This window comes from Phasianus colchicus, chromosome 1, assembly GCF_987193195.1.
Source record: "Phasianus colchicus chromosome 1, bPhaCol1.hap1.1, whole genome shotgun sequence".
NCBI lineage: Eukaryota > Metazoa > Chordata > Aves > Galliformes > Phasianidae > Phasianus > Phasianus colchicus.
The window spans coordinates 8,358,930-8,483,426 of NC_143436.1; the positions used below are offsets into that span (position 1 = coordinate 8,358,930).

General features: G+C 43.1%; 1 protein-coding gene and 1 long non-coding RNA gene across 6 annotated transcripts; one reads left to right on the forward strand and one right to left on the reverse strand.

Annotated features, from left to right (window-relative positions):
- Nucleotides 1-12,142: 12,142 nt before the first annotated feature.
- FAM107B (family with sequence similarity 107 member B) lies at nucleotides 12,143-75,455 on the reverse strand. Of its 3 annotated transcripts, none has more exons than XM_090135045.1 (4): nucleotides 75,391-75,455; nucleotides 21,395-21,578; nucleotides 16,617-16,770; nucleotides 12,143-15,467 (listed from the first exon to the last, which is right to left on the reverse strand). In XM_090135045.1, the coding sequence occupies exons 2-4, from the start codon at nucleotides 21,520-21,522 to the stop codon at nucleotides 15,351-15,353; spliced, it is 399 nt and encodes a 132-aa protein (XP_089991171.1). In that variant the 5' UTR covers nucleotides 21,523-21,578; nucleotides 75,391-75,455; the 3' UTR covers nucleotides 12,143-15,350. The 3 variants fall into 3 exon arrangements, with proteins under 3 accessions (XP_089991171.1, XP_031445112.2, XP_031445190.1); XM_031589252.2 differs by lacking the exon at nucleotides 75,391-75,455 and adding an exon at nucleotides 58,679-58,898; XM_031589330.2 differs by lacking the exon at nucleotides 75,391-75,455 and adding an exon at nucleotides 72,572-72,738 and having other exon boundaries at nucleotides 12,148-15,467.
- On the forward strand, nucleotides 72,735-85,292 carry LOC149919381 (uncharacterized). Of its 3 annotated transcripts, XR_016464016.1 has the most exons (5): nucleotides 72,735-73,108; nucleotides 73,946-74,111; nucleotides 78,531-78,645; nucleotides 80,261-81,128; nucleotides 84,933-85,292. It is a non-coding gene; the product is annotated as an uncharacterized LOC149919381 (long non-coding RNA). The 3 variants fall into 3 exon arrangements; XR_016464013.1 differs by lacking the exon at nucleotides 72,735-73,108 and having other exon boundaries at nucleotides 73,263-74,111; XR_016464014.1 differs by lacking the exons at nucleotides 72,735-73,108; nucleotides 80,261-81,128; nucleotides 84,933-85,292 and adding an exon at nucleotides 79,843-80,230 and having other exon boundaries at nucleotides 73,263-74,111.
- The last annotated feature ends 39,205 nt before the right edge of the window (nucleotides 85,293-124,497 follow it).

Consider the following 124,497-nt stretch of genomic DNA (forward strand, 5'->3'; position numbering starts at 1 on the left):
GGGGGAAAAATGGCATATTTGTTAACAGCTCTGCCTGCACAGGGAATGTTTCTCACAGCCACGATCTGTAGAAGGCATTTGCTGGAGTTAAGGGCTTCTTGCTCATCACAACACAGTGACTGTCCCAGAGGAATATTCTTAGGTTCATACTTACTCCTTTCAATCTGCTTTATAATCCTGAGAGTTATTTGAGCACAGGTACACCCTGAGTCACTTTTGAAATACCAAAGGAATTGCACAGCAGAGATTACTTCCTCCCTCTAGCACGCAAATCATCCTCAAAAGACTTTGCCTTGAAAATAATTCCACGCATTTTTTTTTTTCCCCAAGGGTATGTGCTCTTTTATTTGTCAGGGATCAAAATGCTTATGTGAAGATGGATAAGGAGCTATTTAAAGCTAGAGAGTGCTTTGAGGCGGCGGCAGCTTTGTTTGCTGGTGATGGTTCTGGAGCACAAATCTTGTGGGGAGTAGCTGGGGAAACTGGTGCTGTTCATCCAGAGAGGAGGGGGCTCAGGGGAGGCCTTATTGCTCTCTATAACTGCCTGAAAGGAGGCTGTGATGAGTGGGGGGCTGGCTTCTTCTCCCAGGCAACTGCGATAGGGCAAGAGGGATTGGCCTCAAGTTGCACCAGAGGAGGTTCCGATTGGAAATAGGAAAAATTTCTTCTCTGAAAGAATGGTGAAGTACTGGAACAGGCTGCCCACAGAGGTGGAGGACTCACTGTCCCTGGAGGTGTTCAAGAAACGTGCAGATGTGACACTGAGGGACGCGGTTAGTGAACATGGTGGGGTGGGTTGACCATTGGATCATAGAATCATAGAACCACAGGATCATAGGATCATTATGGTTGGAAAAGACCTCTAAGATCATCCAGTGATCACCTAGTAACCAGCTGATTATATAAATTCTTGTTGTGGACAAGTTTTTCCTCTGCAGACTCCTCAGGTTTGTCCCTGTAGCCTCTCGCAGTAAGCTGCATCCCACCCAGACTCTGGTGCAGAAGTTTTGAGATGTCTGCTACTTTTTTATTAAGTTCCTTGACCATAATCATGTTTTCAAATTATCCATTCAGCAGTGATGAGCAGGTGCCAGTCTTCTGAAACTGAGCACTGCATATAAAAAATCCCCTTAAAGTATCCAAATTCCTCATACAATCAATGGAAATAGAAAGGTGTTTTTGAAGATTTCCAAGGGGCAAGCCCAAATGAGAGGCTTTACTTGATTAGATCCTTCAGAAGACAAAGGCACTCACCCATGGTGCTTTCTCCATGGTTAGGTGTCCTTCCAGATGGTGACATTAAATACATCCTCATAGAATCAAAGAATCATGGAATGGCCTGGGTTGAAAAGAACCACAATGATACTCGTGTTTCAATGATTTCAGTAGAAATTGAAGGTCTGGTCCTAGGTCACAAATGAACTGCACACAGCAAGAGTGAGATTTACATAACTAGGAAAGAGCACTGGTGTGCAAATGCACAACACATTTCAAATGTGTAATTGTGTCTGAATGCAAGCAGCCTGTCTACTCTTCGTGTTGGGTCCTCTGTCCAGTGCCAAATGCACAGGCAGGGAACGAGCTGTTCCATTGACTAACACCACAGGGAGTCCTTCCACCAAATTTCATGTTTCTTCTCAAAAATAAAACTGTAACAGCTCAGGAAGAGTTTCTAGTTTCTGGAAGACCCCTGCTAACTAAAGCTGACTGATAAATTGGGCATTGTTTTTCCTGGTGTTAGCCATTGTGAGCCAAAACCACTAGAAGTGGCAGGATCTTGTAGGTGAGCTCAGGGTTTTCTAATGCAACAAAAGACTTGTGTGTTCAGCTCTTTTCCTTCCTCAAAGGAGCAAACTCTTATTCTTTTTCAGTTTCCTCTCCAGAGAGAGCTTTATTTAAAATTCTGTTTTTACATCTTTTTTTTTTCCTTAGTGCCTCTGGGCCTTGAGAAATCTGGAAGTTTATGAATTCAGGCTTAGAGGAGGATGTTTAGAAAAACTTTGGCGTGCTACAGCCTTTCGTAAAACCCAGATGCAGGCTGGTGCCTTTGATTATCGATACACACCATTCTCTGTCAAGAATCTTTATTTGCATGCTATTGGGTGAAAAATTCCCCATCTAGCAGTTGCCTTACGAGGCAGAAAATGCTAATGTCTGCTGCAATTCACTTCTGGCAGAAAAAGAGGCTCTGTGCAGAGATCTCAGTGTTGGCAATCCCTCCTTTTTTAGGAGGAGTACGTACCTATATCACATCTGTATATAATCACTGCAGGTTGGTTTCAGCAGAGAATAAAGTGTTTAAATTTATGGCTTCTCTGACTGTGATTGCATCCTGCATCTCATTTGACTATTTATCACGCTCCATACTCTCAGCCCTCCCTACAGTTGAGGATCTATCAGAGGATAAACCCTTTGTCAAGTTATAAATGTATCATTAAACATTAAATAGATACATATTTCTAAGTTACTGACATAAGTAGTTTTTATCTATAGCATATCTTACATCTCTAGAACACCTTGCAAAGAGATTTCAACTGCCATGTCCTGCTCAGACTGTAGCTCCAGGAATTACACAATACTGTCAGGAAGAACCAGATCTTCAGCTGGTTAAATTGACAATATCAGTGTAACACCACAGTTGCAGCTCTGCTGATTCATAGCACGATGGCCTGGCAGCATCTTCTCCTTAATGCCATACAAGCTGCTTTGTGAGCTCCTCACCATCTCCCAGGGACTGAACCTAAGCTCAGTGTTACCCACATGGCTAAGGCAGTGCAGTCATCAAATGTAGAAGGATGTTTGATTCTTGCTGGGCATGGAAGCTGCAAGGCCACAGACATGTTGACCTGGCTGCAGAAGATGCAGTATCACTTTGACTCCAGTTCTTGTTCATGCTCTCCTGTGTGATGCCACGAACAGCTGCAGGTATTTTTGGGTTACCTTCCCCTTTGCAGACTGCTTCCTCCTGCTGTTGCTCTTCTGGCCGTGCTCCAGGCCTCATTCCTTCACGTGCTTTGTACAAAACCATTTACAGAACCTTGGAGATACTCAAAATTCAGATGGACAAAGTCACTCTTTTAAGCTTATAGAATCATAGCATTATTAAGGTTGGAAAGACCACTAAGATCATCAAGTGCAAACATCTGTGACTGAAAATTGACCCTACTCTAAGCAAGGGTTGGATCAGAGACACCTGAAGGTTCCTTCCAACCTCATTTATTGCACAGACCTATGATCAGTGCCCAAGTGGGCAGTCAGAAAGCCACAGGGGGAACAAGCAGCTGTGAGCAGCAACAGAAATGCAGCCAAGGGAGAAGCTGAACAGACAAAAGGAACTGGTTAAGATTACGTGTGGAAATGAGTTGAGGAGAGGCCCACAGGAAGGACCATGGGACAGGGCACTGGGGTTACTGAGTCCAGGTCTTGCTCTGGCCCCACCGAAATTAGGGAAGGCAATGATACTGCATGTGTCATGTTACGGTTTGACTCTTCAGAGAGGAACCACAGCATAAGAACAAGTGTATTAGTTTGATCTTCATGAGCTAGGCATACAAATAATTCATGCCACTTGAACTCTCCTCTTGCTTTCCAATTTTACATATTTTTTCTCAGAAAGATGCTAAAATTTAGAAATATTTCCAGGCAACTTTCCAAAGATCAGAAAGTAGAGCCTATCAAATACCACTTTTCCTTTTCTAGACTTCTTAATCAATTTTAATCACAAGAGGATACATCTTCAAAGTGGCACTTAGAGGCAGACAATTCATGTGTTAAAAAGTACTGGGATTTCTGTCCCTGAATCACCATGACTGATGTTAAATAATGACCTGAAGGCAGCTCAATTTTCTGTCCAGGCAAAACATGAGACAGAGGAAATAGCTGTGGGTGTAGGAACAAGCCTGAAGCTCTCTTGCTTAAGAAACTCTCTTTCATGGCACATGTCTCAAGAAGATCCCAGGACTGGCTGGGAGCTGTGACCTGTGTCCTATATCCTCCTCCTCCTGTGTGCCAGCTTGTTTTTGTCATCACAGAATTATGGAATATCCCAAGTTGGAAGGGATCCACAAGGATCACTGAGCCCAATTCCCGGCTCCAGACAGGACCACCCAAAATTCAAACCACATTTCTGAGAGCACTGTCCAGATGTCACCCATCCCCACTGCACCCCACGCAATACCCCCAGATGAAGGCCCAAATGCAGACACTTTTAGACACGGGGTGTCCTACTGAACCCAGTGGGATGTTGAGAGTCTACAGAAGAGTGAGGAGCTGCCGTGGTTAGGTTGGAACAGGAAGGAGGAGCCAAGACCACACAGTGAGCTGAACAGAGTGCCAGGAATACAGCCCAGCAGCTTTTTGGCTCCTTCTTCCTCATTCAGACCTCAGGATCAGGCTCCCTCTCTCCATTCATTTCATGTAAAAAGAGTGAGGAAAAACAGGGGTCAGTGGCAGGAGACTGCTTCCAATGAGTTGTGCATTGTTTGGAGGTGGTCCATGCTTCTTTGCGTTCACAGCAAAGTGATGCAGATGAGAAGATATCTGGGGGGAGGTAGGTAACTCCATTTGAACATAGCTAATGGTTGACAGTAACAAAATAGAGCTGCTCAAAGAACAGGGCTGAAAGCCGAGATCTAAAAATAATAAAATACATCATTCACAACATTATTTTGTACAGCAATATCCGAACAAAACACCGGACTTCAGGGCATGTGGCATCTGTGGGACTTGCAGGAACACAATTCTGTATGAGGCTTAAGGCCACGCTTCCTCACACTCCTGAACACTCTTTCCAAAAGAGAATTTTTTCATTACTTGAAAAGGAGCACTGAATTTTTGACAGAAGAAGTTGAAGTGGACATTTGAGATACAAAGTCACTCACTGGTATATTTTTTAACACAAAGGAGAAAGAACTACAACTATAACAAGATTCAAACACCGCTTTGCTCTTTGTTTTTCTTTATGAATCATAGAATGATAGAATCACTCAGGTTGGAAAAGACCTTAAAGATCATCGAGTCCAACCACAACCTGACCATACAACCCTAACTAACAACCCTCTGCTAAATCATGTCCCTGAGCACCGCATCCAAATGGTTTTTAAACACATCCAGGGTTATGAGTTGTCTGCAGGCAGTTTTCCCCTGGCACACACACAAACCCTGCCCTTCCCACGCCGTGTTTGTTCTGCAATGGACTCAAACCACGTTTAAACACTCTGGAGATGCCAGAGCTGCGTGCGCTCGGAGCACAGCCACAAACATCTCCAGCCCTGCTCCTCGCACTGATGTCAGCTCTGCCTGCCCCAAATAGGGATATCTGTGACTCAGTGATCTTTCCATGAGCTAACTGCTGCCTCACAGGAGATGGAATACAATGACTGAAAGTCATGGCTGGAAGAGGAATTGTGTGTCTTCTCGCCTTGTTCTTGCTGCACTCAGGATAACCAGGACGTTTGCAAGACAGCAAGTGATTTTTGAAGCTTCCTTGGCTCAGTCCTTGCCTTTATGAAGACAGCTGCTGCGGAGGACTTGTTATTCAAAATGTTTTCAGTGAATAGCATCACCTAACTATGCAGGCCTTTTCTTAGATGCTTTCCTCTTATTTGGAAGCTTAGACATCCCAAATATCATCAGTTTTAAACTAATCTAAGTATAGGGGTGCCACCATTGGTATGTCCAGGTGGGTGGCAACCAGATCTAGTGGGAGACAACCATGCCTGGGCTGGAGCTGGATGATTTTTAAATCTCTTCCCACCCAAATCATACTTAAGGGAGCCAGTTGCTGTCTGGCAAGAGAACCCATAGCATGACCAGTTTCATTAAAGACATCCTCACTTCTTCATAGGATGAAAATGGGGCACCAACCCCTGTGGTCCCATAGAACATATGCTTCCTCACAATGTCGGAGGGGCAGCAGCATCTCAAATCTGTCTCGAGCCTTTTCCCAATTATCAGAACCAGGCTGTGTGAAAAGCCCATCTGTGTGCTCAGCCAAAAGCATTTTGTACCTAAAAGCTGTTTTATAAAAAAATAAGCTCAGTAGCTTTGGAATAAGGGCGCTTTTGAATGCAGCAATCTGTGCTGAACTGAAAGAAGCGTGTTTTTAAATCCAAAGCTACGTATATAAAGAAGAAAAGTTACATTGAGGTCAACACCACAAAAGCACCAAAAATATCAGTAGCTGATATTCAGTTCCAGCTGCAAGCAAGGCTGCAAAAACAGTACATTGCTACAAGCATCAGACATCATCCTATGTTTTCATGTTTGCTTATTAATTTTTTTGGTTTTGAAGTGATTTCAGTTAGTCAGTGAGTATGAGACACAAATGGGCCTCCAGTCGAGGGACTGGAGAACTTGGAGACATTCAGGGCTCTGAGCATCTGATCTAGATGTAGGTATCACTGTTCATTGCGGGGGAGTTGGACCAGATGACCTCTGAAGTCCCCTCCAACTCAGACAATTCAATGTCTCCATGACTCTATGAACTTCAAAAGGCTCCAGAAGCCACTCTGGGGAATGAAGGCTCAGCACATTGCTCCTGGCAGCTCCTGGCACATTGCTCCTGGCTCCAACACTCAGGCAGGGAGAGCTGCACCCCAAGACCCTGCAGCTCCAGAGCAGAAAGTGTGCTACAGGGTTTGTCTTGTGCAACCCCTGGGTTTCCCTGAGCCCTGTCTTTGCTTTAGAGGTTGCTTGGGGGTTTTTAGTTCATTTATTTTTCTAGACTTCTGTGCTAGACATGACCTTGTTGAATGCCAGCTTTCAGGCAGGTTGGGATGGAGCTCAGGACACATCTATTTTACTGTATTTTAAGCAATTCTCCTATTTTCAGGAATTCATTTTGGATTTCATGGGCTTTCTTCAAGCATCAGCAGATCTATTCCCTGCACAGGAAGACCCCAAATGTCACCTGCAGGTCTTAACCCCAACACAGGAGCAGGGCTGACCGTGGCCTACATGCACACTCTTACAAATGCCTGTGAATGGGCACAGGCCTGTGTGTGTAGGAGGTGGAAGGGGCACACGGCTGTACAGAGGGCCAGCAGCCCCCAAATGGAGCATTCCCCCCTGCAGACAGATGGTGAAGGCTGGAGGAGGAAGTGAGCGTGTTCACACGTCAGGAGGTGGTTTGATGCAGGCAGGGAAGCGTGGCAGGGTCTGGGCTGATTTGGCCAGGCTGCTGCTCGTTGTTATGGCAACAGGAGGATGCTGCTGGCAGTGAGAGGATGGAGAGCGTGGATGGGGAAGGGGAAAACTTTAGGAAGAAAAGGAAGGATTCAGAAGAGGGAAAAAGAGGGAGAAAAGGTTTGTAGATCAAGATGGAAACTGAAGAGGGATGAGTAGGAGCCTGGGATCTTAATGGTGTCCCACTGAGCTCCTTTGTGAATCAAAGCAATCATAGATTCATAGAATAGTTTGAATTAGAAGGGACCCTAAAAGGTCATCTAGCCCAATTGCTCTGCAATGAAAAAGGGATACCTACAGCTGGATCAGGTGCTCAGAGCTCTGTCCAGCCTGACCCTGAATGTTTCCAATGCTCTGGTGAGATCTGTACCCTGCCCAACCCAAGAGGAAAGGGCTGCCGGGCCATGAAGGACATAGCAGTGCTCTCCAACAGGACCAGCATCACTGCTGCTGATGGCTGGAGGTGTCTCCATGGGCTGATATCAGGACCTGGGGTGAGGATGAGCCCTGGAGATGTGTCCCAGCACACCTGGAGGCTTTCATGCCTTCTGACAACGCTTTGGGTCTCTGCAAGGATCCACCACTGCAACAACAGCAAATTGGCAAAGCATCCCTATGGCCCACAGTGAGCACATGCACGGGGACTGCAACCCCATAAAGCATTTGGAAACCCATCTCCTGAATCACTGAAATCTTCAAACACATTCAAGGCTTTTTTTGCACAATGTCTCAGCACAGAGGGACTATCATGTAATTTGCATCACAAAATCACTAATTAATCCCAGGTTTTGGTACAAAAAGCCCCCAGAGCTCGGCAGGGCTGCGTTTTAGTGGGAAAGCTTTCGAGGAAAAAGAAGGGAAACCCTCCGGACCGCCCAACACCGCTCCGCTCCCGGCGCCCAGGAGATGGCAGCAGCGGGTGCAGCCCGGAGCCTCACGCAGCCCCGGCGCAGCGCTGCTCAGCTCTGCTGCTTCTCGCTTCTGTCTGCGATTTATCCCTCAACGTTCCCCGTTTCCGTTCCCCTTGCTCCCACAAAGCGAGGGTTCGGGCTGAGTTCCCCTCGCTCTGAGCAGCGCTGCGGTTCTCGACCTCACGAACTCGTTTTAGGATCCATTCTGAAGGACTCCTAATTAATGAAACACCTTTCGTTACAAACCAGGCCTGGGAAACAATCCAGGGGCAGGGAGGCCTGAACAGGCAGAAAGAGCCGGGGGTGAAAGGAGGCAATGGGAAGGGGATTAAAGCACAATGAGGCTTCAAGGAGGAAAAAAGGGGGAAAAAAAAAAGGCACGGTACGTTAGGTTTGAACACAAGAATATTTTATGCCTTGCACGAGGCTCAGCTTTTGAGATAGACTTGCTGTTCAACCTTGGCACAAGTCTTATAGGGAGTGACTGAGGGAGCTGGGACTGCTCATCTGGAGAAGAAGAGGCTCAAGGGAGGCCTTACTGCTCTCTGTAACTGCCTGAAAGAGGTTGTGGTGAGGTGGGGTTGGCCTCTGCTCCCAGGTAACAGCGACAGGATGAGAGGGAATGGCCTCAAGTTGTGCCAGGGGAGGTTCGGGTTGGTTATGAGGAAGTATTTCTTCTCAGAAAAAGCAGTGAGGCATTGGCACGGGCTGCACAGGGAGGTGGTGGAGTCAGCATCCCTGGAGGTGTTCAAGGAAAGGGCAGATGTGGCACTGAGGGCTGTGGTTGGTGGGCATGGTGGGGGTGGGCTGATGGTTGGACTGGATGATCTTAGTGGTCTTTTCCTACCTTAACGACTCTATGATTTCCTAATTAATACATTGAGTGTTTAGAGTGCAATTCAGAAGGAGCTCTCTGGGACCAAGAAAACGACCAAAAAAGAACAAAAAAAAAAAACAAAAAACCCACCAAGATCTGCATTTTGAAGAGAAATTACTCTCTGGCATTCAGTGAGTTAATTCCCCATAGAAGAAATTAATTATTTCTGTAATTAACCATCAGTCTTGAAGCATGAGTACCACTGCGATAAATAAGTGTCCACTTTTTGGAGCCTATGCCAGCACCGTACAGGAGACAATTCACCTGTTAAAGGCAGATATCCTGCTGGCTGTAACAGGAAAAGCCCCCACGTCACCTGATAAAGCCCCTTAGGCAAGGAGATGGCATGGGATGCACCAGGCTGCCCCAAATCCAGAGCAGGTGGAGTTCCACTGGTGCACAGGGACTGCTCTGCAGGCAGTGTCCTCTGCCCCTTCATACCGAGTGGCACACCATCCCAGTGAACCCTCATAAGGGGTTGAAGCTCGCTGGCTGCTTTTTAATTTTCAAGCACAATGAAGTAGGCTTGGCATTTCAATTGCATTACAAAAGATTGCTTTCAGAACAGCTGAAGAGGGGGAAAGAAGTACATTTCTTCTTCCCATCTAATCAGACTGAAGTTTCCTGGTGCCAGCCTCAATCTGTGTTAAATTACTCGTGCCATTCGCCAGAGAGATCAGGCTTAGGTACATAATAGAAGCTAATTCTGAAAACAATTACTCGAATTATTAAGTGCTACAGCTGTAGAGGGGGATTGTGGTTCCTGGATCCCCTCTCAGGTGTTCGATCTCCCTTGCCACAAGTATGGAGATGCCACCTCCCCTCACTCCCCATGTTGCTTGTCCCCAGCCCTTTTCAGAAGCCACAGTACCTCATCATTACAAGAGAACAAAATTCTATGAGAATGAGTGGATGTTTAGAGGTGGCATTCAAATGTGGCTTCAGAGTCCTTGCAGTGAAGATGATGTTCCCTCCAGGTCAGGCGTTGCAGGCGCCTTTAGAGTCAAAGTGGAGCTGAACTGCACTTCAGAGGGCTGGTTTCTTTGCACTGATACAAGTGAAATCCAGGCAATTAGCTCAAATGTATCCATCTGAAGTACAGCAACACTGAGACTCTGGATAACCAGTCAGTGGAATAGAAATCCCTGTCCTGCCTCAGAGGGGCAATGGAGGCAGCAAGCAATGGTGTGATGGCCTGGCTCCAACCTTTATCACAGAATCACAGAATCACAGAATTGCCAGGGTTGGAAGGGACCTCAAGGATCATGAATCTCCAACCCCCCTGCCACATGCAGGGCCACCAACCATCCCACCTAATGCTAGACCAGACTGCCCAGGGCCCCATCCTATCTGGCCTTGAACACCTCCAGGGATGGGGCATCCACAACCTCTCTGGGCAGCTGTTCCAGCACCTCACCACTCTCTCTGTAAAGAATTTCCCCCTAACATCCAACCTAAATCTCCCTTCCCTCAGCTTAAAACCATTTCCCCTTGTCCTGCTGTCACTCACCCTTTCAAAGAGTTGATTCCCCTCCTGTTTGTAGGCTCCCTTTAGGTACTGAAAGGCTGCAATGAGGTCACCCCACAGCCTTCTTTTCTCCAGGCTGAACAAGCCCAGCTCCCTCAGCCTGTCCTCATAGGGGAGGTGCTCCAGTCCCCTGATCATCTTCGTGGCCCTTTATGTCTAAAGCAATGCCAGAGGATGGACCATGGATATCAGTGCTCTTTTACCATGGCTTCTACCATGGAAAACCATCATCAGTGTTGGAGAGGGCACGGCCAATCTTCATTCTGTCAGATCACAGCATAACGCAAGTTTAAAGTGGTGTGGTGGGGTGAAAAAATATCTAGTGTTTCCACTCCTTCAGATCTCGTTAACTGCTGGTGCTTTTCCCATTGCTTAGTGTTGAGAATGCAACTCACCTCCCCTTCATCACCCTAAAGACATCAGTTGTGATACTACAGGAACGGCACTACTGAAGCTGGTTCATCTCCAGCCACTTTGCTCACTTCTTCAGCACCTCTGGTCACCGTGTTTGCCATCAGCCATTGTAAGGTATGAATGACATCTATGGCTCCTGCATCAGCAACCAAGAAGATTTAAGAGTGCTACTCTCCATACAGCTATGGCACAGCATAGCCAAGCTGCACATGGCCACAGGAGCACAAGCAGAGCCCCGCTGTGAAGATCCCTGTAGAGCAGACCTGTGCTTGCAAAGCCACACGACAAAATGTATTAGCTCAGTGCAATCCAAAAAGGCATGCAAAAGGAAGATCAGCTTTTCCGCTGGACTTGCTGCAAAAGAAATATCAAATGTCCTCCACTTTGTTTTCATTCTGGAGCTGGAGTGAAATATCAAAGGATAATTCAAAACACATTTGGATATGCTTGAGGTAGGAGAGCACGAGGCAATATCTCCACCAGACCATAGAAACCTATTCTGTATTAACTCTATTCTTTCTTACCTCCCCCACATTTGACAGCTCCTGGAGCAGGCCCAGCACCATTGCATCAGCATTACTGCCAGGATCCATTCCACATGCTGAGCAGTTTATGAAGGAAAAAGCATTTCCTGACATCTGTTCTGAATTCACCACTCTGGTCCTCCTCCCCCACTTCATTTCATCGCACTCTGCTCTGTCTCCCCATCCACCAACACCTGTCCCCTGCTAGTTGGGGCTCTCCAGGATGAGTTGAGGTTCTTGGGGATGAACTGATCACTCACACCTGTTCCAACCATGTCTCCAATGCCCTGCTAGCTTTTTCTCCTTCTGTTAATGTAAGATTTTTCTTTCCAAGGCATAGAACAATCTGACTCTAAGCCAGCAAATCATTTACGCACACACTTTCTTTCACCTATCCAGCTTTCTCACACTAGAACCACAGGGTTGAGTGGTAGCTAAATGAAAAGCCCCTTTACAGGACTGAACCCAGGAGCAGACTCGTTACTGCTTCCTCACTGCCTTTTTCAATGGAGCACTGACAATGCTTGTGGTTCCAAGGCTGAATTCTGCTTTGATAAACTTAGAAAAAGGAGTGACTGCTAAAACTGTTTGGTTTCCATCAGGAGTTTCCCCTCATTGCTTCACTTTGCACTGGCTAAAAAGCCCTTTTTAAAGATATAAGGAGATAACAGGACTAAGAGGCCCAACTTACCTTTCTCCTGCAAATTACTTTGTCAGTTGTTTTGCATATACAAACACAGATGCAGTTTTAAGGACCTAGAAGTCACCACAATCACAATTTTATATCACCTGGATATTTCAGTGCAGACCCCGCAGTTTTGATTCCAACAGGATGTGACAGACACCACTGCATACTCCAAGCATGTAGAAGATTTTATTAAGCATGACTTTGGTTCTAAGTATTCCTCATTTCTGTAATACCTTTAGTTAAAAACAATTATACAAGAGCAAATACAAAAAATATTAAATTATGAAAACAAATCCTTTAAGGCTCCCTTTTTTATATTTATATATATTTATATATGTACACTCAAACAAGTGCAGATATTAACAGAAGGTTAAAGCCACAAAAATTCTAAAAAATTTACTACTATACTATCAAAAGCAAGAATTTTTAAAAAGTACTGCCTTATCAGAGGCAGAAGTGGTCAAAGTAAGTAAGCCATTTTCAAATCACTGAAGTATTTGCAGGATTGCTTCAGATCCCCTGTAGCTGAAGGACAGATCAGGAATAGCTCACCTCTGTTGGCAAGCAGTGTCTTACTTGGGTAGCCACCCAGCACACTCATGCTCTGATAGCTGACTACCCATGTAAGAGCTACCCATCCCAGCCCAATCCTGACATTAAAGACAGGCTTTTGCTTGTCAAATCAATAGGAGAGTGATTTGGATTCCTAGACTAAAAGGTCAGCAGGATTCAAAGATGCTCTAATGAACACACTGATGTTCTGCTCGTACGCAGAATGAACTCCAAGTGAAAACAAAAAAATCTACTTCACACTGTATGTACAAGGGGGTTTTCTGGCCACCTGTGTTTCATAACAAGAAACTACCCTGAATCACAAGCTGATATGGAGAGGAAGCAACATACTTTATGCTTTGGAGGGCCCAATCCAATGCTTACTGAAGTCAAGGAGAAACTGTTGTCCCTACCGACTCCAGTGCCATTTGGATTGCACCCAACTCCATTCATTTTGCTGTGCCTGCACAGTAGGATTGCCACATTCACTGAAGACAAAGGGCTGCAAAGAAATAGCTTGCTGAAGCCAAAGGAGGGTTTCCTCACCGATTCCCAGACATTTCCATACTGAACAGAAGGTTAATTGTAGAGTGGAATCCAAAAGACAAAGTTTGGTAGGCTGGGAATGGTTAGGGTAAAATGTGTGGCATGGAACTCTGGTATGTAACACTGTCCCAACAATCAACAATATGGAACAAATCCAAACAGTGCAAGTGCCAGAACTGTAGGTCCTCTTCTTATAGAGGAAGGAAGAAAGAGTGAGGAAAAATCTGCAGCACTGAGTGTTCCTCTTATGAGAAAATACAAAGAGTTATATTTGGCCTTTGTCCTTTGTAACTCCATAATCAGAATGGTCTGGCAGACCATCTTCACATTTAATCATCTAGATATGAGTCACACTGCAAATCTAAATCAATGGCAATACACTTATCACAATTCAATTTACTCCTGATATGATTATGTCCTCATAATAAATGCCTGGATCTTGAGAAATTGAAGTCTGTCTCTAGGAAACACTGCTAATTGTGAGCATTTTGTCCCAAGTGCTATGCTGAAATTGTGTTTAAAACATCTGATACTTACAGGAAAGGCAAAAGAAACTAAAAAACCAAACCAACAAACCCTCCCCCACAATACAAACATGCCACTGTTGATATTAGTAAAAAGTGTTCTCAAACAGTTACGTCCTTTATAAATACAAAGTCAAAATCATTTCATTTAGCATCCTAAGGCAAAGACTATGATTAGATCCTCAGCTGATATGGATGAGCACAGCCTTAGTGAAAGCTAGGAATATGCTAAGCAAGGAAGATGAGGATTTCTCCCCGCTTTCTGAAGACAAAATATCTGCACCTACTCACACCAGGTAAGAATCCAACTCTATAATCCTACATGAGTAATCTGTTCCCCCCCCTCCTCATCCCAGGCTTTCCTGGATAACTAGTAGTCATAAGCATGAAGGATCAGATTCTGCCATCCCTATAAAACTGAACAGTATTTTATTTAATGGCAAGTCATGGAATAACTTGCAGAAAGGCAGAAGGTGACAGAATTGGACCTGAAGAGTCAGTGGTAACACATTTCCCCTCTATTGGGGAAGGATGGGATAAAATGAATGTCATTTTACATCTCACTTCAGGGAAGAATTCTCCATTTTGGTAGATCCCAACCATCAGTTTGGTCTGGTTTGAACACCGCTCTGTTGCAGGAGCTACAGAAAATTCCTGCAACAGCTGAGCAGGAACTGATGGCAGAAAAGACTCCTGATTTCAGTTCCAGCAAATGAGTCATGTGCTAACACTGCACTCAGACCAGCATGTTCTTGGAGGAGAAAGGCCACAGCAGTAAAGTAGGTAGGATTTCAAAATACAAAGATTAGAAGACAGGTCATTTTGCATTGAGAGGTAACAGACGTAAATACACAGGTAGCACGGTACAGACCTTCACATAACATTTTAAGTTTAAAGAAAGAGATAAATCAGCTTCTTGATTCTCTGGTGAAAGGATCACCAGATTTCTGCTCTTTCATAGCCCAGATTCTACATGCTAAACAGGGAGAATTGGGCTTTAAGGCTGCTCACCTGTTCACTGCTGGTGAATTTTAAGCATTCCCATTCTGCCTGCAAGTGCCTATCCCTGTGGGGATGGGCATCGATGATCAACACACCTCCTATCATCCCAGATTTGATAAAAATTCCAACTGAACACAAATAAATTGTGAGATATACACAGGCTTTAGGTCTAGATGAGAAAACGTATCTGCACAGTAAAGTTTCATAAGATATCACAGGAGGAGTTTGTTTTGATTTAAAGCAAAATATCATCTGTGTACCTCTGCCAAGCTAGTATCACAAGAGAGAAAAAGCAGTGCAACACTGAAGAAGCTTCCCTGCTATCCCTGGTTAAAATCTCTGAGTAAGCACTTCCATAAGCACTGGTCCATGACACTGAACTGACTCCTGATGCCACGCATCAATCCCAGAACTGCATTTGGCAAGTCGATCTGTTACAGTCTATAATCCACTCGGTCCTAGGAAATAAAAATCTCATCTTCAGTAAGTGTCAGGAGAATGCTGTTCTTCTTCCTCTCGATGGGGCAAATCTGAGACAACTTGCAAAAGTCTCTCTGCAGCCACAGCAGGAAAGCTGGAAGTCTTAGTGGGCGCTGCCTCTATGAATCTGGTGCTTCTGTAGCTTCCTGGACCGTCCTCCTCAAATTACCCTTGACTTTGACAAATTCAGGTGCATTTTCCTGCTCTTCTTGTATCTTCTGTTGCTCCAGTTCCAGCTTAAAAGACATTAAATATAAACATATAAAAGAGATAATTAAAAGAAAAGACAAAAATGTAACGGCTTCAATAACTGGCCATGCAAAGCAATTTAAACTGCTTCTTTTCTTTGTCTCATAAAAAAGATAAAGCTGAATTTCTTTGGGACTATCTGATCTAACAAACTATCAGTCTTTTCAAACCTTTGGCTCTAGCTCATGCCCTGTTACAGTAAATCACACCAGATTCCTCCATGTGTCATACTGTCAATTAATGACATCCCTGTGATGCTTACAAAGTCACAACATTACTTGCAGTGGGCAGGCTTTTCCTCTTCTAAGAAAATTTTCTATTCTACGTGTGTCCTTGGGTAGCTGAATTCCAAATCAGGCATCTTCCCACAGCCTAAGCCATTTGAAAGCTGACCTTATCTCTCTGAGGGCTTAAGGCAAAAGTGACAGGATAATATATTTAAAATTACAATGGTTTTCTCCCTCCAAAAATATTTCTATGCCTGATTAAGAAACTATAATAGAAAAAAGGGGCCAAACATAATAATTGATGTGACTACACCTCATTTTCAAGAGAGTTATTCAATTTAATTGATTTCTGTTGAGAAATTTAATTGATTTCTGTTTTAGAGCATTCATTTTTTTAGAAGTAAATACACAAGGTATTTAGTTGAAGAAATTTTGCCTCTTAGGTACACAGAGTGCCTTAAATGGGCCAAAGACATTTGGCTGTCCCTCTGCTTAGCAGTTAAGTTTCCCAGCAAAAGACTGCAATCTCATATAATTCTCTGTATTTAGGGTATGAGAATGTTTTCCTTCGTTTGAAAAATCCAATGGGTTCATTCATTAAAAGGTCCCTCTGTAGCCCTAGAAAGTCACCTCATTTAGTACACAGCCCAGAAGAAAGAGAAAACGGAGGTTTTTATTCACTGAATATCTAGTTTTAGTGCACTACACTCTAACATCTATTCCTGGTGGATCATCTCTTCATACAATCGAGGCAATGGTAGAGTGTGAACTGACTCATTGTAAAAAACTTATTTGCATTTTGTCAGAGGAACTGTGCAAAAATCATCTGCTGTTTCTTTCTTAGAAAGAGAGCACCAGGTGACTAGCTCAGAGATTGATGTGTGAAGTCAGTGTTATCTCCCATCTTACCTGCTCCAGTTTCTGCTGCCGTTTCAGTAGCTCTATTTCCAGGTCTGACTTCTTCTTTTGTGCCTCCTCTTCTTTTTGCTGTTTAATAACTTGATCTCTTTTTCTTTTCTCCATCACCTTTTGTAACTCCGGTTTGTTCTGAGGTGCAAGACCCCTTCAAATTAAATGGGAGAACAGGGGAGAAGGAAACAAGGAAGAAAGATCATTTTTTAATAAGCTGACATTCACAGTGACCTTTAGGCAGGTTTTCTCAAGTCAACTGGCTGCCCATTTGGGTACTTTGAAAAACAAATATTTAATTAAAAGCAAAAAATAGGCAGAAGATGTATTGGTTTCTAACAATAAGTTGGAAATAAAGCCATATTATCACTGAGAATGCTAATGTTTCTCCTGAATAATTCACTGTTATGGCTTTCATCTTGAGCCTTCCCTCTCTTTTCTCCATTCCAGAAGAATCAATTTTAAAAACATCACAAATCAGAGCTGAAAACTAATTTTGGAAAACAAACAAACAAAGCTGGCTGATAATTCAGAGGGACTGCATTCAGACAGTCCTGCACTGGGTTCCATTTTCCAGAGAAGTCTGCATGGACAGCACAAAAACATATCGTCCCTCTGGATTTTGTCACATTGCTTCTGGAAATCATTAATTCAGTCCTTCTTTGACATTATGACAGCTTCAGCCATGCCTGGCTGCTGCACTGCTTCCATTGAGAACAGCGAGAGCTCCCAGGCTATGCTGAAAATCACACAGAAACGGGCTAAAACAACAAACACCCCACATAAAAAAAGGTTGCAGTCACCTTGGAGATCAGACAAAAGGGAAAAGATGCTCTGATGAGATTTTAGTACAAAATATTTTCCAAGCCCACTACTCTATTGCTTACACTTTGCAGTTGGACTCGATGATCCTTTTGAATCCCTTCCAACTCGAGATATTCTAGGATTCTATTTGGAATATCCTCATCATTCCATTATTAGTTGGAGCAGAAAGATCCAAGATATGCCTTTGTTATTGTGGTTTTCACTGGGATGACTGTTGTATGAGCACATCCAGCATCGAGTTTAACATCAGCCATTTTTAACTTCAATTTCAAGAAATTCAGTAATCTGAAGAAGCTTTCAAAAAAGCATATTTTTACCACTTCTCAGTGTATTATCTGTGGTTGCCTAATTCTTCCATGTGTATCTGACAGCATGTCTAAAAATATATTAAAAAGCCATTTTACAGTGGCATCTATAAGCGACTCCATATATTATGCAACATTCTATCAGTGTGCAAAATCAAATATTTAGCAACACCACAAGCTGCTCCATATTTCTCATAATGCATCTCATGGCCTAAATGCAACAAGCTGCAAGACTGTATTAATATTTTATGTTTCATGCTATTTTAATTACATTTCAGCAGTTAAAAATTAAGTCAGGCAGAGAAAAGCTGAAGTAATGTTTTATTATAATGACTACTGCTACTACTATTAATGACTTCTACTCCATCTGGGTCAGTGAGAGCTGAATCAATGGGAACTTCTATACTGATGAGCAGTGAGGATAGCCATGAATCAGATGCAAGCTGCTAAGTAACATTACACACTGCTGATTTAGGTGTCCAATTTATCCTAACTACAGCACAACTAACACCTGCAGAAGACCTCTCCATCTAATCAAAAGGGATCAGTAGTCAGGCTGTGAAGTAACACCTGTAACATCAATCCTATTCTCAGTCCTGCATTTAGAGAGGGAAAGCAACAAACAGGCTGCTACTGGATTAAGTAAGTGTCTTGCATCACCTCTTCTTTGGTCTAGCATTAGGTGGGAAGGTTGGTGGCCCTGCATGTGGCAGGGGGGTTGGAGATTCATGATCCTTGAGGTCCCTTCCAACCCTGGCAATTCTGTGATTCTGTGATTCATGATTTTTCTAGTTAAATAAAAGTCTTAAAAACTTTAGCACAGAGCAAACAAACTGTGCTTAACCACTTCTATCAGAGCACTGAAATTCCTCCACATGCATGACAATTAGCAGTAACAATGCATACCCCTTATTTATCTATCTCAGAGGAGGAGGAAGTTCTTCACACAGAGGGTGGTGAAGCACTGGAACAGGTTGCCCAAGGAGGCTGTGGATGCCCCATCCCTGGAGGCATTCAAGGCCAGGCTGGATGAGGCTCTGGGCAGCCTGGTCTGGTGGTTGGTGACCCTGCACATAGCAGGGGGTTGAAACTAAATGATCATTGTGGTCCTTTTCAACCCAGGCCATTCTGTGATTCTGTGTGTGTGACAACACAAACCTAACACCTACATCAAGGAAAAGCCTCGTACCAGAGGTAGTACCACAGAATAAAGCACAGAGTCCTAAACATCTTTTCAAAGAAGATTTTCTGCTGCTGAAACCCTCAAAGTATTTCATTTCTGCACCAATAAATAAGGCTCTAAAATTAACAGCTGCAACTAATCAAAATCACAATAAAAGAAGAAGGGGTATTGAGGGCAGCACAACTGTTTTGTGTAATAGGATATTCTTCAGAAAGAAAAGAACTTCATACTGGTTTCAAGTGCTTTATGCTTTTATAAACTTAAAAAGGAAAAAAAAATAGACTTAATTTAGTGCAGTCTCCACATCCTTTAGAATAAAATCGTAAGTTGAGAAACTTCAAGTATCTTCCTTTCAATGCCTTTAAACTCTGTGGTGCTGGGAACTGACTTTGATGTTTAATCCCATTAACAAAAAAATAGGACAAACACCTATTTAGGCCAGTTTCTTCCAATTCAGTTGGCATTCTGTAAAACATTTCTACTTCTTCATCACTAAAGAAATGCTGTATTGTGTAAGCAGTTCATTTAGAATTAAGTATCTAAGCCTAGCATTTGTGAGGATTTTGCTGTTACACATAGAAAAGGCCCTTTTCTCCCCTCAAAATACCACTCTGCCAGAAAGGGAAAAAAAGAGAAACTTTCAGAATGCAACTCTTCTGCCAAATACACAAATCCAGCTGAACTGAAGTAGTTCTTCCTCTACTTTACTAAGGTCCTGGGTCTCAAAAAGCCTGAATGGGTGTAAACAGCAATTTTTATTTTCAAATGCACTCTGAAATAGTTCTTTCACTTCTGCTTTGGGGATCCCCACACCCTCGCCTATGCAATATGCCTTTTGAGTGGTTCTTTGTTTTGTAGACAGTCTGCAGAGAAGACACTCAGGGTGCATCTGTTACTGCAGCCTTAAGTTAAAAACTGCACAGGCAGCTGACAAATGAGGGCAAACGACAAAGGAGCAAGTCAAGTCCAAACCACTTCCTGATATAGTGGCATCCACACTGCAATCTCTCGTAGCATTCGAGTTATCAGAAGAGATGTGAAAATGATGATTAAAGGATCTACTATCACTCCAGCTGCAAGTGGCCAAGGAACATTAGGATTAAAATTATGTATCTTATTAAAGGATGAAATAAGATTCCTGAATTGCAAGTTCTAATTAATCTGTGAAGAAGCAGGAAGACAACACGTCTTCACTTACTCCTGCTAGGACAGCCATGCAAGATTACATTCTTGACATCAAAGTAACACTGGATATCTTCATCAAATCATGAATCTATATAGATGTTACTTTCCACTTGTTTAAATGATGGAGTCCCACAAACTTGGAGGCTTTTTCTCCTCCGAGAAGTTAGGCAGCTTTTTTTTTAGTGTTTTGTCTTTTTTTTTAAAAGAGTTGTTTGTTGTTGAAGAGATTTAACAACAGATCCTCATCTACCCCTGAGCCAAGCCCCTGTGTCTCAGCACAGTTGATGAAATCAAGTTCCAATTCTTTACATCTTCAAAAGCAATATATAAAGCAACAGCTGTGCAATGCCATCCCAGGAAGGAGGAAGCAGAATTTGCAAAATACACACAAAAAAACTTGTGCAGCAGCAGAGCAGGCTATCACTGCAAAGTAAGAAAGATCAAGTAACCACAGAACAACTTTTGAAATAAAATATACAATTTCTTTAACTTAGAAGTGCTGGGAATGGTGCAAATTCACAGATTTGATGATATTGTTGGTGACTATCAAATATCTGACAAAATCCATTTAAGTTGAGAGCTGAAGACAAAATACAACGCTGAAGTAACAAATCTGAAATGTGATGTGGGAGAACTGAACCTCTTCCTCATGAAAACAGCCTTTAGTGAGTATTCACAAACACCACATGGCAAGTCTGATTTACATAAGCTTTTACAGAGTTTTGCTGAATGATCAACAACTGATCTTATGTTTGACATCCTCAGTGTAGTTTCTGACTAGCACTGAAACAGACATGGAAGACCTTCAGTTAGATTAAGACACAGATGAAATAATGGAGCAGCCTGTAGCTTTCTTACACAACTATTATGTCAGCATTGTTTTAGATTCTGTTGGTTATACATAGGTTTTTAAGTATCCTACCTGCAGCTGGTGTAGGTAGCACCACTGATTACACAACACATAAACAGTAAGCAACGTGGCAAAGCCTTTGTAATGAAAATAATGATTCAATACCAAAATGGATATCAAAGCTGTCTGAAAATAAAGTTAATGATTAAATTTGGAAAAGAAGATAAAATTCTCACAGAAAGGAGGATTGGACTAATTGAACTCAAATTCAAACAAATAAACAACGTGGTTAAGAACTGCAGTCTTTTCATCTGCAAGGTTTTCATCAATGAAATATGTCCAGTGGGTGTGGGGTGAAACATCATTTTGATGAAACTCAAGCTGTGTGTTTGGGGTCGGGGAGTGGCACACGTGATTGTCAGAGTTTTACCTTTTCTGATTCATAAGTAGCTCTCTATGGAGATCTTGATGATTCCGGGATGACTTCACAGGATTAATTAATTTCTGAGGTCTAATTAACTCAGGATTGTCATCATCTATGTAGTCTGGTTCAGCCATAATCTTTCTTGGAATGGGAAATGGATCTTTGGGTTCGGTGTCCTTACTCAGAGTATCTGGAAAACAAGGGGGGGGGGGTTAGGGAAGACTATGGTAAATTAACACTGAATGGCCTTTTGAAAATGTATTAAAACAAGCAGAGGCACACTTTACCACATTAATAACATTTAAGCTTTTTTGGATAGATTTTGTCTTAGTAAATTAATGTGCTCAGTGCAAACATCAGTACCTTTTTATTTAATAGATGGCAATTTCAAAACCCTTCAACCCTTCACTGGGATACACAGATTCCTCTCATTCTACTAGCTGGACAAATATTCCAAGTCAAACATGTGAAAAGCCCTAATGATCTTAAATAAGTCATAGAATCATAGAATAATTAAGGTTAGAAAAGACTACTAAGAACACACAGCCCAACAGCTGACCCATCCCTACCATGGCCACTAAAACCATGTCCCTCTGGCTTTCCTTGAACACCTTCAGGGACAGTGACTCCCCCACCTCCCTGGGCAGCCTGTGCCAATGCCTCACCACACTTCTGAGAAGAAATCCCTCCCCTTCCACTAAAAGCCTTGGCCACAAAAAGTTCAGCATCAAAACACATTCAGAGCAGTTCTGTCTCCACTCGCTGTCACAGAAAGCAGCACACAGAATCCAGCATGCTGCAGTTTGGTGAAACAAACATTGGTCTCTTGATTGGACAAGAAAAAACAACCTCACAGCATGTGGGTTTTACGGAGATGAATCAATGGGACAGGAAAGAAAAAGACAGAGACCTCCATCAGCCTGACTGACAGAACAGCCGAATGCAGCATGCTGTAGAGTACGGAGCTCTGAGATGAGTCAGAGAACCACTGGGGTTTGCCACATATCTTCCATTAGAAGCTGAATCTGTGTTTTAATTCAGATCCCACTGTTACCAGCGCTTACCTCTTGGCACAGTGAAAAGGTTTCCACTGTAAGACGTGGATACCTTCATACAGAACATCACCAGCACGCAGCAGGGCTGCAAGTGGGCTCATAGATGAGTAAGGGAAACCACAGTGCTCGTTTGTCACTGGATGCAGGGAAGACATGCTGGATTTGAATGTGTCTAACATACCCCGGAAGGCCCTTTCAGTGTCTTCACTTGAAAGCACAATGGGGGTTGTGTGCTGTTATTGGTGCTACATCTCACACATCCCATGAGAAGCAGCTTACCAGAGTGAGCTGCTCTCAGGGTGGCCCTGGCATTAGTTTTTCATGGTGAGGACATCTGTAGCATTTCTGAACTCTGTGGGAGTGTTAGTTCTCACTGGGATCTCTGAAACTAGTAAAGAAAAAGTAGCTGTCAGCAGTGCCAGTGGTTCAAAACAATGTAAGCATATTGCAGCAGATGGCACAAACCCATTTGTGATGTTGACTATACAATAAAAATACTTCAGTCAGCCCTTCAGAGTCCTTCGTGCTTCACTCAAGCAACCACCTATCCCCACAAACATCAAATACACAGAACCCTTGGAAAATTCAGATGAGAAGAAATTCAGTTCTAGTCCAACCTCCTGCTGAAGGTAATATCAGCTATGGGTCAAACCAGGCTGCTCAAAGCTTTATCCAGCAAGGTCCTAAGTCTCCTAAGGCTGCACAGCTTCTATAGGCAACCTGTTCCCAGGCTCACTGATCTTCACAGTGAACTTTTCCCTTATGGCAGCTGTGTTCCAGCTTCTGCCTGCTGCTTCTTATCCTCCTGCCATGCACTGCTGGGAAGATCATGGTGCTGTATAATTGCATGTCCTATAAAAAGGCCAAAAACTAAGGAACTACCCCCAAACAGAGCCTATTTCTCGATGCACATCACTTAGAAGCGTGGAAGTTTACCTTCTTTATCAATGACTGAATAAACTAGTTTTTTTGGTTTTTTTTTTTATTCTAAATAGGAATGCAGCAATTCATACTTCCTTGGTGTTCAGGTCTATCACAACTAAAACAACTCTGGTATCTACAGGTTTATTTTGGATGAAGGATGGATATAAAGTTCTGTTCTTCTATACTCTCAGCTCTGTTGCTCTGGTAGGGCTGTCAGTCTTTTGGAAGGCATTTATCATCCACAGCTCTCCATAAAAGTACCGTATAATCACAAAAGTATAGTTTTCTATATACAGTATAACTGTGTAATCAGCCAGAAAATGACCTGCTGCTTCTTTAAGTCAAGTTTTCCATCTGCTTAGGCAAAGATGAAAAATGCAGAATCACCCACAACTGTTCGTCATGAACAACATATTGGTTTTCTAACATGAGCCCCTGAAAAACAATTGGATTCAATTGTTTCTCAGAAAGTTTGATGTAATATTTTGCAACTTGTATATTTCCTTCTGGCAAAAACTTTAGTGGAGTCTATTCTGGAGTCTATTCTTTCTCCTGTCCCATTTCTATTTTTAAAAACATGTATTCAGCTCCAAGGTCAGAAACAGTGGTTTCCTAATGTAACATGAACTCTACCAGAAGCAAGCATGAATGAATGAAATTCCTTTGGGAGCTGGAGACTCTTTCCACATGTGATTAAGCTGCAAGTGATTTCAGCTAGGATTTCCAAGCAGAGCTAGCACTGTAGGGCACCCAGCTTCTGCTTACTGAATCCCCTTCTACCCTTTGCAAATCTGGACTGGCCTGGCTGAAGGCCACCATCCCAGTCCTGAAATACACAACCAACACAATTAACACAGTGTGATTTCTACCCACGCCCTTTCAAAGCAAACATTTAGGAAAACACAGGTAGATTTCACAAAAGAAGGAGATGAGGCACCAAGAGTTCAGCACACAATAGACAGGAACTGTGCTGGAAATGTAACCACTGAGTCATCCACACATCAAGCATAATCCATTTCTGCATTTCACTGTTATCTTACAACAAAACTGAGATAAAGAGATTTGGATTCACTGGATGTTCTGGCTGAGCTTGTTTTCAGTGTAGTAATTGCATGCTAGAGGAATGCAAGTAACATTTAAGGGGAACATCTCCAGGAGACATGTCCATTTCTGATGTTCTTCATTTTTTATTCCATCTACTGAGTTTTGTCCAGTAAAACTCCCTGAAAGACACGTGCTGAGATTGCTATGGACAGTCACTGGCATTTTTAGCAGATTCAATGTAGATCTTAACAACACCAGATGAAGGATTCTCCATATGCCAGAGTGTTTGCAGCAACAGAGCTCGTAAGGCTTCAGAGAAGGAAGTTCATGCAAAAAAAAAAAGCTTATGTTTATATGGCATTCAGGGAATTGCATTTATTTTCTCTCTGGTATTTGTCATACCAGAAATCACCCTACACAGATGGAACCTGAACATAAAAATTCCTGTGAGACACCAGACATTTATATGATTGTACATATATGAGGCATTTTCACCCTTCAGATGGCTCCCACAATTATTTGCAGCTGTGGAAGCAGAGGTAGACTTGAGACCCCTTAAAAAGCAGACAAATAAATGCCTAAGAATACAGATGAACATCAAAATAAGACTAGTCTAGGATCCAAAAATTACTTTAAAGCTAAATTCATATCATTTCCTCTTTGTCTTACTAAATGATTGAATTAATAGCTACCCCAGAAGCATTAGCCCAAACACTGGATACCTCCTGAAATCAGATTTTATTCTGGAAAAAGCCTGAACATCTGTTCTGAGCTGTACTGCAAACCATCAAACACTGTTTTTTAAGACTTACATTTTTAGATCTTTATGCTACTTCATAGACTCGCGGTTTGTTACAAGTAACCCAAAGGCATTCTTTAGGAAGAAATATGGTTTTACTCTCCTCCTTCCCATTTTGAGAAGAATTGAAATAAAGAAGTGTTCACTGTGCCAGCTCAAACTGTGCTGCCTTGCACAGTCCAGCTTGGATGGAAAGCTAAAGAGCTGCTTCTATACACACTGAACCTTCCAATCACCTCACACTGTACATCAAAGCCCTTCACCATTATCATTTTCATCTAAATGCACTCTGTGCAGCAAGAGGCACTTGACTGCAAAGATATACTTGATTAATCCATGATTACAGATATCATTAATAACTTCCCACAGTTCACCCTTTCATTCAAAGTTAGAGTTGCTGAAAATAGAATGCAAAATACTCTTCCCAGGCAGGATGTTGATGCCAGCCCATGTCCAAGCAGTTTGGCTTCTATCCATGCAGGCTTCTGCAGCTCAAAGGGATGGTGAGGTTTGGATCACAGTAGACTAAATGAAGTAGCAAGCCTGAAATTTTGCTGTCAGTACAATGCCAGAATAGTTTAACTAACAGCACCCTTCTCACAGGCAGATTTTATAAGCTCTCTGAATATATGTAACCTTTCTACTTTGCAATAAGTTGAGATTACCTCGCTGGAATACACCAGTAAGAAAGACCTCCTAAGCTACTATTAAATGCAAATAGAAATGGTTAATTTATTAAAAGTCTTTTTAACCCTCCTCCTTTCATTCAACACAGTCTGATGGCACATCTTATAGCAACACTCTTAAAAAATGTGTGAGCCTGACAGATGACACTGCAATTAGGCCCACATAAACACAATCACAATAACTCAGAACACCTTCCTTATTACAGTGGCAGTGAACAGGGTCCATTGGTCTCCAGCCTCAAACCCAGGGAGCAAGGTACTGGTACCAGCTGCTAATGGCTTCATTAGCCACACAGCTGCCAAAAGACTGAAGGACCATGGAGACCCCTCACAGTAACTGTGGTGCTGCTCCTGCTCACTTGACCAGAGCAGCCCAAAGCAATTTCAGCGATGCCATGAGTTTGGAGAAAAGCAGGGCTCACCAGCTACTGAAACTATTCCTACTGTCTTATTAAAATGAACTAAAGCACTCCAAACCTTAAGGATATCCAGTTAACATTCATTTTCTTCCCTTAGTACTGCTGACAACGCAATGCCAACACAGCACAGATAAAACATGCACTAGATGAGAAACCAGAAGAAAAAGGTTCATTTCAAAGATGTTTGTATTGGCACTGACACCTGAAGGGGAAGGGAATGCAAGATCTGGGGCAGTGTTCATACTACCACAGTTCTCTCAAATGCAAAGTGTTGCTTATGGCTCTCATACAATTCAAACACTACCAGGCAATCTCTGTTCCTGTGCTCTGAAGTTCAGTCAAGCCTTGGGTGCTAAGAGAAGTGCCGACATCCCCAGTGAGGCTAATGGCTAAAGGGTGATGCTGTTAAGAGCACAATGACTGGTCCCTCTTAGCTCCCAGTCTATCTGGAAAAGAGAAAGAGAGACAAGAGTCTTTAAGAGTGTTTTTACCTTATACTGAAATCATGAGAACAAACGAGCATGAACTTATTGTAATCCAAAATAATTTTCCCTACACTACAACCTCTGTCAGCATATCTGAAATGAGCTTGATGTACCAGCAGCCCTACACAGCTGAATTTCTTCACTTGCTTGGCTAAAATGCTGAAAATGTACCAATGAAGCTGTGCAATTAGAGGTAGAAAAGGAGAGAAAGTGCCTCTTAAGAATTTGCAAACAGAGGTAACTGTAAGAGCACAGGGAAGGAAGGAAACCAAGACTTGTGTTCACCACTGCAGATGGAGACCAGGTCCTCTTTTTGCCAGGCAGGCAAAACTCAGGTATAGATTTTCACTGTAAAACTGCTTGGCATCTATGTTTTATTAGAGCAGAGGAGGGACAGAAAGACACAGGATAAAAACTAGCAGGCTGTGAACAGCACACATTTCCCAAAATGTTAGTCCCTGGCCAACCCACTGGCACGCTAAGCTTCCAATCTGAAATTCACAGAAAATAAAGCAAACGAGGCACCTTGTATCATTTCTGTTCCCAGAAAGCACTGCATGTATTCATTTCACAGAACATTGGCATGCCATGCACACCTCCTCCCTTCCATCTAATCTAATGTCATTCACTTGGCAGGAATAAATCACAACTAGTAAAGACGTGCAACTGAAAATGTGTACGTGGCTTTCACCTCTGTGCTACACGGTAATTCTTACACACCACAGTAAACGTGATGTTCAGGAGAAGTAGGTCACTGTGCATTTCATACAAAAACAGAGCGTTCATTCAAAACCAGAAGTTCCAAGAGTCAGAGGACAGTTTCTTCAGGACTTGACTATTGCAAATGTGAAGAACTATCAAACAGTGTCACCCAGTGGTAAAGGACTTCCCACAGACAGGAACAGAAGCTTTTGGCACAGAGAGCAGTCAAAGCAGGGCAAGGGAAAAGACCGACCAAAATCAGTGTTTTTGTACAAAGCTGCTAAACTTCTGAGTAAACAAATAAAAAAAATTCCACGGCCTTTTAGCAGAAGGTCCTGCTTTTAAGACAGTCTGTGAAGCCATCAGCATTACAAGTCAGTCATTTCTCAGTCATTGGAGGCTTTAAGATTAAAGAGGGGTATTTCCACTGGGGGAAAAACATCCAGAGCAGCCAGCAGCATCTTATTAATATGGAGAGTGGAAACATTTTAAACATCTGACATCAGCTGCCAAAAAGAGACGGCTGAGTTTTGAATGCTCTTAAAATCTAGTTCACACAGTTTAGCAAGATTCTTCCATACAAGAGAGGAACACATGGTGATGGTTGTTTCTGTATTTTTTGTGTATTTTTTTCACCAAGAACTGATGAGAGAGGTGAGAGAGCAACACGTGTCTCCATGCAAGGTCCAGGAATGCAAGAAGTGAAGCACTGGAAGGGCTGTCCAGAGAGGTGGTGGATGCCCCATCCCTGGAGACATTCAAGGTGTGGCTGGATGGGGCTCTGAGCACTGATCTAGCTGTGGGTGTCCCTGTTCACTGTAGAGAAGTTCATCTAGATGACTTTTAAAGGTCTTTTCCATCTCAAACAATTTGATTCTATGATTCTAAGTTAAATCATGCTCTCCAAATGGAAATCTTCTTCTGGATGCTATAACAACGATGATGACCAAGAGAGATTTGTGCACTTGATTCATTTGAGCATAAGTCTATGCCAGTTAAAAGCCAAAAAAGGTAAACCAACCTTTGATAAGTATATATAACAAAATTTTGGAGTAAGAGAGGAGTTAGGTTACTTGGCACTCCTATAAATATGACTGGCATAGGGAGCACAGCTTTGCTATGTATAACAAATAGAACACTAAAAAGGAAATCAGCATGTTTGCTGATGACACCAAGCTGTGGGGTGTGGTTGACACACCAGAAGGACAGGGACCTAGACAGGCTTTAGCAGTGGGCCCTGCTGAACCTCATAAGGTTCAACAAATCCAAGTGCAAGGTCTTGCACCTGGGTTGTGGCAACCTCCACTGCCAATACAAACTCAGAGATGAAAGGATTGAGAGCAACCCCAACGAAAAAGACCTGGGGATACTGGTGGATGACAAGCTGGACGTGAGCCAGCAATATGCCCTCGCAGTCTAGAAAGCCAAGTGTATGCTGGGCTGCATCAAAAGAAGTGTGGCCAGCAGGGCAAGGGAGGTGATCCTGCCCCTCTGCTCTGTGCTGGTGAGGCCTCACCTGGAGTTCTGCATCCAGATGGGGAGTCCTCAGTACAGGGGAGATGTGGACGTGTTGGAGTGCATCCAGAGGAGGCCACGAAAATGATCCAAGGAATGGAACACCTCTCCTATAAGGACAGGCTGAGAGAGCTGGGGCTGTTCAGGCTAGAGAAGAAAAGGCTGCAAGGTGACTTGAGAGCAGCCTTTCAGGATCTAAAGGGGAACTACAAGAAAGGGGAGAGACTCTGTAGCAGGGTCTCTGGTGACAGAACAAGGGGAAATGGCTTCAAGCTCAGGGAGATTAGGTTAGATATAAGGAAAAAATATTTTATAGTGAGGGTGGTGAGGCACTGGAACAGGTTGCCCGGAGATGAGATTGATGCCCTGTCCCTGGAGACTTTGAGGTGAAGCTGGATCAGGCCCTGTGGTGTCCCTGTTCACTGCAGGGGAGTTGAACTAGGTGGCCTTCAGATGTTCCTTCCAACTCTAAGAATTCTATGATTCTACAAAATGCAAAAGAAATAACATTAAGAACTGGAGAAAACACTGTATATTGGTGTGATCGAAAGAGCTCAGTCCACTTGGCTTAAAAAATGTGCAGTGTAAGACCAGCTTGTTTATCCTACAAGCAGCAAGTCTGAAGATGGTTGGAGACAGGGACTAGACAACACGTTTCTAAAAATAAGGCACACACTTTTAAAGTGAGGAAAATGCAATAGTAAAGCGACTGAAAGACTTGTAATGTGAAGTCAAAGGCAGTTCAATCACATGGAGAGATCAAATTACAGGATAATTATCCCTTCTAATTTTACAAATCTATAAGTCTATGAATGCAATTAATAAGCATTTGAAATGAAATCTGAAAATTAGAATCTTTGCATTAATCAGATTTACATTAAGTAGGAACAGCAACAAAAATGAGACCAAGTGAGCTGAGTAGCTTACGTGCTGCTTAAGTTACACCAGTGCTGTAAATCTTCAACTCATGCCTTTTGGAGCGTAAGGGTTTAGTGAACCTCCAGATCTTGCTTTGTGCCTCATGCTGATCTTTGGGAAACCCCAGCACTCTGTTTGGAGTTATGGCACAGCACGATCTGCTGAGCTGTCATGCCTCCCCTTGTTAATAATGGGTGTACATTGTTTCTGAATGACAACTTAAAAGAAATTCTGCACAAAAGATTACTATTTTCAAGACATTTAAAAACACTGGCATAATGAAAATCACGCAGTGCTTTCAGTGCAAGTGCAACTTGCCCGTTTCCTAAGTATATTCATAGGTAGTTACATAAAAACTAAATGCTTCCTCAGACCAGGCAGATGTGAATCGACTACCTGCCAACTCAACCTCTCAAGTTCTCTTCATTTTCCAGGAAGAAAATCCTTTCCTGGCTTGAAAAAAAAAAAAATAAAAAATCTTTGCTAGTAAAATTGTTTTTTCCAAGTTCTCTCTTTGCTGGCAAGGAGCTTCAAAGAAGCATCCAGCTTATAGGAACTGGAGTTGGACTTGATGATCCTTAAGGGTCCCTTCCAACACACGACATACTATGATTCTAAGAATTTCGATTTCTTAACACAAAGAATATCTTTTCTTAGAAACTGAGAAAAGGAAACTAAAAGGAGTAGTTTTCATACACATATCAGTACTCCAAGCTAATACATTCCCAGCTTACTCACAGGAAAGAAATAAAGCCTTCACCTCTGCAAGTTGGTTTTGGCTCTGGCAACTACATCCACATTCCAGTCTGTGCTGTGTCCACAAAGAGACACCCTTCCTTGCCCAGACCTGTTTTATCTGCTCTCACACTCTGAGATGTATTTTAGGTATGTGGCTCCTCACTGCAACTCAGTCCAAAAGGGCACCACTACAAAGGCAAGGAAGAAAGACCTGAAAGAAAAGCCAGAATAAAACTGATGACCTGATCCTCCGAAAGGGAGGCAGAGCAAGAAATTAAAGAATAGGCTGTTCCACACCCTCCTCATGACCTTAACCAAAAATACCATAATTTTCTAATGGATTTACAAGGAAACTGTGGGTGTAAGAATGCATGTCAGTCAGAACAAGCCTTCAGAAAATGTATGACATAGGAGCCATGGCACACATCAGATAGCTTTAAGACAGCCAAGCTCGATACATGTGAAGTTACAAAACTGCAAAGGTGATTAACCTTTAATGGAAGGAGTCAGAGCCCCAAAAACACGAAATTATAGAAATAATTATTAAATTATATTGACACTGGGTCACATCTGTCAAAGCTGTTGACTTTTACATGCTCTTTAAGAGCAGCTACAGTCAGCAGCTCTTACTGCAACTCCATAAATCAGGAAGCTCTGAAACCAGGACAGAGCTGCACATCAGTTGGTACACAGCAAGTGAAAGGACAGCACAGCCTGCCTTGTTTGCAGAGGAATGGTGCTGTTTTCTGAGGAAACAAGCCTCCATCCGAACACCACATCAATGTACTCCTCACAGAGCTGAGCTGCCTGTGGCCTTTTAGCCTTGCTTGAATGAAGAACCCACAATGTCAACATCTAAACCAAAAGCAGTCACACCAGCTTAGCAAGCACGTAGGTGAGATTTTAGCCTATACTCTGGCAGAACAAATTAAGTAGTATGGTGACACTGGGCTGTTTCTAGGAGGTTTTCTAGAACATCACCTTCTTTGGTTTTCTTCAAAAGGCTTGATGAAATTCAGGGAGGGAGAAACAAATCACCGCTCCATAATCCATGGATTCCATAAAGGAGCTGCTCAACAAATTCCCAACAGCTAACAAAGAAAAATAAGAAACCAGAGGGATGACCCTCACACAAAGGGATTGTTTGTTGAGCTTGAGTTGGTGACAGGAAAGGAATTTCCTACAATTGTTACCTTTCTGCTTGACAGACCACCTGGAGGGAAATCCCAGCCTGTTCTCCATTAGCAGCACTGATGAAGGGGCCCAGCCGTGCCACCAGCATCGGTAGGAGCCCCTCAGCTCTGCTCCTTGCTTCCTTCCTTCGGGGTTTCAGCAGGATGGATCACTTGCTCTATGTGCTGCAGAAGTGGGCTTGGACTTGAACATAAACTGAGAGAACTCAAACTGTCAGCTCAGCTTGCAAAAATGCAAACGAAAAAAAAAAAGTCAGCAGTCCTATGAGGTACTGCAGGGATCTCCAGCAAACTACTAAAACAAACTACCCACATCCCAGAGTCACATGCTAATTCACAGAGGTTCTGTCTCCTCATGTTTGCAAGAGAAAATAAAGATAAACCTCAAAGAAAAGGAAGCCAAAGAACAAAGGGCCGCACAAGACTCAGACAAAGCCAAAAATGGACTGAAAGTCTCTGGCATAGATGTCTGCTGCCTAAACACACTGTGGCTGGAGAACAAAACCAGTGTTAGGTCACAATTTGGCTCTTGCTGGTGAAGGTCCAAGGAAGCAGCGCACACAGCTTCTGGAGAAAGAATACCATTTGTCATTCACAGACAGTCAGATAGTGGTGAATATCTATTGATAAACTCTCCTCATTGCCAGTAGCCAGCTGTACCTGTTGGTGACTGAAGGCAGCCCTGGTTTGGCCCTCTGCTGAACAGAGGACATGGGCTCTCATTGTACACTGGGCCCAGAACCAAAGAGGGAAGCTTGCAGGCCAGCAAGCTTAATGTGCAATAAACCATGCTAGGAATCCTTAAGACGTCACCATACTGCATCCCCAGCAGGATATCACCTTACTGTCTCAGATATTTGTAGAATGAAGGAAGAAACGTCAAGAGGTTTTTCTGTGGTCCTCTTCCTGCTCTCCTTCAATAGTTAACTGAGCTATTTAAAAAAAAAAAAAAAACAAATACAGAAAAACTGCAATTAAAATTCCAGCAAGTATACATGATCGTGGTTTTTAAACACATGCCTCTGTTTTGGAATCATAAGAGACTAAACAAATAGTCACTGGTGAGTACTGAGAGCAATTCAGTGAGCTCAGTGTGCTCGGTCACGGTGTGAGCACTGCCAGTGCTAGTGTTCTCCATGGCTATGCAACCTCCAAACATGTAATGTCTTGTTAGAAGGGGGAAAAAAATCCTTGTGATTGAAGGTTCAAGAGGAACTGATGTTTGAGTAGGTCTCTCATGCATTCTTGATTTCTAGAGTTGTGCTTCACCTGCAAGAACGGTGGCTTGCAAATACATCCGCATTTCTATCAATAAAGGGAGGTGGAAATCCCTTCACTGCAAATTCTTGACCTGTACTACACTCCCACACATTCTAAGCCATGTTGCTCAAGCTCCTACATCTAACAGAGCTGGTCCATTCTCTTGCAACATAATCACTTCCTCAACCTCCTTGCTCAACAAATATTGCTAAAGCAGAAATTCAACATTTCCTTTTTACTATGTTTCACTGAGGAAGTATGTTTCAAAACTGCAAAAGAATCACTAAAGAAGGAGAATTCATCAGAAAATAAAGTGGGACCTGTTCGTTATAACAGGCTGGGTCACAACAGAAGCTCACTCATTCAGAAGAGAGCTGCCCCATAATTACAGTGAGGAACTGAGTTATGACAGAAGAGAGACTCTATTCTCAGCCCTACCAAATACTGGATTTGTGATGCTGAGCAGGACACTTGGGCCTAAATTAATCTGGAACAGGCTGTGGTTGTCAGCACAAGACAATATGTTGGATACCAAATGCAGAGAGCACAAAACATGCTTTTTTGGGTGAGCAGATCAGTAAGAGACATCATAAATTATGACAATGCTATGCTTTGTTCTATTATAGGCAGCACTCGTACAAAAATTTGGAGACATTTCATGTAAAGCAGACTTTTATGATGGAAAAAAAGCTTGTTTTAAAGTCAAAAGGCATAATTCAAATAGGTAACTGGCTGCCTGAAGCTTAGAAAATGAAACTGATGATGTTTAAAATAAGCTGGTAAGTTATGAGTTAGCACATACACAGAAGAAAGCTTAGAAAGAGATTGAAATTAATAACACACCGGCTGGGAATTTTCTCTTGGTGTTACAAAAGAAGTGCATGGGATTTTTAATTCTTATGCCTTAAGGACCAACATTGCCATTTTCACTCAGTGTCTATTTCTATGAATCTCTTCCTTCCCAAGTTATTAGCAGCCACAAGATTTTTTTTGCTTGTTGTTATTTGTCTATTGATTTCTCATTCAAACAACAAACCCAGACAAAATGCATGTTTTCCTAATTTGTACTGGGAAGTAAGTCCTCAGAAGCATCTCCAGGATGAAGGGCCAGAATAAGAGCTGGGAGCCTCAGGGCTTTCCTACCCGCTGGAGAATACAGCACTTTCTTCTCAAGTGTGTCAGTAATAAGATGGAGACTCATTTATCAAAATCTGTCCTCTCTAAAGCAGCACGCACTCCTCAATAATCTCAGTGCTCAGCAGGGCACAAATTTTGCCTCTTGAGACACTTCATCAATGCAAGTTTAACATCTACGTTACCATCTGAATTACAGTAACCGTTTGTGGCAGTCAAGGCTTATTTCATCACAACAACATTAATAGTCATCTTTCAACACCGATATCAAAAAATCAGCCTTATTTTTTTTTTATTCTGTATCTTTTACATATACAATATTATAAGCACAGAATTCCTCCCCAGTCTGCTTAGCCAACAGCCTGTTTCCAGAGGGAATGGTGTTCCACCTGCTTTCATACTGATCCAAAATAAAATAATCCCAAAAGCAGTGTAGAAACACAACAAAGGATCCATTAATGGTTCTTCAGTGCATTCGGGTATGAAAGCAAACAGGCCATCAAAACTCATCCAGCAGCCCTCCCCTGCACAGATCATGGAATCACACGATCATTAAGGTTGGGAAAGACTTAGATCATCTAGGCCAACTGCTGACCCATCTCCACCATGCCCACTAACCACGTCCCTCAGTGCCACATCTGCCCTTTTCTTGAACACCTCCAGAGACAGTGACTCCACCACCTCCCTGGCAGCCTGTGCCAATGCCTCACCACCCTTCCTAAGAAGAAATTTTTCCTAATATCCAACCTCAGTGCTGTGTTTTGAATTCTTCTTGTCCCACCTGTACATTTCCAGGGCTGCCAGGGGCAAGAGCACAGGTACAGATGGTAACAAACTACAACTAGCAAATGTCTGGGCATGGTGGCTATGGTCTGAACAGTGTGTAGCTCAACCACATTTGCTTAACGGATCTTTACCAGCAGATGACAGCTTGCTCCAGCCAGTCCCAGATCTCAGACACCTTACTGCAGCATTTGGTTCATGATGTACTCATGTTTTCAAACAGGACCTGCAAGAAGCAAGATCCCCCAAACAAACAGGCACTGTCAGCTGCAATTGTGCAACTTTTTCCAATGCAATATACTAATGAAAATCAGAAGATGCATCTATTTGTGTAGGTGCCAAGCAAAGTTATTCCAGATTGGAAACAGATGTGCCACATAAACATAGTTACTATAGGAAATCATGTACGGCCACAGCATTGCAACCAAAGCAATGCAATCTGTAGGAAAAGGTTGGAATTTCATTAACAGCTAACGTCAGTCTAAAAAGCATAGGTGGAAAAATACAATCTCCCTATTTAGTAACATCATCAGGAAAAAAAAGTCCCAGCTTCCTCACTGTTCATAATGTAATCAGCGATGAGGAAGGGGTCACAGAAAGCTGACTGAAATGACAACATTTCAATCATTATTATTTGAGTTGCATTAGAGCTCATGTTATAAATGTAGTTTACAAAGTGAAAAGAACTTTCCTGTCCACAGACACAGCTGATAAAGTCACTAATTACCTACTGAAAGGGCTGCAGCATTTTCCCCAGTTTATATCCCAAACCTTCCAGAAAGTCAATGGACTTTGGAGCCTAAATCAGAGAACTTTTGAAAGTTTTACTTTCAACAGCTTTCACTCCCTTTCAATCCTGCATTCCTCCAAAGAAATATGACCCTTGGACAGGCATCTCTCACGCAAAGCTAATATCCCAATATCCCACTCATGTTTTAGTTAATGATTCAGTTGAACTTCTTCAGCTTCAAAAGGTAAGTGGGCACCTCCATCACCAAGGCTCACCTTGTCAGCACTACAAGGCTGGTGCTACAAAGCAAGCAGTGCAAGATGGGATCTCCTGTATTGTTAAGCAGCAGAACTGCCACCTCCCTCGCAGCACACTATTATGGCACCGTTCTGTATGCAGCTCAGCTCACAACTGCACCATTTCAACTCAATACCCTCTTTCAAGAGTCATTTCCTTCTCACAAACACACCTAATTAAACAGACACCTTACGACCTGGTGAAAAAACAATAAATCTTTGCGGCTCTACAGTGGTCCACATTTTGAGACAGGAAGTGCATGTCTGCAAATTGATTTCGATTCACATCCTACTGTGCTCTGTGTTTTCCTATGGCTTCTATTCAGCATAAACATTTACTACTGTTGAAAAAGCAGTACTTCCAGGAAAGCAGTGCTTACAGTCACATTCACACAGTGATAAAAACGACAGTGTGAATGTTAAAAGTTGGAAGTAAATGGATGAACTCTGAGAGTCAGCAGCAGGGGTTTACTTGAGTGCACGCCAGCAGATGTGCCTGTCCAGCAGCAAAAGTGCTGGTCTTACTGCTGGGGAGATCAGCACATTTGCTGCTCGTTCCCAACACTGCCCTAAACAAAAAGTTTGTAGAGGCTACAACACGGGAGATTCTTCAGGGAGATTTATGCAAAATTTCAGAGTTCTTTAAGCTCAGGTTATTTCCATTGATGGAGAACGGTGACATCCGTTTTAGAGAAAAAAATCCCTTCCCCCCAAAATCCCAAAGGACAATTACATCAATAAATGAGAGACAGGAGGAGATAGCATGTACACGAGTAAGGCAGATACATGAAAGACCAAGAAGAACTTCATTGGAATTCTCACATCTCGTTCTCCCCTTCTTTACATCAGAGAAATAAATACTTCCGATAATTCAGCATAGTCCAGCTGTAGACAACTTCTAAACCTTACTCAAGACCTCGGTTAAAAACTGAAGACAACAACCACTTGTCATAGCCTTCTTCAACATCTTTTACATATCCCACTCTAACCTCTATTTATACCATTATTATATTATCTAAATATAAACAAAGACTTGATTAAAACTATACATATTTATAGAAGCATTCATGTCACCTACCTTTAGGCATTCAACTGCTGTAGCTAAAATAGGCAAACAAGCTCCTTAAAGCATTAGCATGGTGATCCAGGGGGCAAATGAGAGCAGCTACTCTGATCACTAATGTCAGTTATCATCGCCCTCAATCAGTTGCCAGAGACATTCACCTTCCTCTGCTGGGATTACATGAAGCCCAAGGGGCCTGGGCTCCCCAGCCTGCTTTTTGGCAGCACTGGGAAAGGTCTCTTCAAGAAAAAAGTGCAAAGAGTGAGAAATTCCACCCCAACTTTCATAAACTACAATAACACTGAGCACATCAACCTGTCACTGCTTTCTGTTACATCTCCCATGTGCTGGATTCACACACTGTATAAAATAAAACCATGGAAAGTAAGCAGTTTAATCATTTCCTGTATTATTCACCACATTGTCTGGAATACCTTGTGGATTAATTAGCTAGATAAGAAAATGTCTTGCATGGGGCAAGCATCTTGTAGGTCTGAAGCAGTCATCTAAAGCCACGTGCTCATGCAAACCGCTGCATTAAGAAGGAAGCTGAATGAGGAAGAACCCATCCTACCTGCCCCCCACGGGTGACAAAACCCCTTTCCAGCCTGTGCAAGAAGGTAATCAAACCATTATGCAACTGTGGAAAATCCCAGTGATTGGGAAAAGAGAAGAGAGGAAATTTTTGCCTGGAAATCAAACTGTTCAAAAGGGCGGAAGGATGGGTCACTAAGTCTGACACATCTAACTTTTTTCATTTGAAATCTAATGAGGAGTCAAAAAATCTCATCAATCACTACATTAAATTACCATGCCATAAATCCTGCGTAGTATAAATAATTTTTCTGTCCTTCATGTAGGATTCCAAAGAGAAGTGCAGTACTATCAATGTTTCAACTCGCTGCTGAGCCCAGTGGATCCTCAGTACCAAAAGTAAAAGGATGTTCCCTCTTCCAGTTCCCAAGCACTCAAACCTGGCCAGAAGCTGCAACACAGCAAGTCCACGTTGGCAATTAGGAAAACGTTCTTCACTGGAGGGTGATGGGGCATGGAACTGGCTCCCAAGGGCAGTGGTTGCACCCCCAAGCTGCTAAAGTATTTGAACAATGCTCTTGGATGTATGGTCTACTTTCTGGGTGGTCCTGCATGGAGGCAGGGGTCGCACTCAACGATGGTTGTGGCTTCCTTCCAATTGAGAATAGTTTATGAAACACTGATGTCATAGCATGGAGGTGACTACTCAAAAAGTAGGACCAGGGCACGGAGGAAGGGAGAAAAAGAACAGAAAACAGCTACTGTGATCCTTGTCATTCAACACTGGCATCTAAAAGATGTAAAATCTCTACATTGCTGCTTTGGGCTGGTCTATGCCCATTAGGCTTTATCTGTAGAAAAGAAAAAGAGATAGAGAGAAAGAACAGCACCTCCAGGAAGTGACCAAGTCCATTTATCTTAGCATTGGGTAAAAACTTCCTTTAGAGAGTGCTTGTGCTTATTTGCCAAAGTCAGCCCAATGATGAGATACCACAGCCAAGACAACGGAGCCCTACTGCACCACAGAGCCCTGCAGCTCTGCCAGCCACTGCAGCAGCCACAGGAAGCCCTTGAGCAGAACTTCTGCTCCCCTAATAGAACCCATGGGCATCCACTCCCACACAGCTGGAAACGTCTCATTTCTGTGCATCCTGATTAAGCAGGAGGCAGAGATTTCTGTTTGAAGGCAGTATAAATCATAGCACTGGAAATACCACTGGAAATATTTCTGTTATTTCCAGGCCACCAAACACAAGTAGCACTTACTAGTTTACTACTCTGGTTTCCAATATGAGAAATGACTTGAAGAGAAGCACTTTCTTAAATACGTACCAAATGCCACTGAACACAAATGTGCCTAAACTGTGTTTGAGAGAGCTGTGTTTTTAAATTAGCTTTGAGTATTTTCTAACTTAAAAGTAAGGGACAAAAAAGAGCAGAGGAGGAAACAGTTGTTGGTACGAGCAGCAAGGAAGACAGATTTACATCTAGTTTCAAAGCAAAGTGCTAGCAGCAAAAAGATTAGATTATTGATGCAGAGAGGGAGAGGATGTTGCAAAGCTGCTCAACATTTCAAGAAGCTGCGAGGTTTATTGCGCTGTAGCTGGGGAAAATCAAAACATTCTTTGAGAAGGATTTAGTAACTCAATAACAAAAGTCAAATAGATTAAATGCCGCATCTGTTGTTCTAATTAAATTAACGAAGTAATGATAGAATCATGCATGTTTTTCCCCTGTGAAATATACCTTGGGTAAAGACGGGCTGTAGTTATACACAGTTCCCATTTTATAAATGAAAGCACAAGCCAAAATCACCCTTCCTGCAATGCTATTAACATGAAGGAAAATTACCCCAGGGATAAATCTGGCCAAGGGATGTTTTTTACCAGAGATGAGTTTCAGAAGAAATTTTCCTGAAATAGGACTGCGTGGAAATACTTGAAACATTTTCACTAACATTCCCAGACCACTTCTTTAAAGATATATTGGAACAGATTTTTTCCCCACCAATAGGTGGAAAATTTGAAGACGGAGTTTTTCACTGCTCTGTTTCCAGGGAATCAACTTAATATTCTTAAGGTCTGGACGTAGGTCTTATTTGGGAGGGTTTTCTTGTTGTCTTTGTTTGGGCAGGGTTCTTTTTTTGTTGTTAGTTTTAAAATAGCTAAGCATCTGTACTCATAAATAAAAGCCACTTTATGTGCAGCTCAGCTCGGGTACTGAGAATTGAGGAGTTCAGAAATTACAGGTCTGCCAGGAGAATGGGAGCCACACACTTACAAAATGTCATGTTTTTATATTGAGATTCCACGATCAGATTAAGAACTACTATAAATAACATAAGGTTCTACTCTGGGCTGGAATGAGCTGGAGGTAGTCTATTAAAATCAATTAATCTTCCTCAGCTTATCTAACTCGCTCAGGAACGTGCACAATTGTTGATATTACAGTTCTCCACGGGCTGACATATGCAGTACTGCCAAGGGCAATGGCCTGGGTTCACCTTCATGTATGGGAGTGCAATGCTGGAGACCTGCAGCAGTGCACCCATAACACTTCTCCCACAAAAGTGCACCAACTAAAACGATGTACACAGACACCAAGCACATGCAGGTTGCTGAAAGCAATGTATCTACAGCAATTTGCACAGCTAACAAGCACTGTAATCATGTTTTTTGCAGAATCTTAGAAAATGGGGCTGGAAGGAACTTCAAGAGGCTGCTCACCTCATCCCTGCCCCACAGCAAGTTGCTGCAGCACCTCAACATTCCTCATGTCTCCATCCTCTGACGTTCCTGAGCCAAAATGTTTCATTCTTGATCTCAGTCCAAAACATGATCTGACTTAAACTTGGTTATTCAGCTTGTTTTAAGCTCTAGCTGCTTAATTTTTAGTGCTGATACATATACAGAACATCAAACTGGCTGGCCAGTTCCTAAGCAGTAGTGAATACAGAGCTAGGCCTTTGCTAACTTGGGGATAGAAGAAGATATAGAGCAAGAGTTGACCATACCAGAAACAAAATCATAATGCAAAGTCTGTTTAAGAGATTTTCATTTCAGAAGCTATCTTTAGCACATCTGGAGAAGAGCACAGAAGACATGAGAAAGCAATGCTCCCACGAGGCTGCTCTCTGCTAAGAGGGGTACCAGGGCATCCATCTTCCCACTGCTCGTTCTCATCAGCACAGAAGGATGCAGGAATAAAAGAAGGGTCTGGACGTCAGACCCTAGTTTTAGAAAAGTTTTAAGTTATCATAGCAACATGCTGGTTCTTGTAAGAAGCAGCTACAGATCATTGAAAGAAAACAACCCAGTAATAAGAATGCTTTTTCCTTTCAGAGCTTCTTGGCATGGCAACTAGGGCTTGTTTAGAAGGCTTTCCATCACTTCTGCCACAGCCCTGAAAACAAACTTGTGCACATAAGGAGATGCAATCTTGTCTCACTGCAGTTCTAAACTAGAATACATATTTCTTTTTTTTTTTTCCTCCTGTCTGTTTATTTCTTTTCATGCAATTATTCAAACAAATCACACTCATCCATTTCCTGGGAGTCAGTTTTTCCCCAGTAACTACGAGTATTTTCCCCTTCTCTGATGTTCTGCAGGGTATCATTTGGGGTTGACTGATGTTCTTTCAAGGTAGCATGGTTTGGGGTTTTTTTCTAGGGGGAGGTGGTGTATGATCCCTTTTCAGTATTATGAAACCTAAGGCAGAGTGTAATAAAAAAACTGCGACAACTCTATTGCTTATTTTTGCAATCTGACAGTTTCATTTCATGTCATAATGAGTCTAATCATTCTCTCCTATATTACACACATACCGTATTCCTAACTACTCACAATTAGAAATAGCTATCTGGTTTCTTTCTTCCAGAATTGCATGAAAATTAATGTCACTTGTCACAAAGAGTTCAGACTACAAAAAGCAGCACAAAACACTGAGTACTTTAATTCTGCATCGCTCTTTATGCGGATCTCAAATCAAAAGCAACAGTGTTAAACACTATTATTAGTTCCCCTGCTTGGATCATCACTCTGAATAGAGGCACTAATGAGATGGAGCCCTGCAAAGCATTTTCTTAGAAGCAATAAAAATCAAAACTAAATTGGAACAACTTGGTTCTCTGAATTAAAAATCTTCTGCAAGTCACATCATTACCAAGAAAAGTACTAAATGAGGAGTATTTCTGGTGGCTCTGCTTCTTCTGCACAGCTGGCAGGTGGGGTACCTGCAATGACCCATGTGGGAGCCTCTCAGTGACCCTGTAAGGGATGTGATGGTATTCATCAGTGCGGTGCAGGAGCTGTGCTAGCTGCACTCCAGCACGGGGCTTGAATTCTCGACAAGGAAATTCCACCAGCTGCCTACTCATGGGCCTTGCCTGCTCTGCTCCTACACATTTGATCCATTCTATGAGATGCAGCAAGGACAGTTGTCCCAGTAAAGCAGGAGGAGTCCTGCCTCAGCTCATGCCATCGCAAAGGTCCAACCCTCTAACACTGGCAGCTGCAGTGGAAGCAACTGCTCTGCCCCTGCGAGGAATGGCCAGTTGCTGCTGCAGCCACATCTCCCCCAGCTGATGCACGTGAGAAGCAGGGACATTTTTTCACGTTGCTTACAGAAGCCTTGCCTTTTGTGTCACTTCAGACAGAGCTCATTCCTTGTCTATGAGGTTCACTCACTTGGTGCACTTGAATCTTTTAAGGAGCAAGTGGCAAACAGGAAAAACAAAAACAAAGACCCAGAAGCTGGAGTAACACTGAGCCCTTCTCTAGCTACAGCTCCTGTATCCAGCACTAAAAGCAGCTATACTTCATCCAGAATGGGCAGCTTTACCAACACGGGACAGCTCCCTTTCAATTCCCCGTGCTGCCATCACTGCTATGCTCACACTGAAATACAGACTACATCTAAAGCAAACAAGGGAGAACCAAGAAACCAGTGATTCAGACTCATCTTTCTACCATCTACGCAGATGTAACATCTTTTTCATAACAACATCTGCTTATTCTACCTATGTGCTAAAGGGTGAGTGATAAACAGGGTCATGGAGTTCATAGAACATCCCGAGCTGAAAGGGACCCATAAGGATTGAGTCCAACTTCTCTTGCAGATGTGCAAAGCTCAGCCATCCAGAGAATAGGCTACAGGTCAGATAAACAGTCAGGGCATGTGCATGGTGAAAGACAGCATTAATTTTTTTTTCTTCACAAGGTAGCAAGATGGACAGACAGTAATGCCTACTGCTAAATCATCCTGCAGAAAGTGAGCAACAAAAAGAGGGATCGATCCAGAACAAGTGCATACAAACCTGTATAGGCTGAATACCATGTGGAACATGCAGAAATGGGGATGCAATAATTGCACGCTGAATCCTGGACAGAACACCTATGGTCCACCATCCAGGGGATTTCCAAGGAAGCCTCTGAAAGTCGAACAGCTCACCAGCTATTAGTGAAGCCTGTATTAAACAGGACACTAAAATAATACTGAAAGAGCCCTTAAACGATACCAGGTGATCCCTCATTAGGTCTTGACTTGCCATTGAACAGACAGAATCCAAGGAGACTCTTTTATTTGAGCAGTTCCCCTGAGGCCCAGTTCCTCCAAAACAGAAAGCAATTACAAAGCTTTCTGTCATGAACCATTAACCTCTCCACTGCCAAAACCTTAGGATTCCTAAAGTTTCATTTCACACATGAAATGCTTTCATACTCTTCTAAATCCTTTATTCAATCCACACATATGAATGAATATTACCTTTATTTGGCTATTAGCAAACCAAATATAACCCTGCTGGCTTTAAGTGAAGTAAAGAATCGAGTGCAGATTCTAACCCTGATGGTTACATAATTTGCCCACAAATATTTATGTGCATCTTCCAACCGCTGACTAAACCAAAACCCACAGAGAGACATAAACCATGGGCCAAATCTTTCAGCAGGTACAAGTCAGCACAACCTGAACAACTTGACTACATAATTACACTGCCAAATACTTGATCAAAAGAACGGAATAGATGCCAGCATATGCTTCATGTATAACAGACAAGAGGGTCTTTGTTGGACAAGAGTTAATTTAAGACTCATAAGAGGAACTGTATCATATCATTTAAGAAAATCACAGACCAAACACATGTGCAGGCCTGAAAAGAGACAGTAAAAAATGTAAGAAATTACCAGTGAGGTCTGCCCCAACACATTTGTTCTGTTCTCTGAGATGCAGCAAGGACAGTTGTCCCAGTAAAGCAGGAGGTGTCCTGCCCCACAGCTCGTGCCGTCACAAGGAAGAGATCCAATGGCAAGGGATAGTATTATCTACTGCACACAGAGAACAAATGTTAGAGCAGGCAGCCTGCTTGCTGCCCTAAAGCAGCTGCTTCAACACTTAGGCTGGCTGTTGTTCTTTTCTTTGGTGCATCATGTAGCAAAACTGCTTTGCTGACCCAACAGTGCCAGATGGCAAAAATGTTCCACAGAGGAGCAGAAAGCCTTTGGGCTGAATTGGTGCCTGGTAAAAAGTACGTGTTGTTTATAGTGCTCTGAAGCAGAGACCACAGCGCCATACTGATGCCAGAAGCATGTGGAAGCTGCTGTGTGTTTGAGGATATGGCTCAGTATACTCACAGCAGAGCGATGTCCTTGAGTCATTCCAATGATGGTTAAAATTAGCAATGCAATGGGATGTTTCCTGTCTTGTCTTTTCCCACACCTTTGTCATAAAGGAGCACTGAAGAGGAAGCCATTAGTTAAGGCACAAAAACTTTGTGTATTCGGGTGAGCAGCAAATGACTGTGCTGTAGATATGCACACAAGATCAGCCCATGCTAGTCAGAGTTGTGTACTGCAAATAAAAATTCAAGCAGCTTGCCCTGCACAAGCACCACATTTGCAGCCTACTTGTCTGCCAGTTTTCTTGCATACATCCAGTCACCCACCAGCAACGGTTCCTTTTCTTACTTTAGTCTTGTTGGGTGGGTTCATCAGATCCAAAAGACTTGAAAAACACAAGTTGCATATTTTTGCTTTTTGTTGGAACAAAAACAACTGATAAACTGAAACTTTAAAAAGAGACCGTAAAATTGAAATTCACCAACCTCAAACCATTTCCAAAGCCATGGCTCATTTCAATTCTATTTCACACATTCACACACACAGAGTTTTTGCACATCTACTGAAAACAAAAGATGTGTTCAGATGTGCTCTGAAAAGCCCATCATGCGACTAGGTATCTCATAAATACAAATAAGAGGCAGTTCTAGTCTGATACAATACAGCAGTTTCAATCCAATGCAAAATCTTATTGGCACTGTGGCTCGAGCCACACAGTTTAAAGGAAAGCCATCAGACTTCTCTGATGTGAATATTTAATATTCAGAGAGAAGTGAGGGAATTTCATATTGAGAAGCTGTTCCATCAGAAGCACATGCTGTTCTCTTAAGCACTGCATGTTTTAAATTAGAGTTAACCAACTTGTAAACTTGCTCAGAAGATCTCCAGACCCCAAACAAAGCCAGAGGAACTCAATCAGAAAAGTTGTGGACAAACAAGATTACCACCCTGCCATACTAGTGAGAAGAGCCTGTCAAAAAGAGAGGAATCACATCGCCAAATGGAAAATTTTAAATAATTATGACTAAATATAACATCTTGGTGGTGATTTTTGGTGTATTGTTTTGCCCCTACAACTGTTCTTTTACAATAAAAACGTACATTTCTGTGTGTTCCATTAGATAACAAAAGGCAGCAAAATCTTCTTCAAACTTTTTTACACTTCATGCCCAAAGTGATGACATCCATAAGAGTGAGTTGGATCTTTTCCTTTCTGGTTCCACAGGATAGAAGCAGCAGCACTAAAGCCAAGGAACGAGGCCAGCAAGTGCAGGGGAAGGTAGAGGAAATACCTTCCCAGACCCATCTTCTTCACAGGCTTGTCAAAATATCTGCCAGGCAGCCAGGATTCCCAAGCAGATTGGAGGGAGGAAGACTCATACATTCACATCTGAAAGCGTCACTGAGAATCATAATTTTGAGCTAATTACAAAAGGGCACAGGAAATCAAGCAGAGGATCCTTTTCACACTGAACCTAGATGGCAAGGCAAAGAGTGTTTATTCTGCTACTGTGAAATATTTTATATTCACAGTCATCGTCACAGTGTTGAATAAAATGAAGTGTTGTTGCTTCTTCCTTTTAGCATTCTCTGCTGCTGCACCCTCTGCCATCCACATTCCCACTTCCACTGACACCTTCCTGAAATGTCAGTGCAGTGACTTTCTAGGAATTTGATCTGAGTTCAAAAATCCCCATCTGTTCCCACTGGAGAAGAATGAGATCAGACTGTAAATGCGTGACAGTCTCCTCACAAGGAGACACGCGAGCACAATTTGGTCACATATAAAAGATAGTTCAAGCTTCCTTTATTTAAATTAAAAACTACAGGCTCATCTCTGTTCTTTCTGTAATAAGTTATTCAGATATTCAGATAATAGAATCATGGAATTGTAGAATCATAGAGCCCTTAGAGTTGGAAGGGACCTCTGAAGGCCACCTAGTCCAACTTCCCTGCAGTCAACAGGGACACCACAGCTAGGTCAGGTTGCCCAGGGTCTGATCCAGCCTGGCCTTGACAGTCTTCAGGGACAGGGCATCAATCACATCTCTGGGCAACCTGTTTCTGTGCCTCACCATCCTCACTATAAAAGATTTATTCCTTATATTCAACCTAAATCTACCTTTTTTGAGCTTGAAGCCATTTCTCCTTATTCTGTCACCACAGACCCTGCTAAAGAGTCTGTCCCTCTCTTTCTTGTAGCTCCCCTTTAGATACTGAAAAGTTACTCTCAGGTCACCTCACAGCCTTCTCTTCTCCAGGCTGAACAGCCCCAGCTCTCTCAGCCTGTGCTTGTAATCATCACACACCTAAGTTAAGTGCACGTATAGGCAAGCACTCTCAAGACACTTCATTAATCTAGGTTTGTACGAAAGATGTTTAAAGTCATAGACATGCATGCACACAAGGAGTTTTTCAAGACTTAAAAGCTATTGGGTCTTGAGAAATGTGGCTCTGGTAGTACTTATTACAGTTATTTAAATAAATTCAAAATAAATGTATGTTTAAATTAGCATGAGACTCATCATTAGACACCAGCATCGTCATCATCCCCTCTCTTATTTTAAGAGCTTTTCTGAACAACTCAATTCTTTACTTTGAAGCATGGGATGGGTACCCTTGACATAAGTACACATGCACATCAGGAAAACGTTCAAAAAAGGATATCATCATAGTTTGTCATTATAGTATACAGCCTCCAGGATACAAATGCTACAAAAGATGCCCTTCACATGAGCGCATCCATCTTGCAAGTGACTTGCAGGAAGAGAACAGAAGGACCAGCAGCAGGAGGGTGGAGGAGCACACCCACTGCAATGGGGCACAGGGATTCCCTGACTGCCTGCAAAGAACTTTGTGCCCTTTGAGCCATTTTTCAAAGAAATTAAAGAAATTGATAAAACCTCAAATGTTTTAGAAGGCAGGATTGAGATCTGCTTCAGGAAATTGGAGGTGCAATTTGGATACTGTCTGTGCAGCAGGCAGACTGTGCTATGAAGCACGTCAGTGGCAAGCTGAGCTGGGAGTTTGACTTAATTATGCTTGTGGGTCCCTTCCAACTTAAGATATTCTATGGTTTTATGGGCGCAGGTTTTTGCTTTGCTGCAATTACTGCTCTCAGTAGCAATGGCAGCACCACGCTGCTGTCAGTCTCTTTGAGGATGCTGTGGTCCTGTTGAGTGATGCTCACCACACAGCACATGTGAACATCAGACATGTCCCACAGTTTGTACAGAGGTGTCTGTGTTAACTTTCACCACACCACGTCACAATTAGGACCACCACAGAAAGTACTGTACAGCCCCAAGTTTACCAACGCCAACACCCAGGGGCAGTCATGGTATCACTACGTGCAGCTGGCCACCCATGGTGGAGAAAAGCCTTTACATCATAAAAGAAAGGCAGGACACACCACAGCTCCTGGGAAACTCACATTTGTGTGCTCACTTATCATCTGATATGCATGAAGTTACCTTCTTGAGACGTTTCTCTTTACCACACCTAGGGCTAATGGCAGGAGTAGGAGCCTGCATTCATCCACTGCATATTTCCCAATTTGCCTTCATGGCACTCTGTGGAGTGCCAGTAAGATGGGTACTGTAAAAAAGAAATCAAGCTATCTGTCCAAAGCTCTGTAAGAACTAAAGGCAGACCCTGCGAGTCCCAGCTGAGTACTGTAAGGTTAACTTTGCTGCATTTGACCATCTCCTCCACTTCTAGATGCACAGTAACTTCAAATTCAGCCTAGTTAAGCACTCACTGAACACTGCTGAATTTTCCTTCGCTGGAAAAAGATGACCCAAACTCTGGCAGGGAAGATTAGACAATCCCAAGCACCCCTCTTGCTTGCATCTATTTGCACTTCTTTTAAGTCCAGTACGTTTGCAGCCAAGAAAAAGCAATGTGTTTGCATGTGGTTAAAGCCACATGACTGAAGTCTTCAGTTCCAAAATATACAAATATACACATATCCTTTGTCATTAATTAAAATAGTTTTTAATAAATAACCTGGATTTGATTATTTTTTTTTTACAGTAAGTCTTATGGAAAGCAATTCCCCAAATGTGCAAACCATTAACAAAATATATTAAAAAACTGAAGTCTGATTGGCAGACTAAAGTTGCAGAATGAGTAAGACTTAAGCCTGTTTAGTATTAATACCAGAAGATCCCTCTGCACTCTAAAATGTGACATACCATTTGCTTTATTAGCCCTGCATCAACTATTCTTTCAATTTGCATGCGAAACAGGAAGAAATTAGCACGGACAACTCAGAAATCATGCAAAGACAGCACTACTATAAGACTTTCAGTTATAAAAATTCTTACTGAACGCGGCTGAATTGCTTCAACAATCTGCATGGCCAGCACTAGAAGTCTGTTGATATAACTAATAAGTTTTCATTTATTAATTCTAACAGACTCAATTAAAACAAGGCTTCTTTTTCCACTAACTGAATACCAAATGTTATCCATTTAGAGCTGACTATATGAGCAAAGCTCGAGTACCACTTCAACTGCAGTTTCACAGATGAAGAAAAGGTCTGTTTATTTATTTTTTTTTAATAGGGAAAAGAATAAAACAGAAAAGTAAGATAAAATGGTGGTGTAACCTTGAGGCCAGCATCATGCTGCAGGAAAGCACCGTCATGCTTCTGGAAAGAAAGTGCATTTTGACTTAGCTGGCTCAGTCATGATCAGAAAATATTCATGCTACTTCTGCATAACTTCAAAGATATCTTACTTAAGTGGAGCTCAGCACACCAGCAATGAACTGCAGCCTCACCTGCTTTTGTATGGTTTGTGGGCTTACTAATATCAGAGCTGTGTCCATCTCCATGCTGACAAAGGAGTGGGAGACGATGATAAAGATCTGCACTAAATTAGAGTCTACTTTTGTGACTGCAAAAAGAATAGGCAACAAAGTCAGGATGAATAAAGGTGACTGCAGGAAGGATATTCACACTACCGGTCCCTTATGTGTTTAGATCTTCTGGGCCAAACATGAACATCTACCCATTTCTCCAAACCAGTCAATCTCACCACCAAGTTCATTTTTTTGCCATTATCAAACTAACTATCCATGGGGAAGGAGTATTGGCTTCAATAAGCCCAGTCAATGCACTTAATTTCTAAATTTCAGGTTAAGACAGTACATCACCACTAGTATCAACACGCAAGGAAAGTGGATATGGCTAAAATAAGAAAACCCTCTTCCCATTCAAAAAAAAAAAAAAAAAAAAAAGCAAGAAAATGATTTTTTTAAAGAAATTACTTGCAGAGCTGTTCCGAAACTCTAACTCCCAAATTCCATATCACATTACTGTGTGCACTGCAGATGAAACAAAGCAAGGGAGTGTAACAGGGCCACTTTGGAAAGGAAAATACCATCATGAAAAGCTCTTACAGTGAATATAACAAAAGCAATAGGTGAAACTGAGAAGGTAGAGAATGAAAAGCAATAATATTGATTTAAGGAGTTCCTGGATTTCTTTTTAAGGGATATCAAAGAAGCAGTTTATGCCTAATAGGTGCCATCAATGTGCAAATATTTTCTAAAATAATGACAGATTTATTCTTACCAACAGGAAAAAAAATACCTGTACTAAGTCATAATTGACTCTTTTCTTCCAACAGAAGCCTGCAGCAAAGCACAAAGGTGAGGAAGAGCAGAAATATGCAGAAGTCCTTTACAAAAGAGGTCATCATGGGAGACAGGCAAGTGCAGATTTCAAGAACCAAAGTGACTCACAGACCATGTGAAACAAAAAGAAACCTTATCCCCAGTGAAAGCCTTTTGATATTGAAACAGTTCAATAGGAGGTGGGTGCTATGGACACTGAACTGCTCTGCTGTCTTAATTTCCAAAGCAAATTAAAATGTTTTCATTTGGTAAGCCTGGCTAACCTTGACTTCTAAGAGAAAGCATATTTATTATTAAGTACCCTTCAAAGGGCTTCAATTAAAAAAAAAAAAAAAGAAAAAGTGCATTATGTGTCCTCAAAGGGCAACTGAGAGCTTTATTCAAAGGCCTTCTACAAGCTGCCCTAAATGGATGGTGTCTCCATGAGTTCTTCCCACCTGGCCAGGCACCTCATGTGGCAAGGAGTCTGGTCACCAGTTTCACTACAGCCAACAAAGAGCTCTCTTGCTCCAGAGATGCAGCTCTGGCTCAGCTTTGTTCCAAATCACCTTCTACAAGCATTTCTTGCTGGAAGAAAGGCAGAGACATTTCAGTTGCAATGCTAGACGGGATGAAGACAAGTCTCTATAAACTCTAAAAGAAACTATTCAGCACTGAAGTGATATACTAACACATTAAAACTTCGACAGTTAAGAGTTCTTTATTTTTTATTTTTGCATAAACATGTCTTCCTTTCCTCTCCCCCCATCATTTACTGCTTTATTTGGTCACTGTATTGATAAATGGGCTACGAGCACAGCCAACTGACCCACACTGGCATCCTGATAGCACTGATCTGCATCCTCAAAACTCGACTTCACAATAAGACCCCACATCTTACAGCTTTTTGGTTCTATTCTAATTCAAGTTTTCTGACATAGCTTTATTTTGGGTATAGCTTTAATGATATAAGCACCTCTCTGTTGTTTAATTGCCCACCATGCCAGACAAATCACAGTTTCGTGCATTTACCAAAAGATGCAGGGTTTTGAAAGCCTTTAGACTGTTCTGTTTAGCTTTCAGCTTGACCCCTTCTGATCATCTGCATTAACTTTACACCTGATTTTGACGAGAAATCTTCACTTCATTAATTAGACTTATGTTTACATTACAATGCCACTCTTCCATCCATGGGGAAAAAGGATTATAAATTTAACCATACACGGAAAAATAGTACGCTGCTGTTCTGTTATTCCCAGGGGGAAAAAGAAAACAAAGTATTTTATATAGATATCTTACATTTTTGCAAATCTTTTTTCCTTCTTTTTAAGCATGCAGCTGAGGGAAGGAGGATAATATATTTGGAACTAATTATAAATATCAAAAGCAGAAAAGCCACTCTATAAGCCATTAGGGGCACCATCCCTGGAGGCATTCAAGGCCAGGCTGGATGTGGCTCTGGGCAGACTCGTGTTGGCAACCCTGCTCATGGTATGGGGGTTGAAACTAGATGATCTTTGTGGTCCTTTTGAACCCAGGCCATTCTATGATTCTATGATATGATTCTATGATATGATTCTATGTTTGACATTAAGAATACACAAATTCTCCCTGACTTTCATTAGCCTTTATCGATATAAAATAGCAATGGTGCCAGTTCTGTATCTTCTTTCAGTGCTCTTAAAGGTTGGGAAGAATTTCAACACAGTTAATAACATAGATGGAATCAAGAAGTTTAAGCAATAATCCACATTCCTCATCTTAGAATAGGTGCAGTGCACAGAGCAGGATGCTTCTTTCCAAGACTTTGCCTCATGCATGCCTTCATTGATTTGGTACACCTATTTGGTTCATGCATATTCTTGAATTAATCATTTTAAACCATTTCTGATAGATTCACATTTTTCTCCCACTGCAAAGCTACTACCATTCCAGCAAGCTATTGAGAAAAATGCAGCATTAGTACATTATATTGGCTCTTTAAACCAATGACGAAAATTGAAAGCAAGTCTTTCTCTGAAACAGAATCATTCTTACAAATGTGAGCTTTCTTCCCTTTTGACCTCAAGATCTGAAGTTTAAAAAAAAAAAAAAAACAAAATTGGATTATATTCTCAATAATGAAAACGGCTGAGGGAAATAAATAAAATATTTTGGCTCTGAGTAGAGCTTTTCAAAGAGACCCCAACAGTTGCTTTCTACCTCTTCCCCTCCCTCTTTTTGCATCTTGCTTAAATGCTTTCAATATTTGTGTTTTGAACATTTAAGTCTATTTCACATATGTAAACAATAAAACTGCAATTCTGCTAACTGATCAAATCCTATCACTTAAAGTATAAGTTCTAATCCTTAATTAATTTGCAAACCAAGGCCTCTTTTCACTCATCTTGCATAAATTGCTCTCCTCCTTTCCCAGTCTCCACAACAGAGAATTTCATTTGTTGATATTTTCCCCTGTAATCTCATTAGCAGACTCTCCCTCTGCCACTGGTTAGGTTTTGTACTTAGAATGGCTTTCAGTACTGCCAGGCAACAATTGCAGCAATCATACCCAGATGGAATTGAATGCGCTTTTCAGTCTACTGTGATTTTGTCAATAACAAATATTCAGATAAATAGTAAGGGTTAAAAAAAAAGTTACAGATCTCCACGGAGGTAAACATACTTGATACATATTTCCTTTATTTACTGAGCAAGCATGCAAAGAAGCACATGATCTCCTCCAAAGAGCCCAAAAAGCACGTGAGGGTCACGCGGATTGAAGGAGACTGCAAAATCACTGTCTCCCTGCTTGTCTTGCAAACAGGACACCAGCTGGCAATGACACAGAAAAGCACGGACTCAGAGCCTCCCTTCTGCTTGCTTCAGTGGTTCCATCTTCTATGGTAATGGGTAATAAGTCTTCAGAACCAAAGGGAACCAAGAACAAACTTTTAAAGAACTTCAAACAGCACTGTGAAAGCCCAAAGGGCACTGGAGAGAAGTGCTGGGACATGACCAGCAATCACCTTTCAGAAAGCAGAGCCTTAGTGGGGCAGCTGGCAGACATCCTCCACCTCAGCCCAGAAGAATGAGCCAAAACCTGCATAACTGTCCATGACAGCCAAACCTACAACAATCCTGTGCTGAGGAACACCCACCATCTCTTCTACCTCCATTAGCAGACACAGACACACAGTGGAAATCTGCTTCAAACATCTGCTTCGACACGCATGCAGCCTTTAACAGACCAGACAGTACCTTGCAGAACCTCATGTTAGATTAGCACTTATTGACTCTGGTGGTGGAGAGAAAGCTGAAGTTGTAAATCACCAACATAACCATCAGCTTTGAAATGTAACTGAAGCCAGCTTTAAATTTCCTTCTTATGACTAATTCCCTTTATCCAGGCATCTGTTAGATCTGAGAAAGAAGTCATAACAAGCTTCCATTTTCAAACTTGCTTTTACCCAAGGTAGTCCTGCCTTGAAAGGCTACAAAGGTTCTTCACAATCTACACACAAATATATTCATGCATGGTTAGAGGGAACTTCTGCACATTCAAAGCTTGCAGTCTGTGGGCTCAGTGTTTTAGAACACAGCAAGGGACAGCCTCAAAATAATGCCATGCTTCCATTCTTCACTTCAACTAAAAAGGATTCAAGATGACATCAGGGAAAAAATATCAGTGTTGATTTTTATTCTAGGACTGAACGAATACTAAAATCAAAATGATATAAGCACACATCTTGACTGTGAAGTATTTGTAGCTTTTTCTATGATTCCAGCTGCACTCTGCAGAAGGGTTGTTGTAATATGAGCATTTTATTTGCTTAACAGGCACGTAAGATGCACTAGTTGGTTGGATATGATGCTTATTCAAACGCCTTATTACAACACTGAAAATGATTCAGTTCCAGTGTTCAAAGCAAATACATTTTTAGAAGTTGTTCATAGAAAAGCTGCACTAAAACAAGTGAAGACAGAGCAAGTTTGCAAAATCACTGCTGCAAAACTGATTTTAATTACTTAAATACAGTCACTTGAAGCAGGTTGGATGCATGTTGGTAACAGATCAAATTTATTTTAAAAAGTAATTATCATCTAAAGTTAACAATTTGATTATTTTTTGTTATTATTCCAGTTTTAAAACTAGTACACAGCTTTCTCTGTCTTTGTGTATGTATTTCTAATTTTAAATAAAAAGTTTCAATCTACAGAATTGAAGAGACCTACCCCCACACACACATTCACCCTAGAACAGCCCTTTGTCAATCCTGAATGTACAGTCAATGTTTGCATCTCAGATCCCCAGCAGAGGATCCTGGTCAGGACTCGCTGCCGTATCACAAGGTTGGCAGGATGCCTACACAGCCATGCTAAGGCACAAACAGCAGCTGTTTCCATACTCTCTTTGGTTCCTGGTTAAAGAGCAGAGCAGAGGAGACCACAGCAGTGATGAGTGCTGACAACGAGATGCACATAGAGTTTGTTGCTGGAGCCATCACTTCCAAAACGTCGTCTTAAAAACTTCCATGCTCAGTAAAAAGTCTTCAGGCTCTGGTTACCTGTATTGTTTCTTCCTCAGAGACACAGAGAAGGATTCTTCAAAAGGCACACTACTCAGTGCACAAAATCTTTACCTTTTCTTCTTGCTACAGCTCAGCAACCTGCATCTGAATGACTGCTGCTCTAGGTACAGACCGGACCCTTTCCTGCCCAACTTCTCCTCTCACTTTTACTGGCAAGGACAGAAACCACCTGGCTTTCTAGCTCAGATAGCAGAAGCTGCTCTAACCTCCCCTCCCTACCACTCGCTTTCCCCTCTCTTTTCATACCTTGTAGCAATCAGGGCTGGCACAAGATGCTTCCACGTTACCCAAAAGCCAAAGATAAGGGCAGCACATTAGCAGATTTGGGAATTTTCAGTGTCCGGAACAATCTGGCATGCAGATGTGGAACCACCTAATAATGTAGGCCTGTTTGCTAAAAGCACAGACCAAACATCAGATTATGTGCTTATGTGTACACGTCAGGATAAAAGGAGGCAGAGATGGTCAAAAAGATACCACTGCATAAATGGTTGCAGAAGCTTCCAGTGCAAACACAGGAGCACAGGGAACATGCCAGAGGCTTGCAAAGCACAGCAGAGAGCCAGGGCAGGTTTGTTACGATGAGGGACAGGATAACAGCACTGTAACAGAGAAACCTGAACTGCTTTAATTGGGTCCTTCTCCTTATAAAATAGTTATAAAAAGAAATGTGAGATTACAGGACCAGCTGAAACTGGAGTGCTAATAAAACACAGGAAACCATTGATCTCAACAAGAGTCATTTACTGCACGCATACAGAGTGCTGGGTCTGCAGGGCTGAAATATCCCTTTTTAAATAAATTAAGAATAAAAGAAAAAAGCAACCATGTGCAGTACCTTGAGAAAGCAAAAACATCAAGCACAGCAATTGGAGAGAACCCACATACTGCAGTGGCCATAGGTTTGCTGGAATCATGGAGACAGAAGATAAAACTTCTTCTGCCAAAACACCAGAATGACCCTTTTAAAAAGCTTTTCACGACCTGCCAAAGTAACTTGGACAACATCATACCATTTCCAAAAATGTAGGAAACATACAGAGTGCAGAGAAAAGCTCGGAAGCAGATATAATTTTTTATTCCCCACATCACTGACTGTGCTGCTGAGATCTTTTTACCCTGAAGTATCACTAAAAGATCAGCCAGTAGCCAAAAACCAAATCAACAACACAAAGAGAGACGGAATGCACTTAAGATATACAATTGATGCTGGCACATCTCAGCCTCAGGAAAAGAAAACCAACTGAACAGATACTTACCAGAGGATTTTGTAAATACAGGCCGATGCTCACGTACCTCTCAGTATTGCATGTGGTTGCAAAGATCTGTCATCTCATGAGACCATATGCATACACCCCAAGTTTCAAACTTATACAAGTTTTTGCCAGAAACAGTCAGTTAGACATTCTCCTTTATTTCCTCAGCTGCTGAAAACTATCATCTCTTCCATACTCTATCATGTTCAAATTTTGCTGGCTTTTGAAACAATCCACGCTTTCTATTTAAAGCTTGAGCTAGAATGGATGCCCAAGTCGTTTCACAGAGTTTGGTTTACATCTCCCTTTATGAAAGATTTAAGTCATTTAGCTGAAAAGCAGTGTCTTTTTACCCTCAGCAGCTACTCCAGCAGCAATGAAGTAAATAATGAGAAACAAAAACAGGGGAAAGAACCAAAGTGTTCTGTAACTAACACAGAAGAGGGTTTGGGTTTGTTTTCGCGAAGTTCAAATACATGAAGTTTTATGGCTTAATTAAAAAGAGTGCAAAATGGTTGAGAGAAGGAAGGCTTCATTAAAAAGACCTGAACTAGTTCAGCATTTGAGCTCTGTCTGAACTCAATTTTTGCCTGGTACAACAGCAGCAGACTTCAGCAGCAAAGCAAAAGTTTAGAAAACATAGGAGCGAGCTGATTCTAGATGAGAGGGCAAGAGGCAAAGCAGAGGTCATCTCTAAAATAATTACCAGCACTGTATTACAGACTTCCACAAAACAGCTCTTCCCATTTTTAAAGCTGCAAATATAAACAACACTTACAAGGAAATTTAACTTGAATGGTGAGCCAGGAAATGAAAAAGTGGACTGGAAAAAATGATGGATTTTCCTGTGATCCAAGGAGCAGCCCTAGGAAGTCCCTGCTCTCAGAGAATTCCACTTACTGGTCATTGGGATTCTCTATCTGCAGGGAGTAGGCTTTCAAGACACTGTTTCCTCTCCCTCCCTTTGCTGGCCATTACCAGAGGCTGCTATCCTCTGTTATAAATGTTCCTGTGGGACCTGGAGAGAGCTGTAAGGCAGATCAGGACAGCTGATGTGCAGTAAACTTCAGCTGCTTTAAGAATCTGGGAGTCCCACTGGTTTAGGGAGCAGTCATCCTTCATCTGCACTTTCCAGATAGCAAAGTAATAATTTGCTGGTGAAAAGATGCTCCTAAAATGCCTTCCTGCTGCAATGACTCCAGCAAAAAGCAGAGCTGGGAAACTGACAGCATCTGCAATTTACTGGAAATGGCCAACTAGCTGCAGCCAGCCAGAGCAGTGTGTGGGCAAGGATGCTTGAGCTGTGGCCATCAGCATCCACACTGCTGAAAGGCATCCTGAGCACGATCCTTGGAAAAAGGCCATCACAACCACAGAATCATCCTGCAAAAGGACAACTGGAAGAAGCTGTGTGTGCCAGCTCACACTGAGCCCATAGCTGAAGGCAAGTCTGCACCCACAACGTCAGCCAGGGCCTCAACTCACACTCAGTTAGGGAGCCAGGCTTGAAACAGGGTGTGGATGCTGCCACTCCATCCTTCCTTTGTGCACTGTAGGGTTGTGCCCAGGGATCCCCATTAAGGTGACACAGCTGACATTGCAAATACATGGATATCACAGCCCTGGATCCAGAGGGACACAACACTCTGGAACTGAAGCTCCACTCCTGTAACACACTGTCCTTCTGACAAGGAGCTAACAAAATGTCCTTTCATCTCAGGCAGCTCAGCCAGGACCCAAATGCACGTCTCCCTTTTGACAGCTTAACATTTCATCTGCAGATCTCTGCCTAATCAGCTCAGCATTAGGATCTGCAGTTAAACCTCATTTGCTGGAGCTGAAGATTAGAGATAAGAAATGGGAGATTCGAGAACAAAAAGTAAACAAAGACAATAGGAGCTCTAATTTCCTTCCTCATTAATTCCTCATTGCAACTGCTCTCAAAGGACAATCACCTGACAGTATTTATATCAACTCAGTTTGTTTCAGAGGGCAGTCAGGCAGGTATCAACCTCCAAAAAAGCAAGTCAGAACTACAAACACCTTACACAAGGTGGGAGCAGGGAGATTCATTCCTCAAGTTGCTGTCTGTTCTGAGCAGCCCAGCTGCCCAACACTGGCTCAGACAGCTTAAATCCTGACTTACTGGGTTGAGGAGGCGTTGCCCATTGTGGGTAACTTTTTGCAAGGAAGAAGTTGTGCTGAACTGGAATTTTCCTCTCCAAGGAACCCTGCAGAAGGCAGCCACATACTGTAGTCACTCAGGTAGACAAAGCCAACTGGAATCCTACCACATATTTCCTGTGTTGTATATACAAAGGCAACTTTAAATATGGATCGGCTTGAAACAGGTGACCCTTTAGGACAGAGCACAAACACACAGAAGTAGGGAACCAGGTAAGCTGAGTAAGCAAGATTTCTTTGCATAAAGGCATTTGCTAGCCAGTTTTTCCTCAGCTCCACTGTGGGATGGAAATGGAAACGTTTTTGATAACAGATAATAATGACTTAGGCAAGTTTCTCTGGTTTGTATTCATTATATGGGCAAGAGGCCAGACAGAACATTTAGTTAATTAAAGTTTTATTGAAAGTAGAAAGTGGTATGTTTCTAACAGCCCTCCATTTTCCCCAGTAGAACATGGCCCTTAGCCTTCCTTTAATATACTAACATAAAAGAAAATTACAAAAATATACCCATGCAGCTCCTTGCAAGATCCAAATAAAAAACTACTGCTAAAACAAAAAATTGAATTCATCATTCAACATAGCATCCCCACAGAAAAAAACATACAGGAGAAATAAGCAAGGAAAAAGCTATATTAAAAAGGTAAAATTTGGAACAAAAAAGCAAAGGCAGGAAATAGGGCAAAAACCAACAAGATCCTTACACTCCTCAAGTTGGCCAAACATATCAAACCTGGTTATGTTTGTTTTTTATGCATTACTCACCAGGCGTGCTCATGCACTGGGAAGGACACCAGCTAAAACATGTGGTTAGCAGCCAGCAGAGATAACACAGTTAGAAGACACACAGGTCTGCAGCAGCTTTCCTTTCCAGCTATTTCCTATTTAAGCAAAGATTGATTTTACATGATGTGACCAGGCCAACGATCCAAAGAAACCACCGCACCATGCAGACCTTTACTGTGAAGCACACGGTGAATGTATTCTCACTGTGGGCTTACCGAGTTTCAGACTTGCTTAAGTTTCCATTTCATGCAAAAGCAAGTTGTGGTTTTCTGTGGCATAACCCTGTTGCACGTTGAACTCGGTGGTTGCTCTTTCAGCTCAGAGCCCTGCAATTAGTTTTCAAATACATAACAGTTTGAAATATCGAGGTTACTCTCTGCCCTAATTTTTCAAGACTTTGCAATACACCTCACTGAATTACAGGAATTGTTCATTTGGTTACACTCAGCTTCTAGAAGGAAGTGATAAGTAAGCATTGCACTTTTACCATGGTAAAGGAATGAGCAGACTGAAATATACGGGGTTTTTCCCCCCCATCTTCAGCTTCACAGAATTTTTGTTATGGTTCATTGGTCTGTTAGTGAGAATGAAAGCGCAGCCAGCACTCCCCATTGCAGCTACCCACAAAATGACAGTTTAAATGGTGCTGAAGGAAATCAGTGTGGTCTGCTTCCACAGCAGGCTTCTACAAAGGTAGCAACCATGTTGTAACGCATTTAGACACATGGAAAGAATGCTGCTCTGATATGAGAGATGAAGCAACCATGGTTTACAGAAGGCAACACCTGAGGGTCTGCACGTTGACTGCATGAGAATTGGGTGACAACAGGGATTTCCTTATGCAGCACAGAAGAGTCCAAGATTGTGATTCTGGTGCAGAAGGCTCATGGAAGCTTATCTCACACAGATCAGCTAGAAAGCTTACAGCTCCAGCTCATAGTGCAAGTTCAAACAGATAAACCTTAAAGACTAAAGACGTCTTTTTTTTCTTGAATTCTCTCATTTCCTTTTCTTTCCAGTCTACTATAACCACCTGGTATCACAATCTGATCCACTTCCTTCCCTCTGTACAGAAATTGGGTCAAAATTTACCAAACAATGATGAAGAAAAGGTTAAATCTAAGGTGCCAAAATGCCCATGTTCTATCTGAAAGGAGATGTTTTGCAAGGTTGGTATTTCTCGCTTCTGTGGCACATTTGGAAAAATAGAAATTAAAAAAAAAATCCCAATCTATTCCAGCTTTAAGTACAAAGAACTTATAAAGAAAAGCAAACACACCGTTGTCATGTTGGACATAATTAAAATCTACTAACATCCTCTCTCTGCTCTCACTACATGCTGCCTCAGTGACCTCCATTCATATCCTTGCAAGAAGCACTTTGGGTCATTTTACAGACTTTGTCATTTGTCTACATAACTGACACCTATATTCCAAAGCAACTTTCACTTTTAAAAAGTTAAATTTTAGCAAATTGCCATATACTGGGTAATGCTGAAGGTTCAGCTCTCCTGCAATAAGGATAACCCCAGGCTAGTTACTCAGCTGAGCACAAGTTATATCACCAAAAGTCTTTACTCCAGGTAATGCCTGATTTGCCTTTACATCTCTTGCTTATTTTGTTCATGCCTAGAACAGAATCAGGCAGAGACCCACCTGCAGTCCAACATCATTATCTGGCTCTGGAAGACATACATAGCCCTGTACCAAAGCACGCAGCTCCACTCTGCACTTCGTGCCCTGCCTGTGAAAGGCAACGAGGAGTCAAGTAGGGGGCTGGGAGGAGAAGCTCAGTGACACCACCAGCAACAGCTGCAAGGCAGATTTTTTCTTCATTGATATTTAGTGCACATGCATGTACACCTCAGCTGGTTTCCAACCAGCCTTTAGTTCTGAAGTTAGAGCATTTAAGCTGACCACACTACACTTGAGCAGTATGGTGACATTCCTTCACCACCAGCAAAGTGATTCCATATACTTCAAGTTCTAGCTTCAATTATAAACCCTAAGCAAAGGAAAAGGGGATTTCAAATATGCTGTTCTACTCCCCTTCCATTAAGGGCTTCAAACAGCACTTAAATCTAGTCTAAGCTTTAAATGTCCCAAACTGTAATGATTCAAGCTTTTAAGCTTCCAACCATCCATCCACTTCTCATTCAACAGCTGGTTTACAGAAATATTTTTAAATTGTTTTTAAGATCACTGTAGAACCTTCTGATTGTCCAGCATGCACTATCACCTATTTACCTCAGGTTTTCCCTCAGGTGAGTGCTGGCTATTTCAGATTCAAATGAACCACAGGCACCAGAGCAAACATGAGATTGCTAAAGCAAAGGAATCTGATTCAAACAACATCCAGGAGAGAAAACCCATAACAGTATGGAAAGCTAATAAAGGTTTGGTTTGCTTTTTTAATTAACTATGTTTAGAAATAAGAAATAATCATTAAGTCAGTCCAAATTGCTTAAATGCAATACAGGAACAACAACAAAAAAATCCTTATCTCTTCATATTCACTATAGATGCAAATGCCTTGACCAAAACACGTGGTGCAATGAATCGAAGTGCTTTCCAGGGGAAAATCCCCAATGCTGTTACAGTAGCACACGGCTATCACTCAACACACTGACACTGTGCAACAAAAAATGTTTGTCCTTTGGCTCAGCCCAAATTCTAATGAAATTTCACATTTGATCAAGACAGGGGGAAAATTGCAATGTAGCTCAACTGTAGCTGATGACATCCCACCAAAGAATGGCAACCACTTGTCTCTGAGTCAGCTACATTTCCACATTTAGTGCAGTTGCTTCAGGTGACTCAGATGCACAGCCTGGGAGGTGAGTACAGAAAATCTCTTGGCAGGATTCTGTTGCAGCTTTTCAAGATGAAGCCCGATTTGCCTGGTGCTCCTTATTTGAACTTCAATGATTTGGAAATATAATTTAAACTCCAATTTGTCCTAAGGAATTTCCTGAGAAGCAACAAACTTAATAAAGGTAACATCAGAGGCACAGAACTGTCATGTAAGGAAATGACCATGGTCTAACCAGATTCTGTTTTCACCTCACAGCAGTTTCTTAAGCTGCCTACTTGCCTAAAGGCCTTTAAGGGAAGATGATTTCTATACTGGTGCAGTAAGTTCCTGCTTGCAATACAAAGTTTAACATGCTTATGTTATCTTTTCATTAGCACTGTTTGCAATATTCCATCCTGTTCGTTTTTTCGTCTTGGTTCAAAGTCCCGAGTTAAAATTCTATCCTTTGCTAATTAGTTATAGCTGTAATCAAATCATTTCAGCCTTTGCTTCCCAATTAGTAAAAAAGGACAACAATAAATATTTATCTAATCAAATACATATTTGTTTACCCTGACAGTTTGATTTTCAAATACATGATGACTCTACAGAATTCTAAGCAGAAATTATCTAGTTTCATATCTTTCTGTGACCGAGTTACAAGCCTGGTGGATGAGGGAAGAGCTGTCAACAGTGTCTACCTAGACTACAGCAAAACCTCTGGCACTGTCTCCCACAGCATTCTCCTGGAGAAGCTAGCAGCCCATGGCTTGCACAGGTACACTCTTTGCTGGGTAAAGAACTGGCTGGAGGGCTGGGCCCAGAGAGTGGAGGTGAATGGAGTTAAATCCAGCTGGCAACCAGACATGAGTGATGTTTCCCAGGGGTCGTACTGGGGCCTGTTCTCTTCAGTATCTTCACTGATGACCTGGATGAGGGCATTGAGCACACCTTCAGTAAGTAAGTTTGTAGATGACACCAACTTGGAAGGAAGTGTCGATCTGCCTGAGGGTAGGAAGGCCCTACAGAGGGATCTGGACAAGCTGCATTGCTGGGCTGAGGCCAATGGGATGAAGTTCAACAAGACCAAGTGCTGGCTCCTGCACTTTGGCCACAACAACCCTAGGCAATGCTACAGCCTTGGGGCAGAGTGGCTGGAAGACTGTAAAGGACTTGGGGCTGTTAGCTGACACTCATGTAGACATGAGCCAGCAGCACGTCCAGGTGGCCAAGCAGGCCAGTGGTATCCTGGCTTGTATCAAAAATCACATAACCAACAGGAACAGAGAAGCAATCATTCCTCTGTATTCAGCCCTGGTGGAGCACAAGTCCTATGAGGAGCAGCTGAGACAACTGAGACTATTTAGTCTGAAGAAGAGGCTCAAGGAAAACCTTATTGCTCTCTACAAGTGCCTTAAGGGAGGCTGTGGTGAGCCTCTCCTCCCAGGTAACAGTGATAGGATGAGAGGGAATAGTCTCAAGTTGTGCCAGGGGACCTTCAGGTTGGATATCTGGAAAAACTTCTTTGAAAGAGAGGTCAGGCAATGGGTCAGCTGCCCAGGGAAGTGGTGGCATCACTGGCCCTGGAGGCACTCAAGAAATGTGTAGACCTGGTACTAAGGAGCACAGTTTAGGCAACACTGGTGGGAGGTAGATGGTTGGACTAGATGATCTTTTCCAACCCTTATGATTCCATGATTCTACGTTAACTACAGTAAATAATTATCATATTTTTTTGTACATGCCCTGTTGAGCTTTCACATCCTCTCCTTTCCTAGGGATACCATTTCTTACTCTGCACTTCTAAGCTTGCCATTTTGCAAAACATAATACTCCAAGAAGAGTTTGTAGCATCTTACCTCTGTCAGATTTCTGAAAGAGGACTGATACATTGATTATAGAACCTTAAGAATCTGAATGGTGGTATTTTAAAATAAAGCAATTTTTCCAGTCCCCTTCCTGGAGGAAATATCCAACAGGAAGGAGAGTAGAGCTCCTTATTTCATTGCTTTTAGAATAATGACGTATCTTTCTTATTCAATGTTTTGTTGACTAAATATGTCCAACTTCATGGAACTGTAAACATCTTCACTTCAATAGAAAATTAACTACATCAGTGGCTGTTCTAACAGTCAATTAATCTTCTTCCCATTAAAAATAAAAAATAAAAAATCAAACCACCAAACACCCTAAAACAAGGGACTTCATTAATTCAATTCCAGTCAATAATGGAAGGAATAAGCCCTTTTAAAGCACATACTCCTTCACCTTAGAGTTCATAACCAAACCACCCTTGCCTTCCAGTGCACAGAACAGTTCATTACAAATGCAGCCCTCTGCCTGTATGCTACCAGATATGGCAGTCAAAGGAATTAAGCATTAAAACAGAGCCATCCAAAGATACAGTGAAACACAGACAGGTAAAATAAGTGACAGCATTGTGCTTCGACAGCTAGAGCTTTTTTTTTTTTTTTTTTTTTTTTTTTTTTTGCATAATTTTGAAGGAGGAAAAAATTCTACTGAAAGCTGATCCTGGACAACTAAGAATTTTACATGGCAGACCCTAAGAGACTAATGGCATAGCATTATAGTATCTGGTGGAAAGCTACATACCTCACAGAGCTGACCTCAGCCTCAATGTCACAGAAACAGGAACCCTCCTGTGGCCGATGCCATCTGTAGTCACTCTATGCCAGCAACATCATGGCAGTTTTGAAGAAAGGAAATAAAATGACTTAGCAGCAGGACACTATGGCAGTGGATTAGGAAGAGAAGATATACTTGAATTGTAATTCAGGCAGAAAATTTAGCTACGTACATGGACCACTGCTATAGCATCCAAGAGGCCTCCCAAGACTTAAAAACTTCCCTTGCTTTTAAAGTTCTTTGCCTTTAAAAAGTTATCCCAGCATCACTGGCCAGACCAGTCTTTGCACCTACAACTGACCTCCATTATTTGAGGAATCAACTATAACATTGCACAATAAAAGTGACATCTGTGGCAGAGATTTTCAAGAGAGAAGTTTTGCTTTAGGGTTCTTTCAGTCCTATTTTCCTAGACAATAAGATTTGCTGTATCTATCAATGTTTCTCCTCCTTGCTGTTACTTCCAGCAGACACTGGGAAATGGATTACATTTAACTAAAGAAACATGCTTTCTTCTATCTGTCAATCCTGTTAGTTCCCTGGAAGCAGATAATAAGTTAAGGAGATGACTTTTTAATACTTCTACAGAGAAGAGTGGACCTTAACTAGCTGGAAAGTACACAGATTCCTGTAAGGCAGCTTGCAGAGTAAAAAGTTATTCCTGTAATGCAATAAGCATGAGCAATAAAGCAGTTTATATAGATACATAAAGTCTGTAAAAACACTGAACTAGCGAGAAAAAAGTAACATGCTCCACCTTTTTGCATTTCTAATCACCATTTCCTCACTCTCTTCCCTATTTGAACTGCACATTCCTCAAGGCCGAGACTGTCACTTTAGACGTGACAGAATAGTGCTGAACTGACAGGACCAAGAACCCAGACTCAATCTTTCTCAAAAAGAGGGTGTTCTGATAGAACGACATCTGTAATGCATTTCAGCCTTTTAAACCAAAAGAGACTGACTGGTGTGGACATTCACAACTACAATCTTCATATTAAATGTCAAGGCTAGCTTTCCAGTTGCTGGAACTTCAGAACATCTTCGTACACCTTTTCAATGCAACATGGTATCAGCCTGAGAAATAATGTTTTCTGCTCTTCAGATACAGAACATTTCTCACATACTACAGCTAGAATTTATTTCCCAGAAAAAGAAAGAACGTACTCATATTTACTCATATTTTACAAATGGCTCATTCAGTTTTCTTGTTCTTGGAAGATGACATGGGTAAATGAAGAAAACAATGGACATGCTTAGACTGTCTTTGGAGAGTTAGCTGAAGTAACAGAACCATACAGCCAGGGCTTTCCTCCAGAAAACACACAACTCCCATTGCCTGACACAGGTCAGTGTGTCCTTGTGCAGCTGTGTGAGACAAAAAGTACCTGGAAATGGTGCTCACCGGAGAGTCACAGAGCAAGCAAGGCAGGCTGCCTACCAGTCACTTACAAAAAGTCATCTCTTTGGCTTGCAAAGCCTACTGCCAGGCTTTGCAACCAGGAAGTCAGTTACAATGCACAATGCTCTGATTTGCTTCTTTGTATTACACAGAAGTATTTCTGAGACTTGGAAAGAAGAAAAAAAAATTGATTACTTTTCAAAACAGTCCCCAAACCCCTCTTTTCCCCTTTCCCCCCTCAAAAAAAAAAAAAAAAAAAACCACGCCACTACTCCTTTCCTGCCCTTTTCTCCATTGTTTAAAAAATAAAAATAAAAAACTTAACTATGAATTTTTGCCAGACTACTTTCAAGGAACAGTGGCAATGTGCCACACATTATGAAAGCTGAACTATACATTGACTATATATTACAGCTTGCATTACATGACAGAGCTAAGCTTCAAGAACAAATGGCCTAGGAGAGTTGGATGAAAAATAAATCACAACACAAAGACTATCACAATCCAATCAAACTCCTTCATAGCCTCTCCAGAAATAAACCTCCAATATCCTAGTGGATTCAGATGAAAATTGGCTGTCTTTCTCTACAAAGACACAAGCACCAAACTGCATCTCAGTAAGAGTCCGGGAAGAGGCAGCCTGGTTCATTCTTCCATGAAAGGCAGCAAGCCCAGCTACTGCAGCAAGCCTGAAGGACACAACAGCAACACAGCAGGATAGTCAGCCCATCATCTTTTCCCTGATGATACCTGCAAGGAAACTGAGGTAGCACGGATGTCCACAACAAAGCAGGGAACATATTTAAAGAACTGCTCAGCAACTCATCCTGCCAGTAAGAAGAAAATTTCCTTTGGCTCAAACTAAATTCCTTGCTCTCCAGGAGTACCAAACAGCAAAGCTTCTCCTTTATTCGCATTAACATGCAAAGCGACTGAAGACCATGCAATTTGGATCCTGATCTTTAAGTGCTCTGCTCAGCAAGAGGTGCACTTCATGCATCTGACAGCTAAACTCCAGCCCCTCTGAAATCTTTATAGCTTGTTTAGAAGCACCCAGCACAGCCATTGGCCTAGATTAGGAGCACATTTATGCACACATGAACAATCTTGACCCAGTTCTTGTCACATCGTGTCCAACACTCAGAGCTGTGAACTCCATTTTATTATTAGCACAAGAACAAAGGCCTGTGTATATACATGAGGTGTTATGAATGCCCATTCACTGCACATACAAGGAATGAAGTGGCAAGAATCATTCCATTATTTGCCATCATCATCCTCCTTTAACCAGCCCACTAGAAGACCCACAGAAGACCATCGCTATCGAAACACATCTGACTGGCAGCACTTGGTTCTGATTCAGAGCAGATGCCACTGGACCCTGTGAGTTAGCTAGCACCAGCTGGCACAGGCACAGTGAACAGAACGTCTTTTTAGCACAGGCGGGAGAACTCTCAACATTCAAGTACACAAAAACAGCTTGATGTGGGTTTTGCTTTACGGTTTCAAGACTCAGTTTCCCTCCCTACAATACACTACACTGCAAAGCAGAAGGACCACTTCAACCAATGCCAAACATGAAGGCATTTTCTCCTCCAAAAGCCTTTATGTGTTGTAGCTTTCTTGCTTACAGGAGAGATGACTAATTCCTGGCTGAGGGATAAAACTAAGATCCACTCCACCACAACAAACAGCAAGGCTGTTGTTGTCCAGGACATTAAAGCAATCTGCATAGCAGAAGCACATTTCGTGCTTGATCATCCTACAGATAATTCTCCACAGGATTCTTAATGAAGTTCTAAATGACATGGGCTGAGATTTGCTAGAGGACACCACACAGGTTCTACATTTTATCCTGCAAGCATGTACACTGCCTGAACTTTCAGTTTAAGTGAAAAAAAGAAACCTGAAAGAAACAAATTTGTTCCTGGCAGACTGAGCTATTCCTCTCTTTGAGAAGCCCAAAAGGCAAACTTCTAGCTTTGTATTGCCAGAGAAATTTTTAAAATGTAAGCAAATCCAGAAGTTTTGCTCATAGGATAAATAACAGTGTCTTATTTAGTCTGACTATATTTGTGCTCCTTGCTCTCATCATGAAATTAGCATCCTCATCCCATCAAAGTAAGCTGATGACTTGCTATAGGATCAGTTAATTCCAAGCTAGACTATATCTATACCAGAATTCAAACTGCACCAACCACAACAAACCCTGCCCGGTTAGCTTTAGATCCAGGACAAAAGAATAGGAGAGAATACTAAGCTGAAATACATCCACTGGTCTGTATCATATTTTTAAATCACAAGCGTCCCAAATCTCTGTGGCTTGTTCTTTGATAGTCATAACTTGGAAACACTGATTTCTTACCTGTGATTTTCCTGTCCTTCACTACGTGAAACATAAACTAAGCACAAAGCAGACTGCAAGCTCAAAACGTGCTGAAACTAAACTTAAAACCTTGAGAGATTGCAATTCTAACAGCCAACAAAGCCTTAGTTCAAACTTCTGTATTCCCAGTGCCATGAAACAAAAAAACACAGCAGGTACCCTGTAATGTTTTCAGGTTCGGTGGAAAGGAGGAAATGGCTCTGTTGGACCACATCCTTTCCTCACAGATGTTAGTGCCCCCTCCTCACAGAATCCCCAGGAGAACTCTGCCACAAGAGAATTACCCCTGCTGCCACATGCTGCACACAACCCTTGGCACTAAGACCAGCAAAGTGTGCGACTGCACATTGCAGAGAAGCAGCAGGATCTACAGAAAGTACCTTTAGGGAGGGTCAGGAGCCTGGTCTCTCATGGTAGGATCTGCACTCACATCATCTAACCGAGCCAAAGGGGCCACAGAGAGGCAGTCATGGTCTCACCAGCACCTTCCTGGCTTTGCAGAGCTTCCACTTCTCTTCTCTTGGCTCTTGCTCACCTGCAATGGGCTGAAGGAGCACCCCAGAAATCCAGCCAGAGACATGTCTGTGAAAACCATGTCACCGTTTAAAGGAAGATGTAGAAAGGAAAAGAAAAATGTTTCTGTTTTCTCTCTCCTGTATGTGCTGAATGTCCTTGTTTCAAGACTCATCAGTACAAAAAACTGTTTGGCACAATCTAACAACAACCAATATGCATGCTGGTAGTGGACAACTGCTTCATCAACCAACCTCTCTGCTCAGGTTATTATACAACCAATTCCCTTTCTACAGATGAACCCTTCTGCAGTCTTGCTTTAGAAATAAACATTAAAGCCTCAACTTCCATGCTCCGCAGGTACATTAATAAAAAAAAGTTTCAGGCCTTCTAACATCATCTTAAGCTTGAAACCTTGCACTGATACTCAAGAACATGCTAGCTATGGCCAAACTAGAATAAACTTTTGACTAGTCAGTGAACCGAAGAAGTATTAAGCACTTTTTTTTTTTTCACAGAACCATAGAATCACCAAGGTTGGAAAAGACCTCCAAGATCATCCAGTCCAACCATCCACCTGTCACCAATATTGCCCACTGACCCATGACCCTTAGCAGAACATCTAAACATTTCTTGAACACCTCCAGGGATGGTGACTCCACCAGCTCCCTGTGGTAGAGGGATGATCATCTTTCAGAGAAGTTTTTCCTAACGTCCAAACTGAATCTCCCCTGATGCAACTTGAGGTCATTCCGTCTAGTCCTACAGCAAATTACTCAGGAAGAGAGGCTAACGCTCACCTCACCACAACCTCCAGGTCTTTTTCCTTTGCAGTCTTCCAGCCACTCTGCCCCAAGCCTGCAACACTGCCTAGGGTTGTTGTAGCCAAAGTTCAGGACTCAGCACCTGGTCTTGTTGAGCCCATTGGCCTCAGCCCAGTTATCCAGCTTGTCCAGATCCCTCTGTAGGGCCTTCCTACCCTCAGGCAGATCGACACTTCCTTCCAAGTTGGTGTCATCTACAAACTTACTGAGGGTGTGCTCAATGCCCTCATCCAGGTCATCAGTGAAGATACTGAAGAGAACAGGCCCCAGTACGACCCCTGGGAAACATCACTCATGTCTGGTTGCCAGCTGGATTTAACTCCATTCACCTCCACTCTCTGGGTCCAGCCCTCCAGCCAGTTCTTTACCCAGCAAAGAGTGTACCTGTGCAAGCCATGGGCTTCTCTCTGAAGTTAGGCAGTATGTGGAGCTTACTCTTTAATGCTTGTTTTTTTCCAAAAATGTCAGAATAGTATCAGCTGGAAATTGTGTCTGACATGCTCTTCTTTTTGTACTTATGACATGAAAACAGACAGATCCAAAGTTGTACTGTACAAAACTGTCAGATATAAAAATGAATCAAAGATTTTGTAAAGCTGAGCACTGAAGCTTGCTGTCTTTAAAATTACCACAGTGCCAGACAATTTAGAGTCAGACAAACATATTTAGTATGGTTACATGCATACAAAGATAACATAATTCTGTTCAATTAAATCATGTTTTGGATCCAAATCTTTGTTGGATCCAAACATCTATCAAGGCCAATTACTGGTTCTACAGTTCCATTCTTCTTCCCACAACTATTAAACAAGAATCTTTGCTTCTCTCTCTGCTACTTTTCTTTTGCTCCAATTTTTAGATGATTTTTCTTTCCTTACTAACATTATGCTACTGATGTTTAGATGTGGTGTTGAGAAACAGAACTGTTTTTGTAATAAGACATAGCACTGTGTAAAAATTCAGTGTATTTTCCCCCACACACCCTGATCCACTCACTCAGTCTATCTCAAGCCTGGCTGTTACACTATGTGACTCTGTCAAACAATCTGCCACTTCAGCAAATGCATTGACCATAACTACCACACAAATCAGCTTGTAAAGAAGAGGCATGTGCATGTGTGAATAATGAAAGATGTCCAAACTGCAGCTGCCATGCAGTTCATCACTTACCTACCAGTGCAGCATTATTGTAGGACAGCTCAATACAGCTACTCTCAAATCCCTCCCATGCTCATGATTCAGATAAACTTCTTAATTTTGGAGAGAGAAAAAAGGAGCCAAGACTGAAAAAGAATGAAGATTTTAAACCAAGGTATATAAGATCTGTAGCAGAAGGGGGAAAGTAAATGGGAGAATATTTAGATCTGATTATAAGTGGGTCCCTACCTTCACCCCTAACTTTCAGGGAAAACCAGCCTAACACTGTAATTACTCATGCTTAATGACACTTAAATGCTGGAGATAAAATAGCAACATTACTCATGGGCATTTTGGATCCTGAAAAATACAAGTGACACTTCACCTGCCAAAATCATCCTGGCAAAACTCCACTGACATCAGTGGAGCTTCACTAACCACGGAATTGGCTCATAGTTGCTTTAAGACAATGAAAGCTTTGTTTTAGGAGATATAGGGTATTCGTGTTGTTCTTAATAAAGCCCAGCAAACAATCACTAACTGTTGATGAGCAAATACCACTGACAATAAGCAAGCAGCTACCACATTCGTTGTATACACTGCCTGTCCATATATTGCTGGGAAAAGATTCTCAATTTGTATCAGGAGGAGATTGAAGACTATCTGCTTCTCTTGTTGCCCAAAACAGCCACAAGGTATTTCCATTTTTAAAATGTTCTTCTATGCTCCTACCTCACTGCCAAGCCAAAGAAAGTTAAATATCCTGATCAGTGCTGCAAGATTTAGTTCACACATATCTGTCCCACAATGCAGAACAGACTGCTGCCAGAGTTATTCAGTAACACGCCTGCCACAAACTATACACAACAACCACATTGTGCTCGTTCAAAAGATTTCTTCCTCATTTTGATACATTTTTGTTGGACTCTGCAAATTCTTAATGAAAAACAAAAGTTCACCCATTCCCGTCACCTAATAGAATCACAGAATAGAATCACTGAACTATTTGAGTTGGAAGAAACCCTTAAAGATCATCTAATCCACCCTGCTGCAATGAACAGGGACTCCTACAGCTAGATCAGGTGCTCAGAGCCTCGTCCAGGCTGACACTGAATGTCTCCAGGGATGGGGCAACCACCAGCTCTCTGGGCAACCTGGTCCAGATCCTCACTGCCCACGTTGTAAAAAACTTTTTCCCTATATCCACTCTAAACCTCCCCTCTTTTAGCATGAAACCATTTCGCCTTTTCCTGCCACAACAGACCCTGCTAATGAGACTGTCCCCTTCGCTCTTACAGCCTCCCAAATGCCCTGCAAGTGTGCCCTGAACTTGCAGAACCAGCTCCAACCAAGACAGTACGCAGCGCTGACATACAGCTCAATGAGTTCTGGCATTAAAAAAAAAAAAAAACAAACAGAAGAAGGAAACAAATAATTAAGTCACAAAGACCTACGTATCACCCCTTATTCATGTGAACACACAAGTTCACAGAATCACAGAACTGTAGGGGCTGGAAGGGACCCATGGAGATGGAGTCCAACCTCCCTGCTAAAGCAGGCTCCCTACAGCAGATCACACAGGAAGGCATCCAGATGGCTCTCGAATATCTCCAGAAAAGACTCCACAGCCTCTCTGGGCAGCCTTTCTCCTCGATCTGCAGCCAGTTGCACCGTCCTTCAACCCAACGCGGAGGACGATCTGGACATCTGGACTCGCAACGCACAGGAGGGTTGAAGCACAGAATGGGAGCACAGAGGAGCAGAGCTCGAAGTAAAGATACGGACGCACACTTGGTACACGAGAAGTTGAGCTGCGGTCGCTGCCCTGAGCTCTGTGCCATCCCAGCCCCGCACGTTCGGCAGCCCCCCACCCCCCAGCCCACGGGCTCCTCTTAGAGAGGACAAAAGTTGTTTCATTTGTTTCACGGAGGAAACCCTTCCACCAGCCCAAAACCAGGAGGAAATTTGCCATCATGGGCAAAACCACCGTCCAGGCTGCAGCGTCCGCTCGGACAGGAGCTCTCCCGGTTCTCTGCCCGCCCCGAGAGCGACGGGCATCTTCTATCCCCGCGATCCCGATCACACCTCCGGGCGGGCAGACGGGGCTCCGCGGGAGCGCCTCCCCCAGCACAGCCAGCCCGCCTTTGTGTGCCGACAGACGCCGCACCTACCTCGCCGGGGCGGCTCTCCGCGGGGAACGAGGAGAAAAAGACCCCGAGACGGGAGGAGGGAACGAAGGAGGCCGCGCAGTACCGCCCGCCCGCCGAGTGCCGGCACGGCCCCAACACGCGCGCGGCTCCGTCCCGGCCTCGCCTGAGGGAGCGGCGGGGCGGGGCGGGCCGGGGGCGGGTCTGCCGCTGAGTCACCGCCGGGGCGGCCCCGGCCCCGAGCCCCGCGTTGTCTTTGTTGTCAGGAGCGGGGGGAAGAGGAGCGAGGGGGAAACGGCGAAATAAAAGGGAAAGAAAAGGGCTGAGAGAGGAGGGGAGACGGGCTGCCCGCGGGGCCGCAGTCTGTCGTGAGGCGGGCGCGGAGCGCTGGGCTGCCTCCATCCGCGCTGAGGGCAGCGGGACGGGCGGCTGTACGCGCGGGGCTCCTGCTCTCATCGCAGGTGGTTCCCGAACGCGTGCCGAGGGCGTTCGGCCGCACAGTGAGCTCGTTCACCTGCCAGTGACTCCTCTTTCTCCTCCGGCTGGAAGAGGAGCCTCCAAGTCCGTTTTTAGCTCCCTCGTCCGTATTTCTGCTCCCTTTTGTCCAAATCGCTGAAGTTCACTTTGTCCCACAGCATCGCAGAATGGCCAGGGTTGGAAGGGACCTCAAGGATCGTGAATCTCCAACCCCCCTGACACATGCAGGGCCACCAACCTCCACATTTAATGCTAGACCAGGCTGCCCAGGGCCCCATCCAACCTGGCCTTGAACACCTCCAGGGACGGGGCATCCACAACCTCTCTGGGCAGCCTGTTCCAGTACCTCACCACTCTCTCTGTAAAGAACTTCCCCTGACATCCAACCTAAATCTCCCCTCCCTCAACTTAAAACCCTTGTCCTGAAGTTATCTACCCTTTCGAAGAGTTGACTCCCTTCCTGTTTATAGGCTCCCTTTAGGTACTGAAAGGCTGCAATGAGGTCACCCTGCAGCCTTCTTTTCTTTGGGCTGAACAAGCCTAGCTCTCTCAACCTGTCTTCATAGGGGAGGTTGCTCTAGCCCTCTGATCATCTTTGTGGCCCTCCTCTGGACCCTGTCCTTTGATATTCCCACTAGAGAGGAATTAGGATCCCCACTCTGTGAGCAGACATGTCCGTGCTCTACCCAGGTGTAGAAGACAGGCTCAGATTGCTCTGTAGTTCATCCCTATGGTGCTCTGTGCCCCAAAGTCTGTTTCATAGCAATAAGTGACAGGAACAGGATGGAGTATGCAACACAGCACAGTGTGTGGATGTTTAGAGTATGAACCAAAAAAATGACCTTTGGGGATGAAATGGATGTTTATATATTGCTGTACATACTTGGATTAAATCAGCTTCTTTTGTATATTTATCACCAGGATTATTTTGAGTTTCTTCAGAGCAGATGCCTTGCGTCATGGCACAGTGACAGAAGCATCTTGAATCATCCCAGCGATGGAAAGCTGCTGGGCCTGTCAGCTTGAGGAGCTGAGTAATGCTGAGCATCCAGTGTCATGGGCTCTCCAAAAACCCCAGCCCCAAGAAGTAAGTCTCTGTCGGAAGGATATTGGGTACTCAGCAGGTGGTGCTGTTTCCACTGAGTCTATCCTAAACAATCCACTGCCCCTGCACGTCCAAGGGAAATCAGTGAGTAGGGAGAAGTGTTTCCTGTGGGGAAAGGCTGAAATCCTGAGTGCTGGCATGTATTAAAAGACTACTCAGGTCTTTGTGTGAAGCTGTTCTATCACTAGGAAAAAAAGGCAACCACAAAGTACCTGTGTGAAACGTGGCAAATGGATGAAAACCAGAATGTGTGTGTTGCTGCTCTCAGTTCCGGTGCCATTTAAGTCTGTTGTCAAGTGCCAACTTATGCAATCAGAGCTATGCTGAGGAAATGTTATGAAGTGCAACACGATCCCCAAAAAGTCAATGCCAGCACTGCAAGCTGGGCAGCCATTTGTCTTGTCTGTGTTCATAGTTTTGAGCCCTGACTGTGACTTGATTCATACTCCAGGTGAGTATTTCATCACAGCAGTGAAGGTATGTGTGAGGTACATTTCTTCCTGTATGTAGAGCCCATGGTTACTATAGAGAGAAGAACCTCATAAAAATTAATTATTTTTAATTAAATGCAATAAAGTGATGTGCCTAGACAGATGAGAGAGTATCAGTATTGAATATTGAGTTCCCTGTTCTGTAAACTACCTTCTCTTTGAAACGTGCAAGGAAGGTGTATTACCAGACACAAGCAAACAGTGAAGACAGAAAATGAACAGCAAAGGCAGCTGGAATGCTAGATTTCCTTATCTTTTGCATTCTTGACCTTACTGACCTCTCCATATCATTTTTGTATTTAAGCATTAACCATTCATATTCTAAGGATACTTTGTAGTCCTCATCAAGTTTTATCTCCATTGCTTTAGACACTGCACAGGCGCTTGTCCCTGCTCTGAAATCTGGCACTTTACATCAACATTTCCCAGCCTTTTCTGAGCTCAGACAGCTATTTTGCTGCAATATGTACAATTTCCCCAACATATAGTGCATATCCACACCTTTAAACAGAATATAACACTTTGCTGAAGCTACCAACAATTTCTGGGTACCTTGCCACAGGCATTTTGCATGGTGATAGCTAGTTTGTTCCAGTGACACATTCAGTTTGAAGAGTGTTGTTATCTTACACATACTATCAATTTGTGCTCCATTAAATGACTGTAGTGTCACACAGCTACCATGGTTACATCCAGATTGAAAAGCATTGCTGTACACACACAAGAATGGAAAAATTAGGAGAGAGAAGCAGAAAGTTGAAAGTACTCACCAAGAACACATCTGAGGACCAATGATGGCAGAGATCAGCAGGTTATCTTAGTTTCTGACTCGGTGCCTTATACAAGACAGTGTCAAATGATAACCCTTGAGTCAGACATCTCACAAGTAATTTAAGGGGCAGGTCTGTGTCATGTGGTTGTCTGGTTTTGGTGGAATAGCTGCTTGGCATGCCTGGGTCTGGAGAAGCTGAGTCACTTTAGCTCAGCTCCAGCCCGTAACTGAGGAAGAAGAACTCATGAGGAGTTAGTACAGTCTCCCAGCCACGAGCCACTCAGGTTCCTAGAGTTTCCCTTCTTTCTTTAAGGCACACAGTGTGTGCCCCATGGCCCTTGACCACAAGAAAATCACAGTGCATGGTCCTTCTGATGAGGAAATTTAACCACAACTGCACTGTACTCTTGACAAGCCTTCCACCAGCACTGGCTGTACTAAAAGAGGTTGAGAAAGTCTCAAGGGTCTTTCTAGATGAAAAGCACTATATAAATGTAAAGCATTACTATTCTATTTGAAATGAAAAGCGCTATACTGGAATCTAAACCATGCTGCACTTTAGAACAACTCTCAGACAGGACGAGGCTCTGGAAACAAGATAAATCCCCTTTTTATTAACATCATAGCAAAAAAATAGTCATTCTATTATATAAGTTTCAAAGACTGTAACTTACTTGGCATTTTGGTATCTTATGAATTAAATCTTTCTATTTTGTATTTTAATTGCCTGTTACTGTTTAAATTTCTTTTCAACCAAACTTTGGAATTAAAAGCAAAATCATCCTTTTACTACTGGAGCTCTCCTCTTTGTAGGGCAGGGATTGTATCTTCCTCCATGCTTGCACCATACCTGGCCTTTGAGTGTTACCATGATGTAATCTGAAATAATGATAGTAGCTTTTTTGTGTATGGCAGAAGCAAAGTGGATTAGAGCCATCTGCTGTGGGATTCCCCTTGCTTAATTTTAGCTATCTGAAAGCAGACGTCTGGTCTAAGCAGGTCATCTAGGGTAGGTGAGAGATGGGGGGGAGAGATTTGTGCCTCCAACCTTAGGTGTCTGTTCTTGAACTGGATAAATTCCTTCTGGAAGTGCCTCTGCTGCTTTCAAAAGGCAGCAGCTTGACAAACTTCAGCTAGTTGCCTTCCTCATAAATTCTTCAGTTGTGTGTAATTCCTTTCTCCAAAGTGGCAAAATGCTTCCCCATTACCTACTTTCATTTATAAATATGAGATGAGCACTGCTCATATAGCAGATAACATGGAGAAGCACTGACTGTACCAGAAAGTGATTTTCTTTGTTGAAACGTATTCACTTACAGTGTTGTTGATTTTCTTCCTAGGGTTTTTCTTTTAATTTAATCAAAGTAAATCAGCTGGAATGCAAGTTGCTATAAAGACTTTTCTACGCCATAATTTTGGAGAATATCTGAAAAAACATCTGTTATGCACAGAGATGTATAAATACATATGGGACCAAACAATACGATTTTCAGTTTTCAGTTCTCTACACAAAACCATGGGTATAAAAGGGATTTCCTCCAAGTTTTCTTGTGTATTAATAATGAAGATCAGGATGCCACCTTTGTTTCCTCCCTTCTGAATACACAGTGAAAGGAAATGATTTTGGATCGAATCACAAGGAACAATGGAAAAGAATAGTACTTTCCACACTGGCACTCAGGAGTTTAATTATCCAGCATGCTGCATATTTATGGAAAAAGGAGACAGATAAATCCCATATGTTAATAGCTGCCCCCCTGTGACTGACTCCTGGCTCAAATATTCCATATTGTGATTAATGTGGCATGGTTGGATCCAAAGTATGCTCATTCTCCAGGCTGCAGGGGTCAAAAAAAAGGAGGATTTTATTTACCTTCCAACCTCAGAATTTCATTTGACCACTGTTTTGGAGACTCCCTGCCTTTACATCAGCTGCCTCTGGAGATCTGTTCTGCTCTCCTTAAACTAGGACCCTTGGTTTCTACCTTCCCCTTCAGCCTCTGCTACTGGCTGGCTGGGCGGCCTGTGATAAGTCATTTTACCTCATGTTCTGATCTAACAGACTAACAAAAATCACTGACTCATTTGATGACACAGCTTGAAATCTGCAGATAGGAGACTCTAAAGAAGTCCATCTCTAAATGAAATTAAGTACTGACCTTTAGAATCTGGAGCTTTTACTGGATTAGGTCAGAAAATCATTGCGGCATGTGCATCATGGTTTTCTGGGCACCTTCACCCCATAGCTTGCAATTCTTATGCATCCACTGATTCAGTTTGCATTCTCATGTCCTTATAGTCACTTTTGATCATTCTAATACCATAAATTGTATTACACTCCCTGACACAGCAAAGCAGGCATCGAGATCTCTGTTCCCAATGTGCCAGTTTCATCCTGAAGGCACACAGTCTTTCTGTGAACATTCACCTCATGCATTACAAATATGCAGTGCATAGCACTCACAGCACTCTTCTGGGGAAATGACATCCTCAGACATGTAGTAATAGGTGGGCTCAGAATTGTAATATTGAACATGTAACAGATTCACAGCATGCCCCTGGCATCTGTTCTAGACTCAAAGCCTTGAGGTGCAGTGATTAATAATACCAGAATTCCCCTCTGTTTGACTTCTCTAGAGAAAACACAGAGGATGTTGCCGAAATTAAAGCCATTGCAAAAATTCCCACATCCTTCAAACAAGTTTAGATTGAGCTCTCATTTCTGCCTTTCTCTTAGATGGGATGAAGCAGCAAAGCCTAATGAATGAAGACCTAGGAGCTGCTCCTGCTCCCATGAGGATCACAAGGAATTCTGGCTGTACAGGGCCTACAAAGTTGTGCCCAGCTGTCTTCCCAGGAATGACAGAAAGGTCTATAAAAATACAGCTGTAAAAGCTGGAAAGACAGGAAAACGTGACACAAAGCCTGTGAGAAGCTCTGTCCCTATCTCCAGTTAGGACACATTTGGATTGATATCCAGGCTGCATTTTTATTGTTGTTGTTGTTTTTACATTTCCAAGCTATTTTATTTACTGAAGATGACAGACTACTAGCAGACTGCACTTAAGGTGGCCTTACAGAGACAATCTTGTGTCATTCCTGTGACAACAAATAATAGTTTTTTTTCCTCCATGATAGGAAAGACAGACAGATGTCCTCCATCCTCTGAAACATAAAGTAGAAGCACAGAATCATAGAATCATTAATGTTGGAAAACACCACTAAGATCATCTAGTCCAACCATCAAGTACATGTAAGTAGCTTTTTTTCTGTATTTTATGTCATAATGACTGAACTCCAAAGACTTTCCATGAACTACATACACACTTAGAGAAACCCACACATTGGTTGAGACTCTACAGCATCTTCTACTGCACGATCTGAAAGTGCTGATTAAGCCTAACAACTCTTGGAAGTCAATAAGCATGTCTTTTCCTTATGCTTATGTCTTTTCACGCTTACTGCCATAGTATGTAAGCATGTCTATTTTAGAAATGAGTAAACAGAAGATTTTCTGTTTCAGAGAAACTGTATTTGAAGTTAATGGGAACCTTAGAGTTCACCACATTTGAATATAAAATAAAGCAGGAAGAAGAAAGGAAAGTAAACTTGTTTTTGCTGATACCTGACATTGAAAAGCAGAAAAGTTTCATCTCTAGGTGTTGAATTCCCAGTATTTCTGTGGGGTTTCCTGGGCAGGAATCCATGAGAATGGCTCGTGCTGTGCAGAGCAGCAAGTCCCATGCAAGCTTAACATCTCAGAGTTTGTGTGGAAGCCCTGCAAAGTCAGTGTACGCCCGTGCAGTGTCCGAAGAGTTCTGAGTGCGTTCAGCTCCCTGTGTAGACAGATTAGTTCTACTTGTCATGCCATAGCTGAGCTGCCAAGCACTCAGAAACCTTTAATGTGAGAGTTAAGATAGCGAAGCTCCACTGTTTTTTCATAAAGTCATAGAAAAAGAGAAAAAGCCAAGGGACGACAGATGACTTGGAGAAGTGATAGAATTGGCAGACACCCAGAACAACACACTGAGTTTGCAACAGCATTGGCAACTGGAGTCAGAGCACCATCTGCTCACTGTCCAAGTCACAGGCAGGTTGCACACTAGAGTCTATGTCCATCACAGAACTGGTTCAGATGTGTGACCTGCATATGACAGCTTTCTGGCTTGGGCAAGTCTTAGACCTCTCACTGAAATTCTGCCTGCATTATCTCTGGCACTGCATTCTACCAGTGCAGCCTGATCTATTGGTTGGCAACCCTGCCCAAGGCATGGGGATTGCAGCTCAATGATCTTTGAGGTCTCTTCCAACATAAGCCATTCTATAATTCTATGATTCTGCTAATTCTAGGGTCATTCTTTCAGGGGAAGTTGTGCTAAAATGAGTTAAAATTTTCTCATTCTTTCTCAGTGAGTCATTAATCAGGGGAATACTTGTCTTGTTCTTCTAGACACGTGGGAAAAACTGTGGGAAGAAAATGAAGGACAGAGTAAATGTGTTAGCATCCCAAGGGAAAGCAGAGCCTTGGCCATAACCTGCACTTCCACCCATGGCTTCAAAGTCAAGCAACAGTGGGTTGTGTGTGATCAAGAAAGAAACCATGGGAAATGCTGCATCAGAGCCCTCTCCAGTGGACTGTGAAGACATAGTGCAAACACAATAGATCCATTTCAGCTTGATCAGCTTATGTTCTCAGCAGAGTCTCTAGTCACCAATTCTAATACAAATAATAACAAAAATTTATGACTGGACCATAGGCAATTAACAGAAATAGGTTGTCAAAGTTGTTCTGCTTTCCCACTTATAATAAATCATTATTCCATGCCTAACTTTTCATATTATTTTTTTTTCTGTCCCCTGTGGTTTAGCAACCAGCTGGCATTCCTTATAAAGAAATCTGCAGGTTGATTGAGACTATGGCTACCGTGAAGACCTCTGAGGCTTTCTTATTGACTGACCATATCTTAGATAAGTAAACTATAGCTTTGCTTGAGAGCATCTGCTCAGGGCTGTTCTCCCCTCATTATAAAACCTGACCTAATCCTGCACGTCTCTTCAATTACTGGAGAGCTCAATTCAAGAAGTGGCTTCCCCAGTGAACACAGAATGAGATAAGCTATTCCTAAGTAGGGTAAACATGAATACCCAAGAGTGAAGCTAAGCATTTACAGGACAGTCTTCTTCTGATTTCTATGTGGTTTCCAACTAAATAACATATCACCACTCCTGTTAGTGTTGACTTATTTCACAACAGAAAAGTATGTTCAAAATTGGATGTCCTTACACTCGTCACTAGAACTACTGTACGAGTAAGTATTTCTGTCTGCAAGAGTTACATTTGTGACAATTCAGGTGATTGGAAATGTACTAAATAAGCCAGTTGCTTTAGAGCCTCCAGTTGCCATGAAAAGTCTTAAGAGATGCTTAATCTCTGTGCAGAGATACAGGACAGACATTTCATTTGTGAGATCGATGAATGTCAGATAGCAAATGGAAAAGGAAAAAGCTTATCTTACTATTTTAGGCAGATGAATTATGTCCTGGACTGGAGGATGAGTTCAACACCTCAGTGCTGATGGAGACAAGTTGTTCTGTTTATAGTTCAAATACCTGCTGCAAGTTCCAGCCATTGAGATAGCTGCCATCACTGTCTGTGACCATCCACACATGTAATAACACGAATGGACAGCTTTGCAGGTCCTGCCTGAGCTTCAGCCCATCTTGAACCTCACCATTGTGAGTACCCTTCCACTGGTGATAGCGATAAGTAGCGTGTTGTGTTAATACAAATGTGACAGGTATGCTTCATCACTAGTAGGTAGTTATTTTTTATTTACAGCTTAGTTTTTTCATCTGGATAAACAGAAAGAAACAGAAGGATTTCTTTCATTCAAGGAGGAAAATTTACATCTACCAACAAGACCAATGGAAACAGTGAAGCCTGACCAAGGTCATATGCAAATTTGACCCAATGTAACATTATTGAATTATCCTAACTGTGCATTAGAAACCCAGGTTATGTTCACGGCACAGCATTTATTTCTGTCTAAGGGAAGTATGTTATTCTAGCTCAAAATACAGGGTGAATTTTGGCATGTGGAGGGAAACAAATATGCAGTCTCACCACTGCCAACATCTATGTGTGCTATTTATTAGATCACAATTTAGCACTGAGGAGATTAAGACTGTTTGGAATGCCAGATGATAGATGGAGGAGGAGCACATGTGGGGAGATGATGGAACACTTAGTCCATGCTTTCTCAACCAGAGCTACACAACCAGCACAGAGTGTTATCTGTCCTTTTAGAAACTTCTTTTCTTTCCATTTCATTCTGACTGATAATAGTATAAGGATAGAAAGGACTGTAAGAGTGTCTGTAGCATTCAGATTGCAGATCTATCTAGACCATCTTTGACGAAGAACAAATGCAGATGCTTAGGGAATTGTATAAGAATGGGGCAAATATGCACAGCATCCCACTGCTCTCACAGCCTTCAGCCACCTGCAGCCTCCTGAGATGGATGTAGAATTCTACAAATCTGATAACTCAGCAGACCTTCCCATGAACACATTCCCTCACATTCACATAAGGTTTTGGCAATGCCATTTTGGCAAGAAATTCCAAAATTTGGTATTCTTTTCATGAAGAGAATACTCTGCTACCACTGGGGGGGAAAAAAAATGTGTTCTGTAAATGTTAACTACTCACACTTAGTAAAATCTTTCTTATGGGAAACACTATCCTACAATCAATGAAGGCAACCTTTTCAGGCTTCTCAGCAATGTGGCCTAACCCAAGCCTTTCAAAATCAGTGAGAATCATTTTACTTGGGTCCACAATTCCCATCTGCCAAACTAAATAAACAAAAAGACTCAAAATACATACAGCGTCTTTCAAAATAACAACCAAGTCAAAGTGAGGTTTCACTTCCCCTAAGTAACCAGCGCTGGTCAATGCACTGTTTTTGTATTTTCTAGCTTTGTAATGCTGCCTTTGGCTTATAAGAGAATGTTGATGTTGTTTCAAAAAACCTACAGAGTGTTTCTTAAGGAAAGATGAAAGGATGAATGCTAATGAATGGTGAGTGGGGCAGCTCCCCTACAAACAATTATGGAAACAAATGAGTTCAGTGAAAAGCTCTGCTCTGATTTGCATGGCTATAGTGCTCATCTAGCTAAATTGTGGCCCTTTATATCAAAGGATTAAATCTAGCTGATCTCCTTTGTAATTCCCTCAGGCTTATACCCCATATATTCCATTTCTGATCAGCTATTTTCTGTTTTGCTATTAATTAAGGCCCAGGTGCCCTGTACATACAGTAGGCTTTGGTGAAGAGGACTCTGTTATTTACATGTTCATAGGTAATATAAATATTTCCCCAAATAGATGTGACCCATGTAGCCACTGTGTGCTGCATTTGCATTCTTTTATAATGCAAGGCAGTCGTAGTGTTATGCACAAGTAGATCTCAGGAGGCCCGGGCCTCCCAGCTGCATTAAATAAATCCCCATAAGCACAAAAGAGGAAAAAAAGGAAACAAAAAGCTTCCTTCTAGCTTTTTCCTGGAAGTGCAGAAGTGAAATATTTCACTTCCTTCCTGTCGTGTGATATTCAAGCATGGTTAGAAAACATCAGAAATGAAGCTCTATAAAAATAAAGCTCCAGAAGGGGAGCAGTGAACGTCTTGCCTTTAGAAACAGATGGACTTGTCCCTGTATATTTGGTTCTCATTACAGCCCTGCAGAAAATGCTTGGTCCTTCTTCTTTGCTCATAGTTACAGGGTGTTTTTTGCCAGTAGTCTATATAAACTCTTTTGCTCTGTTTTACTGAATTGCAAATTTATCTCTTTATTGGTGCACATGCAATCCCCCAGCTGATCCTGTTCTGATGAAAAGAGCTGTTCAGACATAATTTCTGTGTTTTTTTTTTCTTGCAGAATCTTTAAATGAATATTTGAAAACAATCTTGTTTCAGTTTAAAATCAAACATTTTTCACACTTAGTTCATACATTAATTAAACAATGCATGCCGTCCTAAAACTTCTGACAGATATTTCTGTTTAGTCTAAAAGTCAATTTTTTGTCGGGACAGGAGAACAACAGAAAAATTCTTTTTGGAGACACCAGTTCTTCTTCAAAAGCTGATGTTAAGACTTCTCGTGATCCTAGGAAAGACTCAGTTGTGTGGATAATTGTCAGTGCTTTCTTGTCAGCAGCTTATGGTGCCAGCCTATGCTTTAAGCCCTACACACATGGCATATCCATGCCTTTAACACTGAGTCCCCAAGAGCATGCATCCCATTATCTGTGTTCCCTGGGTGTAATGGGCAGTGGAGGGATCTTTCATTCATCTCCTATGATGAGCAGGTTTTTTTTCCCATATGTGCCCTCCCCGAAGAGACAGAATGGAAAGTCATTGGGGTTTTGTTTGTGCGTGTGTTGTAGGATGGGTTTTGGAGAGGGAAGCTCTGTGGGATTTAGTTATGGCACTTTGGTTTTGTCTACTAATTTCATTGTCCTAATTTCATTGTTTCACAGTAGCCACAGTAGAGAAACATGTTTGTTTAGTAATAAAGTGAATGGAAAAGTGATGGCAAAGGTTTGGCTTATGGCACATGTCATTTCAGAGACTGTAAGATCAAGTGTTAAGAGAGAGCAAGTTTAATCTTATGATGTGTCACTAGCTCTCCCAGCACCTGCCATGTCTTGCATATAAACATGATTTTACCAGTCCCAGCACCATGTCAGGAGCCTCATTTGCATACGATAATCTATGCCATATGAGCTTTGTTTTGTAAAACCCAAAGTGGGAATGACTGGGATGTAATCAAAACTCCCTAACTGGGAAGATTTAGATAAATGGTTCTGGTTTCAGCCTATCTCGTTTGTTAATCTTATTAGAGCCATCTCATGCTCATTTAAACTAAATATATAACCCAATTAAAACAATCCTGAGCTATTACATCTACAGAAGCAGACTAAATTTCAGTGCTTCTGACATTTTAGATTGTTTAAACCTCCAATCATAGAATGGCCAGGGCTGGAAGGGACCTCGAGGATCATGAATCTCCAACCCCCCTGCCACATGCAGGGCCACCAACCTCCACATTTAATACTAGACCAGGCTGCCCAGGGCCCCATCCAATCTGGCCTTGAACACCTCCAGAGATGGGGCATCCACAACCTAAACCTCCAGAGCATGAATATCTGTATTGTCACTTCAGTTTCTTTCATCTCACCTATCATGAATACATTGTGCATATGGGTTAGGAGGTTGGTATGTTTCAGATACGATGCAAAAGTCCAAACTTCTTTAATAACCAGCATCTAAAGAAGTTATTGGGCATTGAAATTCCTTTCTAATGTTCTACAGGATGCAGGAAAAATTGCTTGAGACCAGGGATCATGGCAATGTGCTGCAGTGATGGCAAGCGGGGACAGAGGAAAAGGATGGAGCTGGAAGTTTCTGGTCTATCAGCACAATGACTTTCCTAGCAGAGATGAAGCCTCACCAGGTTCTTTTTTTTTTTCCCTGCAGGAAGTAATCTGCTAGCTGGAGACCTCACAGTGGAAGGAAACAAAGGGCAGGGAGTAGTGAGACTGAAACAATGAAATGCTTTTCTCATCAGCTCCTCTTATACCCAGCTGCAAGATGATCTGTTTGCTAGGAACAGGCAAGCAAGGTCTTTTCAGGGGATTCTCATAAGGTTGCAATTAGAAACAAGACACACACAAGAAATTAAAATGAGCATTTAGCTAACACAAGAGCAGGGAAGTCATGGCCAACTTAAAGCTGACCAAATAACTTCAAGTATATAATTTGTTCTGTGGATTTGTACAGATTAAGCTCACAAACTGTTTGCAAACAGATTGCAAAGTTAAAACCAATGAATAAACAAATAAGAAAACATTAATTCATTTTTTGAATGATTGGTTTAATGAACTAGAGAGAATTCTTTGTCTCCAAATTGTATTAACTAGGATGGTGTCACAGCTGTAATTCACACACTGTAACTTTGTCATGTGAATGAGAGCAAAGAGAATGGCTCTGCAGGACTTTAAAAAAGCAGCACAATTCCATCTCGAGGGTGACTGAAAGCTCTCATGTATCAAAATCAGCAGAGGACCCTGTGGAGCTGGGGAGGCACAGACAGATGGATCTGCAGCCTTACAGGAGGAGATAAGAAAGGCTGGGACTCTTCACTTTAGAGAAAAGGCACTGAGAAGGGGTACAGCTAAGGTTTACAAGCTCACAGAGGTTGTGGGTAAAGTCCAAAGACAGTTATCCAGTTATCCCACAATGCCGTAGCTAGCATAGCCCCCCAGTGACACCTATTCATGGGGGCACCCATACAGCTGATTCATGACTGCCAAGAGGTGTCCAACAGCACCAGGGAAGGCAAGCAGGCCCTTCCAACACTGGGATCCCAAATAAAACAGTGCTTATGCCCAAAAGAAATAGGTGAAAGGAAGCTTTAATCTGACTATTTGAGTGTTTCCTACATCTGTGGGATGTCCCTCATGCGGCATAACTGACCTGAGTATAAAATGAGCCCTAGTTGTATGAACTTAATCAAGTGTGGGAAAATGTGTGAATGACACCATCACAGATTTCCCCACTTTCATTTTGGTCCGAACAATTTAGGTCAGACTCCATATCCTTGTACCATCCATGTACCAGAACATGGCTTCCCACAGTCAGAAGTTAAAAGGGATGGAAACTTGAGCAGAGTGAAGAAACTCAGCAGCTTTGTGCACAGAGGCTCAGCTATAGGACATTCCCGTGACTTGCTTTTGGTCAGCAGCAGATGCCAAGGCCATGGAGTCCATTAATCAGCATGTGGCCTCCACACTGTGCTTTATCTTCTCAACTTGCTTTCCTGTTGTTCTGCTTTCCTGTCATGCCTTAACATTCTTCCCTGTAAGGAAGAAATGAGGCTGCTGGTTCTCTTTCCCACCCACATCTCCTTTCACTCCCCCATGCCCTGTCACACTCTGAATACACATTTGAACCTGGCAGATGTGTAGGGGCTGACCCTGCTGCACAGCAGTGACGTGATGTGATGGGAGAAGAGTCAGCCTTGCAGGAAAAGCTATTGAAGGATCTGGGCAGGAGAGCTTTGTGCTTCACTTTCAGTGGAGCTAATGCTCCACAGCTGAGGTCAAAGTGTCCAGCTGACACAAGTGACTGAGATCCTGAATTTCAGTGGTGTTTCAAACTAACAAAATGTCATTTTTCTTCTTTTTTTTTCTTGTTTCCTTTTTTTTTTTTTCCTTTTCTTTTTGGCACCTGCAAATGACTGTGGGAGTGATTTTCTGTCATCAGTTATACAGGAAGGTAATTTGTGCTTCTCAGAGGGCTTAGCAAAACTGCAGGCATTGCTGCTTTTGTGCCCAGTTCCAGAAGAAAAAAACACACCTGCAATTACATGTACGTGGGTGTAAATTGCAGGGATAATGCTTAAACAAAATTTGGCATTTTCCAGTGAGATTGCATTTGGTTGGGAAACAAAGATAATATAACTGATGTACCTGAGCTGAATTTTTTCATGGGAATGATCACACCCATTTTGACAATGGTGACATCACAGTATTGTTTAGATTGGAAGGGATCCTAAAGGTCATTTGGTTTTAACCCCCTGCATTGGGCTGGTTGCCACCCACCAGTTCAGGCTGCCCGGGGCCCCACCCAGCTTGGCCTCGAATGCTTCAGAGTGTCTTCAAGCAAAGGTAAAGCAGGTGACATCAGAACAAACTCTTCAAATCACCTCTTTAATCATAGATATTAAGGTTGGAAAAGACTACTAAGATCACACAGTCTGACTGTCAACCCATTCCCACCATGCCCACTAACCAAATCCCTCAGTGCCATATCTACACACTTCTTGAACACCTGCAGGGACAGTGACTCCACCACCTCCCTCAGCAGCCTGTGCCAATGCCTCACCACTCTTGATGAGAATTTTTTTTTCTTAATATCCAACCTGAAGTTCCCCTGGTACAATTTAAGGCCGTTATCTCTTCTCCTATCACTGTTACGTGGGAGAAGACACCAGCCCCCACATCACCACAACCTCCTTTCAGGCAGTTGTAGAGAGCAGTAAGATCTCCTCTGAGTCTCCTCTTCTCCATACTGAACATTATGTGTACCCATGCATCCCACCTTGATGCAGGGCAAAAGAAAACTTTGTGAGTGTTGGTTTCTTAAATGTCTATCAATAAAGATACATTACCTTGAAATTCAGGAAATTTTTATCCAGATAGGTTTAGGTGTGCGTATCTTCTGCAACCCATTTCTCTCTTAGAAGATTGTAATCACAGAAGGAGAAACCATATGGTCTAGGCTCCAACAAATAGCCTAGTCCAGCTGTAGTTGAAAGAAACCTACTTGCAAAGTGATGTGAAGAGATGTCTGCCCCTCTTTTCTGTCTTTCCCCCTTCCCTTTCTGTGCTGTGGCATATATGAGCTGTGAAGAAGAGGATGAGCCACAAGGAGGTTTGTCCCTCATCAGTTTTGCCAATGCAGGTCCTTAACTTTGGCTGTCATATCTCAGGTTCAAGAGTGAAGAGCCAGAAAATGACAGAGGGACTGAAGCACCTCTGCTACGAGAAGGCAGAGACTGAGAGAGCTGGGACAGGAGAAGAGGAGGCTCAGGGGGATCTGATCAATATCCATAAGTACCTGAAGAGAGAGTGCAATGAGAACAGAGCCAGGCTCTTTTCAGTGGTACCCAGTGCCAGGACAAGAGGCAGGGGGCACAAACTGGAACACGGGAGGTTCTGTGTAAATGTCAGGAAACACTGATGTTGCCAGAGTGCTGGCACAGATTGCCTAAAGAGGTTGTGGAGCCTTCTTGAAGATATTCAGGAGCCACCTGGATGTGGCCCTGAGCACTCTGTGCTGGGTGTTCCTGCTTGAGCAGGGATTGGGCCAGATGTGCCCAGAGGTCTCTGACTTTTTTATGTTAAGAGCTGCTTTCATCTAGAGAACTAATCTAATCAGAACGAATCTAAACTCAGAGACTGCTGAATCCTCCAACTTTCATCTCAGTGACATATAACATTTCTCCTCCAGCTTTGCTGAAAAAGAACAGACATTGGAGCTCCTGCTTCATTAGAGCATAATGAGGCAAAATTGTGGGGCTTGCTGGCGCCACTCAGCAATTCAACACCATGATCGTCCTCAAAGCCAGCAAAACAGGAGAGCTGCCAGCCCCTCCTGCAGCATGTGGCACCGGCTCAGGGTCAGCACAAAACATCCATTGGGGTTTCACTAAGGAGCCTGCCATCACAGTAGCAACAACCAAGTCAGAAGTAGCCCCAATGAGAGCAGGGACACAGGGCAGGAGTAGCAGCTGAAAGGCACTGGAGCAGAGCTGCTCTGGAATTGCCATTCCTTAGGGCTGCTGGGAGTGTTAATGGGCCCCATGTGCTGCAGGAATGCAAAGCCCTGCGTGGGCTGGGAGAATTATGCTCTTGACATTGGGAGAACTTCCTGACTGAGAGCTAATTGCTTTGGCCTGTGAGTGTCTCTGCTCCAGATTAATGTTATTGAATGGTAAACCTAAAGGAGCAGCAAAACCAAAGGCAGATAGCTGTCCCGTGTGAGATGCTGCTGGTTTCACCTCACATTTCTGAGGATATGGAGAATGCTTTAATTCAGTTTGTGTTTATTTGTCATTTAACTGTTATACAAAGATGAGACTGGTCCCATTATGGTTATTTCATAATGCATGTCTCCAACAAGGGCCTACAGTGAAGGTGTGCAGTCACCGTGTCCCCACCATGCCACTAACCACGTCCCTCAGTGCCACATCTACTCTCTTTCTGAACACCTCCAGGGACCGTGACTCCACCACCTCCCTGAGCAGCCTGTGCCAATGCCTCACCACTCCTTCTGAGAAAAAATTTTTCCTAACATCCAACCTTCACCTCCTCTGGTGCAACTTAAAGCCATTCCCTCTCGCTGTTGCCTGGAAGAACATGAGACCAGCCTCAGAGATCCAGCAGTCCCATTTTTTTATTATCTCTGATTGCTAACCAATGAACCTAAAGCTGAACTCTTCTTGGGGAAAGAATCAGTGTGTTTGAAGGATGTGCTTGAAATGAGATGAGCTGAAAATGTGGACATTCAGTTGGAAGCTCAGTGTCCAGGAACTTTGCTTTTATTTGCAACCCACTGAAACACTCAGCAAAGATTTGTGTGCTCAAACAATGAGAGGAACCTGCAACGTATTGTAAGGAACCTACTTAGAGGGGGATTGGGCTTGATGATCCCCAGAGTCTCTTCTAACTCCTGCAACTCTATGATTCTGTGAAAACCATAGGTTCTGTGGAGGGATATGCTGCCAAAAAAGAAGGAAACAACTCTGAGGGAGAAAAAATGAGTGGCTCTGAAAAGATCTGGAGAAGGCACATGCACAGAGGTTCAGTAGTAGATAGAGATGTCAGTGGGTTGGAAGGAGAAAAAAAGAAATGATGCTCTGGAGATGATGTTGGTTTGAGCCCAGTTTGGTGGGCAGAACTGACAAAAGTCACAGACCACAGAAACACCAGAAACTGAGGGAAACAAGGTTCCTTTTTAAGGGACTCCTCCACCACCACATGATGTACTGAATCTTTATTCCCCAGCTCCTTGTTAACACAGTACTGTCAGGCTCCACTGCCAACCTTGAATACTTCTGATTCATTCCTGTGGTTCCCTGAGTATCCAAACGAGACAGAAATTTAGTTGGCTAACTTATTTAGGAATGCCTTCTCCCCTTTCCTTTACTGCTCACATTGCAGTATATTGCTGGCATTGTTTAAACTGTTACTGGCAAACAGTATTGCTCTGTACATTATAAATAGAAAGCAGGCAGCAAATGGAGTTAAATGTGGACCGAGAGGCACAAATTCCTAAGCAAACAGTCTGTGTGTCTGACAGGAAATAGAAGAACGTTGTTAAATTTGCCCGTGGCCAGTCTAATCTAATCTTTTTTTTTTTTTAAGAATGTGATATTGTATGTCTACCAAATAACAGCTTCTTAAAACCAAAAATAAAACCACTAATATAAGATCTCCCCAGAACATCCAAATTATTTAAACCTGCACAGGGCTTTGAATTCTGCTTTTTCAGTGTTCTTGGGTATCAGATAACAGTGAACAACAGCTTACACAGACACACTGTGAGTTACATGGGCAATAAGCTGCCAAGCATGTCTACGAAGGACAGGCCGGTAACAAATCCCCACCTTGCTCATAAATGCCCTTCATCTGTAGGAAAGATCACAGTGACACTCAGCTCCCATTATCTGTGATAAAACAAAAATTGTGCTGCAATCCAAGATGCCTTGCAGTGCACTGGTGGTGAAGTGCACCCATCTGTTGTGATTTCTGCTTGCCATCAGGTTCTGCACGATGCAGGCATCTCCCGCATGAAATGCAGCATAGATGTAAAACTTCTCATTGAACTTCTCAGAGTCTATCTTATTTTTGTATATACTGATTGGTTTTATGGGTTGGGTTTTTTTTCAGTTTTCCTTCCAGATTGAAGTTTTGCAAGAACATTTTGGTCTCTTCTGGTGACAAATGGAGTAAAGAATGTTGAATTTGCAGCAGTTTCTATCATTTTCTGCTGGGGTAGCAAGGACTTCTGGAAGATTAAGATTAATCTTTCCTGCTTCCTAGCTCCTAAAGATAGCAGGAGGCTCTCCCCTAACTGCACTGCAAGCTCATTTCACAGCTAAAAGCTCTTAATTAAGAATTATCTATTCCTACTTCTCCCTCATTTCTTCCTCAGCTTGCTTCATCTTTCAGATTTTAGAGAAAGTTTTTGCCACCCTGACATTTTCCATTCCACACTCAATATGAGTTGCAAGAATTCAGTGTTCACTGAATGTTCTTCTATAGATATCTTTGGGAGTTTACTGTAAACCTGGAGGATCAAAAAATTTCCATGGACAAGCAGATCATTTTCAGTTTCATGTTGCAAAGCTTGAAAGATTTTCATTTTTTAATGAGATTTACATCAAAGAATCATAAAGGTTGGAAAAGATTGCAAAGATCATCCAGTTCAATCATCAGCCCATCCCCACCATGCCCACTAATCACATCCCTCAGTGCCACATCTGCACATTTCTTGAACATCTCCAGGGATGGTGACACCACCTCCCTGGGCAGCCTGTGCCAATGCCTCACCACTCTTACGGAGAAGAAATATTGCCTAATATCCAACTTGAACCCCCCTTGGTGCAACTTAAGGCCATTCCCTCTCCATTATCTGGAAGCAGAAGCTGAGCCCCACCTCATCACAACCTCCCTTCAGGCAATTGTAGAGAACAATACGATCTCCCCTGAGCCTCCTCTTCTCCAAACTGAACAATCCCTGTTCCCTCAGCTGCTCCCCTTAAGACTTGTGTTCCTGACTTCTTTCTTGAAGGGCACGCATTTTGGTTTTGGAGAAGCCTACATTTTCTGCTGGAAGAGCAGGACAGAGTGACATAAGCTTTGCTTTGCTGGAACAAACTGCAGAAAAAACTCTGCTAGGGGATGAAGAGCTGTATGTATCCCCAGCACTCAAGGAGAGGTTGATAGAGGTCTGAACGCTTCTTGACCTTCCCCTCTTGTGGAAGAGCTGAACATCCCCGAACTTTCCATCTCTGCAAGCCAGGTGCTCCTACTTTGTCCCTTGGTGTAAGAAAAGATGAGGAAGACAGTGCAGACAGGAATTAAAAAACAAGGGTTGAGCCATGCCTGGGACTGCACTGAGGTCAAAGAGGATCCCGTGCAAACCCAGAGACCTGAACCTTAGGGTGTACGTGATCCTACATAAATGGCACAGCTCCCGTTGATCTTTGTTCTGTGGGATGAGGATGTGAATGAGCTGGGACTGAGCAAAGACTTAATACACAACAGAGCTTTGTGAGGATTTTAATTACAGCCTCTTTCTTGAAAAACATGTTTTTCTGCAGTGGTAACTTATACTGCAAATTTGTAGTAGTCTTATTTACTTATCTTTAGACAAACAACGCAATATGGCAAATGGGAGCTTAATAACTTGTTGATTACTTTAGAAATGTCTTGCAAAAAATATGCAGAAATAAGTGATAATAAAAGAGGAAAGGATTAGTGCTGCTGATTTAAAACTTTATGAGGCAGATTCTAAATCCCGAAGCTGGAGCATTTGTTTTAGCATATAAAAATGCAAAGAACAGACTGGCGGAGTCCTTGTTCGAACAACTGGCAGGCAAGTAGCAATAAATCATGAAAATTACATTTCCTAAACTTTACCTTTTAATAAATGAGGTGCTGTTCATAAAATAGCCTGGGAGAACATGCTCATACAACACTGCTCGCTCAGTAACGAGCCAAATCCAGCTCTGCATTTTGGCCAAGCTGCACCAGAGATAGATTTGGCTCCATCCCTCTATAAACATGAATCAAGCTGTTTGCATTTTGTCATTACACTACCCTGGTCCAGGAGGATACATTTCCTTGGCAACTACAATTAAGGAGCTGACAAAAATACTACATATTATCTACATCATTTTTTCTTCCTTAACGAAAGCTGCATTTCCCCAGCCATACTCCTCCCTGCGTGAGGAAGATTAAGGGGCCCATCCAACTTCCTGCAACACGAGAGATAACATTTCCAGTGGTTTCGATAGCTACAGCAGAATTCACTTTGTTTTGCAATTATTTATCAGATTGATAGGCTGAGCCAGGCAGCACTTCCAGCCCCATTGGCTCTACTGCCTACACTTCAGTTTATAAAACTTTTTCTGTCCAAGGTGAAGGCAAAGAAAAGGAGAAGGTGGCTGCAATGGCAGCTGCACTGAGAACACTCTGAGTTTGCAGGTGTTTGGGCAAGGTTACACTGGCCAACACTCTGGGAAATCACCAAGAGCATGAGCTGCACAGGTGCTTCAGGATCACACACACGTTTAACGAAATAATAGAATCATAGGCTTGAGTTGGAAGGGACCTCAAGGATCATGAATCTCCAACCCCCCCGCCACATGCAGGACCACCAACCTCCCCATTTAAGACCAGACTGCCCAGGGCCCCATCCAATCTGGCCTTGAACACCTCCAGGGACGGGGCATCCAAACCTCTCTAGGCAGCCTGTTCCAGCACCTCACCACTCTCTCTGTAAAGAACTTCTCCTGACATCCAACCTCAATCTTCCCTCTTTCAACTTAAAACCATTTCCCCTTGTCCTGCAGTTATCTACCCTTCCGAAGAGTTGACTCCCTTCCTGTTTATAGGCTCCCTTTAGGTTCTGGAAGGCTGCCATGAGGTCACCCCATAGCCTTCTTTTCTCCAGGCTCAAATGACTCACAGAATGCTGTTCTACACATTAAGGCTTTCATCCAATTGGCGAAATGGATCCCGGTGACATCAAAAGCAAAGCACAGGGTTTGGGTCCTAGTCCCTTAGACACTTCCTTGGATACAAAATGCTCTCATATCTAATAGGCATTTCTTGAAGGAATGTTACACTTCATGGATATCTCTAACTGAATGTGCCATTGGGAAAATGGGTTGCAGCTCCTTCCTTTTACTACAGTGGGACCTTCAGGCTTGGCTCCGACTTGGTTTCTCTATAGCAGAGCTCAGATCCTGGCTCGCCCGTTAGGAGCAGCTGTAATCTTTGCCTTCCTTCTGATATGTCAAATAAATTATCAGTATTTATAGTCCCTCATGATTTTATGCTCTGTAAAATATTCTGATGAATGCAAATCCCTCTCCCTAACCCTTATCAGATTTCTATTCCTGATCCAACACAAATCAAGACTAAATATAAGAGAAGAACTAATAATCCTAGGAATTTCCATCATGACTTTTCCCAGCTAGATGTTACATTTTAGGATGAAAATAACAACATGTGCATCGGTTGTAATAACATGAGATACTCGTTGCTGAGCATCAGGAAACTCCTTCTTTAAGAACACATTTGGAAGAAGCTTGTCAAACTTCACTTTCAGGGGAAATCTCAGTGATTTCTGGATTTATGTACAAATTTTAGGCTGCGTCCATGAGCAGTGTGTTTGTTCCCTCCTTGGGAGGAAGCTGACAGTGCAAGTTGACTGCAACGAATGCTCATTGTTGTTAGAGATAAGCTCTAATTCAGCCAGTAGAATCCAATCCTCAGTCTTCTGCCTGTCACTCCGAGGTGCCGGGAGGTGATTCCAGCTAACATATCCATCCCCTGCTGTCTGAGACACAAGAGAACAGTGCTTCTCTTGACTGCACTCCACAGCCCCACCTTGGTAACCGGTGAAGTTTTCACCTGGCTGATGGCAAGTCAGAAAAACAGCAAGAGAACAAGACAAAATCTGCTTTTCTCCTCTGTTGCTTGCTTGCATGGCAACATGATAACACCACTATCAGGAACAGCAGCCGTTTTCCGTTCTCATAACAAATCAGTCGTTGCCATCACATAGAAAACGAGCCTGAACCTGCTTTTGGTTGTTTTTGATATTGGGTTGGGGGGATTTCCACATCTGTTTCCTGTGCTTGTGGCTGTAGAGCAGGAAGAGCACTGCTCCGCACAGCAGCTGCTAACCCTTGGGGGAGCCAGCCTGTGAGCGTGCCTGGAAGTCCTTCACACTTCATCTCCTGTAGCTTTGAAAACATAGACTGCTATTGAACCCACCCAACATGCTGCATCAGGGCAGGAGCCTGAATGGGGAGAGGGTTTGATTTGGTTATAGTTAAGAAAAAAAGAGGGGGAAAAAAGGAACAAAGCAGTTGGTGAAGGGAAGGAAATAATGAAACTTGGCCGTAGCAGGAATATTTCAATTACCAAGCATGCCAGCATGAGAACTCATCACCTCCCAGGGCATGCCTTGGCTGTATCTTCATGCTCTAATATGGACAACTGCTGTGAAGATTTCCCTAATTGCTCTCCTTTGTTTGCTTCATGAATCTATTCCAGGATATCCCCTCTGCAGGAGGAGACATATTTTGAGCCACTACTGACCTGGGTGGAATGACTGAAACACCTTCCTTGTCACATCCCTGGCTTCTCCCAGCCCTCTCCCCTCTACTCCATGGAGCTGCAAGAAGTCCCTGGTCAACCTTCACTTGGAAGAGCCACCTCTTCCAGTGCTACCAGTCAGCATCATCCCCTGAGGTTCTCTCCAATCTCAGCAGCCAATAAACTCCCCCCTTGATCCATCTTCTTTGTCAGTACTTTCTCACTGTGTGTGGCTGTCAAGTCTTGCACATTTATTTGCTGTAACAAGGCTGTTTCTCTCTTGCTTAGGCTTCAAAGGATATAAAAACATGCAGCTCTTCCCCACTCATTCTTTCCTCACAAAGAAAGCTTATGAGCAAGGAAGGATAAACACCTGTCATTCAAAACCTCTTTCCCCAGTAACCTCTGGCCATCTGGCCCCTGTCTCTTATTCCAAAGCCAGGTAAGTTGTCTGCCTGATTTCCTTCAGCTCGTTTTCACACTTTCCAAAACTTGAAACTTGCACACTGCTGAGCGCTTGAGACTGATTAAAAATAGCTCGTGTTGGGCAAAACAACCAGTGAGTTTTCCACTGCCTGCACCATATAAGGATCTCATGTAGCACCTTGTTGAACGCTAATCAGAGAATCACAGAATGACTTTGGTTGGAAGGGACCTTCAAGTCCATCCAGTTCCAACCCTCTGCTGTGGTCTGGTTGCCCCCACCAGCTCAGGCTGCCCAGGGCCCCATCCAACCTGGCCTTGAGCACCTCCAGGGATGGGGTACCCACAGCTTCTCTGGGCAGCTCTGCCAGTGCCTCAACACCCTGATTTGAGGAAAGATGAGATGTTACTGCAGAGGTCATGTCTTCAGCTTGGATGTCCCAGTAAGACTGATGAGGGCCTCCTGAAGGCTGGCTGCCCTCATCGTGAAGCGGTAGGAAACGAAAGAGGAAAGAATGCATAATTTTAAAAGACTTCTGCTTCATATAGCAGAAAATAGAGGACATTGAGTGTTCTCCGCAAAGCAGCCAATGGCAGCCCAAAAGGCTGGCAATGCATACAGAGAGACCTTTAAAGTCTTCCTGACCGCTTTGTGTCTGCAAATTCAAGAGCTGTAGCACAACAAAAGCACAGCATTGTACTTCAGATAGCATCATGCCTCTCTTCAACACAAGCTTCCTAAGTAAAAACCAGTGCAATGCAGCTTTGCTTATCAAACACTGATGTAGTGTGCTTTCACCTTTATCCTCACCTTCACCTTTTAATCCTTAACAAAACGTGCTCTGAACGTGTAGCAAAGATGAGTGTTAATGAATCCCCAGCGTGCACAGAACTGCAGGGCTCAATGTGGTGTTCAGCACAGCTCTGGGATTACATACAATTAGAGTGTCTAGACCGCATTCAGCAGGGATGTGGATGGGGTGAGGATTACAGCTGAGAAATCAGACAGATTCAATGAGTGTGGGGGGTGGTCTGTGTGGGAGAGGAATCCAAGTGGAAATGCAAGACTGCACCCGACAAATTATCACTGGGCCTGATTATAGACCTCCAGCTTCCTTTAATTATAGAATCATGGAATCGTCTGAGTTGGAAAGGACCCCTAAAGGTCATCTAGTCCCAACTCCCTTCCACAAACATGGACATTTACAGCTAGATCAGGTTGCTCAGAACTCACGTTCAGGTAGGCTGAGCTTCATCACTCATCTGCTCTCTGTATGTGGCCTACTGCTTTGCAAACACCAAGCTTGGCTATCTCTTGGACACAAAAGTGCAGAACCTTTTCACATGGTCCCATCAGGTCCACCTGGTCCATACAGAGTCCTGAGTAGACTAAACCCTAATCCCAGGTCCCCAGACTCTTTTAATCCCCAGACCATGCTGCCAACCATGGCTCTTCCCTTATAGAATCATAGTAACGTAAAGGTTGATCATCTAGTTCAGCCATCAACCTGTCACCACCATACTCACTAAACTATGTCCCTCAGTGCCATATCTACCTTCCCTTCTACTCATCTAGGATATTACTGCCATATGTAGGAATATTCCTAAAGAAATCAATGCACAGTAACAATCTATTTGACAAGCCAAGAGTAATTCTCACATTTGAACCACAAAAATGTCCTATTTTCTTTCTCCTGCTCCCCACGCAGGCAGTTGGGCCAAAACCAACCCCTTCATGCTGAATCTGATGGAGACACACAGAGAAGATGACTTATCTCTCTCAGCCTCAGGCTTATGGCACAAAGACTGGTTTTCCTACGGTGGAGCACAGCAGCACTGATCATTATTATCAATGATATCTGAAAAGCTGGTGAAGTCCCTGGTGACTGGAAAAAAAGGCAGCATCACACTCATTTTTAAGAAGGGTAAAAAGGATGACTATAGGAACTACTGACCTGCCAGTCTCACCTCTGTGCTGGAAAAGATCATGGAGCAGATCCTTCTGGAAGCTATGCTAAGGCACATGGAAGACTGGGAGGTGATATGGGAGAACGAGCATAGCTTCACCAAGAGTAAATTCTGTCTGAGCAAACTAGTGTCCTTCTATGATGATGTAAGTGCATCAGTGGACAAGGGAAGAGCCACTGATGTCATCTATCTGAATTTCAGTAAGGCCTTTGACATGGTACCCCACAACATCCTTCTCTCCAAATTGGAAAGATATGGATTTGATGGGTAGATTGTTCAATAGACAAAGAACAAATGGCTTCAAGCTCAAAGAGCGGAGATTTAGCTTGGATATAAGGAAAAAGCCTTTCACAGTAAGGATGATGAGGCACTGGAACAGGTTGCCCAGAGATGTGATTGATGCCCTGTCCCTGGAGACTTTTGAGGTAAGGCTGGATCAGGCCCTGGGCAACCTGATCTAGCTGTGTGTCCCTGTTCACTGCAGGGGAGTTGGACTAGATGGCTTTCAACTTTCTATGATTCTATGATCCTATTCTTACTTGTGTTCTGAGCTTTGGCACCCCAGCAGTACCCAGGATGACATGACCTCTCCTTGTCTTCTGCCTTCCTATTCCATACTCCAGGGAAGTATGCATACAGCTTTGTGGTTGCTGTACGTGGGCTCTACGTGTATACAATGACCACAGACTGCCTTTGGGAACTCGCTCCTATTGCTTCTTTGTGTCAGGCTGCATGGATGTGTCCCAGTGTGTGCGTTCCAGAGCCAGATGGTCCTCCCACTTGTTGCTTCCCACCAGCCCCAACAGGAAGGACGTTATGCTGAAACACAGGAGCTCTTTTAAACACATCTCCAAAGTCTAACTTGGGAAATACCCATGCTAGACTTTCCTCCAAAGCATATTTAGCCAATCTGATCCAGAAACCTGACCATATTTTAAAGAGCATATCCTTTACCCTACTCCAGACAGGCCTGTGCTTGACAGGCTTCACATGGTTCCAAATGTGAGCAGGAAGAGCTCTCTCTCCAGCAGCGAGTTGAAAAAAAAAAACACATTTTTCACTGCATGAGTACTGAAGTTCACCTACTTCTTTACTTACTCATCCAGCATGCTGTTTGATGACATGCAGGCACCCCTCAGCATCACTCCTGCTCTCTCCCTCTTCCCTCACTAAAATAGGACAGAAGGTTGAGGGGAAAAAAAATGAATATTTTTTGCAGAGCTGTTGAACCTGAGTGTGCTAACAGTGAGGGCAGCAGACCTGTATACAGAGCTCCTGCCTGCTCAAACCCTTCTGTAACCTCTCAGGGTTTTTGCCATCCCCCATGGCCCCAGAAGGAGCGGTGCTCCCACTCCGTGACACCGAAGTGGGTGCAGAAAATACTCTGCTGATCTTTTTGGCACCAAGAAGCCGCTTTCTACTCTGAACAGAGGCACAGAGACTCTGGGTTTTATTCTTGCTGCATGACAAGCAGTAGGTGCGGTAGGTGTGGGGCGTTTGGGATGTATCCTACTATGCCAGAGCTGGAAAAACAAATCTCCAGCCTTTCTATGAAGTTTTCACCACCTGTCCCATTCCCTACCTGCAGAAAACCCAGCCTTCTTCTCTCCTGTAGGCAATGACTGGAGCTTTGCTTGTGGATGATCTTTCACAAGTAACACCAGTGATGAGTGTAAACACAGTGCCACTAAACTGGGAAAAGAAATAATTGAAGTTAGGAAGATCATGATGTTTTTTTCTCCTGACTTGGGCAAGAGCAGCTACCAAATCCTTGGATTTCTTGCAAATAGCTTTTCATTGTCTTTTGCTTTCCAGCAGCACCCTGGAATCCCCATGGGGTTGAGACTTTGCCGTGGTGGCAGCAGCATCACCTTTGGAAGTTTGTTCAACATAAAGACATGGCAAAGCTACAGAGCCAAGGGAAAAGTCCGCTAAGCAGGAGTAGATCTGAATCCATCTCCCTTAAATCATAGAATCATAAAGGTTGAAAAAGACCACTAAGATCACCCAGTCCAAACATCAACTCATCCCCACTATGCCCACTAACCATGGCCCTCAGTGCCACATCTGCCCTTTTATCCATACTAGTGTTTTTACCCAATGCTCCACACATCCCCTTTAGACTATATTCACATCTGTTCTGCTTCATACACTCTAGGTTGTGTCACTGAAATTGTAAGACCAGAGAGGTAGAGACAGATCCAGCGGAGGTACAAACCTGACTTCATCAGGAGAAGTTTAGAGAAGATTACTTGTAGAGCCTGTGGTATGCAAATGGAAAAAGAGGAACATGAGAATCACTGAACTTGATCTAATCTAAAGTCCAGTTAGCTCAGTATCCAATCTCCAGGGCCAAATAAGTGACTTCAGGAGCTGATAAGCATGTATCTTCAGCCATGAGGTTTCTATTTCTCTTCCAGAAGTGCTGATAACTTAAAAATCCTTAAATTGGGTCTTTTTCCAGCCCTTCTGCTCTAAATGGCCTTTTTCAAGCCTTGTATCTCCTGGTAAAAAAAATAGGCACTCAAGACTAAATAATTTAAGATGTGTGAGCATAATGTAAGCCCAATATCTCAATATATTGTACTTCATGGTCTTGAGTTAAAAGAAAAGATCTTGTTAGAGGAATAGGTAAAACACTGATAATGGATCTTGGTAGAGCAAATTCCAAAGGAATTGTAATGGTGCATTTGCTGGGATGTGGCCATTACTGTGTGCATCCTCAAGCAGTCACAAAGATTGTGCCCTAAGTCCCATCCTACAGATCAAAAGTAGCATAAATGTCTCTCCTTCATTCACAAGCAGACTGACAGAAGGAAAGTCCACCTGAACCTTGCACACAAACTTTCTTCTACTAAGAATGGCGACAGACCCGGTCCTGGAGAGGATAAATCTGTGGAGCACAAAAGGCTGGAGGAAGGCTCCTTGACTTCTACCTAGGAGGTCTGCCAAAGGTTCAGTACCACCTAAAGGCCATGTCAACAAGATTGCTCCTCTGGAATTTGCCATGGAAAATGACTGTTATGATTAAAGGAAAGGTTTTAAATGATTAGAAGTTTTGCTGACTCGGTTTCATGTGTTTTAACTGAGTGCCAGATTCTCCAGCAAGACGTTTTTGATGTCTAGGGAGGGTGGTCCAAAAGGAATTTCAAAAGAAGCGATTTACACTTTCTATAAAAGAGCAGGAGGTGAGGAAAGCCTCACTGAGCACAATGAAAGAGCTCTGGATTTCTATGCAATAAAATAATAACTAGGCTGAACTGCCAGACCCCCTAATGACCACATTCTCTTTCCAGAGATGGTAAAATGATGGACCAGCAGTTTTCAAATGAGCCTTACATTTCCAGGAATCTCTTTGCTTTTTTTTTCTTTTTTTTTTAAACATGGGATTTGAAGCAATAGTGTTAGATACCAAGATAAAGGTTATCCTTGAGTACATTTAGCCTGATTGGAAGTAGAAAATATCACAAAGCCCTCAAGATTTCCAGCGCCATTTGCCCATTTTAGGAAATACAAATAAATCCCCCAGTATTTGCTTGCTTATCTGCCACATCGAAGGAAAAGTGCTTGCACAACAATATCCAGTGTAGCTCACTCTTGTGCTGGCTGGTGGCTTCACATCCAATGCCTTCTCCCTGCCACCCATGGAGGACAAGAGAAGGAATCCCACAAAGGAGTTGTTCCTGGCTCCTCAAAAGCTTTGGAGTTGTGAACTGAAGCACCAGGGAACCCATTCCTTTATAGATTCACTTTTTCCAATAGATGACCAATTAGAAACACTTGCAGTCTTAGGATGGCCAGGACAGGGCACAGCTCATGTATAAATAACATGAAAGAATCTGCCTTCTGAGCACTGAATGTTATATGGCATCTGTATTTTGGATCAAATCCATGTGTCATGGTGGCTTGTTTCAAGATGGGCAATATATATTTGCATACATTGTAGAAAAGAAGGTCTTTTTAGGTTCTTCTTATCTCAACACACACAAATGGAGCAGAGTTTGGAAGTGTATTTGTGATACTGATGATGGCTTCAAGCCATTTGTTACTGGGGAATAAACTATGTTGAGGCAGTTCCTTTTAATAAAACATCTCCACAATCTGTGCCCTTTCTCCCCCTTTGTTTCCAGCACTTCCCTTGATTTTCAGCTTCCAATTTGTTACGTGGCATTGCAGAGAGATCATCCTAAGGTGTGGGTGCTGCACTGCTCACACCATCCACTTGCACACACCACATAGAATCATAGAACTGTTTGAGTGGGAAGGACATCTTAGAGATCATCTAGTCCAATTCCCCTGCAATGAATAGAGGACCTCATGGCTTGATCTAACCTACAGTTAGATCAAGGCACTCAGAGCCTTGTCCAGCCTGACCCTGAATGTCTCCAGGGATGGGACCTCCACCACCTCTTTTGGCAACCTGTGCCAGAGCCTCACTGTGCTTGATGGAAGCAGTGAAACATGGAGTACTTTTCCATTTGCAAGACCCAAATCCATCTCTGGTCTAACTCTGTTTGGCACTACTGACTTCTTTCAGCAATATCCTTTTTAGACATTGCTTCATTTGTCATTTGTTAACCTGATGCTAAAGCAGCTTTTTCGCTGCTGAGGAAATAAACATCTTGGCCAGTTCAGGCTTTCCCTGTCTAAGTTGCTACCTCAGGAAGAGAAGTCGTCTGAGATAGCAAAATGTTTCATTCCTCAATAGCTGAATAAGGAAGTCAGGGTTTAATGGAGAAATTCTGCAAAGCTGTGAGCCAAGGACAGGGCTCTGTCACGGAGTTAACTAGATCAGTTTATGCCCGTGACAACATGCTGAACAGAAGAAGAGCAGTGCATATAAACATGGAGTCACTGAATCATAGAATGGCTTGGATTGGAAGGGACCTCAAAGGTTAACACTGGTTAAGAATACACTTGATCTGATCCTGCATTTAAGGAGGACAGTAAAGAGAAATCATTCTGAAATGCTTAATAATATGCATGGTGCAGTCATGTGCTTTCTTGCCACCAGCAGCAGACATGGCCTGGTACCCAGGTCTTACTGGGCAGTTCACCACTCAATGCTGGTATTCCTGTCTTGTCAATCATTAAATGTAGTGATAAAGTTAATTTAAGCATCCTTATTCTCCAAACTAGATGCAGAGGAGTGATGTGTCCAGTTGATGTCCATCACATTTTAAACCACTCCAGCTATATGCACACTGAGCTACCTGCAAACATTCTGAGTCCGGCACCAAAACACGATTTCTGCTTTGCTTGGGTGGCAGCCAGCTCACTTGTGGTACAGCACATAACCACACTGTGGCAGAAAGAAGAGAGCAGCCATCCTGTGGATTTTCTTTAGCAAGAAGCCAGAACACTGTTTTTCCTTCATTTCCCCTGGTTTCCTACTGCAGCTTTGCTTTCAGGCTCTGCGGAGGTGGGATGGGTGGTTTGAGGCTGCTCTGTGGGGTTTATCTTTCCCCAGCACTGTGGTATTGATGGCTGGTGCCAGGAGAACTGCCCAGTGATGGGCTTGGTAAAGAAGGTGCAGCAACAAAATGATACAGAGAAGAGAAACTTGCTGTTTGCACAACACAGCCTTATCCTGGAGCTGTTAGCATGGATCTCTGGCGCAGATGCCACTCATCTTTAAGCAGAGATCTGCCAACTGGAGGGCAGTGGGGCAGCCAGCCCCAACACTGCAAGTGATCAGAGGGCAAAAGGTAATGGATTAAAGTTACGCCAAGGGAGGTTCAAGTTGAGTGTTAGGAAAAATTTCTTCTCAGGAAGAGTGGTGAGGCATTGGCACAGGCTGCCCATGGAGGAGAGTGGAGTCAGCATCCCTGGAGGTGTTCAAGAAACAGGCAGATGTGGCACTGAGGAATGTAGTTAGTGGGCATGGTGGGGAATGGCTGGTGGTTGTACTGGATGATGTCAGTGATTGCTGTTGTGTGTTGTTTTATTAGTATACTTTTTACTGTAGAAGGCATTAAGGCAAAGAAGGCATCTTTGCAAATTAACTAGCAAAACTCACACCCTTATTTTTAAGGCATACTCTCACGTCAGATCGTATATTTGCCCGAACTGTGCATGTGAAACCCTAAGTACACCACTCCTGTGCTGTGAAGTTCTCCACATGTTACAGATGGACATAACACGAGAGGTTGCTGAGTCACCACCACTGGAGGTGTTCAAGAAACGTATAGATGTGCTACTAAGGAAGATGGCTTAGTGGGCAATATCGGTAGTAGGTCGATGGTTGGACTGGATGATCTCAGAGATCTTTTCCAGCCTTGGTGATTCTACAGTTCTATGATTCTAAGGTTGGAAAGACCAACAAAATCATCTAGACCAACCATGAGAGGGTTCCTGAGGCATCGGTCTTTCCTCCATGTTCATCTTTGTATCTTGCTGCTCATTAACTGGGTGTAGAGTAGATGTTTATGACAAATAACACTTTTGTTGTGCTTTTTAAGACTATTTTCTTCACAGATTTTCATTTCATTTAGCATTGTCCTGTTTTTAGCCAGGAAAATACAGATTTCATTTTACAAAATTCCTCATTCTCATTCTTATCTGCAACATTAAAAAAATTGCATATGTTTTCTGATCTTTTCAGATTTGAGATGGAAAATATTTGCTGCTCTTTTTCCCAGAAAATCAACTAAATGTTGCTTACATTCTCTCTTCAGTGGAATCGAGATAAATCACAATCCAGAGGCTAACAGTCCAGCTCAATATTCATCTCCATCTACTTGGAGCATCTCTGCTCATTAGTGTTTCTGTTGGATTGCAAATGCAAGAGCCAGGAGCTTGGCTTTCATTTGGCTGCCACAAAAAATAAAAGCTACCTCACAGCTGATTCTAACTGACGAAGGGTGAAAAATACTTTGGTGAAACATTTCATTTCACTGCTGCTGCCTTACAATGCTGCCTCCAGGACATGGCACAGACGTGGCACACAAAGCCCTTCTTGTCCAAGCAGGGCAGATTCAGCTCTGACATGAGCAAGGAAGACAGAAATACCTTTTTTCTCCCACTCGTTTTCCATCAGCACAATGCCAACCCTTTGCAACTCCCTCCTGCTGTGCAGCACTACCCCTGGGTCCAATCCCACAGGCAGAGCTCCTCTGCCATCAGTGTGTGCTCAGCACTTGTAAAGGTTGTGCACATCCATGATTCTATGTGTCGGTGGAAGAAACGTGGATGTTCTGATGTGCATTTATCTGGGATCTCGTTTTTGTAGGATCTCACCCCTCTTGCTGTGGGCAGATGGAGTCCATGTCCCAGGGGAGGGCTTTTAATTGAAATTCCTTCCACCCAACAAGCTGTTCCATCAAGTATGACTAACAGAACCCAAACTGTTTTAACAAATTGCCCCAGATTTAAATGCTCTCTGGCCTGTGTTATTCACAGGGCCAAATTAATCAGTCCTCTGCTTTCTGAGTTTACAAAGCAGATGCAGCAGCGAGACCCAATGAGTGATGCTGATGTTTATGATGGAGGATCTCTTATCAGGGCTGAGGTTTTCTCTTCTTAGGGAATACTTTTTGACTGGTCCTCACAATGCATTTCTGGGAGTAGGAGGTCTGCAAGACTGCCAGAAACAAGTCTGGGCAGCCATGGGTAGGATAAGGAGCAGATTCCACCAAAACAAGCTCAGAATGGCAGGGAACAGACATCACTGATACTTTTTTAACAGATGCTTTGGGGGCTGCCAATGATTTTCACAGCCAGCTCTGACAAACAGGAATGAACAACCTGCAGCCTGGCTGTGACTCACATCCAGAAATTTATAGACAGATTTCACGGCCCAACATTTCTTGTTAGGGAAAAGAGAATGACATTTTTAAAGGTGGAAATGGACAAATTCCTCTTCATTCTCCCTGTAGGGACATGCCTCTGTGGTATACGGACTGCAGGAGAGAACAAATACTGAGCATACCATAGTTCATTATCTTTTGCAAGGGATGAGGTCAAAGACTTTTTAAATTGCATTAGCTGCAAATGCCTGCCCTGTCATCATACAGGCACAGACATACTGTGTTGAAAAACTCACAGGATCACAAGCAGGCTGTAATGGACATATAACAAGTCCCAGGGCTGTTATCTCAGATATATCTGTGTTTTATTTGCTGCTATCTGAATGTCATCACATTATCATCCTAGATCAGGTCAATTTATAAAAAGGCAGGTTTAAATTGGCCCCACCAACAAGAAGCAAGCTCCATGCACCACGTGTACCTGATGAAGGCTCGTTCTCCAAGACTGGCAAATCCAGCTCCTTCTGTGACTCCTCCTTCTCCTCCTCCTCTTCTTCCTTTTATGTTACATTTCCAAAAAGAAAGCAGAGAAAACAGAGAAAACACACATGATTAAAATGTTTGTCAAAAAGAGACAAAAGATTTTGAATGGTACTAATAACAAATAGAAACATGAACTACATCAAAAGCATCTTTCGTCTAATAGTTGTGTAATTAATGCCTAGCATGAAAGCAAACTCCCCAACAGCTCTGTGCCAGACTTCACTTCCCCGTGATGCCACTAATGTGTATGTAGGGTCTGAAGCCCAGAAATTGTGTGAAGCCTCATAAAGCCCACCCAGAATTTGAGTGGTAGTTGGCTGGAGATGAAAATCCAAGACTTAATTTTGACTCAGAAGACCCACATTACTTGTCTCGTGTTCAAGCTGAAGACATAGAGCTACTCTATCTGTTTCAGAAAAGAATCAAAATTTTACTAGAATTATTCAACTCTTCCTTATTAAAATACTAACTCCAGTCATCTGAAAATCCCATTGATGCCAAATGCAGAAAAAAGAAAAAGGCACAATTGTTTTTTCTTCTGATTTTGTCCCTTGGAAAGTGAATGTCAACATTCAGAAGAAAAGATCTGGTCACAGATAAACATCTGCCTTGTCATCTCAAGTTTAGTTAAGAGAAGGAATCCAGTATTTCACATAACTGTGTTACTGTTAACAATGCAGTAACCTGATGGCCTCTACTGCTGTCTGTCCATTACACATATGGCTACATTCAATGTGGTGGAAATAGCTTTCTTATATTGCTTGGAAAATGACTGGGAATGGAGGATAACCATAGGTCTGTGGAGATGCAGCCTTCTCCCCCCAGCAGCCTTCTTCCTTGTTTGGGGCAAGCTGGCCCAAGAGGGATACTTTCTCCTTTGTCTGCCTTAAGTCTACACTGAGCTTGCCCTGTAGGCCTTCGTGAGGCTCCTCCAGGTGGTGACCTGTCCCATCTGAAAGAGTCACTTCAGACAGGTGAGTCTGGAGACAGCTTAAGATGAACAGCAAAGACTGTCATGGGCCAGACGCAAAGCTGTCAGATGACCTGAGTGACAGAAGGTGGGCTCTGCTCTCTACCAGGATATAAATCAGCGCTGGGCAATGAGCAGATGACACATGGATGGAGCTTCACAGCTCTCTAGGACTACAGCCAGATACAGCAAAGGCTCCTCTGCAATTACCTTAGTAAAATGTAATTGAAAACTAGCAGAAGTCAAGATCGTTCTCTTACAGCCCTTTCAAAGCTGTTTGACTAATGCCCTGCCTGAAGTGCCCATGTGATTTTAAATGGGAAAAACTCCCAGGGAGGTGTGGAGTCAGCGACCCTGGAGGTGTTCAAAGAATGGTTGAATTTTATGTTGAGGGACATGGTTTAGTGAGTACTATTGGTGATAGGTGGATGGTTGGACTGGATGATCTTGAAGGTCTTTTCCAACCTTGGTGATTCTGTGATCCTGTGAAAAAGAGAGGCACATTCAAGTGATATGAGCAAGCAGTGGCAGCAGGTTGTGTGGTGCCAACCTGAAGATGAATTACATTCTGGGGAACTCAGAGCAGCTTTGGCCACAGAGCTTGCAACCCTGCCTTGCTGCAAATCACTTGTATTTAAAATAAGATGTGAACTTTTTGCTTTATTTTCCTCATAACAGCCCGTGGCACAGACAGGTTGACAAAGAATCATTAAGATTGGAAAAGACCACTAAGATCATAGAATCATAGAATCATCTTCTCTTTCTGAGAAGAAATTATTCCTAATATCAAACCTAAACCTACCTGGCACAACTTGAGGCCATTCCCTCTTCTCCTGTGTGTTACCTGAGAACAGGCTGACTCTCACCTAGCTACAACCTCCTACCAAGCAGTTGTGGAGAGTAATAAGGTCTCCCCTGAGCCTCCTCTTCTCCAGACCAAACATTCCCACTTGCCTCAGTCACTCCCCATCAGACCTGTGCTCCAGACCCCTCACAGTTTCATTGCCCTTCTCTTGACATTCTCCAGTGCCTCAATATCTTTCTCGTAGTGAGGGGCTCAAAACTGAACATGGTACTGAAGGTGTGTATGGCCCAACGCTCAGCCTGCTGGTCAGGTTCACCCCCTCCTCCCCACACATTCCCTGCACAACATCAAACCAAACCACTTCATCTCTCCAGACCTCGGTTTTCCACCCACAAGCAAATGACTACAGCCTTCCTGCAGGCTGTAAATCACAGATACATCACTAGATAGACCTCTGTCTTATGGGATATTTGGTGATGAGCTGGCTGTGGAAATGAATGTGAGTGATCCAGCCTTGAGGACTCTGCCCCAGGAATGACACGAGGCAGGAGCTGCTGGAGCATAAAGCGAGCAGGAGATCACATTCAGCTTTCAGAGTAGTATTTCCAGATTAAATATAAGAGGGAAGCTCAGAGAGGTCAGAGGGGCTGAGCTTCACTTTCAGAATGACTCCTTTGACGTCCAAAGAGGGTTATTAAAAATGCAGTGTGGATTGCAAATCTGTCACACACCCAAGCCACCAAGTGGAGTAGGAGGATGGATGAGGTGGTTATGGAGAACCTGTTGACAACAACAACCTCTCAAGTGACAAATCAGAGAACAGTTTGCTGTTATTCAGTATTGTTTTGACAGAAATTACACAAAGGAGCTGTGTGGGGGGCAAGGGATGAACATTCACATCCGCTTGGAGGTTTGTTTATAATCTCACAGTGGGGAAGTATGGCTTTGAATGAGAATTAAGCCAGTTTAGCAAGGCTGTGTAGGAAGGGGAAAGACACCAGAGAGGAAATCAGGGGGTGAAGAGGAGGAAATGGAAAAGCAATGACCGTGGAAGAGTAGGTGACGCAACTGGGATACACTGGGTGAAGGCTCAGCCTGGTCTGCTCTGGGAAGAACTTTTGTCGAGTATCTCCCTGACTTTACAGCTGCATCTGCTGTGGAGCACATTGGATTTCACCTTGTCTGTAGAGATATTAAAAAGGTAAAGCTGATGGCAATCAGTGCAAAGGCAAGCAGGGAACTACATAATCTACAAGCAAAGATCTTGCACCCAACGTATGCTCCCCTGTTCATCTTTCATCCCCAGAGCAGCTGTCTGATAGCTGCTTTGCCACCTCAGTAACAGCACCATTCACTTGTTGCAATTTGAACTTAACCCATAGAAAGATCCTTAGTGGAAAATTGTAATGTTTGATTAAAAAAAAAAAACAAACACCACAACACAGCAGTATTCATGATACTCTGAAGTGGTAGGTCTGGAAATGTTGCCAAGATGCCTCTTGGAGATTTGTTTGGATTTGAGCTTATAAATGATTAGGTTATGATATTAATGCTCTATTCTCAGTGAACTACACTCTGCCTCCAAAACCATTTCACTTGCAAGAAGTGCATGTGAAAGTTTCAGGCTGAAAGCACTCTGGGAGACAGAGTCTAGATATAGATGCAGATCATGACACAATGGTGCCTGAAATAAGGTTATTATATTCCAAAAATTTTCACTGTAGAATATTAAAAAAGAATTTTGGTAAGACAGGCATTTCTTGTAAAATGACAGAATCATAGAATCCTTCGAGTAGAAAGGAACCCATAGGGGTCAGCTAGACCAACCTGCCTGCCATGAGTTCAAAGAACCAAATACAGGGACTGCTGCTCAACTGTGCCACCAGACACACAAACTGCTCTGGGTGGGGAAAAAATAAAAAGGAGGTCTCAAGATGTGACATTTTTTATCAGAAGCTGATGTAATGTCAAGGCATCTGAAAAATGTGGCTTAGCACTAAATAGAGCCAGGATCCTCTGGCCATGTTTAAGCAGACTTCATCTGAAGGAATGTTTCCTTTTTCTGAGGAAAATGAAGAACATTTCCCCAGTGTGGGAATCCAGGGACAAAAGTGTCCTGTTCAAACTGATCAGAGAATGGAGTAGGACAAGCAGCGTGGGCATTCCTCCCTGCTAGGAGTTAATAAGGATGAGATGGCTTTGTTAATGACGTGCTAAGGAGATGAAATAATGTCTTGACTGAAAGCATGGTGATAGGCAAGAGTGATATTTATGGGTGCACAGGGCAAGGAATGTTTCATACGTATTTCAACACCTCAAAGATAAAATGAGAATGTTTTCTTATAGGCTTTGTGGGACAGATAAGAGGATTTATAATAACTACATTTCCGGCCCATAAGCCTTAGAAATGCATGCATCTGGTTCATGTGCCAACTATGACATAAGAGACAAGCTACATGATCAGCTTATTCCATTGTGTAATTTGGGTTGTAATAATTACAGCTGATCTTTTGTGTTTCTCTTTGGCCCAGTAGAGTGGGCAGATACACCACCCCCTGTCCTCCACCAGCATAGCACGGCTGAGATGGGACCCCCCTTCTGGTGGTGGAATGCACATCTCTGACATCAGAAATTGGCCATTTATCTCTCCCTGCTCCACTCCTGACCTCTTAGTAAATCACATCTGGTTTCTCACCACCTCAACTGGTTTAAATCCAGCTCGGATCAGAGGCACCTTTCTCATACAAGAATTATTTGGGGATCTATCCAAAAGGCACTCATAATCTTCATCCCTTTCTTAAGGGCTGCAATACAGCTGCAGCTCATTGGAAATTTGGGCAGAGATTTGAAGCAAGGCAAGAGCCCTGGGGACTGCCTGAGCCCATAGAGAAGCCAGGGCCCAGAAGTGCCCTGCCTGGGGAACTTCTTCAGCTGCCTCAGTTAAATCCAAGCTGGCAGTCAAGGAAGACCTTCCAGTGACATGGACAGGGACATCCTTTGCTGTCAGCAGTTCATCTGAGATTTGAAGCTCAGGCATGAGCTAGAGGACTTACCTGTGTATTAGCATGGGTATATTATATTGTATTGGTATATATGCAGAGATGTAAGAGGATATATGATAAATAGTTCCTCCCTCAGTTTTCTCATTTCAGATTTTCTACAGACATACAATGGAACCCGTGAACATAGCAGGAAAGCTGCAAGGCCACACACTGAAATATTTACATAAACATGCTCTGATTTTGCAGAAGAAAAGCAAAATCTTGCCTCAGCACCACTGGGTGCTCAGCAGCCCAACATTTCTCTGTGCACTCTCATGTGGGATCGGATATTTCAGTGCCAGGGTCTTCCAGCTACAGCCTCTGCTTTTGGAGACTCTTCCAGGGGCTCCAGCTCCACTGCTGTGCAGCAGATGAGTGCATTTCCCATCACACACTTCCCATTTTATAGTGGTGATGCACCGAGAGATGTGGCAGCTGGCATACATGCCTGCATGTATCCATATTGGGATAATGCCTCCACAAAACCCCACAAAGAGGAGGAGACAGGTCAGAGAGGCAAATGCAAGGGAAAAATTGACTTTCTTAGTGTTCAGCAGGTAGGAAGCACTAGAGAGACTTACCTGCCACTTCCCTTGTTCCACCGAGGCTGCTCCTTGGCACTGTGAGAGGTAGTCACAGCTTCCCCTAGTTGGATGGGGTCTGTGCCCCTCTCCTCGGCTCAGATTTGGGGTGTTCAGCTCTCAATAAGATGCTGGGGCTGGATACATTTGATCATAAGGAATGTTGAGGGAATTGGACTTTGGCAGGACTCCCTGGACAGGTGCTAGTCTCACCAGTCCCTTTTAGTGTATTTTCTCATTCTATCCTAGATGTTAAAGCAGAAAGACTCAACCCAAACAGTTTTTCCTTCATGGTATCAGGCATCAGAACCTTTCCCCACAGTTTCACTGTCTTCTCTTTCCCCTTCCAGTTATTAACAGAGAAGTTCCATATGTGAATGTGACAGGGTACACAAGACCTACCAGGTGTCTGACAGAAACAGGAACCATGTGGCTGGATCAGAGTTTGTTGCATTTCTAGGTTTCCTCTTCACCACACTAGACCATTACCAGCATAACTTCAGGGGTTTGCCCTTTCCTGTGACTTCTTGGGAAGCATCTTTTGTTACTGTCACCTGAGCCATGCTGGGGGCTGGGGGAGATGGATGGTAGGGATTTTGTGTGTGAAACACAGCCTTGTTGTACATTATCACTCAGTGGCCCATGAACATCTCCTTAGGACGCAGGACCTCATTATGTATGCCAGGATTTGTGAGTCCAGTGTGGTCCTCAGAGATGGTCCAACTGGAAGGGACACCAAGGTGCCAAGCAGTGAAGAGAGAGCATGAGGATACGGTCAGTGGTAGATGAGTAGTCACCAGTAGAGCTTCAATAAATGATTGCTAAACCTTCCTGATTCACCTCTCCAGCCCAGGCCAGGGGAAGCAGACAGAAGATATGAGGCATGAAATCTACAGCTCTGTTTGGACTTCCAGCTTCTATCACCACCTCTTTCTCAGGTACTGGTGCTGCTCAGCAGTTTCCCCTTGGTAAAATCTGCCATTGTTTCTAGCAAATACTTTGGTTGCTGACACATCAGAGAACACCAGGTCTCCAGGAAGAAGAGAAAAGCTCAGAGAAAGCTGTCGTGTGCTGAAAAAGGCTCTGATAAAGGGAAGCACAAAAAGGCTGGAGGTTGGATGCTGTCTGTCCTGACAGCTGTCTGTGCTGACCACCAGGCTGGCAGTGAGCATTTGGTCTGACAGCTGGTTTTCTTCAGCACAGACAAACCACGGGGGATATCACACCCACCCACTCTTCCCAGCTTCCGCTCCCATGCTCTTGCAAATCCCTGTAAGGAACCACGCTGCCCTTTCACACAAACGCCTGGAGATTAGTAGCTGCCCTCAATGTCCACATCCTCCTCCGAAAACTGCTACAATTACTCCCCTAAGAAGAAAAGACTTCCTGGCTCATCCTGACCAAAACCCCTGAAGCGTGACACAGACATGCTCTGAGCATCCCCTTCATGGATGCTCCTTGGAATAGCAGGAAGATGGCACTGCAGAAATGATTTTGGATCCCTTGTTTACAGCATGGACCTTCACCACACTGACCTCAAACTAATTTAGAATACTCTGAGTTGCTTATGCAAGCTTGAGTTTGCCCCAAAAGGACCGCAAAAGAGGTGTCAAAAGCTGTGCTCCCTGACTCTGGACCCAATAAGTGAGGGCCAACACCAGCCACCCACACTGGTTCCACAGCATCCAAACAGTTCTCCACAAAGAATGAGAGGAAGGAAACCAACCTAACCAGGTTGTAATACCCACCAGACCAGCAATACCACCAGCTGTCTAAACAAAAACAAATAGTGGTCTGCCAGGTCACACACTTCCTCCAATCCATTGTGAAATAGCACAAGTCCCAGAGACTTGTTTGGCCTTGCCTTTCCTGTAGAAGCAATTGATGCCAGCGGTGACTTCTCTTCGCACATCTGTTTTTAAGGGATACCCTGTCCCTTCATCTGTGACTCACGTGGCCATCTTGACTCCTCCATTCAGCCTTTGTATGCTGCCGACCACGCAGTGTTGCAATGGGACAAACTGCTATGAAGGCAATATGTTTGTGGTCTGTCACCAACACCGTCTCCCATGTGCTGCTCTTACCAGAATCTCCATTCTCTCCTCTAGATCATAAAACAGCTCCTGGCCCACACAGCCACCCATTTCCGCCAGGTCAGAGCTCCATGAAAAGCAGATTCCCCTTGTGTTTAGAGTGTGAGTCTAAGGCAGACACATTTCTCTTTAAACAATACAGGTCACATAGCCCAAAGCACGTGGAAGTCAGAGGTTGTTCTTGGCTTGGGGCTTTCAGTTCCAGGAGAAACTTCCAGATGTGTAACGGGTTGTATATATGCTGCCCATCGCTATGGGATCTGAGCTCTTTCTGCACAAAGTTGACAGCAAGTAATTGTGTAATTTCTTGGACTCTTGGTAGTTTCTCTTTGTCTTTTAATATACGTGTGTATATAAATGTATGTGTGTGTATATAAATTATACATAAATTATATGTGTATATATAAATATATCATGTGTTTCAAAACTACATTTAGAAAGTTTTCTGATTTTGAGAGGGTTCATTTCTCACCTCATCTATTTTTTGTCTGGCAGAGTTATGAGCTTAGCTGGAATAGCAGCATTGCAGAATGTCATCTTTATGATAAAAAGGCTTTTTATAAAGAGGGGATGCATTTTCAGGGATTCAAAAGCTGGTCAGACTAGAATTGCATGATCTCTTCCTGTCCTTTGCTCTCTCCCTGGTTCTCAAGCAAGAATGCTTTGTCACTGGCTCTCTCCAGCCTTGCCCTGGGCTCTGTGATCAAATGCTCAGGCTCCTATAAACAGCTTTTGTATTTTCTGCCTGGAAAACCTTTTTGTCTCCTTACATAAACATTACAGAAGTGGCAGAAACCACTTTCCAACTGAAATAAAAGCCTCAATTTGGCTGCCTTTAAGCCTCATGATTTTATGAGTGCATCAACAAATCTTAATTACACCTCAAGATAAAACAGGGTTCTCAAACACATAGCACTAATGTCTCAGCTTTGGATCATACTCTTGCCTCTGTCTTTTTTGAATAGACATTCAAAAATCATTTCTGCTCTTCCAGCCTTCAGGTCTCAAAGGTGTCCTTGGGAGTAGGCAGATGTGGCAGTGGGGGCCATGGTTAGTGTGCATGGTGGGGGAACATCGATGTTTGGCCTAAATCAACCCTGTGGTCTTTTACAACCTGAATGATTTTATGATTCTACAATTCATGGTCACAAATCTTTGTTTCTAAAGTGAGGACTTTGCAGATACAAACTGAATGAAAGGGGAAAGGTCTTATAATGAATGGAAGAATACAAGGATTAAAAAAAAAAAAAAGCAGAGAAAAACAGCATCTCCATGGAATGGACTTAGTAGTCCTCATGCATCCAGAGATGCATGGTGGGATTGAGAAAACCTATTGAGCTGCTTTCAGAGGGGCAAACTGTAAGTGCTGTAAGTGAGGCAGGCAATTTCCTATCCACCCTTCCCACCATACCTGGACATACTTCAACACATGCACTCAGCACAGAATATTTTTTTTCTTGCCACTGGACTACAGAGAGTTTACAAGCTGCTAAGGCTGACTTAGGGCTGGTACCTAAGCACTGGGCCCCTTTCTTGCCTAGAAGAGCTGTGATGCAGCCTTCTGAGAAATGCTTATGAGGATGTATTTGCTGAAGTTGAAAGGGGCAGCCACAGAGAGGCAGCTGGGTCCACCAAGGAGAGCATTTTGTATCAGAAGCACTTTGTCCCAGAGCAAACTTTCCTGGGGACCTGGCATCTTACTGGCTTCTTGCAGGGTATTTGTGGAAAATGTTGAGAGCTCTTGTTTTTGGACTGCTATGATACAGCACATTCCCTCAGCTTGTTGATTTCCATGATTTTTTACTCTCATCGTTTCTTCCTTTCCTGGAATATTTGCCTCAGTGTTTGAAAGAAGACACACACAAACAACTGGCTATGGGCAGATCCTCTCCCTGGTGACAGAATTCAATGAGACTCTTGGAATAACCAAGGTTTCCATAATGATGGAGTGGCCAAAGCCATGAAGAGATCAGAAGGAGTTGGAGAGGTTAAAGTTCTGTGTTGTTAATTTTGGAATGTATGGAGACAGAAGGCTACAATAGAAAGGACTGCTTCATATTCGTGCAAAAGTTGAATCCTTTTGCATCCCTTTTCTAGGATATTTACAACACTGTGACAAATTTTCTCCAGATGAGAAAGGGAGAACAATGCTCACAAAAATCAATAGTGAATCAGTGTGGTGCCGAAGGGGAGAGAGTAGCCCTCTGTGCTATTTGTGGCAAACAGGTCAAGCAAATGAGGCAGTGAGATATGGCCAGATATTTCTCACCCAGGAGCCTGGTAAAGGCTTTTTCTTCAAAAAGGGGTGGGTCAGAGGCAGAACAGAGTAAATTCATCCCAAAACTGGCAGCAAAGGACCAGTGCAACAGTTACATGCATGCAAAAGGATGAGAAAATTTAAGATGGGGGCTGGACACAAGCAGAGAGTGCTTGCAAAAAGCAAGAGGTAATATCTGTGCCTACCCCCAGGCACAGATTCCCTTCATTTTAAATAAGCCCACAAACAGACACTACTAACTGGTTTTCCTTCTTCCAAGCAGAGAAGTGAAGTGCGATCATTTGGATCTAGAAACATAAATCTTTTTAGAAAGCACACTGGAGGTCATTGGAAGGCTTCTGAATGTAAATGGTCAGTTCAAAGAATTATCCTTTTCCATCTGTGCTAAAGGAGCACCCCAGGCATCATCACATCTCATCCTTCTGCTGAACAGACTTTTACTAAGCTCGGTAAGCCCACGCCAGGCACTGGGAAAAACTTGGAAAGGAAAGGTATCACAGGACATAGGCCAAGAGCAAGAAATCTTAGAAGCAATAAATGTTTCAGTGATAACAACTTCATGTAGTAGAATCAAATTTCTCTCAAAATCTCCCTGGAATTTCTGATTTCTGTGGATAGTTTTCTTCAACTTCTGTTGCATCCCGTATCACTGCTGTTGATCCTGAGAGTGCAGGATCACGTTTGAAAGGTTTGATATTTACATGTTCATGTCAGAGAACATAATTTGCTAAAATAAATACATCTGCTCACCTCCTCCCCCCTGGCTGTGTGTGAGTGCAGCCTCAGTGCTCAGGGAATCACTGCCCAGCTTAGCTGGGTCTACCCTCAGCTGCCTCCCCACTTTTATATCCTTCACATATTTGCAGTTGAGGTAATCTTCACTGAAAGGTCCAAGGCACAATAAATTATCCCCATGCTGGTGTCCTGCTCGTGCCAAGATTTATATCACCAGTTGACCTGGATTTGTTGGAGGTACTTGGACATTGGTTGTGTCCAGGCACCAAGCAGCTTCCAGAAAGCCTTAAGTTAGGCGTCATCATCAAGCAAGTTGACCTAGAGTAAGCAACAGGGTTGAAAGCTAAAACAGAAGAGGAGTGAAAGAAAGGAGCTCCTCATTAAACCCCTTTACATGTATCTGCACTTCATGTAGCAATACTGGTGGATGACTGAGCCATGAGGCAGTTGTGCAATCCTGCAAGGGGCTTTGCAATAAAGATTGAGAAAGCTGTTTCTGGTTTCTGTGGCTAAAGCTGAACACCCAGGACTAGGAAAGGTCCCATATCAGGTCTGTACCTGCCTGATCTCAGGCTTCTGACACCCTGGCACAGATTCTCTGGATTTGCAGAGATGAATGGTCCTTTTTTACAAGTTTTTAGACTTGTATCAGCTGCAGACATGAAATGAAAGGTGGGATACTGGTTCTGTCTCCTACCATGATACTCCTGTGCTTATTAATCAAGCACAGGGGATTTATGACACAGGGACAGGCCCACAGCCTGCTAACATACCCTGCCAATGGGCAGCAAAACACCTTCATCCCCCTTAAGTGAACAGATTTACTGGGTTAGCAGTGCTGGTGTTGGGTAAGAATGGTCCTTGTGAGCAGAGCTGGTGGGGCAGGAGAGAGGTGGTAACAAAGCTGAGGTTCTCTCTTATTTCTCAATTGGAGTTTATTTTAAGGGCAAAAAAAATGCCTTCCTTCTCCTTCCTGTGCTTCACATTGCTATGAAAGGGGAGGAAGTGGGTGGAGGGGAGCAAAATTTCACTTCTCCCTTTGGTTGGGGAGTGATATGTTTCAGAGATGGGTTACCCCCAACAGGTGAGTTGGGGTAACTTATCCCCAAACAAACAGTTTTCTGTTAGAAAAGTTAAATCAGAAGTTTTGCCACTGTCAATAACTAAGCTTCTACCTCCTATACACAAATATCCATCCATGTGAAGAGCAGATGACTTATTAAGGACATGCCAATCCTGCCTTTTGATTGCTTTTCTTAGAGAATCTCCCCAGGTTGGATATTAGGACAAATTTCTTCTCAAAAGAGTGATGAGGCAGTGGCACAGACTGCCCAGGGAAAAGTGGTGGAGTCGCTGTCCTCGGAGGTGTTTAAGAAAAGGGCAGATGTGGCACTCAGGGACATGGTTAGAGGGCACGGTGGGGATGGGATGGCAGTTGGACTGGATGATCTTAGATGTCTTTTCCAACCTGAATGATTATATGATTCTAGGCAATCAGAATACAAAAGAAAAACTTGTAGTCTGCAGCACTGTTCTTCCCCTTCAGTACCTCCTGATGGCTTTAAAAGTGTGAAGGAATGTTATCGTTTCCCATTATGATCTTTTCCAGAAGGCAAAAGCTAAACTCACTTGCAGCTATCATTGTGCTTCTGCGCATCAGGGGAGCAGCTGAGAGATCTTTCTGAGCTTTTTTCCTTTTGAAACACTTAGCTGATCTCCCTCAGGCAGCAGCAGAGGTGGCAGAGAAGAATACATGCCTGCGTCCTGCAATCTGAGACAGAAAGGGACAGAGTTGTTCAGTGCCTCTAGGTCTTTGCATGCTGCCCTCCAGCCACATCTACCCATAAGAAGCCTCCTTTGGGCTTTCCCAAGTAAATTTGCCCAGAGTAGAGCAAAAGATGGGGAGTGAACATGCCTTCCTAGCTTTCCTGTGTGGGTTACAAGTCCCAGCATCATGTTTCAAATGTGCCATGTACAAGCCCACTGTCCTGCACAGACATCACCACAGTTCCCTATTTTCCAGGTTTCCCAGCAGTTTTGCTCAGGCAGTCACACAACACCCCTGCTGTGCTGTGTTCTGAGGTATTGGCTGTAAAACTCAAACAAAACCACCTTTGCCTCCCTCTCCTCTCACTATTTCAGTGCTCCATCTCTCCTCTCTTCAGAACTAACCATCCCCTTGTAGATATCTTCTCTTTGGCCCTGGGGCACACTGAATCTCTTCTATATGTTCCTCAACAGGTTTCTCTACCCCCATTCCCTAACATCAAATGTACCTCTTCAAAACTACAGACTCCATCTGCCCTTTGTATCTCCCGGCCCCACTCGACCTCTTCAGCTCTGAACACCTCATTTGGAGCTTTCCAAGGTCCAGAGCTGGGCTGCAAGGGATCACTGCAAGTGTCCTCCCCGTCACTGCACTGCCCTACCACACTCTTCTGCATTGTTTTTGTGTTCAAGGTCTAGAGGTAGGGGATGCATCCAGTGATGTGCTATTCTTAAAGTACTATGAAAATCAGAGCTAGTGACATAGACACCAGAATCAACCTTTAAAAGTCTCCGGTTACTTTTGTCTCAGAGCTTCTACATCTCACAAGCTATCTGCTTGTGAGCTAAAGATATCTGCGAGCTAAAGATATGTGACCTCTGCAAGGGGAAATACATACATCTGTCTGCTCTGTGCGAGTCACCAGACTTGCAGGGTAAAGAGCATTCTGCAGTCTCTGGTCATTCTTCAACTTCACTTCTGCAGTCATTAATGTCTAGCAGTGTCGAAACACTGGGATTGAACTGCACTGTGGAAAAAGTGCTGCGTGCTACAAACTGGACTCAGATGGATGTCCAATTTGGTCTGCTCGAAAGAACAAATTAGTCGTGCGACTTTGAAACTTTCAGAGAAATGTCTCTGAAAGACAGGTATTTTTCTTTCATGAGTGGTACTTGGCTATTAATAAAATAATAAGTATAATAATTAAAGCCTTAAAGAAGGTCCCTGTGCTTTTGCCCTAAGGGTGACTTGCTTTAAATCTATTATTTTGTTATGCATAAAACCTTTTCTAGTCTGCTCTGTTCTCCTTGTGAAAGTTGGGAACCAAAACCACTTCTGTAAGTGTCCCCATATCCCTAAAAAGTGAATTCTCTGCTGTTGACAAAGAGCAGGAGATGAGCTGAGGCCCATGGGCACCCAACCTGTGCAGGAGAAACTCTTGCATTCTTGGAAAATGGCAGTAAGAAGACAGGATTGGGTGCATATATTTTTAATGCCATTGTTTACTTTCCCCAACTTTTTCTCTGATTCCCATTTTGAAGGATGGCCTGATTTTACAGAGCCTGGCAAAGCCCAACTCCTGATCTGAATCAGCCTTGTGTTAGATTCAGAACAACAATAAAAGGTATGTGGAAGAGGTCTCAACCTGCTCTCTAGGAATGTGAACTGATGCAATTTTACTGCAGAAAGGTGGTCTTTGTAGCAGTGTTCAACACAAAAGCATTGAAATCAGCTTCCATGCTGTGCCGTACAGTTCAGCCGCTGCTTATCTCTGATAAACCAGAGCTTCGTGGTAGATGCAAACAGGCCTCGAGCACTCTGTCTGCTCCTTTGTTTTGCTGTAGACCTGTCACTACAGCTCTGGGTGGCCCAGAATTAAGGCTCCCATATTTCCAGCTGGGATTTGCCAAGTGGAAAAGGCCCAGTGATTATTTGGGAGCAATCTGATGGGACGTGTGCAGGGCATGGAGAAAGAGCAACTGCAGCAACAATGGCTTAGGCTCTCTGGATGCCTGGCACCAAAGTGAGAAAGGCTGCACTTTTCTGCTGGCACAAGTCAGGAAAATGAGGGAAAGAGTCTGGAAAAAAACCTCCATCTTTAATCATCAGAGGTGTTGATAAAAATATGATCCAAAAACATTCTGCTTTAACAAGATGCAAACAGCATGCACAGCCCTACAGAAGGGCTTTGTCACGTCCCCCATTTGCAGGCATGTTCCTTCCCTGTGATTTGCTCCAACCCCTTCTGTGCAAGTGCAGGTGAGCACAGCATGCATTGCAGCATGGAGCGTGCAAAAATACAGACCACAGAAATGGTATCTGGAGAAAGACATCTCTGCTCTGAGGATATATTGAAGCCTTAGAGCCAGGAACCCTTATAATGTGCATGATGGAGGAGGACACAGCTGCAATGGGAACAGTCATTAGCATTGCATGACTCATGGGTGGTACTAATGAGGAGAGGGTTATCAGCTCTTTTCTTTCCACAGGAAATCTACCTTTGGTGTTGGTGTGCAGAAATACAGGCAGTTCATGAGAGGAAGAAAGCTGGGTTGTTTTTCAGCCAGATTAACAGGCTGACCTGCCTCACCGTGTGGAGTCACAACTGTGGTGGTGACAGCAGCGCACAGCCAGGGCTGGGTTGGAATGAGATGGGACAGGACAAGCCGGGTTTTCCCTCTGGGCAGATTTGAATTAGTTTGAACTATTCATGAAAGCCCATTTTTAATTTGCCCTTTGGTAGGGATGAAGAATTCTCTTTTAATGGGGAAATTGTGATGCTCCACTTTGTTTTGGAGACGCTCCAACCACAGCATCCTGCTGCAGATCTTAACTGAGTTAAGTGTGTTGAGCAAGTAATATTTCGGCTGCTAACAGTTGAGTCAACATTAGGGTGATCAAGATTTAATCTGTTGCTTCACAGGAGGAGACCATGCTGCTATTTTACAAAGCCTTTTTCGTCACAATATCAAAGGCTTGCTTTGGGGTGGGGACCTGCAATTGTGTTCCTGTCAAACATATGCTACTTTCCAAGCACAAATAGCGTTCAGCTCCTTGCAGTTCAGTGTAATAACTGGTGCTCTTTAACAGCTTTATCAATGACATCGATGACGGAATCGAGTGCACCCTCAGCAGTTTGCTGACGACACCAAGCTGAGTGGTGTGGTTGACACGGTAGAAGGAAGGGATGCCATTCACAGGGACCTCAACAGACTTGAAAGGTGGACCCGGGTGAACCTAACGAGGTTTAACACAACAAAGTGCAAGGTTTTGCTGTTGGGCCAGAGGAATCCCAGGCATCTATACAGACTAGAAGGAGCAGTCCTTGAGAGCAGCCCTGCAGAGAAGGACCTGGAGATCCTGATGGATGAAAAGCTTAACATGAGCCAGCAGTGTGCTCTTGCAGCTCATAAAGCAAATGGTATCCTGTGCTCCATCAAAAAAGGGGTGGCCAGCAGGGACAGGGAGGTGATTGTCACCCTCTACTCTGCCTTTGTGAAGTCTCATCTGCAGTACTGTGTCCAGGTCTGGAGCCCCCAACACAAGAAGGACAGGGAGCTGTTGGAGAGGGTCCAGAGGAGAGCCACAAAGATGATCAGGGGACTGGAGCACCTCCACTACAAAGATAGGCTGAGGGAGCTGGGCTTGTTCAGCCTGGAGAAAAGAAGGCTGCGGGGTGACCTCACTGCAGCCTTTCAGTACCAAAAGGGAGCCTACAAACAGGAGGGGAATCAACTCTTTGGAAGGGTGGATAACATCAGGACAAGGGGAAATGGTTTGAAGTTGAGGGAGGGAAGATTTAGGTTGGATGTCAGGTGGAAGTTCTTTACAGAGAGACTGATGAGGTGCTGGAACAGGCTGCCCAGAGAGGTTTGGATGCCCCATCTCTGGAGGTGTTCAAGGCCAGGTTGGATGGGGCCCTGGGCAGCCTGGTCTAGTATTAAATGGAGAGGTTGGTAGCCCTGCATGTGGCAGGGGGGTTGGAGATTCATGATCCTTGAGTTCTCTTCCAACCCTGACCATTCTGTGCTTCTGTGATAATTGCTTTCCAGAAAAGGGAGGTATTGCCTTCCTGTGAGTTCGGGGTTCCATCAGGAATGTGTTGGTTGGGATGCTGCTAGAGAAGCATACTTCATTACCAAGGAACCAATTTCTCAGAGTCAAACAAGGAAAAAAATAACTACAAGAGGCTAAAAAATGCAGAATTTGAATCAGGAAGAAGTGAGAAGATTGCTTCCCCTTGCCCTTGCCCAGCAAGGTTGTGAATGCCTCCTCCCTGGAAACATTCAAGGCCAGTCTGGATGGGACTTTGAGCAGCCTGGTATAGAGGGAGGTGTTCCTGCCTTTAGCAGGAGGGTTGGAACTAGATGGTCCTAAAGGTCCCTTCCAACCCAAACCATTCTATGATTCATTCTATGATTTTGTTCTTTTCTTTTTTTTTCTGAAAAGAATAAAAAAAACACCCTCTCTAACTTTAAGCAATGCCCCTTTCAAAATCAGTGGGGTAAACCAGACATTTCTTTCAAAAACAAGCTGAAATTATGCTGAATATTTTTTTTATCTTTGTAGGGTTATCACTACGTAATTGTCTCACTTGAGCACAGAACCTGTATTTTAGCAATTGCTGATGACCACAACGAATCTCAGTGTTTGGACAGGGTAGTGCAAAGCTCTTTTGCAATGCCATCTCTAGTTGAGGTGGTTATTGCAGTAAGACAGCTCCTCACTGAAGGACATGGTTTAATGGGCATGGATGATGGGTTGACAGTTGGACTAAATGATCATAATGGTCTTTTCCTGCCTTAATGATTCTATGATTCACCTCTCCATTACCTGCCCCAGACCTCCTCAGATCCATGCTGCGCCAGAGAATATGGGGTGTGAGGAGCAGAGAAGACAAGGGAACAGAGCAGGACTTTAGACAGGGGCCAGACTGAGCCCTGTGTCCATCTGCAATCCAAAGTTGGGAGAGAAAGCACTCTGCACCTGAGGGCTCTTCTGGAGAGAAGGGTAGGTGAGGAGCCACTACCAAACCTGTCCTGATGGCATATTTTGTTCTGAAAAGTTTAGGTTGACAAAGGAGCCTGTACAAAAACAGGAGAAAGCAATTGCTTATAATAAATGTGCAACAGCCTGGGCCAGCTCTCCAGATCTGACACAGAGGAGAACCATCACCCTGGTCTTAGGCATGCCTGGGAGTACTGACGTTTAAAGAGTGAAAAGTGACTCTTAAGAAGACTTTTTTGCAATTAGCAAAGAATCTCTCTGAAGTAAAAAGGAAGGTCTGCATAGGAGGTTTTCAGTAAGGTTGAAAACTTACAGCAGTGCTCTATATTGCATGTTTTCTGATTATAGGATACTGAAGCAAGGCAGTCAGCAGAGCTGTATTAATCTGGGTGTGCAATCAGCAGGGCTTGAAGGGGATCAGAGGAGGTGGGCATTGGAGCAGTTCCTACGACCCCAGTGAGGGGCATCCTATGGGATGGGGGCACCGGGTGGCTGGGGTTGAGGTTGGTTGTTGAAAATGCCTTTACTTATTGGGAAGGATATAAAGAAGGGAAAGGGAAAAGGAAAGTGAACTGTCTGGAGGGGAAGCGATCACAATTTTCTCCTCTGGCAGCAAGTTAATGACTTCTGCAAGCAAGGAACCAGCCCTCCATTGCTGCCCTTGCCCAGCCCACACTCCTGGTAGAGAGCAAAGTGATAAATGTGTAAGTCCTTCCATCAAGAAACACAACCTCTCTGTGCTTCTGTGCCAGCCTGAAATGGAATGAAGCTAAACATTGCCCTTCGAAATCACAGCTAGATTTCCAGTGCTTCTAAGCCAGTCCTGGAAGTGCATCAGATTGTGGAGCTACCCAAGTCTCTTGATAATGAGATGTGCTACAATATGATGCCCAGCAAAGGAACATCTGCATCACATCCCTGCATTTCCTCACCCAATATCCCCTATTTGTTTGCAAGCAACTGAAGAACAAGAATAAAAAAGAAGTGAAATCGAAAGTGAAGTAGCTCACCTCTAATTGTTTTCTGGAAAAAAAAAAAAAAAAAAAAGTTTATCATGCCATATTAGATTACCCACACCTTCTGAAAGACCCAGAACATCAACACATTCACCATACTCCCCTTAGGTAAGAAGTGTTCAAGCAACATGCAGATGTGGCACTTAAGGGCATGGTTTTGTGAGC

Bases quoted from the DNA above. Each gene is read 5' to 3' on its own strand.
- FAM107B (XM_031589252.2), bottom strand. The intron at 16,771-21,394 runs GTAAAACTCTGA...TTTAATTTGAAG, and splicing joins CTACTTATGAATCAGAAAAG to GGGTCTTGCACCTCAGAACA. The intron at 15,468-16,616 runs GTAAGATGGGAG...ATGTCTTTTAAG, and splicing joins GGCAGCAGAAACTGGAGCAG to CTGGAACTGGAGCAACAGAA.